This window comes from Cygnus atratus, chromosome 3 (assembly GCF_013377495.2).
Source record: "Cygnus atratus isolate AKBS03 ecotype Queensland, Australia chromosome 3, CAtr_DNAZoo_HiC_assembly, whole genome shotgun sequence".
Taxonomy (NCBI): Eukaryota; Metazoa; Chordata; class Aves; order Anseriformes; family Anatidae; genus Cygnus; species Cygnus atratus.
Window position 1 is genome coordinate 12,560,762 of NC_066364.1, and position 144,179 is coordinate 12,704,940.

Here is a 144,179-nt window from a genome sequence, read left to right on the forward strand (position 1 = left end):
TATGATCCTCTGATCCTATAATTGTTCAATATATTGTGGAAACAGGTCTTTTTCCACCCATGTAAATAAACTTTCAATTTATCCTCATAAATGACTTGGTATTAATTGCTGTTCATTTTTAACATCTTCTTGACTGCTGACTACTGACTTTTCATAATTACGGCTGCATTTATCTTTCAGATAAGTAATACTTTCTTACATTTGTGGATAGATTCAATGCTTGAAAGAAGAAATATAATGGTTATTTAGAGAACTCATGAAAATGTGCTTAGCTTTCCTTGTTCAAATGCCAGAAAAGGCACAGGTAGTTTACTAATAATAATGATATTTACCTTTTTTAATTACTTTTGACATTATCTAGCAGGAAGATAGTATATGGCCTATAACTATTCTAACTCTAGTAAGACAGCAAAAGAGTAATGCACTTTTGGGCAGTGAAGAAAGCATTATCTCAATGTTCCTAGCACTTCTGTTGCTGTGCTGTTTGTATTATAAACTAGACAAGTGATAGACTAAGCTCGGAATGCCTAGATTATAGAGGAATTAATTTTGTTTGTGTGTCTTTGTGTGTTGGCACCCTCTCAAATGGAGTTTTTACCGATGCTGTTATACTTAAATTGTCTTTGAACGTTCAACTAAAAGGCAGAAGCACTTCTTTCTAAAGAGGTAATTTTGATTTTTAAGATCTCAGGTAAAAAAAAAAAAAGATTTTTTTTTTTTTCTTTTGTCTGACTAAAACATATAAGACAGTTTTAAACTACTTTATCCTACTTGTTCTCAAATAAAACCAGAAAAGAAAACCGAGATGAGCCAGTCTTCTACTGCCTTTCATGTATTATGGGTCATCTACAATTAGTGAAACATGGGTAAATAGAAAAAAACACATGCAAGAAAAATCATTAGATTTACACATAGTGATTTACATCTACACTGAGATTTGTTTTGACACAGCAAACAGATAAATCCCGGTGACTTTAGTAAAACTTACAGCATATGCCTTAAGTTTTCTGTTGTATCAAAAGAACCAAACAATTGTAGAAGGGAGGACTCAGTTTTGAATTCCTCAGGTTTGCTGAGTGATAAGCAGAAGTGCATTCTAGGAACAACCTGCCCACCTCTCTCCACTTTATGCTGGACATTGTCACATTTACTCATGTTTTCTTGCAGAGGTGACAGGGTGAGAATATCCTAGTACAGTTCAGTCAAAATGAGATGACCCAGCAAAGACCTACTTTTTAAACTGTTTCATCTAACCTGTCTCATTTTGACTATATTAGCAAGTCATCCCAGCAATAAGATGGGGAACAATAATTACAGGCAAAAAGTTGACAAGCAGCTGGGAGTGGTAATGTCCTTTATTAACACAGTGGAACCAAGAAGGTAACATCCATTCACAACTTAATGCTTCTGCAAAGGAGAAACTCAATCCTGCAAATCCTTTCCAAACACTCTATGCAAGACAGGGTATTGGATCTTGTTTGGTTTGATGTGTTCCATAAACAATTGTGCTGTATACATAAAGAACGCATTCAATACGGTATTCCATAGAATCGTGGAATGGTTTGGGTTGAAAGGGACCTTAAAGATCACCTAGTTCCTACCCCCTGCCATGGGCAGGGACACTTCCCACCAGACCAGGTTGCTCAAAGCCCCATCCAGCTTGGCCTTAAACACTTCCAGGGTTGGGGCATCCACAGCTTCTCTGAGCAACCTATTCCAGTTCCTCATATCCCTCATAGTGAAGAATTTCTTCATTATACCTAATCTGAATCTACCCTATTTCAATTTAAAAACACTACCCCTTGTTCTATCACTACATGCCCTTGTAAAAAGTCCCTCCCCAGCTTTCCTGGGGGCCCCCTTTAGGTATTGGAAGGCCACTATAAGGTCTTGCTGAAGCCTTCTCTTCTCCAGGCTAAACAATCCCAACTCTATCAGCCTTTCTTCATGAAAGAGGTGCTCCAGCCCTCTGATCATCTTCACAACCCTCTTCTGGACTCACTTCCATGTCCTTCTTGGGCTGGGGGCCCCAGAGCTGAACACAGTACTTCAGGTGGGGTCTCACAAGAGTAGAGTATAAGGGGAGAATCACCTCCCTCAACCTGCCGGCCACGATTCTTTTGATGCAGCCCAGGATGTGGTTGGCTTTCTGGGCTGCAAGCACACATTAGCGTGCATACAGTTCTTATTGAACTTCTCATCAACCAAAACCCCCAGGTCCAACACCACCCTCTGGGTGAAGAATTTCCTCCTAACATTTAATCTAAATCTCCCTCTTAGTTTAAAACCATTCTCCTTTGTCCTATCACTATCTGCCCATGTAAAAAGTTGCTCTTCATCTTTTTTATAAGCCCCTTTAAGTATTGAAAGGTTGCAATGAAGTCTCCTTGGAGCCTTCTCTTCTCCAGACTGAACATCCCCAGCTCTCTCAAAATTACTTCACAGGAGAGGTGCTTAGCAGAAAAAAGAGGGTTTATAATCTTTGGAAAAAAGGGCGGGCCACTGAGGAGGACTACAAGGATGTAGCGAGGCTGTGCAGGGAGAAAATTAGAAAGGCCAAAGCTCATCTGGAGCTCAACCTGGCTACTGCCGTTAAAGACAACAAAAAATCCTTTTACAAATATATCAACGCGAAACGGAGGACTAAGGAGAATCTCCATCCTTTACTGGATGCGAGGGGAAACCTAGTTACTAAGGATGAGGAAAAGGCTGAGGTGCTTAATGCCGCCTTTGCCTCAGTCTTTAGTGGCAATACCGGTTGTTCTCTGGATACCCAGTGCCCTGAGCTGGTGGAAGGGGATGGGGAGCAGGATGTGGCCTTCGCTATTCATGAGGAAATGGTTGGCGACCTGCTAAGGAGCTTGGATGTGCGCAAGTCGATGGGGCCGGATGGGATGCACCCGAGGGTACTGAAAGAAGTGGCGGAGGAGCTGGCCGAGCCGCTTTCCATCATTTATTGGCAGTCCTGGCTATCGGGGGAGGTCCCAGTTGACTGGCGGCTAGCCAATGTGACGCCCATCTATAAGAAGGGCCGGAGGGCAGACCCGGGGAACTATAGGCCTGTCAGTTTGACCTCAGTGCCAGGAAAGCTCATGGAGCAGATTATCTTGAGGGTCATCACGCGGCACTTGCAGGGCAACCAGGCGATCAGGTCCAGTCAGCATGGGTTTATGAAAGGCAGGTCCTGCTTGACGAACCTGATCTCCTTCTATGACCAAGTGACGCGCTTGGTGGATGAGGGAAGGGCTGTGGATGTGGTTTACCTTGACCTCAGTAAGGCTTTTGACACCGTTCCCCACAACATTCTCCTCAAGAAACTGGCTGCTCGGGGCTTGGACTGGCGTATGCTTTGCTGGGTTAGAAACTGGCTGGATAGCCAGGCCCAGAGAGTTGTGGTGAATGGAGTCAAATCTGGTTGGGGGCTGGTCACAAGTGGTGTCCCCCAGGGCTCGGTACTGGGGCCGGTCCTCTTTAATATCTTTATCGATGATCTGGATGAGGGCGTCCAGTGCACCCTCAGTAAGTTCGCAGATGACACCAAGCTAAGTGCGTGTGTCGATCTGCTCGAGGGCAGGAAGGCTCTGCAGGAGGATCTGGATAGGCTGGACCGATGGGCTGAGGTCAACTGTATGAAGTTCAACAAGGCCAAGTGCCGGGTCCTGCACCTGGGGCGCAACAACCCCAAGCAGAGCTACAGGCTGGGAGATGAGTGGCTGGAAAGCTGCCTGGCCGAGAAGGACCTGGGAGTATTGGTTGATAGTCGGCTGAATATGAGCCAGCAGTGTGCTCAGGTGGCCAAGAAGGCCAACAGCATCCTGGCCTGTATAAGAAGCAGTGTGGCCAGCAGGTCTAGGGAAGTGATTGTGCCCCTGTACTCGGCTCTGGTGAGGCCGCACCTTGAGTACTGTGTTCAGTTTTGGGCCCCTCGCTACAGGAAGGACATGGAGGTGCTCGAGCGAGTCCAGAGAAGGGCGACCAAGCTGGTGAGGGGTCTGGAGAACAAGTCTTACGAGGAGCGGCTGAGGGAGCTGGGCTTGTTCAGCCTGGAGAAGAGGAGGCTCAGGGGCGACCTTATCGCTCTCTACAGTTACCTTAAAGGAGGCTGTAGTGAGGTGGGGGTTGGTCTGTTCTCCCACGTGCCTGGTGACAGGACGAGGGGGAATGGGCGAAAGTTGCGACAGGGGAGTTTTAGGTTGTATGTTAGGAAGTACTTCTTTACCGAAAGGGTTATTAAGCATTGGAACGGGCTGCCCAGGGAGGTGGTGGAGTCACCATCCCTGGAGGTTTAGATGTAGAGCTTAGCGATATGGTTTAGTGGAGTACTTAGTGTTAGGTCGGAGGTTGGACTCGATGATCTTGAGGTCTCTTCCAACCTAGAAATCTGTGTCTGTGTCTGTGTCTGTGTCTGTGCTCCAGCCCTCTGTTCAACTTCTTTGCCCTCCTGTGGACCCACTCTAATAGGTCATGTCCTGCTTGTGCTGGGTGTCCCAGACCTGGATGCATTGATTCAAGTGGGGCCTCACAAGGGCAGAGCAGAGTGGGACAGTCACCTCCTTCCACCTGCTGGCCACACCTTTGTTGATGCAGCCCAGGATGCAGTTGGCCTTCTGGAATTCAAGTGCACACCGCTGGCTCATGTCGACCTCTTTGTCCACCAGAACCCCCAAGTCTTTCTCTGCAGGGCTGCTCTTAATGAGTTCTCCCAGTCTGTACTCCTGTCTGGGATTGCCCCAGCCCAGGTGCAGAATCTTGGACTTGGACTTGTTGAACCTCATTAGGTTCATTTGGACCCACTTCTCAAGCTTGTCCAGGTCCCTTTGGATGGCACCCCTTACTTCAGTTGGATCAACCGCACCACTCAGGTTAGTGTCATCTGCAAACTTGCCAAGGGTGCACTCGATCCCACTGTCTATGTCATTGATAAAGATATTAAACAGCACCAGTCCCAGGACAGACCCCTGAGGGATGCCACTCATCACCAGCCTCCATCCGGACATAGAGCTGTTGAATGCAACTCTCTGGCTGAGGCCATCCAGACACTTCCTTATCCACTGACTGGTGCACCCATCAAATCCATATCTCTCCAATTTGGAGACCAGGATGTCATTTGGGACTGTGTCAAAGGTCTTACAGAAGTCCAGGTAGATGATATCAATCAGTCTTCTTTTGTCAACTGATGCAGTCACTCCATCATAGAAAGCCAGCAGATTGGTCAGGCATGATCTGCCCTTGGGGAAGCCATGCTGGCTGTCTCAGATCACCTCCTTGTCCTTCACGTGCCTTGACATTGGTTCCAAGAGGACCTGTTCCATGATATTCCCAAGTACAGAGTGGAGGCTCACTGGTCTGTAGTTCCTTGGATCTTCATTTCTACCCTTTTTAAAAATGGGAGTGATGTTTCACTTTTTCCAGTCACCAGGGACTTCACCTGACTGCCCTGACTTTCTAAATATGATGGAAAGAGGCTTGGCAACTCCGTCAGCCAATTCCTTGAGGACACTGGGATGCATGTCATCGGCCCCATAAACTTGTTCCTGTTCAGTTTCTGCAGGTAGTCTCGAACCTGCTGTTCTTGTACAGTGGGAGGGACTTTGCTACCCCAGCCCCTGCTTAGAGATTCAGGGACTCTAGAGACGTGGGAAGCCTGACTGGCAGCGAGGACTGAGGCAAAGAACTTGTTGAGTACCTCAGCCTTCTCCATGCCTCTTGCTACAAGTTCTCTCTTCTCCTTTATCAGAGGGGGCACGCTCTCCTTGAGCTTTCTTTTCTGACCAATGTACCTATAGAATCCCTTCTCGTTATTCTTTGCATCCCTTGCTAAGTTCAGGTCCCTCCATGTCTTGGCTTTTAAGGTTACAAAGTCTAAATTTCAACAATTAGAAAATATCAGAGCACAGATTTTAACATAACTTTCATGCAGTCCCATCAGACACCTACCCTGCTTCCTGATCTAGTCAGAGGTTGTGTGCGTTTGTTTATATATATCACACATGCCTGTTTATGAATTTTGAAAAGATATCATAATGCATACGGATTGGGATCCATACTGAGACTGTATGTGCAGCTCAAATCCTGACTTTTCCTATCATAAAAGCAAAGAATCTAATTCAGCAAACCAACCTTTACTTTAATATACTTGTGTAACTTCCCATAACAATAGCTCATCAACTGATCATCAATAGCTCAACAATAGATCATCAAATTGGAGTCCTGACCTTTTAACTCTCTAACAAAGATCTCAGACAAAAATTTCAGTGACTGCCATGTAGCAATAGGGAAAAATCATATTGCTGAAATTACTGTTTTCACCAGCTATGTCCTCCTTTCTTTTTAAAAAGCCTGTTGTACCCAAGGAAGGCTGTACTGATTAGCTCATGAAGCATGTTCTGAACATTGTGTTTTGTCAGTATAAGGTAGGAGTTACTTTGAAAACAGTTCCCTCGCTCTTGCTATAGGTACATTTGACTTTGAAACAATGACAGGAAAAGTGACTGAGGACCATTTCAGTTGCCCAGTTTGAATTTATTCTAGATATAATTGAGTTTCACTGCTCGGTAGTGGAAGATTACTATCTCAGAGTGGAACAACAGTATCTTTTATTCACTGAGGAACATCTAGTAGTATCCAGCTTAGGTCTACCAGCTATGCTGCTACAGAAAGCTTCAGTTGTTGTTTCTTTAGAAGGACTATATAGGTCCAACTTCTGGATTATTCATATTCATTGAGTTTGATCCAGGCTGAAAGCTCTTGAACAACATAGGTAAGAAAAAAGTATTAACTATTTTTATAAGTGTTTTGTTCTTATGATGGCATTATACGCTCTGCATTTTTATAAGCAGAGCTTTGTTCCAGCTGAACACCTTAGATCTCCTCTAATCCAACAAGGTTTTGATGATACTAGAACGCACTGAAGATGCACAGGTTGCTGTAACCTAATCCTATAGCAAATGCATTGAAATCATTCACAGATATGCACCGAAACCAAAAGTTTTCTTATGTGTCCTTTCAATGACATTTGCGCATAATAAGATAGAAACTCCATATATAGCTTCAGCTTTGTGTTTGCTCTAGATACTGTGCTAACTTATCAAGTTATCAAGTCAGCATGCATAGATGCGGTCAACGGCTAGAGCCTTTGCTCTTCCTCCTCCCTCCAGCTGATTAAACTCTGTATGAGTCTGGGAAACATGCAGCATTTTCAACCCCAAAAAGAACAAAACAGAAGCATGACTGTGGTGTGTGATAATCATTACTTCACAGGACACAGCTTGGGTTGCTACTTCTTTCTATTTTGGAGTAAAAGTATGTGAATTGTGCAAGATAAACCCTTTAGCTGGGTAGGTACATGGAAAGAAATGTTCAATAGATTGTTAAATATATATATATATCTATATTATTCACTTATCACTCCTAGTCATCTATATATAGCTCTGAACGATGTTATCCAAGTTATCCATCTTGAATTCTCATGATTCTTGCAGTATTGGTTACCTCATTTGCATAAAATGAATAGAATAAATTGTTACGAATCCAAAAATATACGGTTGCCAGGATACATCTTGCTAGATGCAAATGAAAATGGGTTTGTGCCGACCAGCTTAAAATAGTTTGGTACTTAGACATTTTCTTATTAACATTAATAGTGATAAATGTAACGTTACATACCCGGTGAGCTATTGCAATTATTGCTATTAATTTTTCATTAGGAATATTATTTCAAGAAAATCTGAGCTTTTTTTGTTTTGTTTTGTACAATATAATTCCACTACTCTGCAGTTTCATTGTAGAAGAAGAATACGGAATGAGTAAATATTCCATGTTAGCTACTTGATAAACTTTTGAATTTAAAAGGTAAGTTTCCTGTTATTAATTTTTATGATTTTCAGTGTTATAGTGTTACCAATAAGCATGTATCAGTGTATAGGGACACAATTATTATGCTTTGCCTGTGTATGTTTGGATAAGTTGTATACAGTTGAGAACCGTGCCCAAAAAATATCCTAGGGTCTTACCATGTTCCTATTCAATTACGTAACCAAAGTTTCATTATTTAATGTATATTATTCTGACTTGGTAAAAAATGACAAAAATAAAATTACTTTTTACTTTAAGCAATATATTTCATAAATCTCAACTGTTTTTAAATTGCATGCATGCATATCTATACCTTTAAAAGCCTACACCAGAAGCTTAATCATATCACTTTCTTGAGAAAAGTTGTTTAATTTGTGTAAGACTGACAGTGAAGATTGTCTGCATTGAATGCCTAATGAATATACTTAACATATAAAATAAATACATTTTATTGTATACCTCTTTAAGGTGTGTACATGCATTATAAAGAGGATTATATTTCCAACATATTGAGTTTCAAATAGGTAAACAAATACAAGTCAGATTTCCAGCTGTGTTCAGTGGGGACTCCTATATTTTTGTGATCAGTGTAGCTGCTATAATCTCCAGTAGTTGGCCCTTTGCCAGCAAAGGGCTGTCTGCCCATGCTTCTGCTAATTTCTTTCATCCATCAGCTGATGCGAGAAATAAACAGGGGATTTCCAATGAAGGCTCAATGCATGTTGAGAAAGCAAGCTCTTCAAGCAGAAGATATCCACAACAACTGAGAAGCAGAAGTTTTCTCTGCCCACTTACTAATAGTTGATTCTTTGCGAGGAGAGAAAATAAGCTGACAAACCACAGCAGCACATTTCTCTGGTAGGAAACATTTTCAGACACAATTCAGACTCATAAAATGACAGATTAACTCCTCCCCTCCACCATCTCTTTATTTATTTATTTGGTTTGTTATGTCTCATCTACGGTTTTTACTCCTAATTTTGAGCAGTATAACTCATAACTCAGAAAATTATGTCCCTAAATTCCAGAACAGTACAGAGGATTGTCTTCATAAGTGATGAACAGCTACAATTCCAAACAGTATCAGTGGTACCATGAATTATGCAAGTGATGACAGGATCATACTGAATATTCATAGAATTTACTTCATAGAATATATTAGCCTTATCCTTTTTCTTTTTTTTTTTTTCTGCATTAACCACAAAAATAAAGTACTTCCAGATGGAGGAGGTGATTAAGGGGCTAATTCAATGGCCGCTGAAATTGAAGAGACTCTCCTTTGAATTTGGTAATCTCTGAAGTGGGTGCTAAACCCTTCTTTCATGGCAGTCTGTACAGAGTTAAAATGAATATTAAGAAAGATGTCCTTTTATTCCACAAATCAACCCCTACATTAAATACTTGAGAAAACTGCTAGATAAATCTATTACTTCTTCTTGGCAAGTCAAATATCAAAAGCAGAGAACTCACTTTTCCATCTGTTCCAAGGCCACTGTTTGCATCCAGATGATTGTTAGTGCAATTCTGCCTAAAACCATGAGTTTCAAAACTTTTAAGGCACTGTACTCTCTACAGAAGGCTACACTGTCCTAAGTAGATAGTCATTCAAATATTTGCCAACTTTGTGGATGACTTATCCAAAAGCCTTGACATAAATCTATGACATAAGTCTTATGAGGAGCAGGTGAAGGAACTGGGGTTGTTTAGTCTGGAGAAGAGGAGGCTTAGGGGAGACCTTATTGTTCTCTGCAATTACGTGAAAGAAAGGTGTGGGGAGCTGGGGGTCAGCCTCTTCTCCCAGATAATTATCAATAGAACTAGAGGGAATGGCCTCAAGTTGTGCCAGGGGAGGTTTAGGCTGGAAATTAGGAGACATTTTTTCTTAGAAAGAGTAGTCAGGCATTGGAATGGGTTGCCCAGGGAAGTGGTGGTGTCACCGCCCCCGGGGGTGTTCAAGGAAAGGTTGGACATCATGCTTAGGGACATGGTTTAGTGGGTGACATTGGTGGGAGGTGGGCGGTTAGACTAGATGATCTTAGAGGTCTTTTCCAACCTTAATGATTCTATGATTCTATGACTTTATGACTCAATCATTCCCATTTAAAATAAACCAAAAAAAAAAAAAAACAAACAAAAACCTCTATGTTATCTTTCAAATCACAGACAGCATCTAAAAAATGGGCTAGTGGTGCTATGCTACAATGTTCCAGTTAAGCCATGACTACTGGTTGCATATACATTGTCATAACTGTGCAACAAAATGTGCTAAATTCCCCTGAGATTTAAGATAGCAAATTGATTTCGATGGGATTCAATGTGAGACTCAAACTTCCAAATTTTTGTTGTCTGTATGCAGTTGTCTTCAGCTAGGGATCTAAATTTCCATTGCAGTGAAGATAGATTGACTTCTGCAGCAGTGGGCATCTTGAGCTGTCTGAGCTACCTGTATGGGTCATAGGACCTAGAAGAGACCTGCATGCTTCCATAAGAATGGCAGAAAACAAAGCAAGATAACCAAGGGCATCTTGAAATGCCCTGCATATTCCTGCTTACCCCTTCAGAACTTGGCTCAGTGGAGCCTGGGTAGCTTTGAGCTGTGATAACACAGCTTTGTAGTGGCTGGTCCATATCATCGCTCCCCAGTAGGCACCTGACTGCTTCTTGTGATGCTTGAGACACCCATATGAAAGCACCAGAACCAGACACTACTACTGACTTCAGTGGGAGATTAGACACCTGACCAATGTCTAAGATCATTTAAGTGTCTACATACCTAATTTTAGAGGTACAATTTACCTGCCTAAATGCAAGCACATCCTTAAATCAAAAAAAGTTTAGGGTGTTTGAGGTACTGGCATGCAGCTGGTAGATATAAGACAGAACTTTGTAAGATTCTGCACCTCTTCTGAGCAAAAGCTGGGCACTATGTAAGACACCTCATAGAGTCCAAATGATAAGAAAGAGCTTTATTTAGGAATCTGAATCCTACCAAATGTGTCCCAAATTGGATTTGTCTCACATCTGCATTGGCATAGCAGTTTCACACAGATAGTTACTGTGGCATGGCCAATATGCAAGTAGCTGACTAAACAATTAATTTCTGGTCTGTAACGTCATTGTCCAAAGTTGAGAATCTGAAATCTATCACTCAACTGCCGTTCCCCCTAAAGGCTGTTCAACTTCAGTCTTATGGCAGTATGTGACGCTAAAGCTGGGTAGATGTTCTACAGTTAATTTCATCAATATATAACAGTCCCTTTGTTTTGGCAGAATTTAAAAGTTAGACATATCTAATTCCTAAATACTATCAGTATCCAGAATCAAAATATTCTTCTGGCTAAGTTCCAGCTGCATTCAGTGCAGGCATTCTGAGAGCATACGTAACACACACTAACAGAACGGGAGTATTTACCAGTGATGGGTGACAGCTCTTTCTTTTTGTAACAGCAGACAGTTAAAGACGTGTCCATTATACAGTGGTCAGAACACATGCCCCAGAAAAATAAGCAAGGAAAAGGGGACATTAAGTTGCTAGCTGTGAATCTGAGGTTCAGTTCTCTCTCCTGGTTCAAGTTTTCCACGTGACCATTCTTCCTGCTTGAAAGTGGAGCAATGCTTTTTACTTCTTTTAAAAGGTACTTTTGAGACTTGTGGATAAAAAATGCAAGCCAGCAGTTTAGTGTTCCACTAAGCTGGGTCCTGTAAGGATAGCTGTATTAAATATGTGCCACTGTAACAGAGACTAAGCCTTTTAATAGACCAGTTCTGTCCCTTGAATTATTTTCTGACCAGAAAATTTGGAATTTTCAGACCAAAAGAGAATAGTTCAAGGATATCTGACCACAGCCTGGGTAAAGAAAACAAGTTTGGGCATGTAAGTGTTGCTGCTCTGGGACGCTGACTTGGTGTGAAAGGCCAGAGGATCAGGTCAGCAGCAGATCCTACATGCTCCCAGCTCTACCGAGCTGCTCTGCTCCAGAGCACTGCAAAACTCGCCTTGTTCAAGAGCATCACACCTGCTCAGCGCGCAGAGGCCCTTTTTCTCTGACACGTTTTCCCAAGGCATAGCACAGCTGTGAACTCCTGGGTGCACTGACAGTGTTACAATGGCTTTGTGGTCAGCCTTGCAGCGTCTCACATCTACAGAGCTCAGTAAGCAAAACCCCGGTGTGAATAAATAACCTGGTATTTCTATGCTGTACTTCCAATAGTTACTTGTAGGCAATTATTTTTTTTTTCTTTCTTCCTGTAAATGACTCACAGACTGGCTTTTGGGGAAGGGGGAAACCAAGCGCCGCATAGCCACTTTTACAACTTTAACCTTACTTAACCCTCCAAACAGTAAGAGGAAGTACAAAGTATTTTCACGAGCTGTGAATGGGCTCAGATCTGGTTTTGACATCTTGAGGAAGTGCTGCCTTCTGCGAAGTCAGAAATGCACACACACACACACACAAAATGTCTTTGCAGCCCTGCTGAACTCAAGCATTCACACACACACACCAAGAGTCAAAAGCCCACAAAGGAGAAGGGGACAGGCTGGGAAATGTGAGAAACAGGGCAGATTTGGGTCGAAACGGAGCAGTTTTTGGTCGAAACGGGGCAGATTTGGGTCGAAACGGGGCAGATTTGGGTCGAAGCCGCTGTTGCTGAGGGGAATAGGTCGGGTGGGGGCCGCTCTTCAGTGGCTTCAGGGGTAACACCACTGGGTGTGTCTACCCTTCTGGGCTGGGCTGGGGGGTACACGTGGAGCACGAATCACCCTAGGTAAGGTCTGTGGAAAGGCAGGATACACCCCTCACCCTCCTTCTCCCTCTTCCCCTCATCTCAAACCGCGCCGCCTCCTCTGCCCCCGCGCCCTGCCGTCCCTTCCCCACCCTCCACCGGGGGAGGGAGGCTTCATCCTCTCTTCCTTCTCCCTCTTGTGACCGTACACAGCCCGGTGGAGAGACATTGAGGGGCTCTCGGCCCCCCCTTCAGCAGCGGGAGGCGGGCCCGGGGGGGGGGAACCGCGCCCGGCCGGGGCCGGCGGCTGGCGGCAGCCGCACGCAGCCACCGCGGGGCGGGCCTGCGAGTGTGGCGCGGGGCTGGGCTGGGCTGGGCCGGGCCGGGCTGTGCCGTGCCGCCGGCTGTCTCTGAGGCTCGGGGGATGGACGAGGGTCCCCGCAGCGGCCAGCGGCGACGGGTAGCTCAGGTAAGGCGGCTCGGGGGCTGCGGCTGGCCGCCGGTGGGGGCAGGAGGCGCCCCGTCCTCTGGGGGGTGGAAGATTCGGGGGGTAAGGGGGGGAGGGAGGGAGGGAGAAGCCGCCCCCGCAGCGCCCTGCTGGGAGACGGGAGGCTCTGCAGCCCCTGTGTTGTTTTGTGGTGATTTTATTTTTATCTTTTTCATCTCAGCTCGGGGGTTGCCTTCCTCCTCGCCGCCGCCTTTGTGCCCCCCTCCCCGCGGCCGCCCCCCGTTCCCTGCCCTCCTCCTGCCAGCCTCGGGGGGCAGAGGGGTGGGGGGGATGCCGGTGGGGAGGCGGCCAACTGTTGCCTCAAAAACACCGGCTCCAGCGGCCTCGAGTGGGGTTACGGGGCACCAGGGCCACACTTTGCTTTCCCTTCCTCCGTGGTAAAACGTTTTGCTGGTAGATCTTAGCCTCCGTTCGGGGAGAGGCTTTTTTCCTCGGCCCCAGAAGGAGCTCCTATCGCAGCCTCGGCCCCAAAAGGACCGTGCCTGAGCTCCTATCACTGTCTCGGCCCCTAAAGGAGCTCCTATGTCTTCCTCAGGGACCCCCATCGGGCTGGTGTGCTGTGGGCACCTGGCTCCCTGTGGGCCCAGGTGCCAGGATGAGCTGTAACAGGGCTGAGGGTATCAATCAAACAAACAAACAAACAAAAAGGCTGTAGCCCTTCTCTGGATTAAGTACGCCATTGCTCGAGGCTGGGGATGAGGGGGGTTCAAATTTACAACTTCAGTTATTAGGGAAAACTTTCTATTTCAGCTGCTGGAGATGGTTGGATGCAGGGTGCCGTGAGCACCATTTCTAGAAGGATGTGCCATTGTGAAGGCTAGGCATGAGAGAGAGCAGATGGAAAACACGTTCTGCAATGTTAAATTCATCTCATCGTTTGAATCTCTGAACAGATACCACACAAGCATTTCTGCTTCTTTTTTTTTTTTTCCCCTAATTTAATTTCAAGACAGTTGAGCTTCAAATTTATTTATCAGGGTTTTGTTATGCTAAGGCCCTGGTAATATATGATGCCAGTGTATAAAATCAAATGTTCCATAATTCAAGAGAAGCACAGAAAGACTTTTAACTTCCCATTCTTTCAGTGTTGTTGCTAATAACTTGCTGAGGGTTGTGATGTGTGTTGGTTTCCAGCCTGTTCTGGTAGTCCTTGATTTCCATACAGGGAATCTTTGCACTCTGTTTTTATTTACCAGCTCCTAAAGGCAGTTTGTATGTGCATGTGGAAAGGGTAAGTTGAGGGGGATAGGGATGTTTTTGCTTTGCTTTCCTTCTCCTATTCTTGCCATCTGCAAGGTCAAAAAAAAAAAAATAAAAATGACTTTGACTGTGAACGCTTAGGTGGGGAGATCTGGAATGAAATGCAGTTGTGACAGGAGGCTGCCTTGTGGGCAAAGAATTTTACATGCTCAGCATTGGTCTACAAAAATACCCCAACTCATATTACACAGAGAAGAACTAAGTTGATACTTCCCTTTTCTCAGTTATGCTAACTTTTATATCGTTGTAAGATATAAAGAAGATTTATACATCGGCAAGATATTTTATTTTTTTAGGGAATAAACTTTGTAATTTCTCATGTTGGATTCTCCTTTCTGCATTCTTATAAACCACCCCCCACACACACCAGGCCTGAAATAAAAACAAACAAATCATAAAGTTCAACAACTCACAAAATGTTTTAATGAAATTACAGATTGAGACTAGCGTAAAGGGTTTAATTTAAATATATAAAAAGCATAAAGTAGCAACTAAGAATAAGATTCTTCAGCTGCATTTTGAACCACTGTAGTATAGTGTATCTGATCATTAAGGTTTCACTTGAATGTAAACTATGGCAAGCATAAGAGAGGCTTTCTGAATTATTTGCGTGGTTTCTTAATGACTGTCCATTATTTTATTGCATACTGCTCTGTACTTTTTATCATCTACCGTTTTTGCAGTCACATATGCCTGTGAACTTCTGTTCTTTATTAAAAACAGAAAATAAACAAGTCACAAGTCATTAAAAAGACAACGTATGCCAGTAATTAGAATGAAAAATACTTGGTTAATTCACAAAAGAAAAGTGGTGAAGATCTTGGGTACTACTGTATAGTTACTGTCAGCAGATGTCATTTTGCCATAATAGTGAGCCTGTTAGTGAATTTTACAGTGCTGGGAAGGTAATTCATTATTAGTGTGCTTCGCTTGTCTTCATGACATCATTTTTGACACTGTTTTGTCAGCCTAAAATATCTTGTCCTCAGCACTATGGTAGTCTCACAAAGATGTCAGGGATTTGCATATGCAGTGTGTTGCAGATTTACATGGGTTATGTGTTATACAAAATGAGTGGTTAAAACGTATATAAAAATACTAGACATTATTTAGATGAATAACAGTTCTCCTACCTTAACAGAAACTATATTTCATAGGTGTACAGATACTATAAATAAGACTTCTTGAATTGATTATATGTATTTCCAAATACCCTTTTGGTTGGAGTTTTTAGAGAAACTGTAAAATAGTTTTGTGGAATCACTGACATTCTTTAGTACTAGATGCAGTAGCACATTAACTTGATCATTCAGTTCACATTATATACAAAACAGAAAAATATATTCTAAATCCAAAACCTGCATACAATCCAGACATCATTAAGTCTCCTATTAAATCCTTGGAAACAAACTTACTATGTCAATGTGAGCTATAGTATCAGTGGGCAGAGGAATGTGCATAGTAATAGTATGTATCAATTTGAAGGAGCCAAAACCTCATAGTATTTCCTGTGTACTGAATTCAGTATGTATTTGGATCTGTTTCAGTATTATCAATCATTCTTTTAGCAGTGCATTCTACTTACGTTATCTATGAATGCAAAACAGTAACATTAAATCTGAGAAAACAGTTTGAGAGGCATGAATTAAAATATTTAAAATACAGGACAGCTTGAGAGCTGCAAAAAATGGAGTCATAAATTTGAATTTTGCTGTTTAAATTAAAATTGTAATAGAAGCTGCTATGCATTCATGTATGAATGATGATGAGAGCAATGTGAATGATGGGAGTTGTATAGGTCCTAATTCTTGTGAAGTACTGATTTTACCATTCTTCTGTTTTCACAAAATTCCAATCTACACTTGCAATTAAAATGAAATATGTGTGTCTTATTTTCTGTCCGTATATACTGTTTGATACAAATTCTTGATTTGGTAACAGTAGTTGCTTGTACATGAAAAATAGCAGATACAAGACAAATATAGGATGGATATGAACTAGGGCAGCAGTGACACGCAGGTGCTTAAAAGATTTGTATTTATTATTATGGATTTAAAATGTTTAGAAATAGTCTCATGAGTGGTATCTTCACATCTTCCATATCTTACGGACTTAATTCAGGAACAGTTACCTTTGCTCACCAACAGCTGAAATATTCTTGTCTACTTTACCAACTTGTCCATAGAGTACATAACTAGTGTGCTATGGGAACTTTCTGTGTGTTTTGCCCTGTTTTTTTCCCCTGTCAATGATAATACTTCCGAAGGAAGGCCTGTTTGAAGTGGCAGTGTACAAGTTGACTTTTAAGATCATGAGTTGGATGAATGGCAGTGGAACAGGTGAAGCTAATGCCTAAGTCTGAGAGTTATTTTTTTCAATAAATCTGTGTAAGGAATTTATAAAGTTTGTAAAATGTGAAAAATTCATTTTGAAGGTTCCACTAGCAATGCAACTTGTGGTGTTATCTATGCCTATCACAACTGCCAATGTTTTTGTCAGAGTTTTGAGTTAATAAACGTGATTCATAAACTTGTTGCCCTCAGATCTGTTGAATAGCATTGACATGTCCTGGGAGGTGTCATATATGGAACACGGAATGGAATATATTGGGATGTTGCGTTTGGTCACCTGTTTATCTGTGGTGAGCTCTGAAAGATTGAGTCATATCTGGGCATCGGAGTTTGCACAATTTAATAATGCTGTGGATGTAGTTTGGTGTTTTAAAGGGATCTGTGGACTTACGCTAACATTTTAGATAACAGCTGTTCTGTACTGTCCTATAGCTCTCTGATATACATAGGCTTTACTTAAAATTTAAGTAGCTATTAGAAGCTTTATATCTATATATATATGTATAATTTATGGTATTTTGGAGGGAAAATCTTTCTCCCTATTGAATTGCAGCCTGAATTCATAAATTATTTGAGTGGCCTATTTTACAATTAGATGCCTCAAAGCCAACTATGGTGTTCTTAAAACTCATTTCTGAAAGCACACTGCTGTCTGTATTTTTACTGTAGGGAAAATTAGGTACACTGAGCTACACGTCTGCATCCATCCAGCACTGTTACTCCCGTGACTGTTCAGGAGAGTGGCATCTCTCTTGTGCCTAACTGTCTTTGGCATCCTTAGACAGGAATGATCCCCCTGGATTTGAAAACCTTGTTTTGCTTATAAATAAATAAGAAGTGTAAACTATTTATTCAAACTCAGGGAAGAAATGTTTGCAGTGATGTTTCTCTCTCCCTCTTCTCTTTATATTCAATGGTGCATTAGTTGCATCAATTACCTGTGAAGCGGGAAGCTTGTTTCTATGTCCCCTTTTCAGCTTGAAGTAACTTAAGCTCACATCTCTCTCTCCCCAGGAGAGTACAACAGTCAGCATCTCATAAAGTGTCCCGTAGTGGTAGGAAACCTTTATTTCACCTGCAATTGTGTTACTTGGGGAAAAAAATTAATTAGGCTGAAGGGAGGGCGACTCCTGCCCTGTGATCAAGACATTCATCTGAGGTGAGGGAAATCTGATTTCTATCGGTGTTTCGTTCTTTCATCCAGTAAATATTCTTCAATTTCATACCTTCACTGGGAATGGTCTGGGAGAGACTAGTCTGTTGGCTAGGGCAGTTCCCTGTCAAGTGGAGGTGTAGGTTGTGAGCCAGCATTTTAGCCTGAAAAGAGCTTACCACCCAGCTCTTTTACTTCGTCCGTGGTTGCTTTACTGATGCTCTTGAATTGCTAAATGGTGCTCGGGGGTGTGCTCTCGTCTTCTCATCCGAAACTTCAAAATTGCGTGACTCCTTCCCTCATCTCTTTGTGAAAGGGATGTCTTTGTATTTTGCTCCCGGGGAGGCTTGAAGGTTTTAAAACCCTTCTTAATAACATAGGCATCTCTTGAGCTTCCAGGATAATGATGTTTAAGGTATCGACTTCTCAACGTTGTTTCCTATTAGGTTAGAGGGCTTCCTGCATACTATCCCAGTTACTTTAAGTTCCTAACTATTGTAGCCATCTTCAGAATTTTCATGGGAATCCAATTTTGTGCTTGTGTTCTCATATGAAGTGGTAAATCTAAGGAAAGAGTAGATTTCTGGGGGGATGAAGTCCAGAATTTGGCAAGAGTGGACTGCAGTTGCCTTCCAAATAACATCTTTATTTGGGGATTAGGACACAATGGAGCATGGTTTGATGGAATTGCCCAACGCAGGCATCATGTCCTATCCCAGATGCCCTACGACTTCCACTGCACCTGTGCTTCACTGGCAGATGCAAGATGTACGAAGACCCATGTCCTGCCTGGAGTAATGTCTGCAGGGAATGCAGGGGGGTCGAAGTTGGTGCTGAGAACAGCTGGTTCTAGTATACAACTGAACTGAGCCCAGTAGTGTACCAAGATTTCTGTTGTTTAGGCTGAATGTGTTTAGGTTGAGAAGTGAGGGGAAGAGGTGTTTTTCTTACTTCTCAAAGGCGTTTCAAAGAAAACCTACTTTCTGTTTTCCTTTCTTAATTGCCAAAGTATTTGGTACATAACCTGATCATCCTCATTTTCATTTTGCAGCAACCCCACATTAAGTCTGGGAGGTTAGCTGGAGTTAATGGCTTCCTGGGAGGGGAGCAGAAAGTACATCTTTGGGTTTCTCTTATGCATATTAACGGCGGTGTGGAGCTGTGGGGCAGAAATTCATTACTGTCAGCTGTTAGCTGGTACGGAAATGCTGAGTGATGGTGCCACTGATGGAGCTGGATTGGTTTTGGAGAATAAGGAAAACTCTCCCTGGTAACTGATCCGTATGATCCTATCTCAAGTAAATTGATTCCAGAATTGTGTTTAAATAGCCATCATAAGAGATGTGCAGTGGTATTTATCATTTGGTTTGTTATTTGGTACAGATGATTTGCTGTCCCTAATTTTTGGGGAGGTTCTTCTAATGCTGTGGAAATTGGGGGAGGGGAAACATTTATAATAATATTTCTCTAGGTTGTTCAAACCTCTTTCCATTTTAGAAGTCTAGATTGTTAAATTTGTTACGCTTCATTTCGAAGAACAGTCTTGATTTTTTTATCAGTTACAATTTTTCCCACCCGCATATACGTAGTCTGACTTCTTTTACTGAATTGTTTGGTAATTTTATGATGTTTTGCTTGAAGGATCATCTGTAGACTGCTGGTGACTCCTGTAGATAAGGATTTCATGATGGATGTGGGCATCTTTGGAAGTTTCTGGAAATAAGACTTTAGTCATCTCCCTAATAACTGGTTGGGTTTTTCATGGCAGCAGAGGAAATGGGAGCTGATACTTTGCAACTGTTTTTCCTATGTTTTTATTATTAAAGCATAAATACCCTGTAGAACTGGAACACTTTCCTCACCCTCTCAGAAGACCGTATTACAGCAGAGCGCTGTAATATCAATTACTGTGGGAACGGTTTGCGAGTCCAAATGAGATCATGATTGGGAAGCTGGAAAATGAGTCTCTCTTAAAATGTGTTTCATGCTCTGAATACATGAAAGATTTTGTTGGGAGTGCAATACTTAGGTCTACAGGGTTTATATTTTTAATTAGGGAAGGTGTTAAAAAATCCACTTACTGTTTTGTATGAACACCTCTTGTACTCAAGAGGAAAATAGAAAATAATTCCTGATCTTGAAGTATTCTGGGGATATGCTGCCTGCAGAACAGATTTGTAGTTCTGCAACTAGATAATTTTACTACTTTTATTGGTTTTTGTATCCAAAAGACGTTGAGAGAGCATACATATTAGAGGCCTTAGAAGTATAGATAATCTTCTTGTCCATTTTTATACCGTGAGACAAAAATTATTGTGGTCTGACTACTTACGCCTGTGTTTAACTGAGGTTTTGATTCATTATGGCACAGACAGTATCATGTTGTCCTTTACTGAACCAAAAGAAAATCCGCCTAAAAAATCCCCTTTTGTTCTGCTGCTGAGGAACACTGTGGGCTGCCAAATCCTGGCAGTCTGACTCACCACAATCGTAATAAAGTGTTTGTACTTTTGCAATTGCAGTTATTCAGTGCTTTCTAATTTATTTATAAGGCAAAGGGACGCCTACAGGTTAAAGTACTACTTTTTAAAGAAATATCCCTTGTTTATACTGAAATAACATTTGTCAAAAGAGAGTTAAAGACCCACTGGTAACAGTTGAAAGCTTCCCAGGAGCAAATTATAATCTTTACCGATAACAAATACAGAGATATATAGATATATATATTTAATGAATTTGATTTTCTATGTAATAGCAATGCTAGACTTCAAAAAATGGTGGGATTATTTTAAACTCCTTCCAGAGCTCTGCTGTTTTGGCCATCTAATCTGACCCGATAATGATCTGATAAGTGGGAAGACTGTTTCCTTCCTTTAAAAAAAATGCTTTGAGGACAGAGACTCTGACCAGGCCAGTGATTATCTGTGTTTTAACTTTGATGCGTGGGTTGCAACCCAGCAAGCGTAACTCATGTAATTGAATTTAGTTGTTTGCAGGATGAGTCCCAAAGCAGTCGAATATTAAGTTGCAGCACTCAAATAAAATGCTGAATGACTGCGCATCAGCAGCTGAGGAAAAGCAAGGTGGCTCTTGGTCAATGATAGGTACCTGTACGGCTGACAGATAAGTACCTAGTTCGTGCAAGGTGTCTGCAGGTGCCCTGCAGGTCGCTGTATGTATGTGCATACATTATGTGTGGTCTGGCTGATGCGTCTGACCGCCTGTCGTTGGAGAGGAAATGGGAATTCTTACAATGTTGTCATCCCATCACCTGTGCATGGTGAGGAAAAGGGCTTTCTTGTCTCTCGATTCTTTAGCTTTTTATAGGTAGGAGTCCCCTCATATGATTTAGGGGTTTAACTATTGAGGCAGAAACAATGATTTCTTTCTTCCTATTGATAAAAGAACAACAACGCTTTTATTCCTTTTTGCCTGATACATAGGGAATTTTCTATATCATTTACCTTTCCCGAGTTTTGAGCTAATGATGTTGACAGTTTTCTTGAAAAGGCCAAGGTGTGTTAAGTTAGATCGTTTGTAACTTTCTCTGACTGTCTTGTAGACCACAGCTTGGTGCTGAACAAAAATAAACTCCCACGGTACTGGGAGTGGGTGCTGGGCACCGAGGCAGCGTGCAACTGGCAGAGAAATATATGCAGGAGAAAGTACTATAGTTCACAGGAGTGCATTTTAATTGCTGCTCTGAGTCATACTATCACTACAGCTGCTTCCAAAAGAAGAGATTCGCATCTAGCGATAGGCCATTCACATAAAGAAAGAAGATGTTAGATAAGCAAATACAAATATGTTACATGCCCTTTCTCCTTTGGTTTTTAGTACGTTCTCTAGTTCAGCAGGCATGAAATATTTCGTGACATAATTATATACGCGGTAAGTGCCTGCCAACTGATTCATGGTATCCCTCTTCCAGGGTGTGTGTTCTCATTTCACCAAGGTAGGCACGAGCATGTAGTCTTACAGCTTTGAGCTGCTCGATTCACGTGGCAATGCAGTCCTGCTTGTGGTGCTGACTTCCTTTCTCCTTTTTTTTTGCCCATAAAAGGAGAAAAGTGCTGCCATATGACTTGTTTTAGAGCGGATCTCAAAGGGGAGCAGGGGGAGAGGTTACTTAGGTAGCTATTTCTTGCACTAACTCTTCCACACGGCATTAGACATTCTGCTCTCTGCGTTTAATTTGATATAACTGTCAGAGTATGTGGTAGTACTTCCTTCAACTGACATTGAAGTAAAACATTTCATTCTTAGAATAACTTTTTTTCTTTTCTTTTCTGCTACATGGATGAGAGATTCTGAAGGGAGGCTGGATATAAACAAATTTGGAATAAAGAAAAAAAAATACCAGTTCTCTGGGATTAGGCTGTCCTCCAAACCTGCAGAAACTTTCCTGCTGGTGATTAAAAAAGAATGACTGTGTGTGGTATTCTCCCATCTTGTGCCAGTGACTGTAGATATGCAGGATAAGTTTAGTGCTTGATGTTGCACTGTTAAAAAGTTTCTTCTCCAGTTTTCAAGAAGCAGACTATTCAGGTGATTCTCTGAAGGCTTGCCCAGAAATCAAATCTGGAAGTCTCAGTGCTTTTCCATGACTGGGGGCCTCGTGCCCACTTGCTCTGCAGTTGTAATTGCTGTACAATGAAAGACACTGTAAAGCACGAGTGTCCTGACTTTCTTTTGACATATTCTGACAAAAAGCATTGTCCTCGCATTGGTGAGTGTCACATTTTTTCCACAGAGTGAAGACAATTAACAGCTCTAAATAAGTGCCACCCGGCTTCTACCATGGCTTACCAGGTAGCGTTCAACTGGTTTATGTTTCAGCATCAAAGTGTGCAGCCAGCACCAGGACAGTCTTAATCTGTCAGATCCAGCCATGCTCGGTGCTGATGTCCTGAACACACCTTCAAAACCATCTCCAAGTCAATCCACAGTAATGATGAATTTGGTTTTAGTCAGTCTTCTACATTCCCTACTTACTGATGCTATGAAACAATGTGACTTGGAGGCATATAAATCAGCTGTCTCTCTTCCAGCTCAATCTAACACAACAGGTTTTAGAATGATAGCAGAACATATCTACCTTTGGAAACCAGACTTTTTTATTTTTTTTTCTTAAACAACTGTGAAAAGTAGAGATCTTTGATGCAAGAATTTACTTTCATATGAAACGAAGTATTTTGTCAGGGAGTCCAAAGGAAAACGGAGAAAATGGAGATGACAGTATTGACCAGTTATTTCCTAGCTTCATCTTTTTCTAGTGTTACTGTATGTATTCTGGGCAGCATGTCAGAGAAAACAGAGAAAAAGGACCATAGTAATTCTGGATCTAAAGTCATATTTTCTCTTTTCAACAAGCTGGTTTATTACTTTTTTTTTTTTTTTTCCACATCAGAACTAGGATTTAGGCCAAGATCTGTGCGAAACATATGCTTGTCTCATGCCAGCAATGTTATTGTTGCTGAGAGTTAAGAAGTTTGTTACTTCACTTATGTGGGAGGGCATTTGTATTTTAGTTTTTTTGGTTGTTTTTTTGTTGGCAGATCTGATAGTTTTCTGGTTAACTGGAGTGATCATCTTTATGCATGTGCTCATGTCACTTTTTGAAAGACAGAAATTGCACATATAATTCAAGGGGCTACGATTAAAGTAATCCCAGGCAAATGTGGGTACAAGAGTTCAATGGCTGGGACTGGTACACTGGGCAAGGGGCAAGGCAGCATTGTTTGATATTTTAATTTTTCAGTGCTCAGTGGACCAGATCGGCAGCCAATACTCCAACAGTTATCAAAGGCAGGTTGAGGTTTCACAGAATAATACGCAGTTTTGTCAATACCATTACCTTTTAAGGCTATTTCAAGGTAAGCCTTGGAGAAGCATGTATTGAGATAACTTACAGGTATGCATTTATGAAAGGAGTATATGTTTTTGTACTCAGTTTTAATTTTTCTATTTTTTCATTACCCTGTGACACTGCATAATCACATCTACACGAAGTTTAAGAGACAGTATTTCTTACTAAGTATAAAATTTGCATCCAGTTTACACCAGGGTAGTTATGTTTTCCTTTGGGAAAAAAACACATGCCTTTGTTGTGTGCACAAAGACTTGTTACTTATGTTTATTTTTGTACAAATTAAGTGTAAATTCTTTTGATCTGTGTTTGCAGGAAAAGTAAATAAGTGAGGATTTCTGATTTAGAACAAATTTATGAAGACACGGATGAGTTTGTTAATTACAGAAAGAAAAAAAAACACAGAAAACACTAACCTTTTAAAGTATTTGAATTTTGTCCTTGCCCACCACCCTGATGCAGGTAGAGTTTGAGGAAGAGTCTCATCTGCTGTACATTGGCTACTTGTCACTAGAGCTGTGCCCACTTTATAACAGCTGACAGTCTGGTCCAGTACAATAGCGACAGCAATCCAGGCTTGCTAAAATGAAGAAGTCAGATGACAGATGCTCATCTTCTGTCTATCTGAATACACTAAAAAAAATCTAAAACCTAGAGAGTACAAATTTTCACCAACAGCCTAGTTTAGGATGCGTTATTAAGGCTAGAAGCTCTCGTGCCTGGAAAAGGTGACCTGTTAATTCTAAAATGCATTGGCTACTTATGGAATTCACTTCTTAAAATGATATTCTCCAGAAGCAACTGGGAACTATAATCATGATACATGTTTATAGTAGGAACTAAATAAGGAATGGATATGGCATGCAACTGTCTGTACTGTTACAAATTTAGTACTGTTCGTGACACAGTTTTGTCTTGTGCCAACTAACACTCTCCCACATTATGCCCAAGCATAGTTCTGGGGTTAGTATAGACTGTGGACCATTTCCAAAAGGCTGTCTGGATCTGGCCATGCTGTTTTGGAGGGACAGGATTTTAGTTGTACAGCCACAGGCTATACCATGCTAGCTGCTGCCAAGCCCAGAGTGTGGCCATTTGCCCTGCTCTATTTTATTTTTTATTATATATGCAGCTGCAGATCCTGCTTTTCAGGAAGCTGGGATTCAGGAGCTTATTTGAGAAAGCAAAGGCAGTATTCTCTTTGTGTGCTTAGAAGGGTTGAGAAAAAAAATCGATCAAATCTGAAGGTAAGAATCTGTGTCCAGAAAGCTGGAAAAATAATCCTGAGCAACTTAAAATCATAGAATAATTAAGTTTCATATTGTGTGTATGAGAAAAGCCCCAGGGAATACACAGGCAATTACACATTTTGAAAGTTCTATTAAAAATATATATATTTATGATGAATAATGGTCTGGCGTTTTAAATCAAAAAGTAAAATAAAAGAAAACAGATGGCATCTACAGTGTCCTCTGACCAGAGGACATATATCCTGGTACTAGTGTAAAACTTACCCCTTTCCTAAGCTTTGCCTTCTGTTATCAAAAGTAATAGTAGCAACCTGCTAACACCAACCCTAATTGGTATGATCTTTAGGGTTTCCCTGGGGAGTCTGTCTCAAGCAAATATTTCAACCCTCTTTAATTGTCTTACTGCCTACCATCAAGGAGATGTAAGTCTAACTTTATATTTTGCCAAAACTAGTGGGTTGATTTTTTTTTTTTTTTTAAAGCAGCATTAAAGCTATTAGCAACCTGATGTCAGTTGAGCCAGACTCTCTTTAGACAACTTAGGGGTTGAATCTGGTCTGTGGAGCGCTCCCATCTGTTTCCCAGCCTCTTCTGTAGGGGATGAGGAATAGGTGTACAGGCCATGCAAGCTGCCTGCTGAACCAGGCGTGTGTCCCTCTGTCTGGGAACAGCCCTGCAATCAGAAACCACGTCCTGGGTTGAGTGGTGGATTGGGCTGGGGATGTCAGGTGCAATCGGTGATGGGTTGTGTGTGAAGGGAACCAAAACCAAGAGCAGGTGCCACTGAAGTTAAAGTTCAGCAAGATCTGCCCTGAACACAAGAGTCCAGATTTGCCATCTCTCTCTCCCTCTCTCTCTCTCTCTCTCTCTCTCTCATCTTTCCACATAATATTTAAATAGTACCAGCTTGGTATTAAACATTTGAACAAGCCTTTGGTTTTCACTATATACATCAATAAGTGTGTTCTGCTGCTTTTCCTTTTTTTTTCCCTGTATCTTAAATCGAAATAGAGATTCATAACTTCATTTTGGAATATGTGCCGCCTTCTTTTTGAATAAAAGAGTTCTAAAATGTGAAATAACATCGTGGTTGCATTGTTATAATTCAGAGTCTGGCCTCTCTATTACACATCACATCTTGCTTAACTCTTGTTTCGCCTTTAGTCTGTTCTGTGATGCAACGTTGCTTAACTCTTCATTTGCAGGTAGAATTAACTTGCCCTCTCTGCTATAAATGCTTTCTTGAATACCGATCATACAGCCTTAATTATTTCTTACACAGCAGGAAACGTTCAAAGTAGCAGCTGTGTTGTGCCTTAGGTTTGAGTTGGTGGTGGGCTGTGATGGCCCAAATCCCTGGGTGTATAATAAGCTTTACTGCCAGCAGGCCCCCCAGCTGACTGCTCTGAGGGTACAGAACTGACTCCTGTGCTTCATTTTCTAAATGCATTTTAATGAGGGATAAGTGGACTTACTAGGTGTTACCGAAGCAGTAACAGAATTGTCTCTTTTACACTAATCTGTGATGGTTTTCCTCCTTGTTGACATCCTTCCTTTAAAGCCGCATTAGGGGTTGAATTTTTTGCTGAGGTTTCCACAGTAAGCAGCAGCGTGTGTATTTGCTTCTGTCCATTTTCATCGCACTGGTGTTTTCCTTGCTGAAAGGTGCCTTTCCTTTCTCCCTGACACAAGAATTCTCAGTTGCTCATAAATGTGTTTGTTCACTCCCTGTCTGGGTCAGTGTTGTAGGGAGTATACTGGTATTTAGTTATTTTATAAATATTTTAAAGTGTCGACCCTCTTGATTCTTCTGGCTCTCCTGTGGAAGACTGATATCAATCTTTGCTTATCTGAACTTTTAAAGGAATATTGTATTAAAGGCTAAGATCTGAAAACTGAAAGCTCTTTCAGTGAGTAGTTTATCTTCTCTGTTCCATGGCACTTGCTTTCCCGTTCAATGGCATCTCACTCAGGCCACATGTTTTACCTCAGTAAACTTGCCTCCCAGGCCATCCAGGCATTTATTGCTAGCTGAACAAGAAGAGCCTCCCGGCGTCTGGTCGTTGTCTCTTTTAAATGCCTGTTCCATCCCTCTTGGTTGTATCAGCTTTACTAAACTTGGCTGGCATTATTTTTACATGCCATTTGAATTTTATATATAAGTATTTGTTTAAGTTTGAAAGACGTTTGGATATCCAGAATAAGTTTTTTAAAAGGTTAAAAAGACTTCCACAAGGCGATGTACAGTTTTTTAAAAACCAAATCCAGTGTCAGCTGGTAGCTAGGTTGTGTTAGGTTTATACAGAAACAAGTATTCTGTGGAAGTAGCAACGTTTGTGTAGTTTCGTGATTCTACTGTGCTGGAGCTACTTCTTTATAGTTAATTCTGCTGGGTTTTGTTGCCAAAACTTAGTTTTTTTCTATATAAAAACGTGTAGGACTCCCTAAGTAACTGTGCTAGCCTACTTCCAGACAGTCTATAAGCTTTTTGTGAGTATACTTTACACCTGTTAAAGAAGAGTTTACTCTTGCCCACACTCTTCATTTTTGTCCAAATAAGACAAGTTACATAACAAAACAAATCGGTCAAGCATGAACATATGGAAACAATCAATATAATTCAAGAAAATACTCATTTACCTTTCTGTAGGTCTACATTAGATTTCAAGTTTTTCATTTAGCGTCACTAATACTATTATAGAAGGCTCACGTGATATGAACATAGAGATTTTTTTTAAACAATTCAAATGTCTTGTTTTACAAGATACAAATTCTAAAGTTTCTGTCAAGTATATTTTATCTTTTGTGCTTGCATCATGACATTCAAACTATTTCATTTTTTATAGCAGTTCTTTATTCCATAGAGTTATAGACTGGATTTTTTTCTGTCCCACTCGCAATCTGTTTAAAGGTTTCCAGCAATTCTTTGCCATAATTAAACATGTAAGACTGATTCTACAGTTTGAATTTTGTAGCCCTATTTTCATTTAAAACTTTCAAAAAGGTGGAAATTTAGTAACTTTTCTAGTGCCCTCACTAAGGTATTTTTAGTTCTATTTTCTTTCTTGTGATATTAGATTATGAATTCAGTTAAACTGTATTGCCTCTGGCTTCAATGACTGAAGATTTCTGATCTTTTCAAATTGATTAACTTTTCCTGATTATGGATCAAATAAATTCAGTTCTGCAGATGCCCACTTTGGCATGAGATTTTTAATGGATTAATTCATGTATTTATTTAAAGTTAAAGGTATCTAAAATACTAAAATGCTTTCCTCCCCTTTCTCAAACTGATTTAGGGTCTTTTTTTTTTTTTTTTCAGTTGTGAGCACCCTCCAAAAACAGTTAATATGTGTCAGAATAGTCTGTGCTGGACTTGCTAAACTCCTTTTTTTTTTTTTCTTGTTGAAAAGCATCAAGTTTCACATGCCTTTTTCTTTAGCTGCACTGATATATATATATATATATATATATATATATATATAATTTTTTTAAAATTTCCATCTATTCTGTTCTGTTCTACCAACCTCACTTTCTCTCATTCATTGTAGTAAATCTGCTTTGTTTCTGTTTAATATGAATCTGAGTGCATTGTTGCTTGACCACTCTTTCCAGTTATTAACCAGCTATTAACCCTTAATTACATGAATTTAGAAAAATACCTAGATGCTTAGTAGCTTGGGAGTTAACATGGTGCTGTAAGTGGGATACCCTCTTTGAAACTTTCCCACTGATACTCATTTAATTAGTGCTGAGGTTACTGAATCCTTCAGATTTGTCATTTGTGATGGGTCAAGGGGGAAGAGGTGATGGTTTGATGCATCTTTTATCAGTAAATGTTGTAGAAAAGTATGGTAGCCAGTCCTTTGTTTTCCAGGACTGGAGGGTCGAAAATTGTCTGTTGCTATTTCACTACTCTGTATGAAATCAATAGTTTTCTGGGTTCTTTGGGGTGTTTCCAGTCCTTTTTCCATCCCTCTTTTGCCTGTTCTCTGATGCCTCCTTCTTGGCTTCTTTCCCACGAGTAGTGGAGTTAAAACAGTTGAAAGGTTTTAACAATTCCTTTTCTTCAATTCTTTGTAACTCTCCATAGAGACAGTTAAAGCTGCTGAGAGTCTAGTTAAATTTAACTCTACAGGAGCTTCCTAAGCTGGGTCTGAACTTTCCCTTGCTGTTCTAACCATGGGAACAGTAGTTCACTATCCTGGTGCACTGTACTATGAGATAATTGACCTTTTACTTAGGGCATAATATTAAAGAGAAGATACCTTGCAGCAGTACTCACTGCTTTTTAAAAATGGGAAATTACTGTAATGTTTTGAAGGCATTTTGGTAAATTTCTGATTTTTACTTAGTAATCAAAACGTGCATTAATAACAATTTTTCAAACAAATTTTAAAATTCACAGATTGCAGTCTCTCTCTAATTATCAGGAACGCTCTGAATCATCTTCAGCAAGGTAAGAATCAACCCATGTACTTTTCATCTTGCACAGAACAGCTGTTTAGCAGATTCAGATGTCATAAATAATAAATGAATACTCAGCCTCCCTTGAATGATGTCCTGTGATACAGTTTTACTGTTGCACCTAACTGATGCTTTCAAAATGCTGTGTGGGTGTAATATTCTCACCCTAGGGTTTTTATTTGTTTTCTTATAGAACAAAAGCTGTAAATTCTCCTTCCCTTGTACTTTCTTTCACTTATGCTACTGTTTGAGTCATCTCACTGTTACTGTAATGTGTTTTTTTTGTTTAGACTTTGGGGCAAAATTGGCCTAGATGGAAAATAGGATTTGTTCTCATCCCTTTTGAAGTCCTAATACCACAATTATTTCGGTCTTCCATTGCTACTTTTTTTTTTAATCTTGACTACATTCCCAGCAAACTGTCCCAAAATTAAATTCTAAACACCCTCCATTACTACAGAACTAGAGAGAATTTGTAGCCAGCAGCAAAGTAAAGCAATGCTGAAAATAGACATTTTTCCCTAGAGAAAGGGAGTTCCCTGACTTGACCAGCTACTAATTGGTATAAAGGTTTGTTTACTCAAAGGAGTTATTCCTAATTAGTTCCCTATATGGGTGCTCTACTTGAGAAATTAGTGTTTCATTCTAATTTAATTCAATCTGCTTTTATAAGAATTGTTATAATTTGTAGCGAGGGACTTAATTTTAGAAAAAATATCTGCGCCATATCGCTCTCTGATTTTCAAAAGAGAATTTCTCTTCAGGAAGTGATTAAACATGCTTACTTTTTTGAAATTAGATGAATAAAAATTCATAGTTAGATTAGGCCCATTTCCTAGTCATATCTTTATAAGTACAGCAGCAGAAACCATGGGATTTTCAGAGCCCAAACTTAAATCAACTGATTTATGAACCTGATGACTTAACCTCTGTTTCTCCATAGTCATGAGAATAGTGAAACAGAATATTTGTGAAGAAGAGTGTTTGCGGAGCCAAACTAGCAGTTCTGAGGATATGGTTGAAAAATAAGTTCACTTCCAATCTTTTCTTTAGCAGATTTAATTCTCTTAAGTTGATTTAACCTTGTTATTGGAGCAAACATGCATCATTATAAGTTGTTTCATTTAGAGAGTTGTAGAAGTGATATAACATCCAGATCTTAAGAACAAGTCTACCTGTGGATCCTTATAAAGGACCTGGTTGGTCTACTTGTGTTTCTCTTAGCTTCCCCCACACACTTCAAGAATGAAATGATCACTGTTAAGCATTTCAATTTCATTCTTTATTTTGGAAGTTTCAGAAGACAGGAAACTTCATTTGTGAACTTAGAATCAATTTCACTAGACTACTTTCTATGTAAATGCTGTTTTAAATAAATATAACCATTATAATAAGTAGCTATTATAATGTTTTGGAAATATGTTTACACTTTCATTATTTCTTTTCATTCTTAATGCAATACATACCGGTACCAGTGAATATTATTTTGCTATGGCTGTACAATCTTGGCAATGCTCAATATAAAAATAAAAATTAAATATAATTTGTTCTGTAGAATTATATGGGATGAAAAATCAGTTTAAATATCTGACCACTTCAATCCAGTGCGATTTTTTTGAATTCAATTACTTTAAAATTTCTTGGATGATCCAAACTTCACTTTTAAAAGACTCATTTTCAGTTTTCAGTTTATACAATCTGGTGTATTTGCTTCCATGCAAAAAAGTTTTAACTGATAACTGAAAGAGGAAAAGCACAATGATCTCATGTGTAATCTTAAATGTTTTTCGTGACAGACGGACGGTGAATGTTTAGCATCAACACTTTGGATTTTTAAATGTGAATTGGAACCACTCTATTTCTAGGTAAGACATAAGTAAGTGTTTGTGTTTAAGTATCTCCTTAATTTTGCACTGATTATGAGAAAGCTAAAGAATGCAATATGCTAGACTTTACTGTGTATATAGAGTGTTTATCTTTGTTGAATGAGTCCACTTTTATTTGAGATTGAATAAGAGGTCAGTTGTCCTAAAATTTTATTTTCCTGAGAGAAACTGCATTAGCAACTCTACATGATCTAACTGTGTATAGGATTTAATTTTGTGATCGAGTAAGTAGTTGTTTGGTTAACTTGTTGCTGTAAAAAGTGGTGGTTCAGTTCTGTCTGCCCCTTCTGTTGCATCAGCACCTGTATCCATCTTTGTGCTGGTTTGGGGAATTTGCTGCTGAAACTCTGTAGGATTTTAAAGAGGTATTGAAGGGTTTTCTGACAGGTTAGACCTCTGGATCAGCCTGCTGTGGAATCCAGCAAGTACTGGTGTTGACACACACAAGTAAATCAGTGCAAGTACTTGTGGCAACAAATTGTTGTATCAGCTTTAGTATGTCTTTAAACTTCTTGCTTACTCTGCTCCAAGAACAAATTTGATGCATGAGAAATAAGAAGAAGGATTTGTGAACAGCTGGAGACTTTGGAGACTTCAGTATCCGGGGAGGAAGTAGAGGGTGATAGAGTAGAGCTGGAAGGTTTTAATAGGTATCTGTAATTACAACAGTTGTCCCTGGAGATTGCCTTCTTCCTCATAGTGAAATACTCAAGGTCATGCCAATTTGGCTGCTAGTATTTACCACATAGATTATAAAGATGAGAATGGAAAACTCAGTGTAACACTTAGCTGACACTAACTTGGCCATATGCTATGATTCCTGAGCCCAAAGGCTACAAGTTGCAGGAAATGGTTCTGTTGGTTCTGACCCAAACACGCTGCTGGTTGCCAGCCCTTTCTAGGCTGTTGGGAAATGCGAAGCAGACATGACATTTGAGCTGTGCTGTTGCAGCATGTAACATGTAAAATCTTAAAGAGACTTAATATCTTAATTCGTTAAGGGAATTAAGGCCCTGCGAGATGCTAGCTTTCATCCAGTGGTTTCTGGGAGAGAAGGAAATCGTGAAATATGGAGAGGAATCTTGAAGCTGGCCCTGCTTTAGTGAATTCTATCATTAGTTCAGCTGCTGTGAGAGTCATCCAGCAAGGGATGCTGCAGGCAGATGACCACAAAGACTTCAATTTGTTGTACGTAAAAAAGCAAGCCCAACATGGCAGCAGTCTGACTGGCAATTTATCAAAGCAGGTTTGCAGTTCCCAAGTGACCCCAGGAATCTCAATGGCAGTCTATCAAAGTAAAAGTATTTGCTAATCATGTGGATGTTTGTTCAAAAGCAACAAAGCCACTTGCAGAGGACTTCGGATGGTTTAAAGATTCATTAATTTAAGACCACAAAGGTTTCTGCTGAAAGTGGAACCGGTGTAGTTGAAAACCAGCAGTATTCCTGTTTTGTTTCACTAGATGGTTGAACAAACCCAGGTCCAAGGGAAGAAGTGGATGTAAGGGGTAGACGGAAAGTTAGTTAAGATTAAAGGCTATAATCCTAACTTTGATAACTTCTGTAGTGTAAGTAATTATTCTTTTCTACCTTGTAAGCTAATGAAGTGACGCTTGAGAGGACTACGGACTAAATCAGTGAAGTGTCTGTGTGTATTTTCTTTTTACACTTTTTCCTTTGAAGGGCCTTCCATCCTTCTATTCTATTAAAGGCAAGTGGAATTTAAAATAAGAATTATGTATATGATATATATATAATATGTACATATAAATACATTTGTATATGATATACCTATTACATTTTATAAAGATAGAATTTAAATTCAAACTTAGGGCCCATTCAGTTTTTTTAGTCGAAGAAGGTCTTTCTGAGCTGGAGATGAGAGGATCTCAAAAATGACTGCTCTTCATGGTCTTATCTGTCCTAGTGGAGGGAGTCTGAGATGAGCTGAAGCACAGGGCAAGGAGATCTTAAGAGATAGGAAAACTGAAAAGAAAGAATAAAGGGAAAAATGGTAGGAATGCTGATGAAGACTCTAACGTGTTAGAACAAACAGGAAATTATAAGAACCAAGGAATGTAAAATAAAGAAATGGAGATTTACTGAATTAAGGATTTTTTTTTCTTTAAATCTAGTCCATAGAAGGTTAATCATTACTACAATGTAGTTCATTGTTTTTATTAATTCCTTTGCTAGGAACTACAACTGGTAGAAAAAAAAAATCGGTAATCTCTTTATTAGCTGATAAATTTTTGAAGTCCTATTTTTTTGCTATTAGAAACCTTTTACAGATATTAAGATTTTTTTTTTCAAAACGTGCCATTAATGACCTTAAAGATTGACTGTGGCAAAAGACAATGACAAAACATGGACTATAGAAACATCTAAACACTTTTCCCTAAAATAAGTTTCTTAAAACCATATAACAACAGCAAGCCAAAAAGAATTTCTAAATATTAATGCAGCAGAAGAAATTCTTTGTGTCTTTGTGGTCATAGCTGTGAGCTGTCTGAGCTGTGCTGGAAGTCTTGCATGATAAGATTTTCCACTTCTCTTAGCGCAAAGAGGAAGATTGAGTCTCTTAGGCTGTTTTTAAAATGATCCATATTCCTTAGAAAAGTTTCAAAACGTGTGACTTGAAATACTGTTCTAATTCTCCGGAATCAGATTAAACATTTGTATAACTGTTCTCAGAAATGTTTTTGTGTGTATATATTCATGTGTTTGGGGATGTAATAACATTTTCCACGTGGGGTGGGAAGAGAGTAAACTAGTTTTCAATTTCCTGTTTTCAAAGAATACATAATAAATTCTTAATTAAATAGTAACATAATAAGCATATGTTGAAAGATGAACTATGATGATATTGTTCAGGTCTTTGGATGGTAAGTATATTCTTGAAATAGTAACCAGTTGACAAAACTTAGGCATTATCATTTTCTACCAAAACTAGTGTGAGTTGTCACTAGTGTGAAGAGAGCAATGCAGGGAGAGTACCTTCATAAATTTTGCTTAATTCAGACAATCAAGTTAGATGCCTATAGTACATTTTGGAATCTTCATTCGCTGTCTAATGAGTCTGGATTGATGCTTAGGTGCCAAAAATAATATCTAAAACTGAGTATCTGGTGTAAATTTTTGCTTCACATACAAATGCATTCTTAGCACCTCAAGTATGGTAACTTTCACTGACTTGACAGGTACCATGATAAAAGGAGGGCCAGTAGTCACAGAACTTTAGAATACATTTTAGACATTTTCCACAAAATAATTCAAAGTTCAGAAATAAGGTGATAATGTTTCGTGTCTGTTAGTGTGAAGTCTTTGAGAGATTGTTCTTTATTATGCTAGTGGAATATCTTGGTGTGTACTGCATCAACAGAATCATGTAATGAATAGTTTTCAACTCAGATTACTTTAATTCGTTGTTGAATATTTGTAAAGCACACGCATGCTTCAGGGAGAAGCGTGAAGAAAGGTACTGTAGAAAACATCATTCATTGTCTTGGGGGTTTTGCCAGATGTGTTTTACAAAGAGGTGGGTGCACTCTCAATCTGGAACTCAGCTTTAGATCTGATTATTGTCAGTAATAATAGAGTATGACTCAGTCAGAGTCCAAAATTTAAATGTCTTTCCTGAATTTTGCATTCTCAAAGGAGGACAGTCTCCCAGCAGGTGTTAATGATGAGGTGTTTGCTAATTTACAGTGATGAAACTTTATGAAATTCCTGAAATTAAGGGTTGAATTTTTTAAATGTAATAAAACCTGTACTCTTTATTGACTTTTCTAGAAACAAAGGTTCTAATATTTCACCACTAGCAAAAAGAAAGGCTTTTTAATACCTTTTTTCTTTAAATAAAAACTGCTTCAAAGATATTTTTCTTATATATAAAAAAAAAAATGCAAACATCTTTTTCTTTTTGCAATGTTCACCTTCATTAACACAACTTGCTGACTTCCTTCCTCAGCTACAGTTCTTCCTACACTCAGAGGTCAGAAAAGAGCAAGATCAACAAGCCACACATCTGGCTGTCTCTCTTTCCAACTGGAACAAAGAAACAATTTTTTAAATGGCTTTTTTGAGTTAATTGTAAACAATTTGGTTTTGGAGTCGCTGACTTGCAGCAAATGTTTGTCGTAGGCGGATGTAGGGAAAAAGGACTATGTCCTAATACAATTCCTCTGTGACCAGTGAGGAAAAAAAATCCCTTTTTTAAAAAAGAAAAAAAAAAGTAAAAGGAAAACAAAAAGAATGTCTTGATTCTTCTAGCATTGTATGTTCACATGAGTACATGTATAGGACATTTCACAAGCTTAAAATGCATGCTTTGAAGTGGTAAAGAGAGACAGAAGTAGTTGCTTATTTCATTTTCCTAGACTCTTATACAGTGACGCTAGTTTTTTCCTTTTTATTTTCAGCAGTTCTACGTATAAAGTGACAGTGATAAAAGATGAGGGACTAACAACAGGAATAGAATAAACCTATTTTAAAATGAGAGTTTTGATCTAATACATTTTTCTTCTATTTATATTGTTTCTAAATGCTTTTGCTCCAGTAAACTTTTCTCAGAAAGCTATGTTTTCTTTCTTTTATTATTAAGTAACATTTTGAAAACTAACCCTTAAATAATTACTGAAATGTTATAAATACTTTTCTTACTTTCAAATGGTTGGTATTTTTTAAATACCTTTTAGCATTGATTAGCAACAATCAATTAGTTTACCTGATGTATTAGATTTAATTTTTTTTAAAAAAGTATTTCATCTAAAGAAAAATAAACATCTGGAGTGACTTCTGGTGCCTTTGTATTTTACAGTAGGAAGTACTAGAACTGTTGATGCACAAGAGTTCTGAAATGCCAGCTACTTTTTAAATACCTTATAATACCTTTATTTATCTAATTTGAGCTCATATTACTGTAATATTTTTGGTTTGTTTAATATGTCTATCATGATAGTTTTATTTCTGACCTGACTATTCTGCTAGATATTTGCAAATGTTCTTGTTTCTATTCTGCTAGATATTTGCATGAAGAATAAGCTGGTAATGTTGGTTTGCTAATATATTTGCCTGTTTGGAACTCTGTCAAAAGATCTGACAAACTTAAATAAAATGAAACATCCAAATAAAATGTTTTCCATGAATTTGTTTCTAGGAGGAAAAACGAACTGTACTATGATTATTTTTTGTCAAATTTACGTGTTTGAGTTGATAATGCCACTTAGTGGATAATAGCCTTAACTACAGTCTTTTGCAAAAACAAATCAAGTAGCATAAAGTTATCCTTTTCTATATTTTCTATAGTTTTCTTCCTGGCTAGAATATGGTGATAGTAGCATGTTTTCAAAGAACCTTCTGTTATCAGTATTTTATGAAGTTCATGATAGTCAGTGCAGGTTCTGGATGAAATGTGTTAAAAAGTTGGAGTCATTTAATATGGAATGTTAAACTTCTTAGAAGAAAGTAAGGATCTTCTCATTTGTATATTTCACTTGATTTGAAAGATTAAACATTCTCGGTCTTATTGCATTGATCCCTTAGGCTAGTGAAATATAATTGTTAGTAAGCTAAAGATAATGGTGTTTCAGGTAATGAGTTCTTTTGGGCATTTATGGTTGAAAGATTGGGTGGCTGGGCAAGCCATGACCTTGAACAAGCCAATTCTTCAAGAACTGAATTGAAGAGGACCTAATTGAAAGTAGTCAGTGCCTTTTCTTGGACAGCACTGAAGAGAGTATATACAAAAGGAGAGAGTATAGCACTGGGCTAGATCCTGTTTTAACTGGAATCTTTTGTAGACTTCAAATAATTCTGCTTTGGAATAACAGAAAGGTGAGATAGATGCAAAAGGTCTATTCAGTCACTACTTTACAGTTACTGCTTGAAGTATATTCTTTCCATTCTTTCCAAGGATTTTTTCTTTGCTTAGTAAAGATGACAGTGCTAATAACTTGGTGTATCTGATAGAAAATTTAAATACATAGAAATTCATACTTTGTATCTGACAGAAATAATCTATTTTGATGGAAGAAATGGTTTCCCCTGTGGAAACACACTGGTTTAGGGCTGATTTAGGACTCTTTCAGTCTGTAAACTGTGTTCTTTGAACTCTTTATTCCCTAAGTAAATTTCCATTGCTTCCCATCAGCCCCCCAAATCTTCAACCGTCATTTCATTTGAGCATTTTTTTACTAAATCTCTCATTTTTTTCTGAAGTTTTCAGCTGCACTACTTTTATTAATGTCAGTTGAATAAACTACAAGTAAAATACTGATTGGCTCTGAGGAGAAAGAAGAAAACATACTTAAATTTCCTGTCATCTTCTAATGCTTTATTACAGACTGGTTGTACTACTGATGAAGATTGAAAGAAAACATTGATTTTGATTTGCCTAAATAAAACTTTTTTTTTTTTCCAGAAAATTTATATCTTCCAATCATTATGTTTGTTTATTATGAAATTGGGAGTAATTGAGTTTTTTTCTTCTGTCCCACCCCATCCTCTGAAGAACTCACATCATCTAAGTAAGGAGCTGAAATTAACCTGAGTTTTATGACTCTCTTAGAGCTGAAATCACAGAGATATTCTGCTGTGTGCTTTACTGCTCTACAGCGGTTTGTGTCTCTGGACACATAGAATAGATAGCTTTGAGTCAACAAATGGAAGGCTTTGGTTAAGTAGATTATTTTAATCTTGATTTACATTATTTTGTTACAATTTAAATCTTAATTTGTATTCTTCCCCTTTAACAAGCAACTAATTCTCAGTTCTAGGTTAAATATGCTGATTTGCAACTTTGTGTGTAGTATCTATGTATATATGTTATGTTACATCTGTGTGCATGTATGACTTATATACTGAATTTAACATTTTTAATGAGTTATGTATCTGTACCTAAAATATTTTTAAATGAACTAAGTAATTTATAGTTGGATTTTTTTGTTAGAGGTAATGACTGATGCCTTTACAAGGGTACTTTTACTTTTGATTTATCTGACCTCTAAGTGTGAATAGAAAATTCTTACATCCTTTTTAGGTAAAAATAAACCGTACTAAATTTTGCTGTAAACATAATTATAGTGTCTTTTCTATAGTTTCTAGTTCTAAAACTAGAATTGCCTCTCAAACAGCAGTATTCGACAAAGGCAGTAAAAAACTGTTGGAGCTAACTCTACCTACCTACCTACATTTTCGATTGGCATTTTTAAACTAGTGTATGTCATCCTGTGTATTTATTTTTTAGTCGGACTACAAAGGGAAAACCAGATTTCTTCTTTTTCAGGTTGTAGTCTGCTTCTTAACTTCCAGAGAAAGAGTGGTAATTGAAACTTCTTGAATAACTGTAAACAAAAATGGTGTTTCTGTTCACATAGAGGAAACACAACTGCTGCCAAAGACCAATGTAGCACGTTACGTGCTGGGTTGGGATACCCTGCTCAGAACGCTCACCAGCCTCCCAATTTCATTCTCTTCTAAGGCTGGTTAATAATACACCATTGAACGTCTCAGGAAAAATGATGGTTTCTGTAATTTTAGATGCAAGTTTGCAGTCACTTTTAAACTAAATTTTGAGTTTCAGTGGGAGGAAGGGGAAAACAATGTAATGGTTTTGATACTTGTTCTGAAATTTGGTTATTAAAATACTATCTAGATTAGCTTGGCTTTAGTTACAAAAGGAAGTAAAGGTAGAGGAGAAATTCACCCACTGATAGTGTAGCTGTATTCCGTGCAAAAATTCAGTTTCATATGTGCATATATAAACTCATGGTTAGATCTAAAGTGCTAGTGCTACTTAAGCATAAAAGTAATAAGCACTTCAGATAAAATATTAATTACCTAGATTTATTTAGAGCATGAATTTTCATGTGTTTTGTGTAAAAGCGCTAGTTTGTGCTTTCCACAGTATCGTACTGTGCAATGTTGGGTAAGCTAAAAACACTCAAAAATGTGTCTCGGTTTGAGATTCCCATACAGACAGCAGATGGCACCACATCACCAGCAAAAGGCTTCCTGAGCTTGTGTTGCAGCTACTACTCGTGTGAAGCCATGTTGAATGAGGAAATGTCTATAGGCTGGTCTGCGAGTTTTAAATGTCTCCTTCACAGGAAATCCACTGAGTAGCATTGTAGGGTTGTCAAAACAACTGTACAATGTTCACTTTTGTGCATGTGCTTAACTTGCTCACATCATTGAACAATACTCTGTTTTCTTTGTATAATGGGCCACTATAGGCTTGTGCATCTTTTAATGTGAAGGGAATAAGCTGTCATAAATGGGCTTGTGATTAACCATCATGAAAATTAGTCGATTAAGTAAAAATAGATTTTATAGGAAAGTAGGAGGATATAAAGTCACTACTGTGCATCAATTTTACTGTCTTAATAAAAAGTTATTGTGCAAATTTCATTGCTAAATTAAGAACAGCTTCCAGTAGTGATTTGAATTAATTACTAAGAAGCCTGTCAGGGTCAGTATGTTATTTCAATTTTCATTTGCACCATCTAATACAATTTTTAATTAAAAGGATGATTTTTTAATTCAGTACCATTCACAGTGCTCTTCCCTTATTTGTCATAAGGCAAACAGCAGATTTGTTAATGTTGCCAAAAAAGTTTCGGTGGCTTTTAGTAGCTCATATTGGGGCACAAAAACTTGTTTGGTATTCTTTGTACATGAAACATATTAGTTAGAAATAGATTTATGAGGGGATGTGCTCCTTAAAGTATTAGGCATGATGCAAAATTATGAATCTCTTTATGTTTCCATCATTAAGAGGGCTAATGTGCTTGCCTATTAATGGAATACAATTTTCAAGGCAGGATATTTTGCAGCAATGCCATGGTCCCAAGCTTTCTCTGCAAGTTCTAATGAATTGAGTGTCTAATGGGAAAGAGTGAAAGTTAATAAAATAATATCAGAAAGAATTAAAAAATGACACAAGGCTAATGAAGCTAAAAGGAAGTATTACTGGAATTCATCTTTCTTTAGCTCCCATCTAATTACAGATTACACTAATACATTGGAGAAAATACATTCTTCAATATATGGGCCACCCTTCCCTTTCCTTGACTATAAGCTCAATCTTTGAAAAAATCTGGAGTTTTAACACCTTTCTAGCTTTATGTTTAATTTATTGTCCAGTATAATGGTGAAGTAATTTTTCCTCAGTCTCTCTGCATTCCAGATCATCTGCATTTGTGACTTTGTTTGTTCTTGTTTTTGTGTTTTGTTAATTGTTGGTGTTTTTTTTTTTTTTTTCACTTGTTCACTGCAATATATTACATTAGTATTTACTGAATTTCTTTTGGATGTTATCTCTAGTTTATCAAAATGATTTTGAATTGTAATCATGTTTTCCAGAATATTTTTATTCCATTCTAGTTTATTGCATATTTTAAAATGATATTTTCTGCTTCTTTGTCACTGATTAAAAGTATTGGAGAAAAACAGATCTTAACAACAGATAACAAATACAGTATAAAAATACAATAAAAGTGAAAGTCTAAAATAGCCTTTCTTCTAGTAAATTCCTCCATGTTTGAGAAACAACATTTATTGCTAATCAACTTCAGAAACTGGTACAGGTAAATGGTTAATTAAACCTCCTAAAGCTTCTTGCCCAGTTCTGTTACTCAGATGCTTCCATAGTTCAATAAACCTTCTTGGGCTTAGGGGATCTCTTAGAATGCTGTCTTGATGATACCTGTGCTTTCCTCCTTTACCCTCACCTGGGGATATATTGGAATTTTTTCTCTTACCCTTTTCTGAATTCAAGAAAATAATATATATATATATATATATATATATACACACACATATATATTACCATCCAGCCTATTTACAGTGTTTTTTTTAATATATTTTTCTTCTTTCTAGTAGAATTGTTGCTATTTTTGACAACAGCATTAATGTAACGCAAATGAGTCAGCAAATTTTCTTATTTTCTGTAAGGAGATATTAAGTATGACCAGTATTACACAAATGGAAGTATTTTAAACTAATTGCAACTAATCCCTAAAAGGTCTACATTTCATCTTTAATTCCCAAAATCTTGAGCAATTGATATATACAGTATGTCAGCTATAGCTATCTTAATTCTGACAGTATCAATATACTTCTTTGATCGAAATTAATTGTCTGCTTAGTGTTGTAAGATATCATTTGATTTCTGACTCCTGTTCTAGAAAGGATTATGTATAAAGACTGATTCAGGTCTGTAACTTGTAGATCAGCCCCCTTCAAACTAGAAATACATATTTAGCAAACAAAATGCACTATGCCCTACATATTGACACATTCAGAGCAGATCACTAGCAAATATGCAGTAAGAAATCCAGTCACTGTAGGATTTATGTCTGGCTTGACTGAGGTTTTATGTGCTGTTTTGGTATTTAAGTATTAAAAAGAGAAGTAAAATAGATAAAGAACAAAGTTAGCATGCAAAGACTTATTCCCATTATCAACTTACTCAAGAAATAACTTGAAAATTAAAATCACTTTGAGGAAAATCTTTGCTGTTGCTGTACAAAGAACTAGGATATGTTTGGTTTCAGCTTTTTGTTTCAGACACATAGTTTGGATTTTCTATGAGCATAGTATGAAATGTTATGTATGGCATAGTCAGAAGGTTGAATAATTGACAGTCATTAAAAGGCAGAAAGAGGAGCAACTTTTTTTTTTTCTTTCTGATTTTTCATCTGAATTCTGTTTCTTATTCTGTATGCAAGACTGTATAGGATCAGTAGTAGATTTTTTGCTTGTAATATCAACAAATGCTGAAAGCAGATGCCCTTTGAAATGTAAGTTCTAAAGCACTAAGTCAAACTGTACCTGGAAAAAAATGGTTTTGTTTTGAAGGAAAAAACACTTAAACTAGCTAAACCTGTTCTGTTTCTGTTAAGGATACTTTTAACAGGTATCAGTTGGGTAGACATTAGAATCTTGTTTAGCTTACCTGATTGAGGCTCTATTTCTTGGGCGAGGGGAGGAATTTAACCCCTGTTGGGTGTGTAAGCATCTGTGGATGTGATGCCAGTAGTCAATGAATTGGATTCAAACTGTACTTACTGTATAGTTAGGTGGAAGCGTCAAGTACAACAGTGGTTCCTTCATTTCAAACATAATTTTCTTCTAATTATTTCATTGGCTTCCATTCTTTTTTATTGTGACCTGTAAGTCAGAATCCCAGTAGTTTGCTTGCCTGGTCTTCATTCTTTCATGATGTTTCTTTTTAACATCATGCACTTTGAAAATATATAGGTATTCTCTTCAAAGTGTGTTCAGGTGTGAGGGTTGGTATGTTGAAAAATCCCCCATTAAATAAGTTTTAAGTTCATCTGAGGTAATCCTTTTCTTTACCTTTTGATTTTAGTGAAACCACGAGCCAAGCTCTTTGCTCCTTGGGGCTACAGGTTCTCATATTGTTGGCCAACTCTTTTAACGTTTTATGATTATTTAAAAATGTATTTGTCATTACAAACCATTTATTAACTCCTGCTGATACGCCTCACCTTTCTTGTAGCTTTCAGTTGTGTCCCACAATCTACCTGTCCGTTGACAGTAAAAGCTCTAGGCTTGAAGCATTGTTTTTCTAGGAACTGTAATAAAATAATTGTTCAAAGCAGAAATTATTATTTTATCTTTGATTACTTTCACCTTGAGCAACATTCTTCTGTTGTTCCACTTTTCACTTTTCTACATCTGTTTTGGGGGTTTGAGTTTTGTTGTGTTTTGTGTTGTGTTTTTTGTTGTTGCTTTGTTTGTTTGTTTGGTTTTGTCTGTTTATCCTTCACCTGGGCAAGGAATGTGAGGTACTGGTTTTTCTTCGCTTGTTTGGAAGTACTCCAGTCTCTCTGTGTGCCATCACTCTGTGGATGATTCCAAGAACTGCATCAATTCCAGTTTGCTTGGAGTGTCTTACATTAAGAGAGTAAGTGTTAATATGTTTGTTGCACAGAAGAAGAAAAAGCAAAAATATTAGTAATAGAGTAGGCAGACGCAGCTAAAAGCAATCTTTTATATCCTCCTTCCTCTCCCAAACAAACAAAAAGAAAACGAATGATACAGGGTTTTCTTCAGAAAATGAACTTGGTTATCATTTTCAAGAAATTTTGATGATGTTCAATCAGCATTTTTTTCATTTTGATTTTATTCCTTAATATAATAAGACTGTTTTCTGAGTCTTGCACTTCTGCTATGTTCCTGTAGAAGTGCCTCAACAAATTTCATAGGTAAATATCACAACAGCTTGGAATTGTGCTTTTGATCTGAGACATCATTTTGTGTTCAGATGCTGCTGTTTTGTTTTGTTTTGTTTTGAAATCAGAGTCAAGTATTCAGGCAGTAAGGTCAGTTCCATTGCTTTAGTGGTATTAATAGGCTTAGTACAGTAGTACAGTTCCCTCAGACTGTGGACTTGGATGCCTGTCTCTATCAATGTAGATGCACCATTAGAAGTCATCATTCCTAATTACTCCTTGCTGCTTCTGAACTTGGGAGTCTCTGTTTCTCCTGAAACTCCCAGTGGAGCTGCTCATGAGAACACTCCCAGCCCCATTTAGTTAGGGTGATCTAAATGAATTTAAGCAGTAGGTATTTGCTGATCTAGCTCATTTTGACAGAAGCCTTTTAGACTGTGTTTATGTAAGCAGGCAGATTTAGGAAACAAAATTTGGCAAAGGAACGCTTATGATCAGCAAAGGGTTGAGCTGGTGAACATGTCTTTTTTCACCAATACAGTGTTTAAATGTTTGTCTCTCTATGTCTACCTTCAACGTAGCTGTAGTGATAGTGATGTTTTTGAGTTTACACTGATGTAAATTACTCCTGTAAAGGAAGAATAAATACATTTTATAAAGTTATTACTTCTTAGCAATATATGGAATATTATAGTTATCAATTAGAAATATTACAAAACTCCACACATCAAAATTATATAATGACATAAAACAGCAAATACACAAATATTTTTAAGAAAGTTTAAATAACATGTTTTTTAGCGTTTGACATGCAAAATTCAGTTGATAATACCCAGTTAGTGAACTTTGGGGAGTGTTTTACTTATCATTATTCAAAAATATATTGATTGCTTTAGTGTAGGAGAAGGAATTTCTTTACCCATCATAAATAGTAACCTGGAGAATGTCCAAACTAAATTAATGCAATTTTAGGAACAAAGTGATGATGCAATAGAAAACCAGTCTGTGTTATTTTTATTTCAAAGCTCAAGACTTTTTAAATACCAGTAAATAGTGGTATATGAAACACAAAATACTAAATGTACCTTCTTGTTTGCTGCTTTTTTATGGTTTGTTTCTATCTGTGCAACTAATGAAATGTTGAGTATCGAATACGGATTAAACTGTCAACAATACCTTAGTATTTTCTGTATGTTTATGTATATTCTTAGGATAAGCTTTGATGGTTTGGAAAAAGTAGAAAACATGAAAATGCAAACATCATTGTCATGTCATTTTTAAAATATACTGATAAAAGTTGAATTTTTAATGGATTTGGACACTAAGGAGAAGCTGCTGTCATTTAGGATCGCTGCAACAGCAATGTTTTTATGCATGCATTGAGTCTTATTTCAACATTGAACTGATTTTACAGTAAGTAAAGGAAAATGGTTTCCAGTTTAATGAAATGGAATTTTAGACTGAAGATTGAACCTTTCTGGTTCATTACTGTGCATCAGCTGCATATTTGCATTTCTGTCACAACTGTAGTATAAATACTGACCTCTTCAGCATTTATGTCATTAGTTACTTTGAAATCTCATTAAGAAATCATGTTGGAAGTGACTTTTGGTTCCTGAGGTTTGAAAAACTATTAGTTTCCAGGGAAAGACAGTTTGGAAGATCCAAGTCATGGGAAGCAGCAAGCTATAAAGAATAAAATAATTCAGCTTGGGGCACGGCAATATGCTTATCAACACTTCTATTATGGTAAAGGTTGTTCTTCTAATATGGAGTTAAAAACTTAATATTGAATGATGACTTATAGTTAAAACCAAAATTTACTTTGAAGTAGATCTCTCTTTTAGTTTTGCTTTCAGGGAAACACTAAGAAATTATTTCAAAACATAAAAAAATGATGCATATTTATCAAACACCCAAACCATGCCTTCTAGATGTTGGTGTTGAATAATATCACTTATTTTTTTGGTTTTGTGTGTATTGGAAATAGATGACGTCAAACCAGTGCCTTTAAGACCTCTAGAAAATGCAGTTTGATCCTGAAAATTGGTATAAAGTTTGCAGGAGAGTTCTTGTCTAGTACTTGTGACATGAATAGCTGAATCTATTTTCTAAATGGTTGAAAGAGAGGGGAATAAAATGAAAGCAAGCTAAGAAATATAGTAAACGTTCAGGAAAAATATTTAGAAATCTCCACAGCCTTGGTGAGCTATAGTTCTGTAAGAAGGATTAGAAACCAAAGATTGAGCACATGACCTCAAGCTATTCAATGCAAGTAAGGGCTCATTGCTTCAGTTTTTGGCAAAGGAAACAGCTTTTTTGCTGTTCGAAGCATGCTATCAACTATAACAGTCTCTGGATGCAGTGCTAACTTTGGCAGTAGAAGAAATGGTTGGATTCTCTCTGAAGATTGAAGGCAATGAGGTAAGATACAGCTTAAAATGAGCTGAATGTGAAGAATGCAAACTGAATTTAGATTGTGGTAGTATTTCTTGATAATATAATTGTTTCTTTCTGAGTTCTGAAAAGGAAAATAACTATATGTGTATTATCTTGTCCCTCTTAAATGATGTTGATAAAATGCAATATTTCAGTGTGATGAGATGTTAAATTACTCAAGATACAAGGTTTAACGATGTATGAAGTCGTTTGCCCTGTTTGCATGTCCTTTCCCCTTTTTAGGCTAATCAGAAACTTAGGTTCAGTTCATAAAGTGTAGATCTTGTTGCGGAAGTAAAACTGTATTTCTTTTTTCTGCATGTAAATGGACATGACTTTGTGAATAATGGAGAATGTTTCTTCATGTTTCAATATTGTGTATGCAAGATGATGCTAATTGTAAAGGGCTTGACAGTCTGCTCACTAGATCGGTTCTGGAGATAAAATTTTGAAGAAATACTTTATGCAAAGCATTGTGTAACAAAAACCTGGTTTACAAGAAGCTGCATACTCAGAACGGATTGTTGACTAAATTTATATCATTTTATGGGATGACTATGACTGCTTTGAAATCTCCAAGCCTTACATTACCTTCCTAGGTTTTCCTACTATAGAAATGTATCCTTTATATGCATAAAGCAGTTAGAACTCGTGATACTTTTTCTTCTGTAATGCTTGAGGGAAAATTTGGAAAAAAGCTATGTCTCCTCCAATGAAGTTTTACCCGTATACATGCTTAGAATCATTTTTGTGTGTGTGTTCTGATTTCTTAAGTGGGAAAAGTCTTAAACTGAAAAATAGATGAGCATCAGATGTAAGCGTCAAGAGCCATGGTTTAGAGTACTGAGAATGTTTATCTTTGAGGCAAAAAACAGTTTTCAATCTGACTTTAAATCTAGAATTACATTTTTCTACATCCCTCCAGGCAGACCCTCTTTATTCTAGCTTTTCATGGTTTAATTCCTCTCTTCTGAGGAAAAAAAGATTAAGCTTACCCAAGAAAGCTATACTTTCACATAGTTTTAGAATAATGGATCTTTCTAAGGAGCATACCAGTGGGGGGGGGGGGGGGACTTCAAATCTCCTTCCTACTTTTCTCCTATAGAAACTTGCCTTTTTGAGAATTGGTCACTTTTCCTTTTGGAAGTTTTTCTCAATAACTTCACATGTAAATGTTTTTGAGTTGATAAAAGATAGGAATAACAGATAAAAAGTTGTAGAGTCTGAACTTCAGTATTTCTTTCAAGAATACGTAATTTCTTAAAAGTTAAGAAGTAAACTTTTTAGCTTTCTAATACATTATATAGTAATATTTTTTAAAAAATAGAGTCATTTTAATAGTGTGAATTTATGCTTAAGAATCCAAACCAAGGATTAAGACCTTATTTCTTACTCTGGAATGCTATTCAGTAATCTGAGTCCAGCAACTTAGAGGATTTACAAATATAGATGCAGTTCTGAGTTTGTTTCTTTTACTAAGTAAATAAACTCATAAATATCTGTCTGTACTTAGGAATGTTTTACTGTTGTTTAAATTCCAATTTGATGAATAGAATTATTTCTGTATTTATCCAAGGTATTACTCTGTCCGTCCCCATACATAAATATCACTGAACTGACCATCAAAATGTTTCTCATGGTCCAGAACTTGCCATAATATTTAATACATGATGCAGACTGTGTCAAGCCCTTAGTTGTAGTATTCTAACTTTACATATATAACTGTTTATGATTTTGTTGCATTTACTAGGTTTGCTGGGATGGGTAATCTTCTTAAGGTCCTTACCAGGGAAATTGAAAACTATCCACATTTTTTCCTGGATTTTGAAAGTAAGTTCAAACAATTACTAGACAATGAGAGAATCTTTTCCCTGACTTAACAGCAAACTGAGGAAAAACTTTTAAAATCTGATTGCTTGCAGTGTATATTTTCCAGCACAACCAGTCTGTCCAAGTCCTTGTCTCTAAGATCATTTGTTCACTCAGGACTCCTTTTCTCTTCCTTTTCTATTTTTCAGGAACCAAATGGGAAATCTTTTAAAAGTTCTCACTTGCACAGAGCTTGATCAGGGGCCAAATTTTTTCCTTGACTTTGAAAGTGAGCAAAGCTTCTTGCCTGGCTTGCCTTCTTTGCTTTTTACTTCCTAATAAACTGCATGTGCTTACGCATCATAAAGCAATTCAAAAGGGATTTGCAAGCAAATCAAATTACACTTCAGTTGAATATTGTTTTTTGATATTTATAAAACCATATAAAATGATTTAAATTCATTCTGAGCAGAGAAGAGGGCAGAATGATAGACATGCAAGTAAAATCTTACCTTAACTTAGTTTCAGAAGATTTATAAGCTATTTTAAAACTTTTTATAAGCCATTTATAAATAATTTTTTATAAAATTTATTTATAATTTTTTTATATTTATATTCTTTATTTATAAGCCATTTTTTAAACTTGCATATGAATGAACTTGACCTCAGCTTCCTTTAACATTCAGTTATGTTGTTGTTGTTGTTGCTTCATTGAATGCAAATATATATTGGAAATAAAAAATCTTTTTAAAATGTCAACAGTGTAGGTGGCACAGTTTTTGCCTGGTTCAGTGATGATTTAACAGGATTATTACCGTTTTTAAAAAGTAATGAAGTGGTCAGAGTGTATGTGCTTGATTGCATCTCTCTTAATTGCATGTTTATCAGTTTGCAAACAGTGTTTCGCTTTCTAATTTCCTTGTTGCATCGGTCTCTGAATCAAAGCTACTTCAGTTCTGCTGGCTACAGTTTTCCTGCATGTACTTCTAGACATTGTCTTAAAAACTGGTCATCGAGTCCTTAAATACGAGTTTAATCTTACTCCATTACTTATGTGAAATGCTTTTTATTTGAAATGCTAATAGTGTGTAATGTTTTCTCTCTTAAAATCTTTAAAGAACAAACAAAAATGTTTTGAGAAAAGCCACTTTTTTAATAACTTCATTTTCAAGAATGGTTTGAGAGAGAATTCCAGATGAGTAGGCATCAATTTTATTACCTTGAAATAGCTTTATTGAATAATTTTTTCTGAAAGTATTTTTTTGAAAAAAAAAATACATGATGTGAGATTGTGTGTGTGCACACTCAGAAGCACTGGTTCAAAAAGTCATTTAAGCGCATGTAAATCTTATGAAATTGTTCAAACATGCTTTCTTGGATCAGAACTGGAGTGTATGCATATAACTTTGTACATATCTTAATCTTCTCATCTAGATCTTACCATGTTACGAAGGATCAGTTTTAAATTATGGAAAAAGTTAATTGGTTAGTTGGGGTTTAGAAAAAAGGTACTGCAAGCCATCTATCCCATTTTCACCTCTGTCTATATAATTTGACGATTTTATTGTAAAACTGAGATGTCAAATCTTTGTCCAAAGGATCGTGTAGTTTTTACTACCAAACTTCAGAATGCTTTAGCGGAGCACTGTGCCAAGCTATTACAAAGGTTTTCAGCTGCTTTGAGCTTTCAGGTTTAATCAGTCCCATCATGTCCTGTATTGTAAGAAAGTCCTAAGAACCAGGAATGTAGACGTAGCAGGAAACACGTGGCCTGGTGGTGGGAGGCCTTGTAGGAGGGAGAGGGGAAAATACCTATTTCATTGCCTTTCTAAAAGTGCACTGCCAACAAGAACTGAAGTGGGCCAAAGCACCTTCTCCCAAGGGAAGTGCAAGTGATTGGTGTAAGCACACACAAACACTTGTCAGGCACAGCTACCTAGAGATTGAAATAAAGTCATGAAGTTTTTTATGGAATGAAATCTGTGTTCTGTGAAAGGGATGTGAGAGCAGAGGCCTGTGGTTGCACGCCTTTGTCTCCTTAGACATTGAATGATGTAAAAGCGCTCTCAGTTAATGGCTGTAGACGCCAGTCTGCATACATGCTTGCTGGCTGTGTGACTTTCTGTGGACTTAGTTTTTAGTTCAGTGGGTGAAAGTTGTCACTAGGGTTGGTTATTCGAAGAGCTCTAAAAATCCTTCAGCTTTGTATCTCTAAGGTATAGTTGCTAAAGATACATCCACTGTAGTTCCAGTCAGAAGTTGGCCTCAGTTTTTGATACCTTGTTGAACAAGATAGTTAGGGCTATGCTAAAGTACAGAGATGTTCCTCGTGCATTCTCAAACGTACAGCCAAAAGTTAATGTGTGAGCATGCACTGAAATCTCCAGGTATCTGGTAGACAGTTCTGGTGCTGTGTGTGCTGTATGAGGCACAGAAGTAATTGTAATTGAGAAACCAATTGTAAAGTGACTGTATGCTGATTATAATCAAAAACTTGAAAATTTGTTTTGTTTGTAAATTCAAATATTTCAAAGTACATTCACCATAGCTAAAAAACTATCAATATATGTATCAAACTTATTGAGAAAAGTCAAATAATTAGCTCTTTTAGTGTTTTTTTTTCTCACACTTTTATTCTTACATATCTGATATCAGCAATAAGAAGTATTATTAGAACCTATTGAAGTTACAAATGTTTCCTTGTAAATAAGTTTAAAAAAAACTTTCCGAAGCTTTGGAAAGGTGTTTCATTTAATGTAAAATCAAATTTTGATAGTTTAAGAAGTCTCAGATATTTTGATGTTACCTTTTTGTTATAACACAAATGATAAGCTTAGTCATGTTTTTAAGACTAGAACTGCATTACTTACAGTTCTGTAAAAAACCCTTAGTGTGATGAGCTCCTAACACTGCAGGTTGTAAAACCAGAGGCAGCGTGGTGTAGTGCTTCCTTATAGAACAGGACAGATGCAAGAAATTCTGTTCTTTTCTGTCTCCCTGAAAGACTTAATGTGTCTGCAGGCTGAGTTAGGAGTTTTGTTTCTGCTTTCTCCAAAAGTTTTTTTCCAGTCACTGTAGCTGTTGAATATTGTAGGTATGTGTTAGAAGGTAAAGTTTAGATCTGCTGAATTTAAAGTTAAACAGAGTTAAGGTTACTGTAGAGACAATTGTTTTCTTACACAATTCTTTCCTTTTTTCTCCCCCTAAATTATATTAGTCTGTAGAGTCAAGTAGCTTGTGCTTTTCATTGATAGGTAAAAAGCAAAATATGTAGAAATGTTCACACACATATACATATATATATATATATGTATATACACATACAAATAAAATCTCTTATGCAGGTTAATACAGACAGGTTAGGTACCTATTTTAAGGAGGGCAAAAATTCCTTTTCTGTGTCACTAAAGCCTTCAACCAAATGTAGTTTCAAGTGTACTTGTATTATGCTCACGATTCGTGTAACAGTGTCATAGACTTCCTTCATTCAATTTCAAATATACTGCGTAAAAAAGATTAGCTGCCAGGGTCTTTAAATATTTACTAATTTTCCAGCTATCTTCCAACTAGAAGTGTGATGGATCTTAGATGAGACTTAAAGGAACAATTAGTGTGACTGTAGAAATGCAGTATCCCTTTCTGTCCACAAGGATTTATTCCGACTGTGCCACATCTATTCTGACACGTTCATCTGAGAAAGAATCATGCCTGTGTTCATTTCTGCTTTAGACTGTGAAATGACTAAACCGAAGTTAAATAGGTAAAATTGTAGTTTCAAGTGTTAGTGAAGGAATTGTTGTTCAGTAACTTGAAAACATTGCTGTGCAAGTATAAGTATCCCAGAGAGGTTTATGTTGAGTTCAACTGCAAGAATTAATACTGAACGTTATAAAAACACAGGAAATACTCTGGAGAATGTCCCTTTCTAAATGAGAGATATGTTGAGTTGATGCGTTTACTATATTTCATTTTTTGCATCAGGATATTGCTTTTTAGTTTTTGTGCACTTTTTCATTAGCAGTAAGCTGAAATCTCAAAGTAAATCTGTCAGCACTACTTCTGAGCTGTTTACAGAATTTTTGGATATTCCTTCCATAGTACGTTTTGCTGTTCTTCATTTGAAATTTATTATACCTGAGAAGAGGGTGTGTGACATACTTCTTCCTGCTATGCATACAATGTGCCATACAAATATTGTTAAGAAAAAAAAACCACCTTTTTCCTACTATGTAGGAGTAGAACAGATATGATCTGTCTTCATACCTCAAGAGTCAGGTGTTACGTGCTGGTGTTGGTCAAAAGTAGTATCAGTGCTTATACAAAGGAAGCACAAGAAAAATGTGAAGGTTTTAAATCCACGTGATAATCAATTTAAGCTGATCTAGCTCTGTGCTGCTCCAAAGGGGTGATCCCCGATGATTTGTCACGTAGTCTCATATCCTTGTACTAGAATTAACATGTACAAATATGGTTGCACCAGTCATGAATGATAACTATGTGGGAAAATGACCCTGCTAGGAACTAGCTGTTCAAAACAAACAAACAAAAAATCCTACCAGTTTACTTCTTTCCACTTCCTACTAAGTATTCTTTCAGTCATATCAGAGTGATCTGGATGACTGCATGGTTGAAAGAGCCCTAACAGTGTCACATGAATGAGAACAGAAATGCCAGAGGGAATGACGAGCAATTGAACAGATCTAGATATCTTAGGTCAGTTAAGAAACTGCACAATAAGGTCATCGTGGTAGTCAGTAGACTCTTATTTTACTAGTTTCCCTTATTACCTTTAATTTTTAGGCAACATGTTGTAAGGTTGAGTTGTTCTGTGCAACAGAAATAAATTTTTCTTAGAAATTATGATTTTTCCAGAACGGAATTCTGCTTTAATTAAATCCCAGATTTTTTTTAATTTAATCCCAGAAAGCAAACTGTATTACTCTTCTACACTTTGTGTGAGTATTTGTATTCAAAATGGTAGGTATTTGAATTGATTATATACCACTTTGTCTTAATTCCTCCTTTGCTCTTAACTCAAAAGAGATCTTGTTAGGAAGAGTGAGTACATGACAAATCTTGAGAGTTTATGGTCTTCACAGCTAATGAAAGCTTTCGTTGTTAGCACATAGGGTGAATTCTCTTGAAATTGATTTTGTCCCTTCAAGAACTGTTTTGTTCTTTCGACCTTCACCTTGTTTAAATTAGTAACAGATAAATGAATTCTGAGTATTTGAAGCTCTTTCCATAGTAATTTATGAGTGCTCTTTTTTTCAGAAATCTGTTGTCAAATTACTACTGCCCACTTTTCAGGCAAAGTAAATAAGTATTTCATGAATTCTTGGAAATAATTTGATGGTTGATGGTAACAGCAATTTGTTTTGAACTTAAAAGACTGGAGTTTTATAACATGCTTTGGAAAGCTTGTAAGTTATTGGCAGGAAATGTCTTTAGTGTCACCTTCAGTCCCATCATCTCCCCAAGTATAAATATCTTTTATAAAACCAAAATGAAGTACTGAGTTATAATTGTTCATATATGATTAAAAGTGTCTATTAATAGAACATGTCTGGCAGCAGAGCAACTGCCCATTTTTTGCACAATAGGGTATTAATTAATTCCCTTGCTCTGCAGGCAGGAAGGCTGGAGATGTAATCTGTATCCAGCCTGAGGGAGATTACATTTGTCTCCTGCACTTCAGAGAGTGCCCTAAGCAAGAAGTTGTGGTTTAGTCTGAGGTCACACCGCCTCTTCTCCTCAGGCTGTCCACTCCACATCTGTCACAGAACTGAAGGGAACAGCAAACAAGGAAGCCTCAGACTCAGTTGCTTGGCACAGCATCATGCCCATAGCAGATTCTGGCTAATTTAGAAAGGATGAAATTCAAAAATCCAGTGTACAATGGAACTTTGCCTTATATGATTGGCAGGATGCTGTTTCTACATGGTACCATTCTTTTTAATGTATGGGATATAGCAGGTTCTCATACCCTCTGAAATACATTATTCACTGTAGTTGAAAGTAATGTTTTTTTTGTCTTTTTCAAGGACATAAGCTAACTTTTTATGTAATCACGTGCCAGATTGGAAGAGGGAAAATCATTGGCATGATGACAGACCTATAAGAGGACTTCAGCAGGATGCAGTAATATATATATATGCTGCACTCTGACTTCCTTTTGGTGACTGCTGGAATTATTGGCCACATTCAGCCATGGGTAGGACAAGAAAAGGTGAAAGTAGAGCCTTTAAAACACCTTGCTTTACTCACTATTATTTTGTTAGGTTGTCAGAGTCAGCTGACCAGGGTATTTTGTGACAAATCTGATTGCACACTTAATGAAATGCAAGAACTATCCAGCCTCACTGGGAATCCCCTTAGCTTGAAATTACTTTGAGGGTGGAATAAATTTCTGTGCTTTTCGTCTGCATTTCAGATACAGAAATGGTGTATGGATGGGAAGTACTCCTTTTAGTACTGACTTGTTATCTCTTCATAAAAATCAATTGTTGAGATATTATTACACTTGACTTTGTCTTGGTAAATGGTTCATATCCATTTTTCTATATTTAATCTTGTCCTATGAGAGCTAGTGTCTTACATATGTAGCAGTGTCTATACTTTTTCTAATGCATAAATGGTGAAGGATGAGGTAGGTACCTTTTCATTGTTAGGAATTTTTTGAAAAAAATGACATGTTTTAAGAAAAAATATCGATTCCACGCTGCAACCCTACCAAGTACCTGAAATACATAGTGCATCCACAAATGGACTGAAGTTGGTCCAGATTCCATCTTTTCCCGCTTTCTTTCTTTTTTTCTTTTTTTTTTTTTTTTTTAAATCAGAAGTCCCATCAAAAATATTGAATAGAGCTTGTATAATGATGAAAGGGTTCATTTGTTCATGGAATGGATGAATTACCATATTCTGGTTAATCCTGATGGAGCCAATGGAATAACTTTTCTCTCCAGAACTAATTTTTTTTGCTTTCTGTATGAAAATTTGCTGGTAGAATCTGTATATAGAAATATACAGATTTCATCGAATCATAGAATGATTTGGGTTGGAATGGACCTTTAAAGATCATCTAGTTCCAACTTCCCACCAGACCAGGTTGCTCAAAGCCCCATCCAACCTGGCCTTGAACACTTCCAGGGGTGGGGCATCCACAGCTTCTCTGAGCAACCTTTTTCAGTGCCTCAACACCCTCTGAGTGAAGAATTTCCTCCTAATATCTAAACCTCCTCTCTTTCAGTTTAAAGCCATTGCTCCTTGACCTTCACAACACCCCCTGACAAAGAGTCCCTCCCCAGCTGTCCTTTAGCCCCGTTTAGGTACTGGAAGGCCACTGTAAGGTCTCCCCAGGGCCTTCTCTTCTTCAGGCTGAACAACCCCAGCTCTCTCAGCCTGTCCTCACAGGAGAAGCGCTCCAGCCCTCTGATCATCCTCATGGCCCTTCTCTGGAGTTGTTCTAGTAGGTCTGTGTCTTTGTGCTGGAGGCCCCAGAGCTGAGCGCAGCACTTCAGGTGGCTCTCACAAGAGCAGAGTAGATGGGGAGAATCACCTCCCTTGACCTGCTGGCCATGCTGCTTTTGATGCAGCCCTGGATACAGCTGGCTTTCCAGCTCACGTTAAGCTTCTCATCAACCACCACCCCCAGGTTCTTCTCAGAGTTGCTCTCAGTCCATTCTCTGCCCAACCTGTATTTGTGCTTGGGATTGCTGTGGCCCAGGTGTAGGACCTTCCACTTGGCCTTGTTGAACTTCATGAGGTTTGCACAGGGCCACCTCTCAGGCCTGTAAGGGTCCCTCTGGATGGCATCCCCTCCCTGCAGCATCTTGACCACACTGTACTTGAATACAGTATATTGAAATAATTGAAGAGGATTTATTCAGTTTTCAGAGAGGTGCAAGGGTTTCCTGTTTTGACTTGCTAAAGAAAGCATACTCTGAAAGATAATTGTGAATTGTAAAGACTCAGACTTGAGGGTACTCTAAAGACTATTAGACTTGAAATGCAGTAAGTTCGGTGATCATGGTACCTTACTGAGAGGGCTTGCATTCTGTGTGTGTGGATTAGTAGTGGCTACAGTTTTATTTATAAATGTGCTCAAAGTGCTTAAGCACGTGCTGGATCTCTAGTAATAGGGCGCAAGAGGTGATACTACCAAGCAATAGTTCCAGGCTGTTACTGTTTGATTCACATATGGTATTTTTTCACTCAGTACAGGGAAATGAGCTTTGGCATTGTTGGAATAGAAAAACAATTTCAAAAGCCAAATTCTCAACTATGAATAATTCTTTATTCCTTTTAATTATTGTTGTTGTTATTGTTTGAAGCAAGCTGTATCTTTTTCAGTGATTGATCACAGCTTTTTAGCTGACCATGTTTGGCAAAATCTTTAAGTAAAATCCCTTTTGAAACACGACCATAATTTTATCAGAGCATCTGTTTGCGTAACATACAGTTCATAAATAAGATGCATGTTTAAAAAAAAAAAAGAAAGAGCCTGATTCATCCTCCCTGCCTTTGCGTTTAAGCTAAACACTTTCAGCATAAATACAAACTGCTTATGCAAGTGCAAGCTAAGCCTATTGCTCTGTATCTTTTGCAGCCCTTTTCCTCTCCCTTCCCTTTTCCATCCATCTACCTTTCTGCTAGTCCTACTTCCCCAGGTGCTGGGTTGCAAAATAGCTCAGTTGGTTTCAAATGTTCACCCTTACCCCAGCTTCCAAAAGATGAATTAGGAAAATTTGAAAAAGATTAACTACAAAGGATTTCTAAGTTCCAAAATGCTGAGCAGTGTACAAAATTTAAATTTTTATTAGAGGGTAAAACTTTTTAAAGCGAATAAACTGTAAAAGTAACATAGAAGTACTTTGCTAACTAACCCATACTTCTGGTGACCTGTATATGCAAATTTTACACTAGTGATTTGTACTAATAGTTTACTTATTCTCTTTTATGCTGGAAATGCTACTCTAATTTACTTTTATTTAACAATTACAATATAAATACTGATTTATAGGTGACTCCTTCCTTCCCCCTAATTTACTGTTCTATGGTATGTAACTTTTTAGCAAGAGTACCACCCTCCTTGTTAAACTCAGAAATGTTTACTGTTTTGTTCCCCTCTTTTTCACAAGGTCAGAGAACCATTACAGTGTATACATGAGATTTCTTGCAGCTTGGGGAAAGGATCAGTCAGTATCACTGTAAACTTAATATCACTAAGAGTTCAGTTCAACAGCACTGTCTCAGCTGTGATTTTTGTCTTTGGGGTACTTTTCCCTTTGGTTCTCCCTTCCCTCTGAGATGTTTACAGGAGGTAATATCCCTGGAGGCCTCAGGGAGTGAGCTGAGCCGAAGAAGGTACCAGTTTAATATTTAAACTAAATATTTTAACCTAACCCGAAAAGTCATAAAGTCTTCAAAAGTGTCTGCTCTTTCCATACTCTCCAAGTTGAAATGGTTCATTTGCTTCTAATGGGGGTTGAGTAAATGAACCTCATACTTATTTATAGCTGGAGAACTGTCTCTCATTTCTTAAGAAGAGTGAGAAAACTAAATAGAAAAAATATTTTTGATATTTCTTGCCTGTTAACATAGAGATGTGTACAGTCACTCTTCCTAATCATTGAAGGTATCTCTTTGCTTTGAATTCAAACAAGTAGGCCTTAACAGCTGTCATAAGATTCACCTTCACAGTATTTTTTTCTTCTTCCATTAAGATCAAAACACTGTCTTTAGGGGAGAAAAAAAAAAAGTCTCATTGTAGAAATCTGCTAGGACAGTTGTTTCTACAACTGCTGACTGCAATTGTAAATGTAGGTCATCCTGTCAAATCAGTGTTGTTAACTTAGTTTCAGAGCAAAAGAAGGGAGAAGATCTCTACCTTGTCTTGCAAATTGACGTTCGAGGTCTGACATCACCACTTGACATCATACTGCTTTAAAAATCCCATCACATGGGATTTGAATTGGAAAATTTATCTTAAAATTGTAGAATGGTTTGGATTAGAAGGGACCCTTATAAGGATCATCTGTTTCCAACCTCTGCTGCCACGGGCAAGGACATCTTTCACTAGATTAGGCAGCCCAAAGCCCCATCCAACCTGGACTTGAATACTTCCAAGGAGGGAGCATCCTCAACTTCTCTGGGCTGCCTGTTCCAGTGCCTCACCACCAGAGTGAATAATTTGTTATCTAATCTAAATCTACCCTCTTTCAGTTAAAAATCGTCTCCCCTTGTCCTATCACTACGTGCCTTGCTTGCACTTGTTGAATTTCGTGATGTTCATGCAGGCATTTTAATCTCCTTCAAAATGTCATTTCTCTGAATATAAAGGCCTACAGGCCATTCCCACCCTGAAAACAAACTTATCATTGATGGAACTGGTTTTATTTTAGTAGCAGGAATGGTCTTTGACATACAAAGGAAAAATGTTTAATACTACAGTACCTGTGTTTTTACAAAAGGAGAAAAATTACCCCAGTTAGGGAAGCCTGGAGGAAGTTTAATATTCTATTGCACCATTCACTGAAAGGTTTGATTTTATCCCCAAGCTGTAAGAAACATGAAAATCCTTTGCTTGAGGATTCAAGCTGTGGATCTCACGAGTGAGAGGCATTTTTACTGAAAGACTGAGGCATTATCCTGTTTTCTAATACTACTGCTTTATGATACTGCTTCACTTCAAAATGCTGCTTTTTGAGAAGAGACATTCTGAGCCAGAGCTTACCAAAACTGTACTGGTTTTCCTTCCTTGGTGTATAGAAAAGAAAAACTTTGATGTTAGCAGAGTGGCAGTGCAATATAATTGTGTGTTTAAAAAATGCATTTAACACGTTGTCAAGTTGAATATAATTAAGTAGAACTGAGTAATCTTGCCATTTGTACTGCAGCTACCTTTTGACTTTGTGCTTTTTGCTTTTATGTTTCTTAGATGCACAGCCTACAGATGGAGAAAGGGAGGTATGGAATCAGATCAGTGCAGTTTTGCAGGACTCGGAAAGTATGCTTGCAGATCTTCAGGCTTACAAAGGAGCTGGGCAAGAAATTAGAGATGTATGTTCATTAATGTTAATAACAGTTCTCTGGAAGCAAAATCAAGCAAAACTCAATGTGTTCCTTGCTTCTGTTCTATATCTAAGTATGTTCTGTGGAACTCTATGAAAATCTTCATTAAAATTGTTTTTTGAAAACATGTTACTAATTATGGGTAACATAATAAGCCCTAATGTCACATCATCAAATGATGAAATGACTGTTGGAATTTCTTTTGGGTTTACTATTAGAAATTAGTAATTATTTTTCACTTTGATACACAGTTTCAAATGCCTCATTTCATATCTCTTATGGCAGAAGTCACAGTTGAGAATGTGGAAGAAATAATGCTCAGATGTCAGAAATACATAGGAAAAAAAAGTTGAAAATAGTTGTTCTGTATAAGAGAAATAATGAAACACAGTAAATTATAACTTTATATCAACTTTGCAGGTGTCTTTTTCTGTGAAACTAGTCCTGAACAAAATTCTGAACTGTAACTCAAAATTTGTCTCAACTTATGGAATCTTTTCCTGCATCAGCCTCATGTTTACTTTTATTATGAGCTATTGGTTACTTAAGAACCTGAATATGCTGAAAATTTCAAAAGCGTCAAGACTTAAAAAGAAAAAAAAAAAAGTTTCTTCAACCAGTGCTCAATACAAATGTCTTCCCTTACGCTTTCACAATATTTTTTTAATCATCAAGTTAAAAGGGAGAAGGAAGCTGGAAAAGAACGGTATTTTATTTTTTTATTTAATAATTTTCTATTCCTATACAGTGTAATTTCTTATAATTGCTCTGTGTTTTATAATACTTACTTTCTAAAACTCTGTACTAAAAAACTTCCAAACCACCTTTTGGTATTTACTCATGGATCACAATTCTTTACTGTGATATTTTCATTTCAGGCAATACAAAACCCCAATGATATCCAGTTGCAAGAAAAAGCATGGAATTCAGTATGTCCTCTGGTTGTAAGGCTGAAGCGCTTTTATGAGTTTTCACTCAGATTAGGTGAGTCTGGTGTTATTTTATCTGTTTTACCAGGTTACTTTAAAGAAATACAAGGTTTCTTTTCCCACAAACTTTTGAAAGGTTATTATTCTTTCTTTTTGATACCAACAGAAATTTGCCTTCAATTACATTTTTCAGGGCATACCTTTTAATCTTTATTAGATTTCAAAATTATTACAGTTTATTAGCTTGTCACTTAAGTCTGTATTATCTAAATAGAGGACAAGCAGAGAGTGTGATTGTAACAATATGACGTTTGATGCCTCCCACTGTTCAGCACATCATTGATCTTTATTGTAGTAATGCAATTTGCTTTTTGTAATTTGGATTCTTGAAGAGAGCGGTTTTAAAATGAATTAAGACTATATATATATATATTTAAACATATATAAATATAGTAAAATATATAGTAATATATGTTTTTTTTAAGGAGGGAGATAAGAGAAAGAAGGGTATCAATAAAGTCTCTTGTAGGGTGAAAATCCAAGGCTGGGCATATTTTAAACTGATTTTGCCATCCCTGCTCTCCTCAAAAAAATTATGTAGTTAATCTTTGAATTAGAATTCTGGATGGGAATCAGTGTGCAAAAAATGTATTTGTAAAGTGAGAGAGCTACCAATACAAGGGATTTCTTCTACAACCTCGTAAGTGTATCCCTTTTTGAGTAATGCTAGTAATTATAGCCACAGGAGCTGAACTACATTGCTATCAGTGCCTAAGAGTACACTTTTAATAACTGAGATGCCAGAATAATCTCTGTACTGTGTTGATGGCTAATTGAGTAAGATGAAAGAGAGAGGGCAGGATATTTGAATACAGGAAAAAATGCTTTCTCCATACAATTTTTGATAGGGATCCCAGATAAAGGGTGTTGGAAAGGAAAAGAAGAAGTAAGGGAAAGGAGCTCACTGATGCAAAATGGAGAGAAAATAGCAGCTTAAAGAGGCAGGTGTCTTTGACTAATGTTTCTCACCTTAGAATAGAAAGGAAGAGCGTTCGTTTTTGGGCTCTGCATATTCAGAGGGTTCCTTCCTTTCTAACAAAGTATATTTAGATACCTATGTGAAAAATTGTCATAATATGGACTGAATAAAAGCTGTGCTTCTATTATTTTTTTTAGAAAAAGCCCTGCAGAGCTTATTAGAATCCTTGACTTGCCCACCATATACTCCAACTCAACACCTGGAACGCGAACAGGCTCTGGCTAAAGAGTTTGCAGAAATCTTACATTTTACTCTTCGTTTTGATGAACTTAAGGTAAATAAAATCTTTTATTACATGCTATTTTTTTTCCATATATTTTGAATTGAAACTGATTATTTCCTATTTGTCTTTCCCTAAGATGAGAAACCCAGCAATTCAGAATGACTTCAGTTATTATAGACGGACAATAAGTCGTAACAGAATAAACAACATGCATGTAAGTAAATAAAATCTGCTGTTCATGCACATGTATTTGTCATTTTGTGCGCATTTACACCATTTGTGGTAATATTTTTTTCTTCTGATTAGCTAGCTGTCATGTTCTGTCCTTCACACTGAGAGTTAATCAGCAGTGATTAGGCTGGAACTATTCATGCGGCAATCTGCTTGCTGATATGAGCATCTTGCTGCTGCCAAGATTTTTGAGAGTTTTACTAACTATTTTTTTCTCGTGTTTTCATCAGCTAGACATTGAGAATGAAGTAAACAATGAAATGGCCAATCGGATGTCCCTGTTTTATGCTGAAGCCACACCAATGCTGAAAACACTCAGTAATGCAACTACACACTTTGTATCAGAAGTAGGTAATGGGGGAGAAAACGGAGAAATGCATAGACATTCTTAATTTTAATTTTACAAGACAATTTACTGAATAATGTCTATTTTTAACCCTTCTAGAACAAAACATTGCCAATTGAAAATACAACGGACTGTCTAAGTACTATGGCTAGTGTATGTAAAGTCATGTTGGAAACACCGTAAGTTTTACCTTAAATCTTGTTTTTCTTCTACGAGTGAATTTGTACCATACGTATTTGTTTATTTGCACCAGTAATAAACATTTTTTTTCCAGATGAATTGCTGTTTACCTTAAGTTGTTATCATATTGGTATACAAAGCATTATCTGTTTTAGAAAGCCTTGCCTCCTATTTTAACCGTCTTAGGATATTTTTCATCAATCAGCATTAAATTTTGTTAGGTTAGGATTACATGGTCAGCCTGTATTACAACAAAGGTTAACATACAAGTGTAATCTTAAGTGCATAGGTTTCAATATCTGTGTCTTGTCTAACCAGAGTCATGGGCTGACTGCCATCTCTCGATTGGCCATTCTGCTGAATTATTAGCAGTCCAGTTTTGGCTCTTCCAAGTGGCGTTTTTGCAGGTGATACACAGGGACTATTTTGAAGATAATTTGAATAGGTCTTTCGTGGATGCAGCCATCTTATTCTGGATATGAGAAAGTTCAACTGTATGGAAACCATATAGTTGCTTTCGTATTTATTTGCATAATTATAGCCAATGGAGTTACTATTGTTTAGCTGTGCTTTTGGCCAAGTATTTTTTAGGTTAGAGGTCTCCTCTGAGTGAAAAACACATACAAGCTAGATTCACAGTAGTCTTCTTGTCTTTGAATTGTTTGCTCATAATGCTATATAAAGGGTAGAATGCCTGAAGTTATTGTGATTGTTCATGAAGATTCTGGAGAAGTGTATATAGGAGGTGGGGCTCATCTCACAATACTTGGACATATTAGAATGAGTCATTGAAAACTAACCTTGTGTTAGCTCATTTTTTGGCAAAATTAGAGTAACCGTAAGTAAAGTGTTGTCTACCAAAACATAAAATTGGCTTGAGTATCCAGTCCTTGGGTCTAATTGTGGGATAATCAAACATTTTCACATGTAAATGTCTGTAGCCTTTAAATCAGGTCATGTTATGATGCTGTGTTAATAGTTGTAAACTAAAGAATAAAATCTGAAGTCATTGTAAATTGAGAGATAGTACAGTAAAGCTTTTGGTGTTTTTAATGTTTGTGTTTTTTTTTATATGGAAAGCCAATGAATGACAGTAGATGTCTACGTATTATCTATTCAAAATAATACTTGTTAGAAAAATAGCAGTGATTACTGTTTTTCAGACTTTCTTGTTTTCTCTACCGTAGTTAATTCTTTCTTTGTGATGATTTCAGGTATGGGAGCTGTTAGGGACTGACTTAACTGTGCCATCCGTACTCCTATTTTGCAGTTCAAAAGTCACAGAAAATCTCTTTGGAATGAGTTCAGTCAAGTCCCACATAGTGTGCCTCTACATTTTAGATGTTTACAGAACCTGGGTTGTTGAAGTTGCCTATGTACTTAGAAGAGAGCAATGGCTATGATTCACCTAGGTGAAGCCCTAAGCTTCCTAGCTGCTAAAATTAGATCCCACCTAAACGTTAGTTGTTTCAAACTAAGCAAAAAGAGTAGCTTTCCTTTGAGGTCCCAATATGTTGTATTTCTAAGATTAAACAGAAGCTTATTTTTTCTCCATTATATTACATTAAGTATGGAAGTCTTCTGTAAAATTGATGGTCCTAAGTTGATGGCTTCACAGTAGTGAGAATCTGAGCTGTGAAGAGTCAATAGGACAGATTTACATATCTCTGTGCTTTCTGAACTTTTTTCCAAATTGACATGGATTTGTGCAATTTAAAGATCTTTAAAATTTTGCTAAAATTCTTCTTCTTACACTATCTTTAAGTACAGTGTTAAGGTTTCACACATTCATAGTCTAGTTTGGAAAGCTATCAAGCTAAATACGTTCAAGACTTTTTGTTTCTTTTGTTCTGTTTTCAGTGAGTACAGGAGTAGATTCACCAGTGAAGAGACTCTTATGTTCTGCATGCGTGTAATGGTGGGAGTTATTATTCTGTATGATCATGTTCATCCTGTGGGAGCTTTCTCAAAGACATCAAAGATTGATGTAAGAATTACTTTTTTTAATATTCCATAAGTTTGAAAACTAGTTTGCAGATTTTTTTCAGCACAAGCTTACGACTTTGTATAAATCATTTTAATTACTTTTGAATGGCAAAACTTAAAATTTATGCTACCTGCATACTTTCATATATCAGTTTGTTTGAAGTTAAAGTAAGGATCGGTATTTTCTCTCAGACACAGATACTCATTTGTCTTTGTTAGCTCCGCTTTTCTACCAACTGTACAGTTACACTAAAATAATTTTGTATTATAGCTAACCTTGAATGAGTTCTGTGGTCATAATTTTTTATTAATCATGTAATCTCTTTATACTGAAATGCTTATCTTTGGCTGTAGCTCTGTTGTAAATAAGCAGATATTCTACATTGTCTCTGCTTTGTCTGTTATCTAAAGTAACAGAACTGAAATGCTACTGTTGTAATGTTGATAATGAGCCTTCAGTTCTAGTTTTGGCATGAACAGTCACAGCAAAATCAACCTTTTTTTTTTTATCTGAGATATTGCAAGCACATACAAAAAAGTGCTCTACTGGTGCTACATGTTTTTACAAGCCTAAATCTCATGAACTACATCTTTCAGAAGAAATAATCTGTAATTCATTAATTCATGAAAAAAGCTAAATCTTTCCTTTTACAAGACAGTCTACTTCAAAAGAAATATGTATATATATATATAATATGATGTTGTTGTGCTCCATGACACTGAGTCTTTGTTAGCGTTTTTTATTTGCGGATACCAATATTTTACTGGATCTCTTTGACTGTGCTTAACAGAGGGAAAGGGATTTCACAAAGAGGTGAATTGATTTGCTCAAGGTCATGCAGCAGATAAAGTCTGGGAATTAAATTCAGACTTCCTGATTTCTAATTCAGTCTCTTGCCTTCAAAGAATACACAAGTAGAAATTTTCACAGGACCAAATATACAGTGTGTGTACTTTGTTTATCATATTTATCCTAAAGCCCTGTAATCTTACAGGATAGTCAGTGTAAATGGGAGGTAGGAAATATACAACTCAGTTTTTAAAAATTAGTATATGATCTCAACTATTAATTTGCTTAATTAGTTTAGAGATTCTTTAAAAAAAAAGTCAACATCAGGGACTTCTCATCTCAGATGAAGTTAGAAACCACTAGTTATGAAACAAACCGTAAGCTATCGCCATTTACAACTGTAAATGGAATACCGAAAATTACTTTCGTGTGCAAGTATAAAAATAGAAGTCAAAGTTAAAACATCTCTTTTGATAGTTCCTAACAGCAGTGATATGGAATTCTCTCTCAATCTCTTTGATTTTTTTAGCTTATATCAGCTATTCTTGAATTCTTTTTAAGTTGGAATTGGAGAAATTGTGTGTGAGTTAAAATAAACACTTTTGATTTATAATTTAGTATCAACAGTTACTTACTGAAGTAGGTGTTTTCTCTAATTTGAAATAAGATACACTTTTCATTGTGTCCTATAAAGCAGCATTAACACTCAGTAGGAAAAAAAAATGCCTATCTTTGGTGAATTTTTTCCTTGCTTTCAGCTAGTGCAATTCATATATTATTGTTCAATAGTGGCATGCTTCTGTTCCCAGATGAAGGGATGCATAAAAGTTTTAAAGGAACAACCACCTGACACTGTGGAAGGACTTCTGAATGCTCTCAGGTACGTATCAATTAATTGTTAGATTCAGCCTTAACAAATTCCTCTTTTTTTTTTTTCCCTCCCAATTTCTTCATGTTTAAGACTCTTCACCCTAGAAGATTGTTTTATTAAGAAAATTTTACTTTCAGGTATGCGTTCATCACCTGGGATTTTCTTAAGTAATATTAATTTCTCTCAATTCCATTTCACTTTGATAGTCAATGACAATTAATACTGGAAGTCGTAATGTCCTACGTCAGTGATACTTAAGTAAAAGTTCATTTAATTGCCTAAAAATTAGCTATCTAAAAAGTAAACAATATAGTTAAGTGTGTTTTCTATGCTCAGTTAATATTCAGTGGAAAAAAATGGGCGTTTCTGTCTACTTCTCTGTCTTTGTTGCTTACAAGCATCATCAGAACACTCAAATTAGATAACTGACTTTTATATAAGTAAAGTTAGGTGACATGAATGTGAACTGTTCGCTCTACCACAATCTTCTTGAGACATCTCCAATTGTCTAGAACTATATTAAAAACTTGAATGGTACAGTGCTTCAACAAGCACTTTCTAGAGCCGACTTCAGAGTTGAAGTGACTGCTAGAAATGCAGAGCTAGGTTCCTCAAAGCTGTTTGCAGATAACCAGCAGCCTGTGCAGAGACAGTAAAGGAGAACAGCAGGAAGTCTGAGGACGGGGCAAGAGAGAGACTGCGAATTTCAGGAAAGTTGCAATTTAGAGCACTGATCTACTGCATCTACTCCTGCATTGGACTGTCAGTTTGAGTAGACAGTTTGAGCTTTACTTTAAGGCACAGCTAGAGAGAGATTTTTTTATATAAAATATCTCAGTGGTTAGTACACTCAGAAACAAAGAATTAGAATAGAATATAGAATAGAATTGAGTAGAATAGAATTTCTGTTTCTCAAGCCATTGTTACTTCCCTTTTCTCTTTCCTTGTGATCTAATAAATCATTTTATTTTAATGTTGCTAAATGGTACAACTTAAAGAAGACATCTAACCTAAATCCCAATATTGTAACTGAGCATTCGAGGCGCTGTCTCAGAAAGCAAGACACAATGATCTGACCTCTCTGAAACTGAGAAAGGCATCACAGTAACAAATCTTTTACAGCTGTTTTGAATTTTTTAGCTGTAGAGGACTAGGATAGAGCGAGAACTACAGCCATAACCACCTCCATTTTTGCTTATGTCTTTTGAATTGAAATTGATACGGATTTAAATCCTACAGGTGTCAGTTGTCTTTTGAGCTTAGGTGGTAATTGATTTCCCAACAAACATACATAGTGTCAAATATGTTTAGGCATAAATGGAAGAAACACACTAAAGCTCTTTCAGACCTCCTAGGATATTCATAATAGTGTAACTCAGCACCAAACAAACCTCTGGTTTAAAAATAAATAAATAAATAAATGAATAAATAAAGATTCTCTGTGTGATGGTACATCATAAGAAGCAAGTGTAGAGTACCTTTAAAAAAGCTTCTTAAACTTTTAGGTTCTGCCAAAATTCAATCTAGATTCCTAAATCCTATTTAGGATTCCTCTAGATTCCTATTTTTTATCCTATTTCTTATTTCTTTCCATGTGTTATATTTCTTTTGAGGCTTTTAACTGGATAAAAAAAAAATGAAGATGAGCCTGCCAAAAAAAAAAATAAGATAATGTCATTGACAGTATCAAGAGCTGTTCTTGAAATATGATGATTTGGCTTCAGTTTCCTGCCAGATCGCAGGCACTGTATTTGATTGCGGACCCATCTTTTAAATTAAAACACTTGCTACACTGAAGTTAATATGATTGTTGGCTTGAGGCCAGGATTTATTCACAATTCTCCACCTTTTAACAAGGAATAATTTATTGCAAAGGGTAACTGAAAGATAAAGAGCACCAGACTAATAGTAATTAAATTCCAGTGATCAGTGAGTAAAGGAATATACAAGGGTCTTTGTGTAATTGACCTGTATTGATATCAGAAAAAAAACCAATGAAGTTTTCAGACTTTTATTATCCATGTTTATTTTATTGTACTTACTGTTTTATTTACTGTTTTAACTTGTAATTTCTAGGTTCACTACAAAACACCTGAATGATGAATCTACTTCAAAACAAATCCGAGCTATGCTGCAGTAGTATCCTGAGACAAGTAGATGTTTGTATTGACCACAGAAGATGTGTATGTTTACATAATTTAATACAGTTGGTGTTAATACTTGTGTGTATTTACATAACCATTTTCTTCGCACTGCTAAAATATATGAATCTGTAGTCATAACCTGACTGACTTTATATAGTGCAGCCTAAGTTTTTATGCTAGCCTTTATCTTTTGACTTTTAAAATACCTTTTTTACTTAGATACTTCAGCTACAACAGTTTATCTGTGTACTTTAATCCTTAAATGCCTTCTCTTCCAGAGAAGTAGGTAGTAATGAAGACAAAACAGAAATCAGATAAACTGGAATATCAGAGATGCCATAGAAAAATGAACTTTAAAGGAGAAATTTAGTAAAAGAGAAAGTAAAATTGTATGAATAGAAGAATACCTGAATGATCATTATCCTCATTAAATATGTTGTCTTTCCTGTAATGAGTGGACATCTGATTTTAAGGATTATTTGATGGCTGACATCCAAAAATGCATTGCAAAAGAGGTCGCCTTACCTCTAATAAATATAGCCTATACCTTTCCACCATTGAGGAAATTAATACCTGTTTTCAGATTCAATATAAACATGAAGTGTGTTTCAAGACCATTGCTAGATTTTGAAAATTCTGTATAATTTTATTAGATTTAGAAAGGTAAGGGAAAATGCTAATGCCTTGACTTGAGAAGAAAGAGTTTGTCAGTGTAAATATATCATGGTAAACATTATCTGTTAGAGACAGCTCTTCCTGGTAAATAATTTTTTTGCTGATACAAAACTGTATAAAGCAGAACACTCTTCTGTAGCAGTAAAATTCCCTAGTGTCAAATTGCACTCATCAGACTAGGGATGAAATAAAGGAGTTTCAAGACCTGAGCTGTTCTTAGGCACTCCATCAATTTCCTGGATAATAATATTCATCAGCTGATTCAGAATCCACACAGAGGTATGTTTCAGCTGACTGCTCTTCATTGTTTTTCTAGATGTGATTGATGCTTCAAGGGCTTGAGTTCCTTGCTGAGTTGTTTGTTCTTTCTTTCTAGTAATTTTTCCAGTAAATGGAATAGAAATATTTTGCCAAAAGCAGCAAAATGTTCATGCTCTGTTAAGTGTCTTTTCTGAGTGATCTGCAGTTGCTGTACATATTCTTGCACAGGTCACGTTGTGAAAATGTGTTCAATTGTGTACTTTGCTTGCATGTATGTATGAAAACTCCAGTGCTTGTGCACAGATTCAGATTTGTATTTGTTTATTCTTGTGTACATCAATCAGGGTTTGTGTGCTGTCACTGGAATTTTCATGCATTTCACTTCTGAAACATTACCCATAAGACTTTGAAGATGCATTTGGTCTGCTAAAACTCAGCTGCGCTGTTACAAATTTAGTCATTGAACTTGGTCCTTAAACAGTATTACTATCATAAGTTCTTTGGAATAGGAATTGCCTTAGAGTTTATTTCTGAGCAGAACTGCCACAATGAGGTTTCTCAAATCTTACGAGAACCCACAGAAGCTAGCGTTACACATGTAATGTTACAAGATACCACTGCAACTGTAGAGTTCATTTCAGAGATCTGCGGTTGTAGCAGATCACTATGTTGTTGTCAGGAACAGAATTAGAAATTGCTAGTAGTTTTTCTTTTTCTGGGAGCAGTGATCACACTGCTATTTTATAGTAGTAAATCCACGGTTTACAAACTCCATTTTTAATGGGGGGACATTTACAAACGTGTATTAGGGAAAATCCTGTTTTGTTCATAACCACTTTCAGTTAGATAAATTTAGGTGGATTAAAGGTAATTCTGTTGAGTTTTGGTAACAAAAGTTGATAGATGCTTACCTGCAATTATTTGTCAAACAATGAAGTCTTTAAGTAGCCCGGAGGAAACTATTTGTCACTTGTATAATAAAAATGTAAACTTTAAAGCATTCTGCGAGTTGTCATGTGCTGTTTGCTGAAGCCACTGAATTTCTTTGCCTGCTGTGACGTTTTTGTACAGAAGTTTGTTTGAAATAATAAAAAGTTTGGTACAGTAAGCATTGGCGCTGTCTGTATTTAGGGACAACATTTAAAAGTTGAAAAGGATTTTATTAAAGTTTTGAATCTGGGATATAGTAGGCTCACCTTTATGTATCCAGTTTAGTTTCTTTAAAAAGCATTTAAAATGTTTCACTTGCATGCCAGAACAATACAACCTCAAGTCAGTTAAACAGTTCCTGGATTTTTTGACAGATACTATCATTTGTCATCATGTCCAGGGGAAATTGTTGATACTACTTTACAAAGAAGAGATGAATTCCTTCCATGAAATTTATAACTGTACATTAGTTACCCAAGGCTATGGTGGCTGTCTCAGGCTGCCTTTATAATCAATAATTACCAGAGGATGATTCATTTAATCTTAAGATAAGTGCAAATGAATTGCTTTCAGAAGAGAAGCTGTATAGACTAATAGTCAAAATTATTGATTTCCATTTTCTCAGTGCTTCTTGTTGTTTTGGTTCATCATTACGTAAGAATACATATTTTGTAGTATGGTAAATATTTAAGCCTCATAACGAGAGCATTGTAAAATGTGCATAAATATGTGTGACTCGTTTGGGACAGAATAGCCCAAAAAAAACGGGGGGGGGGAGGGGGGAGGTGAGGTTTTTTTTTTTTTTCTTGGTATAAGACCAGAATTTGCTGCTGGAAAAAAATGAACGGGTTTAACATCAGCTCAGAAGTATAATTTATGACTTCTAAGCTTTCTGCTACTACTAAGTGGCTGTCACAAAGCATAGTTGCTAAGATTATATTTGCTGGTATGTGATAGGCCACAGATAAGCTATCTAATGTTTTCCATGTATACAGACATTTACAAAGCAATAAAAAGTCATCTCTTTGTTGCTTTATCTGTTGTATTTCAGCCAAACTTAAACTGGAAATGCAGTGTAAGTAATATATAAGATGACTCGTGGTTCTTACATTTACTCTGAATTAAACAAAGTAGGCTACATGAAATGATCTTTTCCCCCTCTCCTGTTTCCTTCTTGAGAAGTTTAATGGAATCAATATATTCCTACAAAATACAGCACCAGTAGATGTATGCAAACATTTGGTAAAATACTGCATCTTTCTTTCATCTCACACCTGGTTCTAGCCATATAGAGCTCTGCATTCATGTTTAAATATCTCTACAACCCTTACAGAAAACCTATTTGGATGTAGGCAAGCCTCTCTCTCTTCTTTTTTTTTTTCCCTTCAGTTTCCAAGTTTGCAAAACAGGTCTTCAAAGATCAATAAGAAATACAAAAGAACAAAACTGTTTAAATAACAATATGATTCAAGGGCTTCATGGAGTCAGAGTAGTTGAGGTTGAGGGGACCTCTGAAGATTTAGTCCAACTCCCCCGCTCAAAGCAGATTCAGCTAGAGCAGGTTTTTCAGGGTCATGTCTGTGTGGGATTTGAATATTTTCAGGGATGGAAACTCACAATTTCTGTGGGAAATCTGTTCCAGTGTTTGACTACACTTACAGGGGAAAAAAAATGTTTTTCATATATTTAGGCACAATTTCATGAATTTTGATTTGTGTTCATTGCCTCTTGCCCAACACTGGACACCACTGAGAAAAGTGTGTGTCTGTCTTCTTTGTTACCACCCATCTGATGTTTGTACACTTTGGTAAGAGTCCCTTGAGCTTTCTCTTCTCCAGGCTGAACAGTCCCTGCCTTCTCAGCCTGTACTCATATGACAGATTCTCCAATCTCCTAATCATCTTCATGACCCTTTACTGGACTCACTCCAGTTAAGTCCATGTCTTTTTTTACTGGGGAGCCTGGACCTCGTACTAGCAGCCCAGATGTGTCACCAGTGCTGAGGAGATGGGATCACCTTCCTCAGCTTGCTCATGGTATTATTCCTCATGCAGCCCAGGATGCTGTTGGCCTTTTTTGCTGTAAGGACACATTGCTGATTTATGGTCATCTTCCTGTCCACCAGGTGCCTCAGTTTTATTTTGTTTTCTGACAAGCTGCTTTGCAGCTACTTGGCCCCCAACCTGTACTGGTGGAAGGGGTTATTGCTCCCCAGGTGCAGGACTTGGCAATTCCCGTTGTTGAAATTCATTATATTCTTGTTGGCAACACAAATATCTCGTGTATCGACCACTCCTCCCAGTTTTGTATCTTCTGCAAAATTCCTGTGGGTGTATGCTGTCCCACCCTCCAAATTATTAATGAAGATGTTAAACAGTAGTGGCCCCAGTATCAGCCACTGGGGTGTACCACTAGTGACTGGTATCCAGGTGGATTTTGTGCTACTAATCAAAACCCCTTTGAGCCTGGCTGTTCAGCTATTTTTCAGTATAATTCTCTTGTCTTTTGATCTCATCCATATTTCATCAGTTTGTCTATGAAGTTGTTATGGGAGGTACTGTCAACAACCCTGCTGAAGTAAAGATAAATAGCATCCACTGATCTTCCCTCATTCACCAGGCCAGTCATCTTGTCAAAGGCGGCTATCAAGTTTATCAGACGTGGTATAAGGAAGAAATTCTTTACTCTGAGGGGGGTGAGGCACTGGAGCTGGTTGCCCAGAGAAGCTGTGGATGCCCCATCCCTGGAAGTGTTCAAGACCAGGTTGGATGGGGCTTTGGGCAACCTGGTCTAGAGGAGGGTGTCCCAGACCTTGACGGGGGGTGGCATTAGATAATCTGGAAGGTCCCTTCCAACCCAACCCAAACCATTCTGTGATTCAATGCTTTCCTTATCATCAGTCAATGCTGACTACTCCCAAGCAATTTCTTGTCCTTTTTTATGTTTGGAAATAGTTTGTAGGACTAGTCCCATCAGATTCACGTGGATTTAGGTGAAGCTGACTAGCCTGTAGTTAACTAAAGTCTCTTTGTCCTGCTTGAATTAAGGACTTACACCTGTCTTCATCCAGTCTTCAGTGACATTAGCCAGCTCTCAGCACTCTGTGCTTCCCAGCAGGACACGTGGGCATGTGTACGTCCAATTTGTTTAAATGCTCCCTAACCTGAACCTTCTCTAGCAAGAGTAAGTCTTTTCTCCAGACATTCTGTCTGGTCTCAGGGGCCTGGGATTCCTGAAGGCAAATCCTACCATTAAAAAGCGAGGTAAAGAAAACATTCATTTCCTTGACTGCATTCTTTATCACTAGGTCCCTTACCCCATTTAGCAGTGGGCATGCATTTTCTGTAGCCTTCCTGTTGCTGTTGATACACTGGTAGGAGCCCTTTTTGTTGCTATTCATGTCCTTCACCAGATTTAACTCCAGAGAGGATTTGGTCTTCCTAACCCTAACCCTGCATGCTCAGACAGTGTCTATATTCTCCCTAGGTCACTTGTCCCTGTTCCCATTTCTTGTATGCTACCTCTTTATACGTGAGTTTAGTCAAGAATGCCATGTTCATCCATGTAAGCATCCTGCCACATTTGCTTGGCTTTCTGCTCATCAGATGGTCCATTCTTCAGCTTGGATGAGGTGATCCTTGAAAATCAACAAGCTTTTCCTGGGGTCCTCTTCAGGACTGTATCCCATGCAATTCTTCCAATCAGAACCCTGTAAAAAATTGAAGTTCCCAAATTTAATCTTTCCTGGAAGCCATTTTGTGGTTCTGTAGTTGGGGATATGCTTTAAAACTTACATGTGTTCTAGAACTATTAGAAGTGCATGATTCAATGAACATAAAAAGTCAAGAAATGTAAAATCTTGCTTATCCGGAAAGTTTGTTGACAGTTTCAGATATTTTTGAAGGCTTTTTTTTTTTTTTAATTATTATTATTTCCTTGAAAAGTAGGACAGTAGTTACTATTCTCTTGCCTCAGATGAAATCTCTGATGCAAAATTCTAGAATCTACGGACATGAAGCACATTAGATAATGTAATGGAAGCCAGTGAACTGAAACAGTAACACAATTTTTATTCATCAGTAAGTGAATAAAGCCTTGTTTGGTTAAAAAAACACATCTAATAGATTTAGTATTTTAACCTAGTACTCTGTAGTGCTTCCTGCTGTAGACTAATAAAGGTGAATTCCTGACTGCCAAATAATCCAAATTCTGCAAACCTGATTCTTCTTTGCATCAATTTGACATAAATGTAACTCAGTTGATTGCAAAAGATGTTTCTGATTGACATGGGTGTAAATGATACTCTTTGAGTTTTTTTCAGTGGTGGCCTTTGACCCAAGTTGCTTATTACTGAGTAAATTGAGTCTTCTGCTAGTGCAGATCAATGACGTAACCCGATAATCTTGCAGAGATCTGGCTCTTGACTGCTTTGAAATTAAAACTAAAAAAGAACAGTGCAGTAGGTGTTACAGAAGATCAATAAGTATATAGTTAAAAAATAGACCAACCAAGCACTAATCCCTACTTTAACAGGAAGATACATCATGAATTTTCAGCTGATCTTAATTTGGAATCCAGATGGAATTATCAAACTCTTGTCTTGCATATTTAGACTGTGACAAATGTACAGACTTGGGTATTAACTTATTGACATTACTCTTGCAATTCTAAAATTGCTAAGAGAATTTAAAGTTTAGAAAATTTTTATGTGACTTGGATCAAAACTGCTATTACAGCCCATGTGATTTTTCTTATTCTGATGCTGCATTCACTTCAGAGCAATCCTAGGACTTAAAGAATATTTCCATGAATTTTAGTGAAATGGCAAAGAGATACTTCCTTACTGCCTTGAAAATTGTGGAAGATTGTCTATCTTTAGATGCACAAAAGAAGTTGGAGGATAGCAGTAGATGATCAACCTCAACAGGTGTTAAGTTGTCCATAGTGAAAAGAGGACAAAGTATAAGACTTGGCATGTGTGCAGGCAATATACAGTTCAGAAATTACCTTGCCACATGGGTTGTGTGACATGGCAATGTCCCAGGGTCAGAGCATGTCATATGGAGATGGGACTTCTTAAGGGCTTGGCTAGGAAAAGACTCTACCCCAAATGAAGAACTTTGTCTCTTTACAGTCATGATTTTAGGATGCCAAGGTTTAAGAAGCTTAAGGGCTTAACTAACCTTACCTCCCTTTCTGTGACAGCAGCACAGCACTGTGTGGAACCTCAGTTTCCTCTCCATTTGCTGCCTGAGGGCCCACCTCAGGCTACAACTTCTGCTACTTGATGCTTAGCCTTATTGTGTGTAAAGCTGCCTGTGAGGGAATGCGAGGTGGCTCACCTTAGCTCACCCATAACCAGCCTCCATCTGCCCTCTATTGTTGTAAATGAAGTCTTCCCAGTGAATTCAGAGACATGGGAACTAAACAGTTTGTTAATTTTTATGAGAAGGTTATTGAAAAAAGTGACCTTGTACAATTTTTACAGCAGAGATAAATGTTTGATAATTTCAGATATATTTCTAAATCAAATGCTATGTTTATATGTTTTTGTTTGCTTCTTGTCAGAATTTTCTATGCATTTCTTAGTTGTGTCTTTGGTTTAGGGTATCTGGGAACAAAATTGTTATAATCCTTTTCATGTCTTTTGTTTTGTTTTGTTTTTGCACGCAAGGCTGTGGTTAATTATAAGTATTTTAACTATGAAACTCAGGCTTAAATAGCATGCAGCGTCATAGCTCAAAGGCTTTTTAATAGAAACCTTCCCAAACGTGATTCCTTACAGTGGACTTGAATTAGGATTCTTAGATGAACTTCACTGAGCAGGTATACATGTTCCTAGCTACTGAGATATTGAATGTACCAATATAAGACCAAACCACAAAGTACATCTCTATTAAAAAATATATATATATTTAGATAAAGAAAACTTGTTATCTAGGCAGCCTTATTAAAGGATTTTGTGGAGATTTGTGTTATGTATATCAGATGAAACATACATATTTGTTCTTCTGATTAATTTTGTATCACACATACTCAGGCATACATTCATAATACTATCTATAATATTTATACAGCGAAAGATTATTTCTAACTAGTGACTTATGCAAGTCTTTCTAACTACTGACTTATGCAATTCTTTGCAGCTGTGTTTTAAAACTTCAAGGTGAATGCCACATTTGTTTTACGTAGTCTGTCAAAGTGACATTTGCTTTATAAAATTTGAAAGCTTAAAAACCTAATGAAGATTTCTTTTGTTCACTAGTTTCACACTGACATTGAGACCCACTATTCTGATTATATGTTGTACAACTGTAGTTACTTTAATTGAGACCAAATAAGACAAATATTTTTGCCTTTTTTTTTTTTTTTTTTTTTTTGCCATTCATGATATAATTGGCCAGGTCTTTAAATAATACAATCCAACACAGGTTAAATGAAGTCAATAAAAACAGTCAAATGTATGCTATCTGGAAAATAGTTTAAATTAATTTATTGGAAAATATTACTTCTGAAACAAGATTACTTTTCAAACAAAGTCACTTATCGTATGTATGTTCCAAATGGAAAATGGAGTTTTACTATACATGAATTATAAAAGTATGCAAATAAATTGAATCCGGAGGTATGGTGTAACAGAACGGAGAAAACACAGAACAGTTTTGGTAGAGTTTTACATAGCCCAAGCTACTGATAATTGTTCATGTTGGAAAGTTTGATATTCCTCACTTTTTTCATACTTATGAAATAGAATTAAACAAACAAAGAAACAAACTGTCCTCTCTTTAACTCTGACCCCAAGAACAATTTGAAATGTCATACTTAATAAAAATCAACCAACAAAAGACTAACAAGCAAACATTTTTTGGGTTTTAGCTCTGAAAGGTACAGTCTTCAATTTGATTCAGATTATTTTTATGCCAGGGCGTAGTTGGGCCAGTTCTGTGTAAAATTAAAGGGCCATGAAATAGGAGGTTTTTTTGGAAAGTCAATCTGTTGTTTTTTGTTTGTGTGTGTTTGGAAAGTTCATTTTTCCTCAGGTGTTCATTCAATTGTATCACATTTGTATTAAAAACTTCTGCTGGAAGAATTCCTCTGAGACATCTTTTATTGACCTCATGGGTCAAGAAGCATAAAAATGAAAGACAGCATTTTAGACTCTGCAGTGACAGGTCATTTACCTCCCTGATCTTGAAAGCAGGATGAAAATAATTCATAGTCAGAGTTGCTAAAAAGACATCATCTCACCTTCTTTTTAATGGCATTAATTATATTTCTTATTATTATTATTTATTTATTTGTCATCCATTTTAAAATTTAGAAAATACTTTTTTTTTCTTGTGTTTGAAGCAGATAAATTCTTCCAAAGCTTTGCTCAGCTTGGCCTGCCTGATTTGAAGCATAGATTTTTGAGTTCAGCCTGCCACAGACATCTTGACAAATTAGAGGTGGCAGGTGTTAGAACCTTAATTTTCATTTGGTCTTTCAAGGGGTATCACTTAGAGCAGCCCTGGGCTTTGTCTGAGATAGCAAACTGTGACCTCCTCTATGCAGTCCTCCAAAGACTGGGGAGAGACAGACTGCTGAAGAGCCTCATCCTTTCTTGAGCTCCTATGCACTGAATCAGCCCTTTAGAAGTGTCTTTCAGTCTCTCCACTATGGACCATGGGTTGGACTGAAAGGCCAAGATCCTGGCTTGGATGAAATGCCAACTTTTACACTGGTCAGAAGGAGAGGCAACTGCACATCGAAGTGTTCCCAATATGCAGAAATTTTTGCTTTGAGCAATGCCTAGTGCAGTGTCTGGCTGTCCTGTGCTGGGATTTCTGCAACAACGAAAGACAGGAAACAAAAGCAACAATATAAAATAAATTATTTTGTTTTCATACAGGTTTAGTTGATTTTTGAGGCTCTGATTCAAAGCCTGTTCAAGTCATTAGCCTTTGAATTGACAAGCTGAATACAAAGAAAAAACCCTCTTCATTCCTACAAGCTGTAACTTTTTCTTCATGTGCTCTAATAAATCATCTTTTTTTTTCTAGTAGCACTCAGCTACCTGACAGCATAACCAGCAATGCTAATTTCCACCACAGGGTTCAGCAGTTCAACCTTACTGGGTTACTAGGAACTCCTTTTGACTTACTCTCTGGTCTCTTCCATCTGTATCCACTTTGAACAAATGTCCTTTGAACACTATGTTTTAAGACATGTTAACTTGTGTTTGCTAAAATATGAGTTTTGTGCTTTGCCACAGTAGTGGGGAGTTATCCAAAATTTCCTTCATAACATCTGGGTGTGACTCTGCAGTCATTGTACACTGTAATTACAAGAATCTTAAAAATAAATCTTCCCTTTTATTACCATAAATAACTGTTCAACTGAAAATATTCAATAGCTATTCAAATAAAACATTTGCATCAGCAACAGCATGCAATGATTGGTAAAATCACAGAGCAGTTTTATTACATAGGTTCTAAAAAAAAATCTCTACTTTCAAAACTGCAGCATGTATTAAAAAAAACTAAATAATATATGTTTATATTATTATATTCTGGGATTGTACTTGCATTTTAAAATAAATGTCTCCACTATTTTATGCTCTGTATTGTGTTTTCTTTCTTTGACATGTGAAGAGTTTGCTGATATATGTGTATTCTAGAACATATGTAGTAAAGATCTGCTTCTGAATCCAGTCCAGAAGTTTTGCTCATTCGAGCATAGAAAAATGAATACTCACCTCAGCTGGAGATCTGGACATCAGAACAAAGCAATGTCAACTGCTTTCAAAGACATGTTGATATTTTACATTTGGATCCACTGAAGAAAGTCACAAATTACTGATGGGCAACTCAGTAGCAGAAAGGGACCTGGGGATATTGGTCGATAGCTGGCTGAATATAAGATAGCAGTGTGCTCGGGTGGTCAAGGCCAACAGCATCCTGGCTTGTATTATGGAGTTACTCAATGATCCTTGTGGGTCCCTTCCAAGTCAGGATATTCTATGATTCTATGAATAGTGTGACCAGCAGGACCAGGGAGGTCGTTGTCCCTCTGTACTCAGCCCTGGTGAGGCTGTACCTTAAACACTGTGTTTGGTTTTGGGCCCCTCACTACAAGAAGGATATCGAGGTGCTGGAGTGTGTCCAGAGAAGGGCAACAAAGTTGGTGAAGGGTCTAGAGAGCAAGACTTATGAGGAGTTGTTGGAGGAACTGGGGTTGTTTAGCCTGGAGAAAAGGAGGCTCAGTGGAGACCTTACCACATTCTATAATTACCTTAAAGGAGGCTATAGCAAGGCAGGGGTCAGTCTCTTCTCCCAAGCACCAAGTGATAAGACAAGAGAAAGTGGCCTTTCGTTGCACCAGGGGAGGTTTAGGTTGGATATTAGGAAAAATTTATTCACTGAAAGGGTTATGAAGTATTGGAACAGGGGAGTGGTTGAGTCCTCACTGTTCATGGAGGTCTTCAAAACACATGTAGATGTAGTGCTTAGCGACATGGTTTAATGGTGGATTTGGCAGTGCTAGGTTAAAGGTTGGACAAGATGATCTTAGAGGTCTTCTCCAACCTAAGTGAACTGCATTCAGCAGAAAGTTTACATGCATCTTGGCTGACTTTGGATCAGGTTTAAACTGACTTTAACGATTACTTTTATTTTGAAGGCAGATCAATAGCAAGTAAAAGTCATGGCTATTCACTCTTAGACAAAAGTTCTAGTTTAAAATTTGTTGCAATGGTATCAGTGAGAATTTGTCTGAGTAAAACTGAGTGATTGGGTCATTTACCAGAATTTAATTTGCATTAATTTTGAATTTTGTGCATTATTCCCTTAATTAGATTTGGCAACTGTGCACTGTTTAGATCTGCAAACATTCTGAAAAGCATAGGCAAAAATGCCTCGGGTGGCATAGCCCTATTAATACAGATGTCCTAGTCATATAAAAAATATATATATATATAATGAATATGGTATGCTCACATAAGTAAGCAGTCTGTAATGTGCTATTTATACATCAGGAAATGCAAGACAGTATAGGGAAGGACAGAATTTGGCCCTTAGTCTCATCTTATTAGACATTTCAGTTTTTCTAGGTTTTCATTGTGAAACAGATTTCTCCTTTATTACCAGTGCCACTCCATCAACATTTTTTTTCTTGTACTTATACTTTATAGATTTTTATTTTACTTTATTTTTTGCTTCTAGTCAGATCTGCTTTTGTCTTATAGGGAAAGAAATAAAAAGACTGGTCTGTTATCTCACATTTCAGTTAAGTCTAACATATATTTGCTTAGGGTTTGCAAAAGGTTGAAGAAAAAAGGGAAATGTCAAAAATGAATAATAAATGGCATATAAACAGAAGCAGATTTTCTGTGATATGTTACCCCTGATAAACTCGATAATGTTTCCCAAATGTGTTGCCTTGGTTCAGATCCAAATCTACTGGTCAGGTTTTATGTGCTATTTTTAATTTTACTGCTTAAAAAACTTTACATCATCTTGTAGGAATTCCCTCCTACTGCATAGCTGTATCTAGTTATTTGTAAGTTAAAATTCATCTTAATATAGATTCATATAAAACATGTGTTACCACAGAGGCAGCAAAAAGACAGATCTGGGTGGGTAAAACAAGCTGGATTTGCAAGGAAACTCTTTTTTCTTTTTAATGAAATATGTTTTCCTTTGAGGTCACTCTGCTGTTTGATATTGTAGACTCCAAGGTCTTTCCATTCAGTAAACTTTCCCTGCCCTTTAAACAGTGAAATCAGAATGTGAAAGGCGAATACAAACAACTAGGGACGGGGGGACCTGGAAACGCTTAGGGCTTCACAAAAAGCCTATAGATCTAGGCAATAAAATCAAGAGGTACTGCAAAACAATTTAGCCTTTTGGAATACCTAAAAAGCCTCTTTCTGTCCTACAGGTATTGCTGCACTTACTTCAGTGAATCTACTCTGGATTGATATTAGTGGAGATATTTTTAGACAAAGAGTCTTTCTCAGCATAAAATATTAAAGACATGGATGCATTAAAACAGCCTGAGGAGAGAGAGGAATGATGTTTCCAATGGTGCATTGCGCTGACAATACCAATCGGAGAAAACACAGCCCTAGTAACTGAAAAGCATTGCAGTGTCTATCAGCTAGTATTTTTTCATGATTATCTCATAGCAAGTAGTAGATACACTGGAAGTAATATCCTTAAATACAAAGTTCATGCTTCAATGCCGCAATCTTAACTAACTTCAATACTTGTGGTAAGCTGGGCCTAATGAACTTCACCATAGAGTATTTAATGAACTGTCTTAGCACTGACTCTAGTTACATGTGATTACTTCTAAAGCATGGTAACGCAAGTGGCTGTCCTTAAAAATCAGGACAGGGTGTGAAAATAAGAACCCAGTTAGATAATGGGCCATGTCAGACCATGTCAAAGAAGTGTAGTTTCCTTAACAGAGAGGAAGAAGTAGCAGAGGAGAAGCAGCAATGTCAAGTAATTTGCCTTTGGAAGGCTTTTGATGGTACCTCACATTGATTTCCTGTAAGTGGTTGAAGAAATGTTGTCTAGATAAATCTGCTACAATCTTGCATGCAGAGGCTCCAGCTGTACAGCTGCACAGGGTCAGGGCGCTGAGCCTCAGTCCTGACGTGCATCAGTCTGACCCCATCACCCTGTCCTCAAGGAGGTCCACCTGCAGCTCGGGGTTCTCTCCATCTGGTGGTGGTGCCAGGTGTGACTATGCTGTTTTGGGGGCAGAGAAAGAAGGAACATACCGTTGTAGCCAGACCATGCCAGTCAGCCCACTAGCCAGACACCAGACCTGCTCAACTTATTAGCAGAGATGTAGCCTTGAACTAAACCTGAGTCCTTTTCAGACAACCATGTAGGCACTTTGAATCTTACCCCCAAAAAAGGTGGTCCAAGAAGACTCATATGTTGGTTGGGGAAAGAAAATGGATCTTCATCAGACATTTGCTTTGTATTACACCTTTTCTGCACTTGTTCCTTAAATGAACACATTTGTGTTAAGGAAAATGTATAACTTTATTAAATAATATCATATACAACTGTAGCCAGCTGATGAAATATAAACTCTACCACGGATTTGGAAATATGAGGGTTGTACATCTCATTTCTCATCCCCTTCTGAAACACCGGAACTGATTTCAAATAGAAGAATTTACATTAGAAACTGACTGAAGTTTGTGAACATTAGGATAAAATGCTAGCATTCTAACAATAACTTTTAAAGCCTCCATTGAATTAATTGATAAGATATTCTCATGCTGGCTCTCACTAGGAAAGCCACCTTTTTTGCCTGCGTTTACCAGTTCATAAAATAGGGATAATTACAGAAAGCTAGGTTATTTAATCAAAGGGTTAACATGGCTTACATGTGTACACTGGAGCCAGACATTACATTTGTGTGGTTGTTTGTTTGTTTTGTTTTGTTTTTTCATTCGAGTGTCCTTTAACTATAAGAATGGCTTGCTAAAGCCATGAATTATAATTAATATCATCCAAGAAAGATGAAGTGTAGTATAATTGAATATTGATAAAATGCTACTGTCACTGTCTTATGCCTGCTGTATAGCTATTATCTATTGATAACTATTATCTTATAACTATTATAGTTCAAATAAGAAAAGAACAAAAGAAATTTTAATAGTGATAAAGCTGGATTTAATAAACGATCATGCCAGGCAAAAGCTGAATTTTGTGAACTGTTCTTTATCTCTTCCATCACACCTTGATCTCACCTGGGGAAGAAATATCTTCTCTCTTTTCAACACAAGCTGTTAAATACGATGTTTTGTAAGCAACATTTAATCCAATATTAGATGTTTTGTGTTTTCTTCATGTTTTTTATATGTCTGTAGAATAAAACTGGAGGTGTGTGAGATACTGCTGACACAAGCTAAATGCTGAGCCACCGACTTCACCAGCCTGTGGTCAGTGTGTGTGCTGGGACCTGTCCAGGGATGCTCAGTGCTTTGGCCAGTGCTGCAGGCTGCTGTAAGAGGGAGACATGACTCATCTGTGGAGAGGTTGGAGTCCAAGCTCCGCTACATCCTGCAAAGAGGCCAAAGAAAGAAGCAAGACACAGCAGCAGTAAGATGAAAGGAGACAAAATGGGCTGCATACAAGATTTGGGGGAATAAGAAAGCAGTGAAAACACAAAAAGCTCTCTGAGTGAGTAGGAACAGGGAACAATACATCTTTATACAAACCATACTGCATAGAGAATGATCCGTGTACAGCTCAGAGAAGGGGTTTCCTCACTCAAATGCCAATGTAAACATGGCTTAGGAGCCTGAGCCTCTTCTTGTACATATCATTTCTATCCTAGTGCAATTCCATTAGTTTTAATAACATCAGAAGGTAACTCTTAAATAAATACTCCATTTTCCTTTCTTTTTTTTTTTTTTCAAATGCAAAGAAAAAGATTTTATTATCCCCCTGGTAAAAGCCTACGCAAAGAAATCTTATATGTTAGCTATACACATTATTGCTGAATTCATAATGGGAAGGTAATGAGGGCAATATACGAAACTGTCATTTTTTTTACCCTATGGATATATGGAAGGACACAGGAGCATCTTTGGGCTGCCTATCTATAAAAGGAGATTATTACTAAGCCTAAATATAAGAGTGAGTGGTACCTAGAGAAGGAGCTGAGGTCTCCGGTGTGGTTAAGTGCCTTCTTTCCATAAGGTCCTTGCCTGAGCAAGGACTAGTTTAAGACTGAGTAAAGACCTCAAGCTTTGGTTTAACTGTGGCTATACAATATCAGAGACATTAAAGTCATCTCACCATATTGTTTAGGTTGTTGACTTTTGCTTGTGAGAGCAGTTTTTTTTTTGTTTGTTTTGTCTTCTGCCTTGTTTGAGAAGACAGAAACTGGAGGCTGTAAGTGAAACATTTGTAGTACACAGGGATTACTGTAGATATTGTCTATAGTAAGCATTGGCGGCAGGTTGAGTATCGGCTCACCGACTTGTAGAACAGCTTGCTCTCTGGTTTGCCAGAGTAAACCATAAGCAAGCTATGCCAGAGCATTATAACCAAACTGGAAAGGCAAACCAGATTTCACATAGATAACACAGAGAAGCAAGATCAGGATGGTGCACTCAGAAGTCAGCATGGAAGTAAAATGTACTTCAAAGGGGAAACTGCAATCTTGTAATTCACCTAAAATGGAACCAAAAAGTAAAAAAGTAAAAAAAAAAATTGCTACCACATTATATTACAACATTTATATATGCACACCATGTGGCTGAATTACACTATTATATCGATCTATAAAGTACTTGCTAAGATGTTCCATATTCTTCCAGTTACAAATAAAAGAAGCTTTATACTGTTGGGTGGAGACTTTCTTTAGATGTGTGCTCTGTGACAGCACTGAACACATCTGTAAGAAGGATGGTGTGAGCTGGATGCCCATCCTTGTGCATTCAGAGGTGCTGCTGCAGTAGTGCAGAGAGCAGTATGCACCAGAGTAGAGAAGTGAGCAAGAAGGTGATGCAGAAGAAGCAGCTTTTGCCAACCAGAAAAGCACAGTTATCTAATAAAAAAGAAAACTCAATTGTCCCAGTCTTCATCACAGAAAGATCAGGATTTTGAATGTCAATTTATTCTCCAGCCTACTGCAAACTTGAAATCTTACAAATCCCTTTTAGACTTCATTAGGTTAAAGAACATTATTCTTTATAAATATATCTATATTTAAATCCATTCCTTAAGTGGTACAAATTAGCTCTATTTAAATGAGCAACTCTAATTTATCCATGTAGAGGATGTGACCTCACCAAGCACTGCATTTTGAGGCAAAATCTTTGCTGGCAGTTTATACCTGAACTCCCTTTAACCACAATGTCTCTGTAGAAATGCAGGCTGCAATCTTTGGAGTTTAGGTATAAAACTGGGAGGGGATGGAATATATATATATATAGCGAAGATTTTTCTGTGTGTTAAAGATACAAGACAATGTTTTCCTAATGAAGAGACTATAACATCTGCAGTACTCCCAACATCAGAAACAGTGTGGTTGATAACTATAACATCTGGGCACTGGCATCATCTTCATCGGTGCCAGGAAATCAAAGCAAGTTGAAAAGTATACGGAATCAGCAGTATGGGCTTTAGCTGTACTAGTAATGTGCAAAGATAAGATTTCAGATGCATTGTCTCTGAGTCCAACTGTTAGGTGCTGCAGACATAGGTGTACTCATACCTTCTGTGGTCCACTCCTTGGAGTGAGAATAATAAAATAAGGGACAGGTACACTGCACAGAATTCCTAAACAGGAATATCATTTCATCAAAATGTCCTGTTTCACCAGTCTTTGTTAGGCTGTACAAAAAGGCTCTTCTGCTTCAGGAAGTTTCATTGTTTGTATGACAAAGAGCTGTAGTAGCCCGATAGTACTGCTTGTCTGAAGAGCCCGATGAGCAGATGTGATGGATTTTTTTTTCTTCAAGTCTCATATTAAAACATTAGAGTAAACAACAACCACTAAACAGAAAGAGGATGAGAGATACGTGCAACTTCACTACAAGAGAGGGAGGATTTTACCTGAGTCAACCCTGCTTTTGGAGGGAAGAGAGCTTACGTGCCTGGGTGTAAGCCAGGCTATGATCTTCCATACATTTTATTTTCAGGCGTAGACATAGCCTGAGGTCATCAGACAAACACTTCCCACTTTCTTAACATCCAGTCTTCAGATTAAGAGGAAATGTGAGTTGCCTTTACCGTTTCTTCTCTTGCAAATGAGACATTTGCGTGTGGTGGGGCAAGATGGCTGCGGCTTTTTTTGCAAACACAACAAACTAAAAGAGGGGAGATTTAGATTAGAGATTAGGAGGAAATTCTTCACTCAGTGGTGAGGCACTGGAGCAGGTTGCCCAGAGAGGTTGTAGATGCCTCATCCCTGGAGGTGTTCAAGACCAGGTTAGAAGGAGGCCCTGAGCAACCTGATCTAGAGAGAGCTGTCCCTGCCCATGGCAGGGGGGTTGGAACTAGGTGATCTTTAAGGTCCTTTTAAAACCTTAGAGTTCCAGTGTTGTATAATAAAGCATAATCCAAAAGTCTGGTAAAAAAACAAACTCACAGAAAACCCAACTAAATTTGTGCCTGTGTGTTGAGAGGTGCTTCCATTGGAGGTGATTTCACTCAGATGGCTGAGTCAGGACCCAGTTTAGGCTGATCATCCCAAACTGCTAAGAACAATTGGAGGAAACCAAATGTTCTCTCCACTTTTCCCCGTGTTAATTTTCTTGTTCCTTGTAGTTGCTTATAATACTTTCCAGGTGTGGTAGCCTGATAGGGTGAAACTGAGAAGTTTTCTGCTGTCAGCAACAACCTGGGCTAATTCTTCTTTACTAGCATTATGCAGGATAATTTCTTGAAGAACTGTAAAGGCTTTCTCACAAATATTTCCAACAAAACTTGCTGGAAGCTGTTTTCATCATGAGATGATGTTTTTTCAAATTATATACTGATTTTTTTCTCTGTCAGAAATATTTAACAGAAAATTAAAACCTCATTAAGCAATCTCAGTAATCCATAATTAATATGTGTATAAAAATTGCTCATATTAATGTTTTTCTTTAGTAACAATGGTAGGGAACAAGTGAGCTGAAGTCTGAAAACATGAACATGAAATGTATATAGAAAGATCAAGCACTATAATTTATGGACACACTAACAAGGCAACTTAAAATAAATATTGTGATACAGTTAATTTTTACCAGGGCAGATACCAAAACATTAATAACACAATGCTATGTAATATGGTAAAGTTTCTTGTATAAATGGGATTAATATTGCTCAGTTACCCTGTGTGAACTGTTTCATCATAATCATCCAAAACACATGTATGACAAAGCAAGTAGATTCCTAATTTTAATTTAAAATTTTGACTATGCCCAGCAGTGCCCCTGTAAGTCACAGCAAAGAGAGGCATTCCCAGGATTTTTGTTCAGCTCTGTTCATTCATCCAAGCCAAGTTCTCTGGACTAGATCCAGTAACTTTATGCTGAGTGGAAGTTCTGCCTGATGGAAATGTTAACCTGTGATGTCAAAGCAAAACTTTACAGCCCAATTTTCAAAACAGCTCTTATGTTCTGGCAAACAGTTTTGTCCCACAATCCCTACAGCCTTATTAAAGTTACTTTTAGGAATGCAAAAATCATAGCATCAGGAGTGAACACATTTCAGGGGGTGAACCTGTTAAGTACAGTTTGGAGATCTTTACTTGTTTCTTAAAAGTATCTCTATTCACTAGTCATAGTAAAATTTAAAGTGTTTAAACCATTTATCATTTAGATTAGAACCACTCTCACTTTCTACAAAGTATTATTTATTTATTTTTCTTAAGTACCAGCTGATGCCTTAAATTGAGCAGAGTCTTTGCATCAATTGAATTCATCTAATAGCATGGTGAAAATTTCATCAAAGGCTTGAGAAGGGACAGACCTTACAGGCAATCTAGTTTGTGTATTGCAAGTTATAGAAACAAAGGTGGTTTTGTTGTTGTTTTGTTTTGTTTTGTTTGTTTGTTTTCAACATAAATCTGTACAGCTTGCTGCTGGATATTCAATGAGGAGGATAGCGTTTGGTAAGTAATGCCAACCAAAGCTTGAATTTTTCTGAGGGTTTCTGAATATCAAATTCAAATTTGTGTAATTTAATACAGTAGCATTGCTACATAAAATTATTACAATGCTTTTTAAAATATCTATTTATGTGCTATCAAGATATAAATAATATTTGTTTATCAGCAATGTGAAGTACTTCATGAAATTAATGAGATCAGGTCTGTGCGTTTTCTGAGGTCAGAAAATTGCCAGTCTCAAGAAGAAAACCAGCCTGATAATAAGGTTTACTTTTTTACCTTTAAAACCTTTAAAAAAAGTACTTCACCTCAGCTTTCTATCTTGCTGCTTTTCTAGTCCGTCTAGCTATCATTTATATTACTTCTTCCTTGTTCAGCCTCATAGTATCGTTATTCAGCTTAATGGCATGCATTTGTGCATGCTCAAGTGAAGTCTGAATTTATAAAGCTGTCAGCTGTACAACACTCTGGACTCAAGGGCCTCCAAATTACTCACTTTTGCTGTGTTTCGCTGAAGGACTAGTTTTTGTGTATTGACTAGTAACGTAGGGAATACTGGGGAAATACATGGCACATCAATCAGGGTCTCTCCAGAGCAAGCTCAGACGGTTTCTCATTGCTTCCCCAACCATTTTTTTATGTCTCTGAATCATCATCTAGAAGTGCAACAACTCCATCGGATGTGCACACCAAAGGCAAAACACTTAGCACTCTCTGATTTATCCTTGACGAGCACGCACACACACACAAGTTGGGTCTGCTCAGTAACTGCATCTGGGAAAGCACACCCTTATGCTGACACACAAAAAAGAGCATGCATATGATATTTCTATACCTATCTGCAGGAAGGCAAATATAAATATTCTAAATTTCATACACATAATACTCCAATAAATTCAGCTCATTTAAAAGATCACTTATTCTTTATTTTATTCTTGCCTCTTCCCTTGCCCAAATAATTACACTATTGTCTTTTTTGTAATGTTTGTACTTAATCCTTCATGATCCTTCTTGTCTCATTGTCTGAAATATAATAGAAAGTGAATTAAAAAAAAATCTAGGTTAAACTGCAGGGAATTTCCTGCTTTCTACTCAGAGATTTTTATTTTTTGTAAGCTTACAAAGTGGCACTACTGCTGAGCTGCCCAAAGTTTTAAAAAGTTGTTTTTTTTTTTAAATTTTATTTAGTAAGTATGAATTTGAAGCACAGATCCGAGAGGACTTTAGATACTTTAAAGCACCTCAGACTTCAGAGAATTTGGAGGGATGTGATTGAATCAAGGAGTCAAATGTTCATATCACTGGAGTGCTAATCAAGCTGCTGTAAAGGATTTTAAAGAATAGTTCCTCGTATGACAGCAGCTAGCTGGAAAGGTCTTGACCCACCAAGCAGGTTAGATAGCTTTTATCTTTTTGGACAAGCACCACGTGCAGAGGCTACAGTCTTCCTGGGCTGAAACCTGTGAAGAGCTGGTACAGCCGTCCTGTGAACAGCAGGGCAGGAAGAATGCGCTTTTCCCTTCCACCTCCTGTGCTCTCACTCTTCTCTAAATGTGCCCCTCTGGGAGCCTTGTGGGATATATTCCATAACATTTGTGCAATGCTTACATCTGATGGTAGTTATGACCGCAAAGCACGGGGTGCCAAAACTGATAGAGGTCTGAAAAGGGGTTTGGTGCTTTTGGTGGTTAAATATGTAACAGAGGCAAAAAAAAAGCAGGATGACAACAAAGTCCCAGGAAGACAGATGACTAAAAGGTCTTCAGGCTTGGGGGTCCCTGCCACACACACGCACACACACAGAGGGCACGCACACACACACACACACACACACGGAGCAACACCAACTTCCTGATACAAGAGTTTGGCTGCTTCTCTGTGACCTCAGCAATTTGTTTCTGCCTCTTGCATTTTGGGTTACCCAAAAAGTCCAAATGCCATCTGTCCATCTGTGTCATTGCTCAGGTTGTAGCAGCCAGTCTGTGGCTGTCCCTTCTGCAGGGGCCCTGAAAGCCCTGGAAGACCCAGTGATGTCCTGGGTCAAGTTAGGGGGGGCCAAGACTCTCCCACCTCTCCCTGGGGAGCTCTGTCCTGCCTGTGCTACAGCCCAGCCCCAGACTCAAACAGTAACACTCATAAACACTTGGTGAGGGAGGGGAGTTAAAAAAAAAATAAAGGAAGAGAACAAAAAGAAAAACTGAAGGGGGAAAAAAGAAGGAAAAAAAACAGATAAAAAAAGAAAAACAGAAGGAAAAAAAGAAAGGTGGAAAGAAAAAAAAGAAGAAAAAACAGAAGAAAAAAGAAAAACAGAAGAAAAAAAAGAAAAACAGAAGGAAAAAAAAGGAAAAAAGAAAAATGGAGGAAAAAAGAAAAGCAGGAGAAAAAGGAAAACCAGAGAGAAAAAAGAAAAACAGAACGATAAAGAAAACTGAAAGAAAAAAAAAAGAATAGAAAGAAAAAAGGAAAAAAAAGGAAAAAAGAAAAACAGAAGGAAAAAAAGAAAAACAGAAAAAAAAAACAGAAAGAAAAAAAAACAAGGAAAAAAGAAAAATGGAAGAAAAAAAGAAAAACAGGAGAAAAAAGAAAACCAGAAGGAAAAAGAGAAACAGAAGGATAAAGAAAGACAGAAGGAAAGAAAGAGAAAACAAGGAAAGAAAAGAAAAACAGAATGAAAAAAAAAAAGAAAAAAAGGAAGGAGAAAAGATAAACAGAAGGAAAAAAAAAAGAAAAGCAGAAGGAAAAAAAAAAAAAAAGGAGAAAAGGAGAGAAAGGCCCTCCCCACGGAGGACCCGTGCCGTGCCCCGAATGATGCCGCTGGGCCCCGCCGCAGCGCACCCGGCTCTAGGTGGTGCTGGTGCTCCGCAGCCCCCCGCACCTCCCCGCCCCGGGTGAGGGCTCCGAGAGGGGGTGGGGGGGTTGGAGGGCGAGAGGAGGGCCGGGGAGAGGCGAGGTGCGGTATAATGGGCGCAGTGTGCTGGGCCATAAACCGCGCAGTGTTGGGGAGGACGCGGGGAAGCCGTGTCGGTTTCTGCTCATCCATCACCTGTCAGGGCGCTGCTCCGGCAGCCCCGAGATGAAAGAGCGCGGTTTTGTCTATTGTCTCTCCCTACGGTCACTCTGGAACCGCTCCTGCGCCGCAGCCTTGATGTTAATCCCACTGAACCGGGGGGCTGTCAGGCCAACACGCCGGCGATTTTGTTAGAAAAAAAGAAAAAAGGGGGAAAAAAGTCATTTTGGAGTAGACGCTCCGCTGAATTATCTTCCCTATCATGTTGCTCCGTGTCTTTGCCAGCCGTGCTAATCTTTTTCCCATCAGCGACAGGGCTCCCCTACAGCCCTCCACCCCCCTGTGGGATCGTGGAAATTATGGGCTGTGAAAAGCTGCACAGAACTTCCTGCGAGGTTAGAAGGGGGCAACTTTTAACTGAACTGGCAGCAAATGGCTCCTTTCTGAGCAGGCAGAGCTGAGAAATGAATGTCGTGTCCTCGCTGTGTGACCCATGCAGTTTCCCTCTTTGCGTTTATTATTCCCCTCTTCACATTTGTTACTTTTGCTGAACACTTTTATCATTAATAAATGAGAAACCCACTCTGCCTCACAGCATCTGTTTTTGCTAGGGCTTGCAATTTCCTTTACGTTTAACACTAAAAGCTTGGCAACTTTGTCTTTATCTCGTGAATCTTAATTAAAAAGTAGAAATAGCCTCTCCACCTTGGTGAATCAAAGCTCAGTGTTACAGAGAAGTTGTAGTTGCGTAAATGCTACCCCCAGTCTTGGTAACTAGTTTAGGGCTTTTTCTTGTCTCTCCTTAGCAGATGAAGAGGTTTGCCCTAGCTATGCTATGGATAAATACCAATGCAACAGTTTTTTTGTTGTCTGTGAAGCAGACAATAAACTTCAAAATAATTTGTTAGGAAAGTGTCAGGAGATGCATCTGGACACTGGAGCTCGATGGTCTGTATCTTTAGGCCTGAGTCTGTCGTAGGCTCCCAAATGAAGACAAAGAACAGCCTGTCCCAGCTGCGGCTTGAGTGCAGGTGACCTGCTTTGGGAGTACCAGCAGCTTGGTGCTCTGGACACGGTCTGCTCGTGCCAATTGGCCTGGGAGCCCAGGGAATGGGTTTCAGTGTGGTTCAATTTCTAAGTACAGACACCCTCTGGTGCCAATAATAAAAAAGACATAAGATTTTTGGCTAATGATTCTTTGGGTTATTTATTAATTTATTTATCTCCTCTGAAAATCTCGCTTTGCCATAGCTCTACTCTTGCTGGAGTTTTTCCAGTGACTTTGGTATGTGCAGAATTCAGTTAATGAAATTGAGATTTTAATGGGAAATATGTAAGGTGGACAGAATGCTAGCAGTGCAAATATAACAAGAGAAGATGTGGGTTTTGTGGTTTTGTTGTTGTTGTTGTTGTTTGTTCATTGAATTATATTTTACAGGACCTAGGAAAGAATGGACTTGCAGAGATTTCCGCACTGCATATGGTGTCAGCACAAACTAATCCTATCGCAGGAAATTTTGGAGATCAGTGCAGAGACAGTCCAGGTGCACAGACATCACATATTTCAAGGAAGAAACTTTGAAAGCAATAACCCAAAGGATCTTAGACTGCAACACCTGGTGGCCCATAGGAACTTCCATCCTAGCATTTATGTTCATTGGTTTTACATGACCATTGTAGCTTAATGTATTTACTTGACTACCGTAGCAACGTCATTTTTAAAGTGTTCAGTGGCTTCTGCCTCCTGAGACCATGCAAAATATCAATTGCCCACTAATACTTTTGTTTTTTCCCTGCAACTGGCTGGTATTATTTAAAAGCAAAACACTTCTTGCAGGTAGATCCCATGTGACATTTTTTTTTCAGTAACACAAAGAAGCAAACAAAAATACAAATGAAAAAGATCAAAAAGGCCACTTTTCTCAATAATCTGAAAGGCTTGATTGATATGTTTGTGTACATAAACTTGAAAATATATTTTTTAAAGCTAAACTATTCAGCACAGTCAATAGGATCAATAGGAGAAGACCAGAGGCAACCTACTCAAATGGGTCTGCACTGGTCCACAAACATCCTCTTGTCATGAACATGGTGGCCATGCAAAGGAGTTCTGGTGAGAAACGAACTCTTTTGGGGTGAAGTACAAACTCTTGGGGTGGACAGGGAGCTTAAGAACAGAGCCACTGTGCAGGCAAAATGTAAGCCATGTTCAACTTATCATTTCGTTGTTCTCCTGACAGCTGAAGGATGTCTATTTTCAAGTCAGGAGATATTTGCTAGTGCTTTTTCTACCATATTGACATTTGACATGACATTTCAGGAGTGCATGAGAACCTTTGATGAACCTGACTACTCATTTCCCTATATCCCCTGTGACCATAGTTTCATGAGTTACCACGTCAGCTGAGTGGCAGTGACTGACTCTGTGAGTGCTTTTAGCTTGTAACAAATGCAGATAAAATGAGTCACACCAGTCCTCAGTGTAAAAGGTAATTCTTTAATGTTATCTGTGGCAATAGCAATGGGCTAAGATTAAGCATGCAGTGAGCTTCAGTGGTTCAGCTGATGCCTGGTAACTCATTAATATTCAATAACCTGATCATGTGTCAGAGCTCTCGGTTTTCTTCAGCTCCTTTGAAAAGTCTTAGGCAGGGATTGTGCTGTGGAAAGCACCTTCCACCTCAGACAGCTGGGGGATGTTCTGCCCTTGAGACTCTGTTGCGGATCCCATTCAAGAAAAAAAAAATCAAATCCTACCTTGGTCTCTGGCTGGTATAGTAAATCTGTAAAAATCACTCATGCTGAGAGGTGTGGATCCACATAGATCTAGGCAGAATGTAAATAACATAATCCTAAGAAAACTGCCTGGGTTGCAAGGGAGAGGAACTGTAGCATGCACAGAATACATAAGAGGGACAAGTGCAGAGGCAGACTTTTTTCCTTCTTTTTTAACTTGTGAGAGTTAATATTCATTTTGTGAGAGGCTTTAATGGTGTGTTCTTACCCTTCAGACTGGTAAAATCCAGGGGGAGATACAAGACTGGAATGAAGATTGTTCCTCGCAGCATCAAAGAAGCTGGGTGGCCCAAGCAAAAATAAGTTTTATGAAGCATAGTTTTAAAAGTAGGCATTTAAAACCAGGGTATTGTGTTGTAACCTTTCTGTCAGCTAAAGTGGCTTTTTATGGATATCAACTCAGGAGGCTTGACTGAAGATATGCCAGGAATGTTGGATAGGTCAGCTGGATGCTGAACTGACATGTCCTAAAGGAGTGAGACATGATCCAAGAGCAACGCCAGCATTAGGGTGTGTCAGGACAGAAAATGACCAGTACCTGGTACTTTTAATAGTCCTCAGTTCTGCAAAGCAGCAGTGAGCATTCCATGAGACATTTTATTGATGACACCGTTGGCTGTGAGACAAACTCCATAGATAAAGATTTTCAGATTTACTTTATGGTCTTTTCAATAAAAAGTAATCTTTTTTTTTTTTTTTTCCTTCATTAAGATAAGAATTATTGGCAATACTTTAGATTATAACAAATGCCTGAAATATACCTTAGCTAATTTAGCTTTAATAGGAAACTAATTATAAAACCAATACAAACCTATTGATTGCTACACTTACATCTACAGGACTTCATCATGTACCTACTATTATGTGCACCCAGTCTGCTAAATCTTTCAAATAATATGTTGAAGTCTTAGAGGTGTACCTGTATCTTGTTAAGGTTAAAGGCATTATTGCTTGTAGGAATACATTTGCAGTTGTTTAGAATCTCCTTTTTTTTTTTTTTCCTGGGTTGTTATTTTTTAGACAAAGCATCTGCCTTGTATGGAATTCTGTGTATGCGCATAGAAAATTTTTTCCAAAATTCTTCATCTGTTTCAGAGAATTAATACATCACTTTTGAGAAAAGAATATTATTTTGTCCACGTGACAGAGGTGATTACCTTAAGTAATCCGATTACCCACATACCAGGAGGCTTTAAATTTGGCAGGGGGGATTGTACATTTTGGAATATCCTCAGTCCTTGTCTTCCCATAGAGGCACTATATCTCTCCCTGTAAATTCATTCCCTTTTCTCATTTCAGTGCTTGCACTGTTACAGACTGACCAGTTCTATTTTGTGCCTGAGCAGGCATTTTGGCCAGAGACCTCCCAGAGTCCCTCACCCAGCCGGCTGGTTCCATCTCTGATTCTCCATCCAGCCTCAGTTCCTTCACATCTTGCTTGCATTTTCCTCCCTGTCTCTTGCCACATGCCTTTTTTTTTTTTTTTTCTCACAGAAACTCAGTGTCAAGTTCAGTCCCTCATTTCATATTTCTAAAGCTTTGCTATTCCTGAACTTCACTGTGAACTCCTTTTCCCTACCTTTAAAAAAAAAAAAAAAGATTTTTTTTTCCTTTTCTGAAGCACGCTGAACCCTGCCTGAATGCCTCCAAATTCCAGTAAAAATACAGCCTGTTCCCTACAGGGGGACCAAAAAGATTACAGGGGCTGGAGAAAGCTCCATGTAACTTCACCCACACACCTGTGCAGGGGTGAGGCTCCACTTGCTTCCTCCAGGCTCACTCCTCATGACCTCATTCAAAATCCTGACTCAGATAAAACTCCCCTTGAAATCAATGACTATATAGGCTAATTAAGAACTTCTGGACTGGAACCAAACATCTTGTTGGAAGTCTAATTAGGGATGATTATAAGTTGATTGTCTACAGTAAATAAAATAGGCTTTCTTGATTTGCTTTTCTGCTCTTCTTGGAAAGTTGAGAGGGACTGTAGGAAAAAAGTTCATGTTGATGTATTTTGTGCACTGTTGTAAGAAGGTGGCAGCTCAGACTGAATGTTAAACCCTGTACAAATCTTGCTAAAAAATAATAATAATAATAATAAAAATCCTAAACAATCCATATGCTAAAAATCACAAATTCCCACACAGTGAATATGCCTGTGCTCATTTCTCAAGAGGTAGAAAATCCATTGCTTTATCCAGCTGTAACTTAAAAGTCCTTTTGAAGAGAATGGTAGCAAAATTATTACCCAAGTCCTGCATGAGATTGTAACCCTGAGCTCATGCTTCATTTCCATTACTTTTTAAATTTGTTGAATTATATAATATATATATTATATTATATTATATATAAATATATTATATAATATTATATATATTATATAATAGACCTGTTAGTTTTAGTTTACGAATGGGATCTGATCAAGCATCACTGCAATATCACTGAAAAACTCACAGGGAATTTCAATGAGGATTAAAACAGTTTATGGATATTTTGCTTTTTGTTAGGTTTTGGGAAATAAGATTTTATCATGAATTCACAAATAACAACATAAACAGACATATGTGAGGATTCAATACTAAATGTGTGCAGTATGGTATAGTTCCTGTAAATATAAGAATTCCATATCTAGACCTGGGATTATTATTTAAGAAAATTGTTGTTCTTCAGTACCAACAAATTAAAGTAGTTTGTGTTGAGGCTTGTGTTGTAGAGTCCTGACTGATGATCAGGCCAGGCAAGCTAGCTTGAATACATACACTACAATAAGAAATACACAGATTGTGTGACAAATTATCCAAAGAACAGTCACACAACTGAAAATTATCAATTATAACTTTTTTCTTTTCTCCTTCCGTGATCTGTAGAATTTCATTCATGTTTTAACATTCGTGGACAGTAATTTTCCAAAAATAAGCACTGTAGGATTTTGTTCACTATATTTTAGATGTAGTAATTTTTCTTTGACTCAATTTCTTTCCTTGACCAGGTGGGGGTGTTCTTGGCATAACATTCCTCAAGAATAAGATCCACGAATATATGGTAATTCTCTGCTGACATCTGGGAAGAGTTGGTTTTACTCTATGTTCCAGCTCTGACTGCAAGCAGATGGGATCACCATTTTGACTCGATCATAGAAATGGTCTTATTCTGAGAGTCCTATTACACCAATATCCACAACAATGAATCTGGGCTGATGGTTCTGGAGCAAGGCAGTGCAATAGTATTTTAATTAATATAACCATTGTGCATAGTATGGAATAATCACCTAATCACCCTTACAAAAATATTCTACTTAGTGTTTAAGTGTTTAGCTGGGGGAATATTTGGGGGAAAAAACAAAAACAAAAACAAAAACAAACTTGCTTTTTTGCTTTTGTTAAAATTCCAGAACAAAATAAGAATTCCACAAATAGTTTTCTATAGTAAAAAGTTTGTGAGTTTTTTTTTTTTTTTTTTTAATTCAGCTGCTTATCCTATCTTTGTGAGGTATTAAGTAGCTCCAGAACTGCATTAATATTCTTAATATTTATACGTATATACATAGGCTTCTCTCTATATATATGCTTTAGTACCTTTACACCTAAAAAGAGGAAGAAGTAGTAGTTTACAAAGACCGTATTAGACAGTGAAACATTTTACAAGGTGAAAGATGATACAAGATTTCAGCTCACACTGAAAGGCTGCAGCCAAGTCAGGAAATGAAGCCAGCGCAGTTCTAAATATAAGATCATCTTTCCTATTTTATTGTCACTCCTGAAGTTTACTAAAAATAGAAGTTCAGTAAGTAGCTCAGAGAACTGGTCCACTTGTTCCAATGCCAATAAGAACTGAGTGTTAAGAAAATCCTTTCAAATTTTGCTAAGATTTTGCAGACCTTTACATTAGAGCTTTGGACTTTCTCTTGAAGGTGACTTCTGCTTCCCATAAAAGAAAGTGCTGTCACCTGAAATAGCTGCTACCTGGCCACACAAGTAAGGATACTACCAATTAACAACCATTACCATCACCATCATAAAAATTGAGTTTTGCTTTGCTTAAGAGGTATTAGTTGATGAAAATGTGGTATTAAATTAATGAAGATACCACTATAGATGGAAGGGTTCACTAGTCTCCTCTTACAAGCAGGAAAACCTAGAGCTGAAGTTGCTTTCCCAAAATTACCCCCATCAAGTTAGATTCTGTACTTCCTTTGTCCCATGCAGTGATCTACTCGCTAGTCTGTACTGACTCTTGCTAAGTCAAAAGGCACGTGTCTTCAAAACCACTTCAGTACTCCCTGTTACCTTAGTAAACAATGTCACCTTGGTAGAAGACATGTTTCAGCTTTTATTATTTAATTCACAAGCCAGTGTTACCCAGGAGATAGTTTCATAAATCCATATACATACGTTCACATCATATGACGATCACAGTAAAATGAACAGTATTAGATCGCAGTGCATTTGTGCACGTACAGAAATATGCACATAGGTCTGCTCATCATTTCCATTTACATCCCAATAACTCCTGAATCACTTAACTAGTTTCAACACAGCATGCCCACAGAATTTTAAAGGAATTAAATATCTAATTTTGTAGGAACAAGTGAGCAGAAAGGAGAGAGGTCATTAGTGGTCTAATCAAGTTATACCTTCTCTGATCACAAGGTTCAGCATGCTCTCCACCCACTGGAGAATTCACACAGGAGACAACTATTATGGCTGCTCCAACCACAGGAAAAGTTTTAATTGGTACTCACACCAGAGAATGCAACCACAAGACACAAATCCATAAAAAAATATTTGAAAAGCCAGGCTTCATTAGTTCTGCTGCAGATGGAGTTGCTTGTCTCTCCAGGAACCTCTCTTGACTGTATTTGTGGCAATTCACCAGAGTTTTCATCTTCCATTTCTTCTGAGCTGATCTCTCTCGATTGCAGCTGGCCTGCTGAGCTCTGAGAAACAGATGTGTGAGGTCCCTGACTGCTGCTTGGTGAACTCATCTTGTGCCATTTCAGTGCTAGTGCTGTGCTGCTTGATTCCTCCACATCCACTCCCTTTCCAATCTCTGCTCACTTTGAGCTATCACACCCTCCACAGCCCAATCACAATGCAGCCGTGGATCAGTGAATGTGTCACAGGGAATCCTCTGATGTGTGTGAGGGGGGAAAAATGTTTGCATTTCCCTTCTTACTCATCTTTTTCCAAAAAGACCACCTCCAGCTTTCCAATGTTGGCTAATGGGCTCAGTGAGTTGGTATTGCAGTAATCACTTTTCATCTCCAAACAAACTTCAGTCATCTGAATGAGCTTGGTATATCCCTTTTATCAGTTAAGTGTTTCTCCTGTATCTGTAAAGCCCAGGCTAGGATTCATGTCCCTTGACTTTTCCTGTCTTTGTGAATTGCCTAGAGGATCAGCCTCCACAGAGAAAGGCAGGCAGCTCTGAAGAAAGACATTCATGCCAACTACTTCTTAGGACAGAATGAATCACTCTTTGGAAGTGACTACAAGTTTCACTGATATGGGGGGTGGGGAGTGAGGGGGCTGTCTAGATAAGTAAATTAGATTAGATTTCTAAACTGGAACATGGCTGAAAATGTCAGAGAGAAACCTTATTCAAAATACATAGACCATAATCTATCACGAAAATAACAAAGAAGAATATAATATTCAATTAAAAAAAGAGATCTGGAAGTTAAGTGATTTGTTGATGACAGCCCAATCCTCATTTGGAATAAACTGGCATCAGCAGCCATCAGAATCAATAAGATCATGTTACTAAACACCAGCTAAGGATGTGGACTTAAAATAACATGATTTTATTTTCACTAAATAGAAAATGCTAGAGAGGCAGCTGTGCTCTTAAGAAGAGCCAAGCAACTTGCCATACTTTTTCTATGACCACCTCCTCTCCCAGCAGGGGAAGAAATGCTGACACACAAATGTTTTGTAAAATTTAACATGCTAGAGAGAGAAAAAAAAAATCTAAACAGACGTAGTGTTCTGTCAAGTAAGGGCTTTTATAACAGCAATCCAAACAAGAAATATTCCAGTGGACTCAGCCCATTTCTACCCCAGTGGGGAGCTCCACATTCACTCTGCCAAGAGTGAACATGGAGATATAGTCCTGCTTGATGACCACAGGCTCACAGATATGTCAGCTGCCCTTCACTTTTACTCTGCCGTGCTATCTACCTGTGGAAGAAGGGAAACCTTTAAACTGTTGTCCTTCTGGAGTATAATCACTCTTAGGTTCAAATCAGATGTGCTGGTTTAATCAGTAAGTTCTTAAAAGTCTCCAAATGCTCAGGCATTTTACGTAAGTTGCAAGGAAATGGAAACACAATAGTTAATTGGTTTTGAAAGTTATATCTTACCTTTATGGGATCATGGGATAACAACCTAATGAATCCCTTAAATCTCCAATTATGATAAATCCTATTTTATATTAACTTATAAGGCTTTTTGCTTCAGATTACTTTTTTATAGTCATTATAAAAATGACCTCTTTATCTATCTTTAATATAAAATTCTGCAGCATTTTATGAGTGAATGGCAGTATTACTAGACTGTGAGGTAGACTATAGGAGGAAAACTATAATATACCGAGTTCGATGACAAATTTCAGAAGAGAGTATCCCCAAACAAGGTTGGCTACAGATTAATATACTTTTCCTTTTGAAAATCTGCCATGGGAAAAATATACAAAAGCCTTAGTCACATTTACATATTTCAACCAAGAACAACAGCATGGAAAGCACGCTTTCCTTTTTGAAGGAAAGCATCATCAGCCTTTTCTGAAAGATTTGTACTCTAAACCCAGTTACGGAAGTCTCTGATTTAGTTTATAGACCTGACAGGATGGGTGAATATAGTGGAACATAATCTGTCTTTGGTGACACATGCTCTTCTTTCATAAAATCAGCTAAATGGAAAGATGGAACAAAAGCTACCACAGTAGCCCACCAGGAATCTTTCATGAGCTATCCATGCATACACCTATTCTGTTTTAGTTTTCTGAAAACCTCAGAATACCAGGATTTCTCTTTTGACATCTTCATGTGAATGTCAAGAAGGAAAGGACCACTACTGGCAGACAAATGCTAATATTTTTCTACCTCCAGTGGCTACTTTTGTACCTCCCAAAAACATGCACGCGATCTTGGCAAAAGTCCAGATGTTTCCGTTCTGTTCTGCTGAAGCACTGGCAAAAAGCCAAGAAATCAGCAGTTTGAGTTTCCAATAGGGGGAAAAAATTCTTCCCAGAGATTTCGGATGTGATGGGATTTTAATGTAATCCAGGATGTTCCTTAGGTACACCTGCTCAGTGAGTCTATTCTACGTGGCAAAAGGAAGCATTCTAAAGTGGATGGTACTGCTTTGTACAGAGGAAGCCCTAAAAACCTGGCATCCAGAACATTTTTCAAGGTAATTCTACCCCTGCTCTTGGCGTGGTGCCCCTCACTGCATGCAGCGAAGCTGTATTGAGTTAACTATATCCATAGCTGAGGACATAGAGTTGTGACAAATGCAGCTGATTGTTTTTCTCAGGCTTTGCTTCCTCTTGCTTTCAAGTGCAGAACAGCTGCTAGAAAATGGTATATCAATTGTTGCTGCAAGCCACAGCTCTTAATAGCAAGGTGCTCCTGCAGCCTTTTCTGAGAACACCAGTTTCCCCAGACTGAAACTACTGACACTGTACTGGGGCATTTGATTCATTTTCCTTGTGTATTTTGAGCATTATCTGTTAACATCCAAATTATTCTCAGTTTTCTGCAATGCTCCCTAAGAAACGAGTGGTTCAAGAATGTATGTTCATGTGTTTGTGGTAATTAAACCATCATAAAAGTTGCAATGTCAGGAAATACATGGTTTTCTACTCTTTTTTCTTTTCCTTCTTTCCCTCTCACTTTATTTTTTTTTTTATTTTTTTTTCGCCAGCTACTTGTCTATTTATAGAAATATGCCTCACCATTTACTTAAGAGGCAGTGACATGGAGAAGCAGACATTTAGTGGAGTCCATTTGCTTGACAAAAACATCCATTACCTTTATCACCAGTGGAGACTAAAAAAGAATCAATTACAATACTTCACTTGGGAATGACTAATGGAAATGTGAAATACACTGACACTCTGAAATCACTGAGGTAAGTTAAATACTGATACTCGTAAAAGGCAGGAAGCGTTGTTGATACGTTGCTGATTCACTTGATTTGAGACTAGAATGCACTTTCAGTTTGTGTTGATGATGTGAGCTCGTCTAATTTCTACCAACTCTTATTAATCAAGGGTCAGGGAATTAGCTCAGAGGAGAGAGCTGCAGAGGATTTGCACCTGCTTAGTTTAACTACGCAATTAGCACAGAGTGTTAAATACATTGCATCCTGTCCTACAGTCAGAGATCAGTTGTCAACTCCTTATACAATCTAAGAAGCACTTAAATTAGCTATTTGACTGGCTTTAATGGTGCATCTATCATAGGTGCTCTATGACTCTCCTCTGGGTGTGTTAGCACCTTCAAGTTCTGCAGGCCGTGGCAGAGAACATAAGCTAGTGTATGGCCAGATGACATAACTGGGGGTGTGCTCTGTGTCTTCATTCTGTGGCTCTTTGACTGTATCATATATATCTGTACACTGAGTAGCTCCACTGAACATCCCTGTGGACTGGAACTTCATCATCTCTGCTGTCGAATTGTTTGAAAGATCCTTGGCATGTCAACCTTCATATCCCAGATGTACCTCAGAATTGGTTCAAAAGCTAGCATGGGATGAATACGCTCCATTTGGGCATTCACACTGAGTGCAGTTTTCTCAGTGCAGGATTTTCTGTGCAGTTTGACCTCAGTGATGGAGAACAATATGGGATATGTTTAATTTACTCATGTAGACGTTGCTTCTGTATTGTAACAGATAACTGTTTGACATATAACACAACCCACAAAGTCTAACCCAAGAAATTGAATTTTATATATAATACAATTATTTGATATATATTAATACTATTCAGTTAATTCAGATTAAAAAGCTGCACACGTTATATAATTATCATCTTACTTATTGTCTTACTTAGCAAAAGCACATGGTTTGTTATTGAAGGAGATTTGCATTACTCATGGGATCCTCTTTTTCTCATTTTCCCTGAGGTCAAGGAAGGAGGGGGTGACTTTCCTGCCTTGACGGAATCCACCTTACAGACACTTCCAAATCAAAAAGGGCTTTCTGAAAAGATTCTGAAAAGGAAAATTCTTTGGTCATTGCAATGTCCTAGGGACCTGATCCAAGCACTTTGTGAGCAAAGAGAATTGCTGAGTTTGCTACAGAGGGTGAAAGTTCAGTGTCATTGAAATAAATGCCATGGTCCCCTTGATCCACTGAAGTTAGGATTTCAGTCCATAATATTTAAGAAATATCTTTTGATATCTGACAGCTTTTAACTCTCTGAATAACAGTATGTCCTGGTTTCAGTTAGGACAGAGTTAATTTTCCTCCTAGTAGCTGGTAGGGTGCTATGTTTTGGATTAGGATGAGAAGAGCGCTGATAACATGCTGATGTTTTAATTGTTGCAAAGCAGTGCTTACACCAAGCCAAGGACTTTTCAGCTTCTCGCTCTGTCCTGCCAGCGAGCAGGCTAGGGGTGCAGCAAGAGCTGGGAGGGGACAGACCCAGGACAGCTGACCCAAACTGGCCAAAGGGGTATTCCATACCATCCGACATCATGCTAAAAAATATATAGGGGTGGCTAGCCGGGGTGGAGGGGGGGCCGGCTGCTCGGGGATAGGCTGGGCATCGGTCAGCGGGTGGTGAGCAATTGCATTGTGCATCACTTGTTTTGTACACATTATTACTAGTAATACTATTATCATTATTATTATTATTGTTATTATTATTTTCCTGTCTTAATAAACTGTCTTTATCTCAGAGGGTGAGCAAACGGCTGTGTGGTGTTTAGCTGCCGGCCGGGTTAAACCACATCACAGTAGTTCAGCAACATACTTCAGAGGTAAGATATTCAAAGCTCTTTTATACGCAAACAGAGTACAAACACATTCTACAGATACACAATCAAAACTAGCTTACTAATTGATTTTTTTTTTCCTATATATCTTATTTATATGCTAAGAGATGTCCTTGTTTACAAAATGAAATAAACTATTAATTTTTCTGGATTCTCTCTCTCAAATTAACTCAGTCTCATTGTGTGAACAATTCATGATTCATCACAGTGTCAGGAAGGTATGTCCCTGCTAGAACTAGTCAGGTTATTCACAGCAGAATACTTCTGTTGTACAGAAGCAGAAGTACTTCATGAAAGAAATGTGTGTTTATGACCTGTGATCTGAAGAAAAGACACGTGTTGAGTAGGAAGTAAGATGTGGTTTCTACTAGGCTCAAGGTAGAGGTGGAGGGAAAAGAAGGAAGAGGAGGAGAAGTAAAAAGGGCAATTTGCCGCATATTTTCAGTGCATGTTTACTTTGCTAGATGCTTTGATCCTGGACATCCCATGAGAAATTGTGTTTTAGGTATAGGTTATCAGTGTGGAATAACTGACATAAGAACTTTTCATGTTTCAGGTAGGATCACAGTGTGTTTTTACATAATAAACATTGAATAGCAGGAACATGCCCATCTGGAGGGCACAGAATCAATCATAGAATCATAGAATCATTTAGGTTGGAAAAGACCTTCAAGATCACCAAGTCCAACTATCAACCTGACCTACAGAATTCCATCACTAAACATGTCCTTTAGTGTCACTTACACACATCTCTTAAATACCTCCAGGGATGGGGATTCCATCATTTCCCTGGGCAACCCCTTCCAACGCGATCACCCTCTTCATGAAGAAATTCTTCCTAATATTCAATCTAAACCTCACCTGGTACAACTTGATGCCATTTCTTTATGTAGTATCACTTGTCACCTGAGAAAAGATTCTGACACCCTCCTCACTGCAACCTCCTTTCAAAGAGTCTTAGAGAGCAATAAGATCTCTCCTCAGCCTCCTCTTCTCCAAACTAAACAGCCCCAGTTCCCTTAGCTGCTCCTCATAAGTCTTGTTTTTCAGTTCCTTCACCAGCTTTTTTGCTCTTTCCTGCACATGCTCAAGCAACTCAATATTTTTCTTATAGTGAGGAGACCAAAACTGGACATCATATCCCAGGTGTATTCTGACCAGAGCCATGTACAGAGGGACAATTACTTCCCTAGTCCTACTGGACACACTATTTCTGATACAAGCCAGGATGCCATTGGCATTCTTAGCCATCTGGGCACACAGGTGGTTGATGTTCAGCTGGCTATTGATCACCCCAAGGTGACTGAAGGTCTTTTTCTGCTGAGAAACATTCCAGTAGCTCTTCCGCAAGCTTGCATGGATTCCATATCAGTTTAAGACATGCTTTCCATATCAGTTTAAGGTAAAGCTTTTACCTAAAGAATGACTTCCTATCCAAACTGATTGCTTTAAACCCAATTTAAGTAAGATTTGAATTAAGCATATTATGAGTTCATGTCAGATAATTTATTTTCAGTTTTTATTTCTGCGTGTGTGTGAGATGTAATATGTTCATTAATATAAGGACAAAGCTTAATGGGACAAAATAGACCTTCAGAAAAATAACAAATACAGACATGTTAAATATAGATTGCAAGTCATTTGTGCACAAAAACATGGGATACATAGCAATTCTGTATTTAAAAAAACAGATTTTCACATATGGTTTAGATGTTTAAATACATACGTCTTAAAGCTCTTGAAATTCACCAAGTTAGAAAACTTTGATGTCATCCTAAAATTTTTATTTTTTTTTGCAAAGAAGTTCTTAAAGTGTGTACAAGAAAAAGTGCATGCTTTTTTTTATTCATGTCACACATAAAAAATGATGTGCACTCCCATTTCATTTTTAAGGTTTTACACCACATATTTTCAGTGCACCTGTTATGCAAATAAAAATTGCACTTCCTACTGGAATTTAACTGACCATGGCCACATTCTGTAGCAAAAGTTGTCACATTACCGAAAAGTCAAACACCAGAGTTGAAGGATTGTACCAAAGAAATGTTAACACCGATCCTCACTTTTCCCACTTTTTCAATTAAGTTGAGGATGAACTTCATAAATGAACTTCATTTTGTACAAAAAGTCAGTCATGAATACAGATACACTGTGGGAAAAGGAGTTTGGCTAATGAACTGGAATGAGATGGCAAGGAATGCAAAAAAATCCTGCAAACTCCTTTGGCAGTATCTAGTTATAAGTTTATCACAAGACAGGAATGATGTTTGCCACAGGAAAGTCTGTCTGTTTCTGTTCTCTTCCTGACAATCCTTATTCCAGCATCAATTTGCAACACTTCCATTTCCTGAAAAATTACCTTCAGTAATCTCATCTGGGAATTATATCCATGTCAGTATCAACATATTTTATATTGCCCATAAGGGATGGCAAATGTACCGTGTGCAGAGACCTCAACAACTGCTTAGGGCCTTGACAACTGCAAAACAAAGATGTTCTGTGCTGGCCTAAGCTTGTGAGAATGAGAGAAGTGCTGGAGCCAACCGCATGCTTTGGTAGCTTTCCAACTCTGGCAGGAAAACTATTTTATTTTTTTTTTGGTAACAAATGGCACTAATGAGAACAATGGATTTCAGTAATTAGGTTAAGAGGCTTAAACAAACAATCTAACTAGAACAATGAAAGATGGAGATGGGAATGTAGATTATTGTAAGCTTATTGTCGTTATAGACTGATAAAGGTTTAGTGGGCTATCTGGAATTATTATAAATTATTTCATCATGAGCTTCATTCCAGAGCTGTCCATTTCTCTATCTGCTGTTCAGATTTAGAAACAGATAAGCTATGTAATAGGACTGGAAGAAAGTAAATCTGAGAACTGCTGGGGGTGAGCTGACTGCACAGGAAGTAAATTCCTTGTTCATCCAAACAACAGCTGTAGTTTTTACAGAAAGGGAGATCAGTACATGAGTTAATGTCTCTAAGCTTTTGGAGAACAGCATTCAAATCCCTGCTCTGCTGCACATTTCGCATAAGATCTTGAGCACTTCATTTGAACCTCATTTTCCATTAATGAAAAACTACAGTAAAAGGCAGAGAATTTTGTTGTTGTTGTTGAGTTGCAAAGCTTATGACGTGCTCAGATAAGAGATAATGAGTTAGTTTAAATGTCTTATGAACCACTGTAATATTTTGCAATTTACCCTACTAATTGGATTCAGCTGAAAGCTGAGGGATGCTCAATAGAAAGCCTGCCCTTGCATTGAGGTTGGTGTTTTTGATGAGGAATTGGGTTCTTTTGTTACACTCTTTGATGGTTCTTTAGATGCGAAGTTACTTTAGCTTTTCCAAATTGCCCCGTTCTTTGGGATATAGTTGGTCGTGACAAACATTTTTACAAAGAGATTTCATTTTTACAAGTTAGTAGAGAAACCAAGAGGGACATCATTTGGCTGAAGTGAAGACGTGTGGAACAACTTCACCTTATTCTTCAGGACAGAGTCTGCTATGGTCATAAAAGTCAGCTTTACTCTTAACTTTCTTTAGGAACAAGTGGAGCTTCTTTTCACGCTTTCAAGCTTCTACAGCAGTGTGAAAGATTGGGTTAAGTGACATAGCAGTAAGAGTGGTGTTGGACTGGAAATTTGTTTCTTAAAGACTATTGATTGCAGTTTGTCTACATTTAAGGTGAGAAAAGAGAAGTTATATCTCAAATATTAATTTTGTATTTATTAATTATTTCAAAATTTACTTCACAACCAAGTCTCTAAGTTGTTTATATATATATGTGTATATACATAAAGCCTAGTTTCAGGAAGAAAAGAAAACACAATGGGTACAATATGTAGAAATACCTATATATTATAACTTTGAGGTTAAAAGATACCCAGAAGAGGATGTGAGAAGCTAAAAGTAATGAGGGAAGATGTTGGCATGACATAATGTATTTTTTAATGAATACTAGAAGAAAAGTATGACCTAATACGGAATTGTCTTAATCTTGGATGTAAACAATCTAATTCTTATTAGAAAACATTAAATAGTTAAAATTCATAAAATAACTGAATTTGTAGAAAGAAAATACATTTGATATACTTCTGCCATATGGGAACAGTAAACATTCTAGCTTCTTATGATCTGGGGAATGCAAAACAACTTTCAGTAGAAATGAAAACTTTTAATTCAGTGGACCAGATGTTTTACACGCAAATTGCTTTAGGAAATTTTTAATCCTCAGTTTTAAACAAATTCTGGAATACTACGGAAACTTCAGCTGACTGAAAATAAACTGCTAGTGTGTTAATATTCCAAAAAGTCTGACAAGATGACTGGAGTAAGTGTAGGTCAATGAGTCTGATATCTGTTCCAGAAAATATAACAGAAAAACTGCGAAGAGAAATAATTAAAGGATAGAAATAAAATTAATTCCTGACAACATAGTTTTATGAAAAGCTCATGTCAAAAGATCTCACTTTATTCTTTGATGAAATTGCAACCTTGTTTGAATAATTAGATTTCTGTAAAATATTTGAATTTAGCAACACAGGATGTTCTGATTTAAACATTGGCATCATATACTATTAATAAAGTAAATGTTTTATGAATTAAGAACTGGTTAAGTGATAGATCTTAAAAAGAGATTGTCTCCAGGAAATTATCAACAGCTGAACATACTTATAATGGAGTTTCATGGGGGATCAGTAGCAGTCTTGATACCATTCAGAGACTTCACTGATTATTTTTGAAAGTAAACAATAAATCACTTATGATAACATTTGTAATTAAAAGACGGGGAAAAAATACTTCATAAAGTAGTAAATAAGGATAAATCATTCAGGCAGGATGATCTGGATCTTTTCATAAACAGGACTTTAAAAAGGACATAGTGATCAAAGTGAAGGAGCAACCTAATGTGAGGTCTCAGCATGCTAAGAGTACAGATAATTAACTTTAATTGTAGCCTGCCTGCAAATGCAACTATGCTGTTCTCTGGATTTTGGCTCTTTAATGTGCAGTCAGCTCTGGTGGCTCAGTACTGCGCTGCTCTACTCTTCTTCTTCTGCTGGCTAGGATAAACCGAGACAGCTCAGATGCCTCTGCCACCATGATGTAGGTTTGCCCTTGGTCACAATCACAGTACTTTCACAGGGGAATGCAATGGGTACTAAATAACCCTTCAGTCTAGGAGGAAGGAAATAACAGGAAGCGATGACTGGAAGTTTAAGTCATGTACTTTTAAGCTAAAGGGTATTATTGTTAATATATGTACCTCACTGGAAGAAATCATCATGGGAACTTCTGCCTTTAGTCAGCACTGTACCTTTGGATGCACATTGTGTTGTGTGAGGGGCTGTCAGTCGCTTCCTATAAGACATAGCTAAAAAGTGTTGTGCAACTATCTTATTATTGCTTTTAAGAATAGTGACCAGGTAGCAATTTTTGTTTACTGCTCAGAATGATCAGATTTATAACACTTGTTTTAGACTGGAAGAAGCTGAAACATCATACTCACAGGCAGAAGAATATAGTAAGTATAGAAGAATTTGTAAAGCAAAAGAAAGTTTAAAATAGGAAGTACTAACAAGTCAAATCTAAAACTGTGCTTCGAGGCAGCATGCCTGCCAGTTGAAAAAAAGGCCTAGAGTGGCCCATGGTTAATGCTTTTCAGATGACAGAAAGGGTATGACCTTGAGAGGTCATCCCCTATCTTAAGTCAAGATCAATTCCACTGAAAGCTGATTAAGAGAAAAATGAAATGCTAGTAATGTTAAGCACACAGGTATAAAAAATGTCCCTGCTTCAACAATGTAACATGGCTTCTAATCCAACTGAACTCCCCCCCTAACCCCGGCATTTCGGAAGAAATAGTAGGAGTTTCTCATACAACCTGTGAATGTATGACCCTTCCAGAAGAATCCATAAAATCCTCCAAATGTGCTGTGTTTTCAGAGGCTTCAGGCTAGAAGCCCAGAAAGCACTGCAGCTATATCTGTGTGCTGGTAAACTAGTTTGGGTCAAGGATTAAAGAGTGTCCTGACCCTGATTCAGCCTGGCTAGTGTGGAAGTGCAGAACAGGTTGTATTTCAAGAGCAGCAGAACAATATGATCAATTACAAGTGACTGAACTTCTCAGGAGAGACAAGGCTCCTTATTCAGGAATATGCTCTTTTAAATTCAGATTTATACAGGGATTCTATAATCAGTACCTTAACGTGTCTATAACCCTCCTGCCCACTGCTGAAACAATAAACCTTCAGGACTCTATTTCTTGTAGAATCACTTTTTGTATCTGATAACAGTATAAAGGACCTTTAATTTAAAGGCCTTTGTTTTGGGGAAAAAATGAATTTAAAGAGTGGTATTGAAATAATTTTGTGGTAAAAATGACCCTAAAAATCCTACTTCTTCAGCACTTTTTTAGTTAGTGTATGTTTGTGCTGTATACGTCACCAGTACAATTTATTTCAGGGACTATTACTGTAAATTGGGTTAACTAGAGGAACCTGCTGCAGGCAGTGTTCTGTGTGTTTCTATGGCATTATTTTGGGATGTAGGTTAGTGCTCTCCCATTAAGGATCTTCAAAATTGAATACAGTAAATATTGGAAGAAATATCTTCTAGATAAAATGGTATAAGAATTGACAGACTTCTGATAAAATTTCTTTGGAAAATATCTGAAGAGTTACCTGCATAAGAAAATCAGTTTCAGAATCTACTAGAATTACATCTTAAAAACCCCAGCCACAGGTCCTGAAGTTGCACAGGCTAAAGAAATGTACAATTTGTTCAAGGATACATACATTAGATCAATTTAAATAGACAAGACTTGACCTGAAAATAGTTAATGCAATAGGCTCATTCTGTTCCCACATGCTATCAGCCATACTGGTGTCAGTCCAGAATAATGAATTTGGCTCCATGGGTTTCAGTTTACAAAAACTAAGGCATTGAAATGACTTTTCTACATTTGATATTTATTGTAGGTGAGAACAATGTTTGAAACAAGGAATGAAGATCATATTGTAACAGCACTTGCAACTAGCACAAGAGATTAGGTGGGAACAAGAAGTCGGGGTAGGGAGGGAGCAGGATTAGCCTTCAAGCACAAATATAGTTTAGCTCATATTGAGTATGAAACCTCACCTGAAGTCCCTCTTGTCATGATAGTTTGCACTACAGCTCAAACTCCATCATGGCCTGTCTCTTGTCCCAAGCAAGTGGAGTAGGTCCGTGGGCAGGGGCCCTGGCTTCCGTAAGATCTCTGGCCATGTGTCTGATATAGGCACCATTGTCTTGACCTTTAACAGCTCCAAAAAGTGCTGCAGACTTCACAGTGCTTCAAGAATCATGCTCCTTGGGCTGTGTGTGATGCAAAAATACAACGAAAATATTGTGCCTGATAATTTTAAGGATCTTAAAGTAAAAGACAGGAGGTAGCAGAAACAAACAGACACAGCACAAACAATGAAATGAAATGCATGGGAATAGCCATAGGAATACCAGATAACCTCTCCTTCTATTAACAGCTATTTTATGCAGAAGGTGAGAATTTGGCTTTAAAAGTGCAAAATGCAGTATGCAAATCATTTTTTTTCAGACTCAGCTTACATAGACGGCATTGTTCTTTCCCAAGTGCAAGGGCAGTACGGCAGCAACATGTGTCTCCATAGTGTTTTCTCTGATGGACGTGAGAGCGTTTTCCCTTTGGGATGATATCCACATCTCCTACTGCTTGCTTTGCAGTGCCAACCACACTAATGCCACTCAATGAACAACACTGGGGTGGAAGGCTGTAAACCATTTATAATGATCTATGGGCACTGCTTGATGAGAAATGTTAAGAAGGTCATGCATTTACTATCCAAATTCCATATCTGGGTGATCAGGAGGATGGACAGCAGCTAAAATAGCCACTCCCCAGCACCTGTGGTGTATTACTTCTGCTGTTTTGTGAGCTCAGTGGGTTGTCTTCCCAAGGATAAAGGCTGGGGAGATCAAATTGGTGAAGATGGAGGAGAAGAATTTAAATAGTCTCGCTGAAGTCTCTCTGAGAGATACATTGGTTTTGCTCAAACAAAGCAAATCCTAGAGCCTGATGTATCAAAATGGAGCAATATGCAAAAGATCTCATGTAGAAGATAGAAGCTTTCTATAGATTTTTATTTCAGCAACTCCTCTCCTTATATGTAGATGTTATATTAACCCTTTCCATTGTAACACTGTGTTACTTTTGTGGAGAATAAATTACCTCTTGCTTTAGGAAAAAATTGTTGGATCATTAATGACAGGCTCTGAAAGGAAGCCTTTATGCTGACTCAGGACATTTTCAGTAAGCATATTTCCCAGTCCTCTGCAGTGGGACTGGGAAAATTTACCACTCTCCTCCTCTACACAGAGGTCACCCAAGATATATTCCTTAATATTTCTGTTGGAAAGCTATTCATGATACACTATAAGAACAAGTTTATATTGCCATTTATGTTGTTATAACTTCTTAAGGAGTTTATTCCAGCAAAAACTCACCTACGTGTTGGGTTACATGAGATCACAGTATCAGTGTATTCTTGTACCTACACTAGATAAACACCTCTGTCACGGGTATGTCTTCATTTTAAATTTTTGTTAATTTAATTGTTTTAAATTGTAGCCCTTCATTGCTTTAAATTGTAGCCATACTGTGCTGAATACGGCACTGTATGCTAGGCTGCTGTCTTGCCCAAAGCAAGAATTAACCTTGATTTTTTGACTTAAACCATTTAAATCAAAAGGTGTTGGAATTGCAGAATGATGTATTTTCATTTATTCCTCCAACCATCTGCATCACACTTAGCTTTAGAGGAGTCTTTGAAATTATGGTGTAATGCTTTCCTTTCAATGTAATGCTCAAGTAAAAAAAAAGAAAAAAAAGGTTTCTGCTCTGAGTTTTCTTAAATTTGCAGACTTAATCAGTCCTGAATGTTTAAATGTTACTAAAAGTTATGTTGTTTATTTACTTTACCTTTATCTTTAATGAATATATACATATAGATTCTGTAGTAAGATCTTGTCACAGAACATTTGCATTTTCAGTGTAGCCTTAGAGCTTTGGTACTCAGACATAATCACTGCGAAACCAAAAGGCAATTTCCAACTCAGAAAATGAAGGAGTGGACATCAAGTTAAAGGCCACTGGCCAGCAGAACATGAGAAAAGAATTAACACATTTTGAGAGGAGAGCTGCTGGCCCCTGGGGGATGATATGCAGTTCAGTGTTTCTGTCACTGCTCCAACTGGCTGACCTACAGATTGGCTCCAGACCTGGGAACAGCTTGCCCAGTTATCAGCACAAATGAATACTTCAGCAACTGAGCTTGTGAAATAGAGAATGAAGAAAGAAATGTGCTAATGAGGTTTTATATAGAATTTTGTGAGTGGAATATAGAAATAATGAAATAACTCTTCAAAAGTGGTGGGACCCAGGAGGAAAAAAAAAAAAAAAAAAAAAAAAAAAACAGGAAATTTTTTGGCTGGGTTTGGAAAGTGCTAAAGTTAAGAATTTAGAATGTAGCAGTTATTAAATAAATAAATAAAAAGAACAACATGGATTTGTGGTCCAAGATATGAAAAATGGATACACTTTCCAGACTTACATCATCCAAGACACTAGCGTAAGTGTTAGTAATTATTAAATATACCTGCTGATTAATTGGTGGCCTGTTTGGATCTGTGTCTTTGGGAAATTTAGAATTTCATTCGAAATCAGAATAAGGTGGCAAAGAACCAAGGAGAAATTTGGAGTGTAGACTCATGAACGAATAATCTGGAAAGGCGAAATATGCCAGGAATATATGAAAGGTTGGATATGCCAGTTCTGTTGGCATAGGAAGGAATAAGCACCAGTTTCCTCAGTTAGTGGTGGGTGTTGCAGTAGATGTCTCATGAATGTAGGTTGAACACTGCTGCATCTTCAGGGCTTCATCTTTAAATTCCATTCAGTAGGAACCTGCAGCACTGATGTGCTCAGTAAATAGATCCTGGATGATGTTTGCCTCAGTCTTTTGGGGGCTGCATTAGTGTCTTTAGGTCTTCACTTCCGTCACCCTAGTTTTGACTGAAGTTATGACAGCATTTGCTGCCTCAAGTCCTATAGTCATCTCTGCCATAGCCCACACTGGTGCCCTGTGAGTTCTAGTTGGAGGACTGAGCATAAATCTGCTTTAAGCAGTCTTTTCCCTCTGTGACCCTGCAATAGCACAACAGAAGTGGACAGGAATAAGGAGAAGGAAATATGAAAATTCTGAGCACATCCAGAAATAAAGCAATTCTTGCAGGATGTATAAAATATGAATGTGCAAACAAAACAATAGTACTCAAACACCTGCAGTGAGAAAGGCTCTTTTGCAAATATACTTTTCAATATTTAAATAGCTGTTTCTTGTAGCCTTTGGGGTAAAAATACAGCTTGATTGCTGGCCATTTCCTACAATGGAAAGTTAAGGGACACCCACTATAATTTTACTGTAGTAAATAGCATCTGAAAAATAAAATGTAACTCTGCAAAAGCAGGCTGTTTTCCTGAACTGCTTTGCCCTCTGAAATATTTTGATGGCATGACAAGCAATGTTTATTGTTTTAGATGTCTTCCTAGCCTTCAGCCTCTCTCTCTGTCAACACATTACTCTTCAGCTTCACTGTGCTCTTCTTTCTTCTCTGGTGCCGTGGGAACATAAAGCAAATGTTTCTACTGTTCTCAGTTAGAAATTGTTTTTCATTATAATTTCAAGAGGGGCTTTGAAGTATCTACTTAAGCTCTCACAGCTAATAAGAGACAAGGCAGTTGCTATGCTACTTGTTGATTAAATGAAAAACAGACCTGATAACATGTGAAATCTTCTTAAGGGAGGTGTTTCTCTTATGGAGATGAGTACAAAGCTGTTAAGACCTGAATTGCAAACTTTATGTCTAAGGTTAAATGCTTAAATGGTCACTTAAAGCTCCCAAAGTGATCGGTTGGCTATCTGTAGCAGGAGTGTCAGCTGGTGTAAATCATCATTGACACTAGCTAAGAATTTGAGCACTAGGAGCTCTGAGGCCAAAATGTCTATTTTGTATTTCTGATAGTTAAAAATTCTAAATTTTCAATGAAGAAGTAATCAAAAGAGATTTGATTTTTCTGAGGTGCAGTGTGACAGAAAATTCTAGTGACACTCGAGAGAAGGTTCTCAGCTCTGCCAAAACCAAGATAGTACATTTAAGGCCATAAATAACATGTAGTTTCATACCTCTTAGTCACAGTTTAAGAATGAGTTTCTAGGGAAAGCTCTGAAATAGAATTTATGTTTCTAAAATAGAATATAGATCTCTAAATTAAGGACAGCAGTCTAATTTAAAGCTCTGAATCTGTTTAGACGTTGGAAGTCTCTTAAATATGCTCTATTCCTTAACAATATCTGAGAGAATTCAGTTCAGTATAAAATATAAAAGTCAAAATTGCTTTCACTGTGAAACACTGTTTCATGTGAAACATGACAAAAGGAGGTTACAGAACAGTTGATTCATTAAAGATTTTACACAGGTAATAGGGTATATATAATTTAAAATTACATACAGAAAACTATAACTTCCATTTTTCCCCTTACCCTTGAAAATAGACGTCTCTGCAGCAAAGGATGTAACAGCCATGATGTTGTAGAAAGAACAGGTAGAAAAAAAAGAAAACAAAACAAAACAAAACAAAACATAATTTTGTAGTCCAGTGACTTAAACACTGGTGGAAGAGAGCAGACTGCTCCCTGCACTGTTTCGTTTTGTGCATTTGTCTTTTTAAATTGAAATGCAGAAGCAATCCACAGCAGCAGAACAGAAAACGCTGATATACTTTGTCTTACTTTCCGTAGTTTTGGTCCCACACTTGTGGTTGCTGTGTTAACTATTTGAGGAGTGGTGAATGACTCAATCTAGTGTACGTATATGCTATCTTTTCACAGTACATGAGGCCTGAGTTTATCTCCCTTAAACAAAGAAGGGTTTTCTTCTGTTCCAGTTATTGGCAGCAAACCAATTTTGTACCTGCTCAGAAATGAACAGATAGCAGGGGTCTGCATTCTGGTTTAACTGAGGAGCTAACATCAACTATGCATATACAGTGGATGTCAAAGCTTAAGACAGAGACAGATGCATAGTTTCAGATACTTTTCTATCTCTATTTTTTGTTTTCTCCTGGCCGAAAGAACAAAATAGCTACCATTGGCTCTCTTCTGCTTGAGTGCTTTCCACCCATATTCCAAGGAGTCTAGATTTTAGGTGCCACCTTATGTGTTGCAATAAATGTCATTCTTTGAAATGGGTCCTACACAGACGTGATCAAGATCTATTATCCACCATCATTATTTCAGGCATATGGCATAATAACATTTCAGTTATTGCCTTAATAACATATCCTAGTTGAAGAAGTAAATCTTACAGATCAACATATTTTTTGACAGTAATGATGGACTTTTTCTGGATATATCAGCTTCTGAAAACAAAGATACTTAAGATGTTAGAATAATTGGGAAAATATTCTTTTTCTGTGTGTGTGTGTTTTCTGGAGAGGAGGTAAAAGTAGGGAGATTCTTCTAGGGCAGCAGTGTCCATAGATACTTTCCATTTTTAGTCATAGAATCATAGAATGGTTTGGGTTGGATGGGACCCTAAAAGATCATCTTGTTCCAATCCCCCTGCTGTGGGCATGGACACCTTCCACTAGATCAGGTTCCTCGAGGTCCCATCCAACCTGGCCTAAACACCTCCAGGGAAGTGTTCCTGTGCCTCACCACCATCATAGAGAAGAATTTCTTCATTATATCTAATCTGAATCTACCTCTTTCAGTTTAAAGCCATTAATCCTTGTCCTATCACTACACTCCCTGACAAAAAGTTCCTCTCCAGCTTTCCTGTAGGCCACCTTCAGGTACTGGAAGGCCACTGTAAAGGCTCCCTGGAGCCTTCTCTTCTCCAGGCTAAACAACCCCAACTTGTCTTCACAGGAGAGGTGCTCCAGTCCTTTGATCATCTTCACGGCCCTCCTCTTGACACGCTCCAACAGGCCCCACCTCTCAAGCCTGTTGATGTCCCTTTTGATAGCATCTCTTCCCTCCAGCGTGTCAACTACACCACTCAGCTTGGTGTCATCTGTAAACTTGCTGAGGGTGCGCTCGATCCCACTGTCTGTGACACCATCGAAAATATTAAATAGTACAAGTCCCAAAACAGATCTTGGAGGAACACCGCCCATCAGTGGTCTCTACCTGGACATCGAGCTATTGACCTATCGAGCTATTGAGCTCTTTGGATGCACCATCTAGCTAACTCCTTTTGTACCAAAAACTCCATCCATCAAATACATCTCTGTAATTTAGAGACGAGTAGGTTGTGTTTTGCACCTTTATTTTACCTTTCTTTTTGTTTTCTATTTTTTAGTATTATGTGGGGTCAGATTATTGTTATATTTTTGTTTCATTATTTTTCATTATTTTATTTATTTGTGTGTATGTGTTTTTCTTTGAACAACTTGCTTTTTTTTTTTTTTAAACATGCACATCCTTTAGCAGTTACAGACACAGAGAACAGTGATTTCAAGCACATAAAAGGAAATTATGTGCAGGGATAATTTTTTGTTTCAGATTTTCATTATTGCATTTGGCAATTTCATCCGATCTATGCTCTCAAAAAAGAAGTCTTGTATTTCCAAAACAAACAAAAAAATCCAGTTGCATGGTAACCAGCCCACATACTAAGCCCTAGAAATATCAGATCCAGAGTGCTCAGCACTTTGCCAAATAATTGAGGTGCCTTCAACAGATTTCTTTATATGATAAAAACTGCAATAGGGATTTTAATGGCTACAGTACAAAAAATGATCCTGTAGTCAAATTATTTGCTGTCATTGAAGTCAAAGGGGTTACACCATTGGAGAAGAGGACTCTAGCTCTTCACAAGCAGCTTGTATTTGTGCAGCCTGCAGAGGAAAGTTTTCCTCCATGAGAAAAGGGAATTTCCATCAGGCAACATGCTCTGTCTGTCAAAAGGAAACTTTAAAGACATTGTGGACTTTAGATCTACAAAGAATCCATAAGAATAATGGTATGGGAATGGGGATGGGAGGGTGTGGGGAGAGGGGCAGGAAGGCCCCTCAATATTTGCCATCTTTCTAATGTTACAGGAGAAAAAGACAGACACAAAATTGCAAGTTTTTCCTCTGTTTTGCATTAACCTGATAATTTCAAAGATTGTAGCTACTGTGACATGCATGATGATGTGGGACTACTGGAGATATATTCAAGATTGAATAGCTGGAAGAAAGTCCTGAAGCTGGTGTAAATGCCATGCTAAGGGTCATGATATAGATAACTATGGTCAAAAATATCTTCACTGTTCCCTTGATCAATGAGAAAAGATCTCAAACAAAAAATGTCCTCCCCACAGTTCAGTTCTTCACTTTCACAAAGAACAAGTTAACATAGATTCTTATTCATAACTTGATTTCTCCAAAATCATGGACTTAAGCAAAAGTGAGCTGATGTCAAAGCACTAATTTAGATATTCTTGTTTTTCTGTCTAACATTGAATGTACTTCAGAGTGGGCTTTTCTCCTCAATGTTACTTCCAATTAAAGTTTTTAATACAATTAAATCCTTAATCTTTCATCCTTGAACAGTGCTAGGTAGGATGTTGGGGTAAAAAGAGTAGTGTCTATGGCAATGTAGATATTGCATGTTGAAATCTACACTGTTTTTTCAACAGACGTAGCTAGAAATACCTGCCATAATAAAAAATTTTATATAAGAAAAAGATCAACATTTTTGCTGAATTCACATTTGAGTGGGAAGGGAACACCTGACTTTCACTGTTAAAATTTGGAGGCAGTTTGATTCCAAAGTTGCTTCATTTTGAACAATGGAATCAAAGCACCACTTTTCAGCTGTTTTCTCAGCCTGAACACACCCACAGTAATGATAGGGTACACCTCTTCACAAGCGTATGGACTCCAGAAGAGAACTGATAATTTTTGGCAGCGCTGGCAATTCAGAAGACTGATAGTGGTGAATCTGCAGAAATTAACCATGTTTCACTCATGTTGGTTTGCTCTTTACATCCTCCTGGCTGTGTGAGCAGTACTCAGTCCTCAGATTTCACAAAGTTCGGTCTGACCCAGCAGCTTGTTGCAATCCAGCCTATGTGGTGTTTCTCACTGCCTCTTCTTTTCTCATTCTTGTACTGAATACTTCAGTCACATGATTTTTAGCTCTGTAGATGTAACAGAATGATTGCTCCATCAACATCTCTTTTCATATGCTCAGACCTCCAAATCTATCTTTTAATTGAAATCTGGATGGCACAAGGGTAATCCTCTTCTATTCTATGTTTGCCACTGAAGGAAATAACTTACCTTCCAGGACAGACTAACAGGCTTCTAATGGTCCAGTTTCAACTGGTAGGATTTCTTGATCTGAAAAATTAATGGATAAATCACAGAATTCCTGATCTAGATATTGTACTCTTGGAGCAGATCTACCATTGGAATGAGACAGAATTCAAGAGAAGCAGTTGGAGTCTGGTATGCAAGATTTTCTGGACTAAAGCCAGAGAGCTTAGTAAAAACTTGTCAAGACAGACTGCTCCATCTTCTAATTGGCTGACAACTTGCAGCCCTTTGTGCCCAGTTATTCATACTGGGACCAGTAAAACTGGAAAAGATCTGTATCTGTTACAACATACATAGGTGATAAATTCTGTCAAAAGTGGATGAATTAATAGGACTTTATGCAGACAAAACACTGTTTTAAAGTGGCTTATGGGCTGCAGAACCTCTGGATCAAACCGTTCATCTATCTCACTGAGCAGCTTGGTCTTTATATGCAACCTCTGTGAAGTTCTGTGTTGCTTTCTCAAGATGGTATCAGACCTGAGGTCCAGAAGGTCTTCTGCAGTCTCTGTTGTAAGTCTTTATACCTTAGAGACAAAAGGCATATGTAATATTAGACAAGAATATGCTGTTCTGCAAAAAATTCTATACTTAGCAGTTGCGAATGACCAACACATTGTAAAAGACAACTGTACCTGACTATAGGTTTTTGTTCGTTTTGTTTTGTTTTTAGGTCCATACCTTTGATTATTTTGTTTCAGAATTATCTCTGAGTTGAACCTCAGCTAAAACCAGCAGCCTATAAGATCTATTAAATAATATCCAGTTAAACATTGCAACCAGATGGCCAGATCTGTAAAAAATCTCCTGCAAGGCACACACATCAAAACCAATGTCCATGTGATGTTCCTGTTGACAAAGGATTTGGGAGAATGCTAGGAGAGAAGCATGTGTGCACAGGACACTGAAGTGGGAAAAACAACACTGAGGAAAGAAACATTGGTGCCTCTTCAAACAAGTGCTGAGAACATGACCCTCAAGACAAACAAACAAACAGAGCTCATCAGGAATGACTTTTTTGGGGGGTAAAGTGCTAGCTGAAAGAGGCATGAAACTGTTCTAAGAGGAAGCAGGGTCTTGTTTGCTTCCTCCTAGGTTCTGTTGAATCGGGCTTTGTACAGTCTTTGTAAGTTAAAAATAAAAAATTTAAAAAATAAAATAAAAAAGGTTGATTAAACACCTGATTTTAACACTCATATCTCCTCCAAACTAAAACAATCTTAATGGCTTATTTGTTTTGCTAGCCAGGAAGGCCAACAGAGGCACAGCAGAAAGTCCTCTACAGAACTGAATTGAGGAGGGACACAAAATCCTTGAGCAGACCATGGACATCAAAACAGAGAAGGATATATCTGATTACCCCTATGAGACATTCTGGCACTGAGGAACAGAGCAATGAACAAGAAACAAGAAAGCCACTGAGGCAGTGGCAGAAAACGCCTGCAGCTATATATCAAATTATGTGGATGGGAGATTGTGGTAGTCTAGAAAAGAAATTATCCCCAATATATAATATGTCCTAGTATCACGAGTGGTGAGAGAGATTAATTTTATAAGTACTGTAGAGAAAGAAGCAGCAGGACATTAGGGTGGGAAAAGGAGTGACAGAAATGAAAAGTGACATGTAGATGGTGAGCCTGAAGAGAAAACGTTTCAGTTTCCAAACTTCCAACCCTGATTATGCAGCTGTCAGTCCTGCCCCTTTAATTAAGTAATTGATTAATTAAAATAAAGCACTTAATCTCTCCATTTACATATTATGCCTCCCACTAACCAGCACTGACTGTGGGGTCCTCATCAGAAAGCTCCTTCCTATTTGAATTTGTGTTGGTTCCCAAACATATTACTTTGTAAATAGGAAATGACAACATTGGCTCAGTGCCCCAGTATCGTCGCAACATTGCCATATGTCAGTATCATGCTAAACATAGTAAGCAGAAGACCCAACAATATAATTATTGAGGACATCTGTCAGCAGCACAAGCTACATCTGGGATTAGTAGCTGTAATACTGGAAAGACCTATAAGAAGCAGAGAGGAAAGTCCTTTTGTGTTGGCTTGGATTTTCAAAAATAGGAGCCAGATCCTCATATGGTGTAAATTTAAGCCATTCAAAGAAGCTATTGAATCCAGCATCAGCTGATACTAGCTAAGAATCTGACACTAAAATTAAGGCCAACATCATTAAGTACAAGATTTAATATTTTCTATGTAAATCTGAGTTTACAACACAGAAAATCATTTATTAGTGGAGTCAGCAGGTATATTCTGTCTTTCATCTCAGATCTGAAGGACCAGACAACTTTGGAAAGCTTCTGAAGATCAATAAAAATTCTCTTTAATATTCTTTGTATTTCAAGCATATAGCAGTATAATGTTATATTTCAAATAAATTATCATAGGCTAATGTATATATATATATTATTTTTGAGTATATTTAACATTTGTTAAAGAATTTTAATCCAGAGCAGAGTAGTCAGTGCACAGACTGAACGTCCAGTGATGCATACAGATCATACCTATTTGTTAATCTGAGGGCAAGCTCCTCTTGGGAAGCCAAGTAGCTGTATTAGTGAAATGTTGCATTTGAGCTAATGTCCCCTGCAGAAATCTTACAGCCATGTTTGTGCCATGCTGTGCTCATGCTAACATACCATAGCTCTCAGCAAGACTATTCCAAACACCAGGTTGTTCTAACACTGGTTGTATGGCATCTGAGCTGGAGGTTACCCCCATTTAAATACATGGCAGAAAGGCTTCACATTATATGTTTGTAGACAAATCTTAAGGGCTTCCAGTCAGTTCACAGCTCTGTAGTTTAAGTTCCAAGTCTAAAATGAGGTTTTGCATCACTGTCTTCCACAGAGCAGAGCAGCCAAAGGGATTGCACCTAAGAAACAATGACAAGAAGATTTTGAGCAATAATGAGAAAAGTTGTTTTCCAAAGAAAGAACCTTGTGATGTTGTTGATGAGAAATAAAGGAGAAGAAAGGATAATCTCCCCTGAAGAAAGCTTTTCCTACATGTCACAAAGAGCTTTTCGCTCATTTATCCTGCAGATTAATGAACAAGGGCATCTTTGCCCCTCGGTAATATTTGTAGTCAAGAGAAAATGAGCTTGCATATTGATCTCTCTCTTTACTGTTATATTTTTTTTTTTGGTTTGAAAGATTTCTTTGAGCCCTAAATCAGCAACCTATATTTAATGAAGGATTACAATAAATAAACTAGACTACATAATTGACAGAATGTAGTGTTGGATTTTTTTTTTCTTTAAAACTGAGAAAATGTTCTTCCTAATGTCAACAAACAGAAAGTTTCAGTGCATCTGAGAGAGGTATGCCTCTTAATGTGCCTCATTCAACAAGAGATTCACTGAAACACTTGGGCATATGGTTGTTTTTATGTGTGCCTACCTGTGAACTAAGTGTCTTAAAACTCTTCTTGTGGTCAGTGAAGATACAGCCCATAAAGTCTGTGGGTCAAGAGAGGGATTCAGCTGACTGAAGGGTCTACTTTAACCTTGATGCCTTGAATTGCCTTCCTGGTGTGTTTATTGTTCTCACCTGACTGTAGTGGAAACACATCAAGTCTAACATCCCAACTGAAGGTTACTATACATTCCTGCTTCTACTCTCCAACTTTCCCTCTGCAGGCTGGCAAGCAAGATAGGCAACTACCTGAGGTTAAATTTTTTTGGTAATTATTATGAGAAATGAAAGAATGAATTCAAAAGAAAAATGATCTGATGCAAACCTTCAACTGTACCCAAACAATGGAAATATTTTCATGTAATAAAATGTAAGAGCATTTTCTTTCCAGGATTTAGTTGTACCTTTTCCAGATGGGACAGAAGGGAAAAGAGGCGTGAACACTGAAATGAAGAGAGTCAGGACAACTGAATGCACACTTGCTGTGTTTTGCTAACGTCAGTGTTCTTCAGTGAGCTGAACACTGCTTGAACCTTGTGTCAGTGTGATAGATGAGAGCACATTTATTCACCAACTGCATGTAGTTGTCTGTCAAAGGTTTTCTCTGAATGAATCTTAGGATTTTTTCCTCAGTTAACTGAAGATTGTTTATTATTATTATTATTATTATTATTATTATTACTACTACTACTACTACTATTTGTATTAAAATGCAAGACAATATGAATGGCTCAAGCCACTAGACTGATCCTGAACACAAATTTATCTGCATTAGCAAAACTCTCAGCTTCATTGACATTGCTTACATTTGGAAAATCTCTGTCTTGAATAGTAGTTTGTAGGAACTTTTTCCAAGTGGGGCTGAAGTGAAACTCAGATACACACCCTTAGCTTGGGGGTAGATTTCACTATTAGTGTTAAGGGAAAACACCCAGTTCAAACATTCTCTTTCTTTCTAAAAATAAAAGACAGTTTAAGAAACACAGACATACAGAATGAATGGCTTATTCTTGGCTGGTTGCAGCTCTGTAGTACATTTTCATGGTAGAGTTGAAAATAGTGCTTGGATGAAAAGGAGTCAATAATGGAAACCATGCAGGAGCTTTAGCACTACCAGCAGTGCCAGTAAGTGCTCTGCCCAGAGAACTCATAAGAACAACAGTCATGGGGAGAACTATGCACCTATTGGACTCGTTCACCAGAAAGATTACATGCAAAATATATAGCCTCAATTTCATCAGTTTAACTGTGTTTGAATGATCTGTGAATTTTAGGGATAATGTGTATTTACCATGCATCTCTATAGGACCCTTACAGCTTGTTTTTATTTGCAACATTATAGATGTTATAAGTGTTCACTTAGGTGTAGCATATTTAATTTTTAATGGGCTAATGCTTGTTCTTTCAGGAGCGTTTCTCTATATACAAAGTAATTACTTTATTAACAGTGCTTGTTTAGCTCACCTAACCAGAGCAGTCACGTAATCTTAAGTCTTTTCATATCTTGCCAGCATTTTTATTAATGGAATAGGGTTGTTCCTGTCTTAAATATCTTTTGCAAATGTTTCCAGGCAGAATAAGAATGTGAATAACCTAGTGTTCAGCTATGACTTTTGAATAGATACTTATTTTTCTGTCTGATTTTTGATAAGGGAAATACAGTAGCCACCACATAGACCATGTTTATGTCAGTGCACTTGATTTTTGCCTAAGGTAACTAGACAATATTTGTGTTCTTGCAGGGAGGATTTGAAGTAGAAGTAGCAGATGGAGTCAGGAGTTCTCTTTGTTCACATTTCCAAAGCACTCCCCAAAGCTTTTATTATTATTATTATTATTATTATTATTATTATTATTATTATTATTTTCTTTAGGATCATGCTGCAAAGCCTGGCTGAAATTTTGAATTCCATCTTATTTTCTTAATGTCCTTCTGTGATGTGTTGTTGTTTGGATTTCTTCCACACTTCCCCTTCATGAGGGTACGTGTACCCACAGACATTCACACAACTGTATCAAACAACAGAGTACTTTGATTTAAATCTTTGTTAAACCCCAAACTGCACATCCTAATTCATGACTAGAGTCTTACATGTAACATCTGCTTTTCAGCTACTAGTTTCACAAAGGCATTTCATGAATCCTCATGGCAACTCATTCTTTACTGAATTAAATCAGTTTCACACAACCCTCAGGATAATGAAATTTACTAAAAATAAATGAATAAATAGCATAATTATTCTATTTCTGTATTTGCAAAAACCGGGAATGACTCTCATTTTGGTCAAGCCCAAAACCATAACAATTCTCCTATAACATCAAAGGAACTGTCTTTATGTCAAACTGCTGTAAGCTAATAAAGAATTTGGCCAGGCCATTTTATACTGCATGGGAAATATATTATTTGTGATTAAGCTTCACAACCCCTTTTCTACCATACATTCAGTAATCACTCACCCCTGCCTCATCTAAGTCCCTGCCAGGATGCAGTAGAACATGACTAAAGTACATTATATATTTGTTTATTCCTCTCCTTCCTTGGCAATAATCATGTGCAGTGACCAGTGGAGTATTTAGAATATACCCTATATAGTTACAATGGTCAAGGTAAGGTCAAAGATCCGCAGATTACTTTTGCAGCAGGAGGTGGTGAGGTTTGTTTTAAGTCTTTGTTCCCGTGGGAATTTATTTGCCACTTTGGGTCAACTCTGAGGGAACTCTGTCTCTTGCACTGACACACTTGCAGATATTTTACCAAAGCAGCTGCTCTGGCTAGGAATATTTTAATGTGACCATTTTATATGCTTTCCTCTCAGGATACGCAAGTGGGCTTGCGTTGCCTTTACCTTTCCCCCATTCACAGAAAACAAAATCTTACTTATTTTTGCTCTTTCCACCTTTAAACTGAACCTAAATCCTTCAAGCTGTATCAGTGGAAATGTTTTTATTTAACATTGCATTGTATTAAAAGAGGCTCCTATAAAGTACTGCTGTTTTCTATCTCATTAATAGAGAAGATGTTCTCAGAAGGCACCACTTGGAGTTTTACAATTGCTGTAAAGTAACCATCTAAAGGCATTAAAAGATGAGGAACATAAAAATATTTCACAGTGGGAAATCAGGGAAAAGGGAAGCAAACAATGCAGAAAAACTGAAGTATACAGGGAAAATCCAGCATAATGGAAGAAACACATTGAAAAAAAGGTTACTTAAAAATAGAAGAACATTCCACATTTGAAAAGTAAAGCAACTGTGATAAAATCTCATTTAAAAAAAAAAAAAGTAAAATATAAATACAAGATACAGAACTTGAACAAAAAAGATGGCTGAATGGTTAACTTGCTGACTTTACTCACTATAAGTATTGTTATTTCAAAGTAGCATTGAACAATGCTGCAGTCTAGCTTAGATGGAAGATTATAAAGGGTTTGATCACTACCTGCCACATAGAAGAACATTATTTTCCAGCAGACTAGGCCCAGGGTCTCATTTTAACAAGAGCACTTGCATAACTCTGAACATGCTTAATTTTTATAGCAACACATTCCCTTCAAATTAGATTAATTATCGCAGTGTTTTACCTTAAAAAGCTGTGATGAGGATTCTGTAATTAAAAAAATAATAATAATAAAAAATATAAGAAAAAAAAGATGTTGTTGCTTCACGTATAGCAGATTTCTTTCATTTTCTTCCACATTGAAACATTTCAGAACAATGGGCTCTGAAAACAACTTTTTCTGTTGACTCCTTTGCATTCTACCTTCATTTGTAGAGGCTCACAAGCAAACATAATAACAGCCTCAAATAAATCTTTCAAAACACACTGCTTCTGAAGTATAAAAGAGATATGTCTCCATTTCTCTCTTATATGTATTTTCTCAAACCTTTTATTTTTCACAAAGGGATGCAGAGGTGACCTGACACAAACAATTTTTCTTGACAGAGTAATCAAAATTATCCTGCCTGAGTAAAGCTGAGAACTCTTTTCCTGAGAACTCTTTTACTTGGGAACATAAAGGCATATATTTTGTTTGTGTCTTTTGGAAAAATAAGGACTACAGTGTAAAATAAGATAGATAATTATATTTACGGCTGGAGTCTTATCAGTCTTCTGATCTTTAAGAGAGGGATATCTTCCGTCTCACATGGAGACCCCACTGAATGTAACCATGAGGGTTTTGAGGATTATAATCGTAATGGGCACAGAGGTGATAATCTGTCATACCCAAGACACCTCAACACCTATCTTCTACCTCAAAAGGTAGCATACTCCCCAGGTTTTGACACCCTCCATGTGTAGCTCCTGCTTGAAGGGCCAAAGCTTGTAAGTGTGCTATGAACTCATTTCCCAGAGTATCACCAGAATGAAGTACAGTCGCTTTTTATGCTTATTCACTTGGAATGAAGAACCTCTGTGATGTAGAGGATTTGCTGTCATCTGCTTTATTACATTCTTATTACTAGGTAAAGACATAAATACTCTGAACTGCACATTTCTACCAGATTGCAGACAAAGAAAGTGGAACTTGGCACAAGAGGGGCAGATAGGCACTTCTGAGGGAATGTGACTACTACAAATGTTTATACTAAAGAAAAAAAAAATCAACCAATGAAAATCCCCTTTACAGAGAAAAACCTCTCACATTTCTTGGCAGATTCTTGTCAGAATTCATGTTGCACCGTCCTCTCCCTCCCCCAATCCCTACCCCCCATCCTGGTCATCCACTTTATCCTCAGGTCATCCAAACCTGTCTGGAGCTGCATACCTGTGTTTTCTTTGTATGGAAACCAAGGATGGGAAGGAAGAGCAATCAGGTCTTAGCAAGGGCAAGGCATGCACTTGAGATGGGGATCAGACAAAGTCTAGACAGATTCCATAGCTTTTTTTTTTTTTTCTTCCCAGATCCTTTAATACTAACCATTTGGTCTTTATAAAACATCCAAAATGTGTATGTATTCATATTCTTTGTGTGAAACATTAAAAAAAAAAAAAAAATCTGCTGCAGTCTGCTATTCTGTTCTGAGTTTGTTATTGTAATGTATGCAACGTCTTCTCCTGTTTCTTATATTATTTAAATATGTACATTAAAAACATTCAAAAAGACTAATTGGAAAAATACGTCTGTAAAAATGGTTTTAACTCATTTGAGGGAAGACTGGGAGTTATTCAATGTGTACTTATTTATAAGAAATCAGTAAATGAAGGACTTTCAGATGGTGACTCTCTCTTTCACATCCGTTGTTGCCTTATATAAACTGTCTTGTACTTTCCAAGGGACAGAAGTTCCTACAGCTGCACTCATGCAGTGTGACGGGAGTCTCTGTGCCATACACAACCACTGCTGGCCACCTTCCCTGCACAAATCAGACAACAGCTCCATGGTAATGTGAAAGGTAGTAAAGTTGATCAGCAGAACTTTGATCAGCTGTTCTAACAATGCTGTTTTAAATGTTATACTGTTAAACCAGTTATATATTAAAAAAAAAAAAAAAAAAAAAAAAAAAAAAAAGCTCTATGAGGATAAGCCTGGAAGATAATGGCTTGAATAATGGGTCAATAGTTCCAGAGATTTTGAGAGACATGAGTGTAAGTCTGGAATTTATGCACATTCCTGGTATTTTCCCATCTCATTGGCACAGTAAAGCTTCTTAAATAATATGGAGTGGGAGAAATCAGCCACACCAGATGATTCATGTATGCTTCTGCCTCCACTCAGCTCCTATTTTAAACAACATCTCATTGAAGTTTATAATCAAATACTTATACATTCTCCTTTATGGTATTGGTAAGCAATGGTCCCTTTGTCTACAGTCTGTCTCATAAATATAGTCAACTGTTATTTCAAGTTGTATTAGATCTAGGTATAGAAGACCTTTGTTAACCTAAATAGTTTAAAATTCTCCTAGTTATAACTAATTTTCTTAGAACTCTGCAGTTAAATTTACATTGGCAAATTCACAGATTGCTCTTTGCCAAGAGAAATTTCATATGGAAAAAGACACTTCACATCCACAGAGCTGATGAGTATGTCTGATAAAAAGATTGAATAATATGCTATCCGTAAAATATCTACATTATTACTCTGTGAGTAGTAGTAAAGTTTAGGTAGCTTTTGCAGCAAATATCCTTGGGAAATTGGAGGTGCAGAATCATTTTTTTTTTCTAGTCATTTGTTCTTTAATCTTGTTCTCTCTCTGAACAACAAAGACACCAAAAGGTAGCTGTTTTGGATTTAGTTCTCTTTTGAATTTTCCATCTTAAAAATATCACACTTATCAAAATCACTGATTTGAATTTGAGAAAGCTGATTTTCCCAACCTTTTTATATTTTGTTAGAGTCATACAGAACTGTGTTATTGTAGAAATTGTGTAATTGTAGAAATTCAAAAGGATACATATAAGAGACTCCTCCTCTCCCCCAAAGATATAGAAAATAGGAAAAATGAAGGGTTATCAATTAAATCTGTGCCAAGCCCAACATAAGAGCTAAGAGAGATTCTACCATCCTTCTCTATGTGGATTTTTTTTTTCTGACAAAAATAGAAGTATCAGTGTACCATCCTTACCCTGAAAGTTTCACACAGCCTTGCAGCATTTAAAAGGCAGTTAGAAAGATGTTGATCTGCTATATCTTTTGAATTTCTAGTTTTTACAAAGTTTATTTACATCTGAAGTGTAGATTGGAAGCAAAACTGATTCAAAAATGGGATTTGAAAATAGTTGCAAGTTTGTATAATACTGTGGGAATACAATGTCAGCCAGACGGTACACAGGATGTCTGGCGTAGACGTGATGAGCCAACCTGGTTGGTCACTTGCAACATCTGCCATACGTTTGGATGGTTTATACCTGGTAAACTCAACCAAAATGCAGCACACTGACCAGTGGTGCTCAGGATGAGTATGCTGTGTGTTTTTGATAGATCTGACAATAACCACCAGAACATCTGCAGTGCCCGCTCCTGTGTGATTTCTGAATGTCAAACAGTCTAATTAGAATCATTATTATGAATGCTGTGTCAAGTCTTTAAACATCTTGGTCAAACATATTTCATCTAACAGGACTGCTAAGGGGCTAGCATACCATTAGTGTCATCAGTCCGTAGATTGACGTCTCAGTCTTGAGCTGGAGATAGCTCTGACTTTATAGAGCTTTAACTGTCTTTCTCAGACTTCTTCCAGGTACTGTTCCACAAAGGCTTGTTAAGAAAGTAGGGCAGTTACCAGATAATCAGGAAATTCATCAAATTCATCCCATTATGAAAGAGTTTTTTCTTCATAATGCCCTCTTGAACTGCTCCAGTTTTATCTTTATGTAGACAGAAAAAAAGCCCATCAATGCTCTGATGTTTATATTATCTGGCTATTTGTGAACTATAGAAATGACTACCACTGTTCAAATATATATAATTTAATTAGCATTTCATGAAATAGGCTTATTATTTCCATAGAACACACATTACTTTTACAGTCAAATAAAGTGCTAATAGTATTTGTTCAAATATCAGTGACTAATTCAATTATCATTTCAGATTTTGGCTAAATGTGAATTTGATTATTATAAAGTTTATTAATATATATTAATTTTTCATTCAGTTCTTGTGGACCATATATAACATTCTTTACATTCTTTTTTTTTTTTTTTTTTTTGGTAGCCACAGAGCTAGGAATTCTTTTTATTTATTTATCTATCTATTTATTTATGTATTTATTAAGTGGGTCCCTCTGGTACACTTGAGATATGTTGAAGAACTCTAGTAATGTATATAATTGTTAACTGTGCTATTATGCTTGAATAACTGAACGGTACTATTAATTCTATTAAACCATTCACAGTTTTAACTGAAATACAGTTTACATAATAGATGCAGTTCAGTTATCTACCTCATTCAAGTGTTTGCATCATACCTTTGTAATTTCTCATTAGCTAGCATGTCTGCCTTCTGCCACAAACTGACTTACTTTCCTGCCATCTGTTACAAACCCAATTTAATTATCAGTCACTATTATGAACGCAACAACAAATATTTTATACACCAGGGGTCTGCCCTTTCCCCATTGTCAGAATTATTGTGAGGTAATGTTTTCAAGTATAGCTTTCATAACAGATTAGTTTAAAAGATCTATTTCTATATGCATCAGCTTTTAAATAATATTAGGTTCTAGATCTAGTAAGATTATTTAGTAATTCAAATGAAATCATATTTTCAAAAAGATTTACCTGTCTAATATTTTTACGTGGATATTTTCAAAATAAAACATTTTTTCAGAGTATTTCTACAATTTTAAGTCAGAGATAATTGCATTTATTCGATACTACATGTGTTACAACATTGTAAGTTATGAGAACCATCTGAACTAGAAAATCAAAAAGAAATGAGAGATTAATTTAAAAATGGGTAATCGTTACTAAATTAAAAGGAAATTAACTAAAACTCAACAGTAAATATATAAGGTGAAAAATAAAGTATATGAAGAACTAAATAATCAATATATTTAGTGGGAAAACAATCTCAAACTGAATTCTAATCTCAGTTAATTGAATATTAATACTAACATTCAAGAACAAAAATCTGAGCTGCATAGAAAGAATCACCACAGTATATTTGTAGCACAGTAAATTTATATCATAATGCTGTTAAAATGGTTATTTTAAAATATACTAGCAACAATTTACAAAACATTTTAAACCTATATTATTATAGACATTGTATTTTAAGGTAAGAATTGCTCATCTTTTTTTCCACAGAATATTGGTTAGGAATGTGAGGTTTAATATGTAAATCGTGTTGCCTTTGTATTGTAATTATTTTTGTCATGTTACAATGTGCAAAATGGGAGTGTGGCATGGATTTCATCTTGCATTTTTTAACCTGTTTTTCCACTAAAAAATGGAAGAATTAACATTCTCCTCTATTTAGAGAATGATTTAGTTTGATAAGAAAAATACTGAGTTAAATGTTTCATAAAAACTCATATCCTTTCAGATTGTTCAGGACTCACATATTTTATAGAGATTAAGTTCCCAAATGTCCTGAATTTTCTGAATGTTTTCTTTTAGTCAATGTACAAAACTATCAGAAGACTATAGCTGTAAGACCTGTTTTTTTTGTTTGTTTGTTTGTTTCCTGTGAGAAAATAGGTCTTCAACAATTTTAAAGAGTAATTGAAAAAAAAAAATCTGTTAGTTTATTAAAAATAAAAACAAAATCCAATAAAAAAATTTGGAAAGTTGTCACACACACAAAAAAATCTATCTATCTATCGGATAACTTGTTTATGAATGGAATTAGGAACTGGCAGAAAATGCAATTTTAAAAAATCACACAAAATGCATGGGAAAAAGATAAAATTGTTACACTCCTTACATGAATATCTTTATGATTGCTTGTTGTCCAGATTAGCTTTCGTTTTTTTCACACATCAACCTCTATTAGATCTAAATATTATTTTCTCAAAACAATTTCCAGAATTGATTTGAGTATTGTGCTTAATTTCACAGAATGCATCCTTGTTTCTGATTGCTATTACTAACAAGTGTCCTTTAATCTTACTTCCTAAAACAGTTCTCAATATACAGGAGGACTCTTCAGTGACATACCTGATTCATAAAGATGCCTGACATTGTCTTTTAGACCCTGCATTGTTTTTTGTCACTTGACCAAACTTTATTTGTTATGAGATGTGCTTTATTAGCTTTCTATAGAATAGAATAGAATACAATAGAATAATAGAATAGAATAACAGAATACAATAATAGAATAATAGAATAATAGAATAGAATAGAACAGAACAGAACAGAACAGGAATAGGAATAGTTCAGTTGGAAGTGACCTTCAAAGATCATCTCGTGCAATTGCATGACTATTTCAGGGATAACCAACAGTTAAAACATATTAACGAGGGCATTGTCCAACTGCCTCTTGAACACTGAGAAAAGGTTTTCTTTCTGGATCCTTGTCCAGCTAAATGTGTTGTCTTGGCCTCATTCAAAATTCTGGTAGACCTTCCTCTGTGATGTTCATAATCCTGCACTAAACTGGTTCAGATGTGAACACTAGCAGAGATTGTAAAGTATCATGTTAATACGGTGGACAAAAAGTGAAATGAGGAATGTGAACTCAGTATAAAGAAGGAGATTGGAGAATATGGTTGGATGTCAGTGGTTGAGGGAAGAGAGAAGTAGACCAGATAGGGATCCAGGACAGGTGTTAGGATAGCAAGAGGCACAAGCAGCTAGACAGGACTGGGAACAATGACTGTGTTGGAGGACTCTGCTAATGGCAAAGCAAGAGGCCTGGGGCTGAAGGTTGTTGTGGGAGGAAAGTAGACATTGGTTATTAGCACTGACAACCAGTATAGCATTTTATCAAAAGTGAATGAAATCTCCTGATGGTCCCTGTTACTGTGTTCTGGTAGAACATGGCAGAATTCCTTTCAGATGAAACTGAGATGCACTACAGACTCTCAGTCACTCTGCTCCCTTCTATGCACCACTAATACTTTCGGCTGAGTAGACTATCTGTGGCCTTTAAGCCTAAGGAGCAAGGTGGCTTGTATTCACATTCTTAGACTTAGCTTCAAGACTCTGTGTATTCACTATGCTGAACACTTGGCCTGGGTATTCTCTGGACTTCAAGTGACTTTAAGTCTTAGTAATTGCTTTTGTGTGATAGCAAGAAATAATGTGAGAGTTGGGGTATGGCCTGCCATAATTATAGTTTTGTAGATCCACATGAAAATGTATGATGCAATACATAGCACTAGGAAGTGTATACGAGGGCAAGGTCTACAGAGATATGTAGATTGTCCTGGGCAGGGATAGCTAAACCTGGAACATGCTCTATGCTGCACTGCTCTATCACTTCTACCTGGGTTTCCTCTGGGATAAAGATAGCTGGAACATCTTTGACAGCAAAGAGAAGGAGCTGTCACAGGTCCAATATAAATAAACGGGGGATCAGACCTGGAAGCAGCTATCAGATCTGGAAGAGAGCAAAGATGCAAAGGTTTTTGTCTGTTTGTTTTGTTTTGTTTTTAATGCATTTTTTTTTCCACATTTATGTTTCATTGTTCACCTCTCCATTCATTGTCTTTCAATATATGAGATTGCTCTTATTGGCAAGTTCAAGTGAGGAACAAAAAAGACCTGGTGTCCACTGAGTATGAACTGCATTCCTATCTCTAATCCAGAAAAGGGAAAAAATACTAGTGGTGTGATTGATGTTACGAAAATCCTATTCCACGTAGGACATTCCTAGATAACTCTGTCAGAATATAAAACTTCATAACAACTGATATGAATATTAACTGATTTTTGTTGAATTATTCAACTGACATAAATATTTCTGTGATCAGCATTTTAGCAAATAATACCCTTTAACCTACATTTGACTCATGTTGAGATTTGCAAACTTATCCTTCATCATCATTTGACATATTTGTAAATGTCAAAGAAATGTACAAATAATTCAAGAAGTGGACTGTTTGGACAATACTCTCAAAAACATTAGATTTTTTTTTTTTTTGGGGGGGTGGTGGTGGTTGTGGTGGTATTCCTTTGGGGACCCAGGAGTTGGACTCAATGATCCCTGTGGGTCCCTTCCAACTCAGATATTATGTGATTCTATGATTCTAAATTGTGGGATATTAAAAAGTAGTGTGAGGCAGAGAGGTGATCAGACTTCAATTGCCAATATTCAAGGTTTTTTTTGAGGCACTTTAAAATCCAGTGCAAGTCCTACTTGCTCTGGACAAACTACTCTGGAAAGCAGAGTTGGAAAGGACACCTCTTCCTTTAGACAGAAAAAGCTTTTCTTTTGTATATGAATTTCACATCTTGTCTGACCTGATTTCTATATTTGACAACAGTTTGGTTTGAGCTCTGAGGGAGATGCATTTCGAAAGGAGAAAAAAGCTCTGTTTGCAGCTGTTTCAAACCGCATGAACAGATTTCAGCCACCTTAGCTATTCCACTGGCAAATCTACATTTCGTTCATAGAACTTCCACTGAGAATATTGATTGCAATTTCTAATACAGGCCTTGAAATGTCTATGTGGTCTATGTGTTACACCATCTGGCCTTTATTTGTAGGTTTGCATAATAAAATAATTTTGAAGACCACAAAGTACAACTAGAATTACTCATTTATATTGTTTTAATTTTAAACTTTAGTACTTTTTTTTTTTTTTTTGCTTAAATAGCTTTTTGGCAAAATTGCAGTATTTTTGTAAGTGATGACGTTGCCTGTTGCAAACTGGCTGTGCTGTGCTGACACCAGCAAGTCCAAATGCCAGCCAATACTATAAACAGCAGTAGCCCTGGGACAAGGATAGTAAATGAGCATACATCTAATTAAAGTTCTCTGATAGGATTAATCAGTTGACATTTTGCCACATAAATCAATAGCTGGATTTCTCCACCACCAAAAACCTTCCTTTTGCTGAGGAAGCTATTCACCCTTAGCTAGAAAGTCAATGTTTGAGGCAGATGATTGATTTGCCCTACATTTTACGCATTCAGATTCAAAATACAAACAGATGGCTTTCTCAACAGTCCTAAACCTAGATTTGATTGGTATAACCCACTCAGCACTGCTGGAATTCAAACCCTGTAAACTTATAATGACCTATGGATTTCTCTTCTATTCCATCTCAAACATAACCTGTCCAATTTAGCAGGTACAATATCAAATGATTTAGACTTCCAAAAGGAGTACTGTAAGACAAGGACTACTCTGTCACTGTTAATAGCTGCCACGGCATTGAAGCAATGGGCAAAATAACTTCTCACTGGGCAGCACCTCATTAGGAGTGACCAGAAGAAACCAGGCTGCTCCCCAGATTACAGACTTCACCAGTTGGACCCTCCAATTAGTGCATGTTACTCAGAGCTGTTACTTGTTTGAATAGAAACTCTTGGGCTGGGCCTGAAAGGATTTGTCTTTTAATTAGGTAATTATAAATCCCTAATTATGGTCTCATAATCTTTCTAATATCTCTTCTTAACTTTGGCACCAACTAGACCAGATGACTTGGACTTAGCCTCATCCTTGAGGAAAACGAGATTTTTTCTTCCAGAGATAAGAGTTGTTTTCTGTAGATCATGTGTGACTGGATGTAAAGATTACTAGTGTCTCTTAAGCTGCTTAGACAAGGCATTAAGGTGCTTTATATATGTATATATGTATGTATATATAGTAAATAGTGAATAAATTCAAAGATGCTTTCTATAGCTGGATCTGCATCTGTAGAAGAGCAATAACAAAACATGTAAGAACATTAGCATACATGCATTATAACTGTTATATTACACTTTTTTTTTTTTTTCCCATGGTAGGTTGTAGAATTACACAAAGTTCAATAAAATTGATTGTAAACAAGAGGAAAATGGACACTTTTTATCTACAATTCAAATAGCCTTCTGTTTCCTTAGTGAGAGCTGGCACTGGTAAAAGATGTTACAAGACTGTTACACTTCCTCAGTGAAACTTTATTTACTCACAAGATTGGTTTAACTTCAAGAGTTACTTAAATCCAGAACTACATCAGAGAAAATAAAATAAATAAATAAATGAATTTAAGAATTTAAGAATTTAAAAAAGAAAGAAAGAAAGGAAGAAAGGAAGAAAGAGAAAACCAAATTCACCTCAAAACTCAAAATGCAATTTAAGGAATACCAAACATATTTGAAAATCTGAGTCAAGTTCCAAGAATAACCATGGAAACAGAAAGGTAAGAGAGATTTTTAAAATAATATTGAGTATTACTCCTTAGAAAAAGTAACCTAAATTAAAAAGAAAACATGGTAAACAATTAGGCTAAGTAATGCCACATTAAATGAATCATATTGTTGGTTAACAAGAACTGTATGACTTTGATATGTTTATTTGTTTTTCTGCTTAGATTTTTTCTTCATTCAATAACTGAAAACCCCAGAATTTGGTTCCATGAATACTTTCTGGTGCAACATCTTCTGTAGCATACAGTAACTTTAGACTACAAATTTATAGATATAGATCTGATACATCAAGGGCTTTGTGTCAATCTCTACGGTTAATCTGAGGCCCTTACTGTTTACAGCATTAATATACATCAGAAGATGATGCTTTTTAATTGTTCTCTCAAAAACACTGAAGAAGTGTTTTCAAATGCTGAGGACAAATAGGCAAAACAGATTTTGGAGTCATCTCCAAAAGAAAGCTGGAGCATTGGATGTGAACTCCACATACAAGACATGGAGAAAAGAAAAAGATATATTCAAGAGAGAAGGTGGTATGATTTAGCACCCATTTTCCTCCACACAGATCTCCAATAAATTCTTGTCTTGGGAAAGAAATTTTTCAGTCTTCCATTCTTTTAGTGTTGGGTTCTGGTTATTGTGTGGGTTGAATAGCAAATATTTGGTAGTTCTGGGCCTACTGAAACTATTTGAAAATATAGTGGTTGGAGTAGGAATCGGGTGTCATGAATTGTGTGGAATTTATTTATTCTAAATCAGCTGTGCACTTTGAAATTGGTAAATCCAGTTCTTGACAAATATTACACTTTTACAATTATTTTTGAACTATGAGATGGAAATGCAGAGTTAAGGTCAGTAAATAAAATCAAAATACTGCAGAATTAATTGCATACACCTCATCTAAATCACCAGGAAAGAAAAATGGAAAGACATGGAAATATTCCAAATGAGGGGTCAAATTTGTCTTTGCATCTCCCTGAGGATTCAATTGAATGCACAGAAATAAATTTGAAAGCAAATTCTACTTATAAAACCTCCATTGTATTGATGCATGCATCAATTATTCTTATGAATAAGGATAGTATGCTATAGCTGTTTCACAGACAACCTAAGAAAATTTATAGCTCCCAAATGAATCAATTTTGGGAATAAGAATTTTTAAATGGTTAAGACTCATTTTTAATTAGGCTTGAGACAGAATTTTGGGTGCCTGAATTCATGAAAACACTATCATTGCCACATATCCAGCTTTTTGAAACAGTCTGTAAAGAAATATTATGAACAGAAAGGTAAACAGAAGATACCTTTTTTCCCCTGGAATAATCTACATCGCAAGGTACACTTTGGGACACCGCTTACAAAAAACTGTATTGCACTTGTCTTTTTTTTTTTTTTTTAATACCTCTTAATGTTTTAGTGTTTAAGATGAGCATTTTATTCTTCACCATTCTTAGAGGAACTCTAACAGAACAATGATGTGTAAGGGGCAGTCCACAGGCCTCATTTTGTAATTATGTCCATTTTGATATGAGTAGTATGACATGAAGAATTATTTTAGACCCTTCTCTATAACACTTTTTCCTTTTTCTGTAATTTGAAAATAGAAATGTTTTATAAATATGTGGTTTAAATAAGTGGGTCAAATTATCCAGTGACAAAATTCATCTGTAGCCTTCAGACGTGTCTTGATACCCAGTTTATGATAGCCAAGAAGCTGGCCCACATTTAGATTAAATATATACAACAGTTCTCACCAATTTTCTCAATCTGTTATGTACAAGGTTGTTTCCTAATCATTTCAGTTGGGGGGGGGGGGGGGGGGGGGGTCTGCCTTCTCCCCCCTCCCCCCCCCTCCCTCCCCCTCCTCCCCTTTTTTTTTTAATCAGTTTTGGACACACTTTCCTCTCTGGTTAACCTAGCTCTGACTAGGATGAAAACGGCATTGTCCTCTGCTGGAAGAGTTATGTGATGAGGAAACCACATTTGCAGGAGACAAGCTTGTGGTCAATTTTCTCCCTGTGTACAGAGCAAAGAAAAGGCTTTTTGTAAAGAAGAATTTAAAATAGGGTTTTCATGAATCATTGTTTGCTGGACATGCCAGGGAAGTCTAAATTAAGGAAGACATCTTTTCACTTAGTTAGGGAAAGCCACAGTTCATAATTCTTTCAAAAACACACAATGGCAAACTTTGTATTATTTAGATACTGAAAGCCAAGACAGATTAGATTAAAAGCTGGCTAGCTATATTTTATAATTCTCTAGGAAGCGTGTTTTATGAGAATTAGATGGGAAAAAAAAACTTAACTGCAGTAGAAGTGATCCGGAATTTCTGGATACATGGATACTCACTTGAAAATGTCAATATGCAAACACTAACTTTTTATAGGAAAGAGAAAGTTTGGAACGAAAACCCCTTGAAATACTTCACAGTATCAAAAGAGGTTTCAGGTTTTATTTGAATTAGACAAAAACTTAACAGATCAAGAGCCTGGCTGATGTCCCATAGTCTTGAGGCATAGGAAAACAGGCTTCCAGTACAAAACATATATGACAAGAAACATGAACAGAGATCTGTTATATTGCTGGTGAATATCCTAGTGAGAGGGTTATATATTCTTGCCAAAACAACGCTATTTTTACAAGCTTTATCAGCTCCCAACAGGAGAAAAATACAGGTGCTACTTAACAGGCTGGTGATGGGACACACCTGAATTATACAAGTTTAAGAAGTAATTCCCTGCACCAAGTGGGGCAGAACAGTAACTTTCTCTCTGTTTTTTCATAAAAAGAGAGTGAGGTAACCTCATGAGTCAAATCATCATCAACATTAATTATTAATAATTAATCTGAAATTATTAACTATTTATATCTTTAAACTATAACAGCATGTTAGTTTAAATCTTCCTACAATAAACTGTTTCTACGACCATTTATGCCATTTTGTTTACCTGGGAAATAGTTTATTACTTTGGTTACACTGTGAAATTTGTAATACAAGAAAGGTGAACATAGGTGAGTGAGGAAAATATGTTTACTAAAATTAACCCAAACTAAAACCAAGCTCCAAAGGATCTTATGTTTCATTTATGTCAAGATGTGGAAAGAAAAAATCCAGAGGGTCTTGGAGGAATGGATTATGTTACCAAATGAATTAAAAATTCTCAAATTAGGGATGTTTTAAATATGAATCAATATTTTAGCAATGCAATCATAAGCTGTAGAAATTTTTGAAACTGTGAAATAAAGCTAACCTTTTTAGTAATACTAGTAGTATTAATAGTCTTCAACTTTATTGTTGTTTACTTACATTGTACTTCACAGTCATCATCTGGATGAGAGACAAGTATTCTGAAAGGACTGGAAGCACACACACCATCATTATTAAATTTTGATATTTCATTATAATTTTGATGAATTTATCCCTTATATTCAACCTTTAGTATTGTTCTTTGAATTGGTATAAAATTCAAGAAAAAAAATGTTACTAGCCTTTTACTTGAAGTCAGACAAAAATCTGTAGCTTGAGCCAAATTTTATTTTCTGTTCTGTTCATTCATGACTATAAATCAAAATTTGAAAAGATGTACATCCATGTGGATGAGAGAGCAAGAAGTCATACTTGCAGCTTCATTAATCAACTGAAAATATTGTAATCCTTTATTTTTCCCTGAATGTTCTTGTTTGGCAGAACGCATCCTATATAGACAGTCCACTGGCTGGGTCAAGTGTAAAAATTATACTGTATCCATGGTGCTGTTAGGGTGTAAAAGAAAAATAAAGGTTTGCAGAGAAAGTCAATCAAACAGTGCTACAGAAGGGGAAAAAATAAGGGCTTTGAGCAATATCCTTTTTAGGGTTCAAATAGAAACAAATTAAATACTTGCCGAGATCAACTATCTTAAACTGAACTGTGGTAATTAATTAGCTAGTTGGAGAGAAAAGGGCAGTTATTATCTGAAAAGGGCAGAGAGGAATATTAACAGAAAGAAGGTGATAAAAAACATCAGTTCTGTGAGCTACAGGAACAAACAAATGTTTACATGCATTGTGTATATATATACATTGTGTATATACACACACACACATATATGTGTATATAATGTATATACACATTGTGTATATATACAATGTATATACATTGTGGAATAACTCTCCTCAGTCAATTTTTAAAGATGTTATGAACTTCAATGCCTTAAGTCATCTTCTGTGGATATTTTAAGCATTAAGGAAATGAAGAAAGAATAATTATTTTGAAAAGATTTTACTCCATATTCCTTCACTGACTGGCTTTGTGAGCTCGTTTGGATGCATAACTTCAGTTTCATAGGTGATTTTTGATCTATTAGCTGAAGGATGCTGCATTCAGGAATTCATGCATAAAGTCCACTGGATTTAAATAGTAGTTAATTTTGTGTTGGGAGTAGTTTTTGGTGTCTCTAGACAGGCAATGGCAGGATTTGCTAATATAGAAACTAAGAAATTATCCTGAAAGATTATAAGATAAGGCTTTCATCATGTGGACTGAGCCGTTTACTACGAAATCATGATTTTCTAAATTATTTGAGGAATTATGGTAAGCATTGGATTTTTCTGTGGAAACACTCAACAGCCAAACCACAAAAGCTCGCTTTAAATTCCACCAAAGTCAGTTCACAGCATGAAATCAGGTCTCAAGTTGGACCTAGATATAATCTGCATAATTAAAAGTTTAATTCATAAGCAAAGGGAAGAACATACTTTCATAACAAATAAAGGCTAGAGAAACCAAGATGAAGCAAGACAGAACTATATTCTTAATGTTGCAGTCTTATTTCTACAACTCTTTTCCTACTGGTTTGTATCATCCAGCTCCTGGGAAATCAGGTGCTTCCTGCCAATTGAAGATCATTAACACCCTAAAAACAAACACATGGTTTTCTGTAGACCCTTATTAGCATAGTATTAAGACTCTTGCTTTATAGGAAGACATTTTGATCTAACCTCAGACAGGCAGGAGTTTCACTGTTTGTTGTTTTTTAGATTAAATGAAACAAGAGTTTAGTTTATATCAGGTTGTAAAGAAATCAGGATAACGCTGAAAACAAGAAGAGAGGAAAAAATAAAGTTCATCTTTAAGTAACTTTGGATATCTGTAGTAGGAGAAGTTATTCTTCTATACACCCCAAGAACATAAATGCTTACAGTGTAAATGCTTACATTTATTAAAGTGAATGCCATTCTGAATTATTTTAAGAAGTAACCTTTAAGTTATGATGTCATGGTCTTAAGTCTGATTTGATTTCAGTGGCTTCAAATCAGCAACATACTTAAGCAATGGCCTAATTTTAAGCATATGAATAGTCCTATTGAAGTCAGTGAGATATTCATATATTAAAGATATACTTCAGCGCTTTGCTGAATCTAAGCCTATGTGAGTAATATGCCACATATGTTTTTTCTTGTAATAACTCTGTTACATCACTTTACCTTTAGGTAGTAATTTCTCTGTACACTGGAATTAATGTTTTCAGAAAGCTCTCTTAAATTTTTAAGATTTTGGCATTTTTAAAGCATATGCTGGTAAATTAGTAAGGCTTTTATTCTTTCCAGTGCTTCATAATAGCAGTAAAATCTAATAAAATATATTTCAGTGTTTTGGCTACTGCATTAATTGAATAGTACAGCTGTTTCCATCTTGCAGCAAGGACTGAAAATACAATTAGAGACATGCTAACTTTTTTTTTCAATGCCTCATAAAAAAAAGAGATGAGCCTGAATAGTAATATCAGTTATCAAAGTAGTAAAGATCTTTTGAGCTGTTTAATAGTTAAACAGCTAAACACATCTATCACTCACCTCTCAAATCCTTAGAAGTGTAGGTGGCCGTAAAAAGTTCAGAAAGTATCTGTATTTTCAAATGATTTTGTTGTCCTCCATCTGCAATTTACATGATGTCATTGATGAAAGCATAAAACTACAGTATATCATAAACTGCAGGTTTTACACGTGCATCAGTCTCCCAGATCAGCTAAAAGAAGAAAGCTGGGTTGTAGTACAGTGGAACCTGAAGATGGAAACTGTGAAGAAGAAAACCTTGCTTCAGAAGTGTTTGACATTCTGTTTTGATCTCGGTTAACATCTGAGCAGAACACAGTATTCTGGTCTTGGCAGGATATCTGGCCCCTTGAATCAGAATGGAGGAGTACTGCCAAGAACAGGTCATCCCAGCCTCAGTGCACTTCTCCAGCAGCTACACCGGAGGTGCAAACTCGTCAGCTGGATGCAAATTAAATGCAGAACTTAGGTTTTTGACAACTTCCAACAGGATCTGCAGTAGGGTCAAAGCTTGGTTTTTCGAACAGGTAAGATATACTATTTTCCTTGTAACTAACTTCCATATCAGTCAGATACTCAGTATACTAAGATCTTCCCAAACAAGCCTTACTATAAACTATTTATATATCAAGATATCCTACAGCAGTATTTATAAAAATAACTGAACTAGTGACATTAAGCTAAAAGGTAAGCAAAGGTGCTGAGTGTTAAACATATTAAGAGGGAGGGAAAATCTGTTAATCGTTTTATTAATATTTTCTTTTCTGCAGAAATCCTTGAAAATGCTCGTAATTCTTTACAGCTGACAGGCTGCTGATTTTGCAGAAAGAAGAGGTTTTTGAGTCCCTTAACTCTAAGTCACAGTTGTTCCTTGTTTTGACTATTGGAGAATTAGTTCAATAACCTCCCAAATAGTGAGTGCCTATGCTCTTACAATATAAGTATAAGAAGGTCTGCATCTGAGAAAAATTATAGTCAAACAAATACTACATTGAAACACAAGTTTAATGAGTTACACTGGAGCTGTGTAAGAGACTGTCAAAGTCATTTTGCTCCCATATGGATTTTTACAATGCTGTTACTTCACTTGTTTCAACAGATTTAGTTCTTATTTAAAGGATTCCCCTCTTTCCTACACACTAAGTGGTTCTCAAACATTCTCAGGCAGGAAGGGGCAGATAGGGTTGAGGCTTTGGGTCTGTGATCTTCTCTAACTGGTTACAATGCCCACAGTAAAGTCCATGAGGCTCATCTGTCCATGTTGTTTAGCACTAGTACTGTCTTGAGGACTGTCATTAAAACACCTTCATAAAACCTCCAGTGAGAAACCACTCACTTTTATGCACGTCTGATGCCTGTCTCCAAGCAGAGTGGATATTCTCCAATTTGAATAGGCACATACCTGCTACAGGTCTTAGTGCCCAAATCCACCAACACATTTTACAGAATCACAGAACAGCTGAGGTTGGAAAGGACCTCTGGAGAGTCCAACCCCTCTGCCAAGCAGGGTCACCTACAGCACATTGCACAAGATCACATCCAGGAGGGTTTTGAATATCTACTGAGAAGAAGACTATTCCTGCAAGGCAGATGAGGCTTTCTTTAGCTAAGACAGACTATTCCCATGCCCTCGTTCACTGTGTGCCTTTTCAAAACTCTTCAGAACATATGGGGCACTAGGTTGTCCCTGTCAATTGCACTGTCCATACAGTGCTATATTTGCCAGGTGGGAGTCAAGCATTTTGTAGGAAAGAGATATCTTTCAGACCACAAGTGGAGACAGAAGCATATTTCTTCTACAATAAAGAACAAAGTTTTCCAGGAATTCCAACTAAATTTTGAGGATTTTTGTCTTTCCTAACCAGTGTCTCCTGCTTTAGTTGGCCAACAAGATGGAACCTGACTAGCAGTTGGTGTCACATGACCTCCAAGTAACAACAGCTATTCACCATCTTGTGTGGTTCTACAGCTGTCCACCACTGAGTTTTCTCCCATTTCTCTTCTGCTTTTATCCCTTTTTTCACATTTTCAAGACAAAAATGAGTAGGAGAATTCATCTATTCCTTCCCTCCAAGAGCCATTGCTTGACTGAAAAAGAGATGGTATCTAATATCCTCACAATAGGAAATAATTTGATAAATTTATATTTTCAAATATTTGGGTTCTTTTTAGATATATTTTTAAAGTTATATATATATATATATATATCTTGGTAAATATATCTCCAAATTTTTGGCATAAATGTTTTTGCTGAAATGCTAGACATGCTGAGGTTCCTGTATGAAAACATTTTTTCACAGACTAATATTTTATGCTGACAGAAGCATTCTGGAAGCTTTTATTTATTTATTTTTTCCTGAACAACAGCAACAAAAACAACAAACAAACTTACAAATTAAAATGAAAATGCTGGTATCAAATTGTGTATATTGTTCAGTGTGAGCATGCTCTTCATGTTTACCTGAGGACAATGTTAAACTTCAATAGTGAATTGAGTTAAGAAAACTTTTTATTAGCAAGATATAAGGTCAAGCAGTAGTTAGAAAAATAAGATTTAAATATTCAGTATCATATATATATATATACATTATACCAGAAAAAAAATGAATGTTTTCCAAAAAGCCTTTTTTTGCTACTTGAAGTATTATCACCTGGTGAATCTTAAATCTTATATTCACTGTGATCTCCTTTGCACTCCTAAATTTCAGATAAATTACTGGGTTAATTCAGGTGACTGCCTTTATAAATTAAATCTCAGAATAGGAGGAACAAATAACAAAGTACAGAGCAGACAATTACATCAACATATAGGAATTATGGAGGGTTTGCCAGAAATACCAATCTCATGTGGAGACAGGAAGAATTACCATGGGGT

General features: G+C 37.2%; 1 protein-coding gene across 5 annotated transcripts; it reads left to right on the forward strand.

Annotated features, from left to right (window-relative positions):
- Window positions 1-12,872: 12,872 nt before the first annotated feature.
- Window positions 12,873-69,629, forward strand: CYRIA (CYFIP related Rac1 interactor A). 5 transcript variants are annotated; one of them, XM_035562527.1, is made up of 14 exons: window positions 12,873-13,048; window positions 29,379-29,429; window positions 31,234-31,302; window positions 32,921-33,033; window positions 47,712-47,791; window positions 58,713-58,834; window positions 59,725-59,830; window positions 60,952-61,088; window positions 61,174-61,251; window positions 61,499-61,615; window positions 61,714-61,793; window positions 63,655-63,781; window positions 65,380-65,450; window positions 67,518-69,629. In XM_035562527.1, the coding sequence occupies exons 5-14, from the start codon at window positions 47,722-47,724 to the stop codon at window positions 67,579-67,581; spliced, it is 972 nt and encodes a 323-aa protein (XP_035418420.1). In that variant the 5' UTR covers window positions 12,873-13,048; window positions 29,379-29,429; window positions 31,234-31,302; window positions 32,921-33,033; window positions 47,712-47,721; the 3' UTR covers window positions 67,582-69,629. The 5 variants fall into 5 exon arrangements, 4 of the variants coding, with proteins under 4 accessions (XP_035418420.1, XP_035418419.1, XP_035418418.1 ...); XM_035562526.1 differs by lacking the exon at window positions 32,921-33,033 and having other exon boundaries at window positions 12,876-13,048; XM_035562525.2 differs by lacking the exons at window positions 32,921-33,033; window positions 47,712-47,791 and adding an exon at window positions 47,980-48,059 and having other exon boundaries at window positions 12,890-13,048.
- The last annotated feature ends 74,550 nt before the right edge of the window (window positions 69,630-144,179 follow it).

Coding starts and splice junctions, on each gene's coding strand:
- CYRIA (XM_035562525.2), top strand. CDS start 47,987: ATGGGAAATCTTTTAAAAGTTCTCACTTGCACAGAGCTTGATCAGGGG. Junction 48,060..58,712: donor TTTTTTCCTTGACTTTGAAA/GTGAGCAAAGCT, acceptor TATGTTTCTTAG/ATGCACAGCCTACAGATGGA. Junction 63,782..65,379: donor CAAAGACATCAAAGATTGAT/GTAAGAATTACT, acceptor TTCTGTTCCCAG/ATGAAGGGATGCATAAAAGT.